This window comes from Opisthocomus hoazin, chromosome 3 (assembly GCF_030867145.1).
Source record: "Opisthocomus hoazin isolate bOpiHoa1 chromosome 3, bOpiHoa1.hap1, whole genome shotgun sequence".
In the NCBI taxonomy this organism is placed as follows: domain Eukaryota; kingdom Metazoa; phylum Chordata; class Aves; order Opisthocomiformes; family Opisthocomidae; genus Opisthocomus; species Opisthocomus hoazin.
In genome coordinates, this window is record NC_134416.1 from 69136617 (window position 1) to 69280795 (window position 144179).

A 144179-nucleotide genomic window follows, 5' to 3' on the forward strand; every position below is an offset into this window, starting at 1 on the left:
GTCGTGGTTGACACTCGGTGAGCATGTGCCACAAGCAGATCTCATGAGTAAAAAGATGCTGGTTTTAAATGGTCACTTCTTAAAGTGTTAGGCCTTGATTAAAGGCAATGAGTGTGTGCTGTAAGTCTTGGAAGCGTTAAATAAGCAGCGCGAGTTACGGAGTCACCTGACGCTTTTCCTGAATTCTTTTGCTGCTCCTCCAGCACTTGGAGTCCTGTCAGTTATGATAAGTAGACCTAAAAAACCTTTTTGTAACACGGCATTCGATTTGCTTCCCTGCATCCTCCTCCCCCCATCAACTTCAAGAATTCACTCTGGAGTATCCTGCCGTAGAGGTTTGCATAGCCCAGGTTCCTTGGTGTGGTGGAGTTGGAGGCTTTCAAAGCAGCGTGTCTGTCGATGCGCAGTACCAGTACAGACACTGTAAGCAGTGTGTCGATACTTGCAAAAACAGTGGTGAAGTAGCTGCATTTTTTTAGGAAGCAGAAAGAACTCTTGTTCTAAGGCCTGTTTGAAGAGTCACGTTGTGTAGTGCGTAAGTGAACAGAGCGTAGGAACGCCTCTGTTCTTCTCGGTTTGATGCAGTAGTAGGCTTACGCTAGCCTCGGGCCTTTCGGCTTGTGTCTGCTCGAGTATTTCTTTTAGTTTATGTCCATTCCTTCAGTAGAAGAAATGACACGCTCCTAGTACTGTTTGTCCATTATTTCACAAAAAATCCTTTACTTACAAGTCAAATAGCCATCTAAAGGGCTGTTTTTCAGCAAAAGTATTAGTGAGTAATTAAAAGAACAAATTTCAGTCAGAGTTCTAATGTCTTTCAAGAGACTTGTGTTAGAAAATAATGCTTTAAAGTAGCATACGTTTTCTTCTATAGGAAGTAAATCCAAAAAAGCCACTTCCAGCCTGTGAAAAAGATGACTGAGGGGAAAGCAGAGTGGTAAAGGCAAGGAAGAAGTTCTGGATAAGTTCTGTAGTTCTACAGTGCAGTATTTTGAATGACATATTTCTCAATTAATTTTTTTTTACCTTAAATATTCTTTCCCATTTTTGACGGGCGCTATAAAAACCAACTTGATTTTCATATACCCTGTTCAAAGAAGATACTTTGTGCTATACTTGTTTACGAAGAGCAGGGTTTTATTGCCTGTACGTAGATATTTTATGCTTTGCAGTATCCCCCTGGCCTTTAGCTGCCACTTAGAGACACTGGTGTCCCATAAATCCCATGTCATTGTCAGCCTTGTGGGCCATGCTGAGCCACCAGCAACGTCACTAGAAACCTGTGCATGGGCAGCTGGGTCCTGGGTTCCAAAGTGTCATTTTCTTGTATCTGAACATTATTCATAAATTGCAGGAAGGAAAAAAAACAAAACAAGCAAACAGAAAACAAAACACCCTAAAAAAACAAACCAAAAAAACCCAACCCAAACAAAAAATTCCAAATCACCCAGAACCTTGTATATATGATCTTCTCTGTTAGAAAAGACAAAACTGCTCCAAGTTTCTTTTCAAGTTGATTACTTTATTTCAATAATATTTTTAAAAGCTGTGTTCCTATGAGAACAACACGTATTCAAATTAAATCAACTATTACGTTGCAGAGTATACATCTGAATGAAGCTACAATAGAAAAAATACACATAGCAACCAATGTAGGTAATAGAAGATGTAATACTTGTGTGTATGCTTAATAATTTTGGTGGTTTTGTTTTCTTTAGTCTCTATGTATTTTCTATCCTCTCATCTTTCATTGCTTCATATTAATGGACACTGATTTAAACCTACAATAATAGATTTAGGTGTGAAATACAATTAACGTACATATTTATAGGTAACTTTTACCGGGCACGTATTAGGAATGCAGGTTCAACCTGGGAAGCATTAACTGTAGTCTACAATGCATAGGCTACAACTAAAAAAATAAAATAATTAATCAGATACTTAGATTGAAGAAATGGTAAGTTGAAGTAATAAAACAGTGCAATTCAGAAGAGCCTTTTATTTCCCTAAGTGTGGTTGGAAATGCCATTGCCACATATTCGTTTTAGTAATTTGTGAACAATTAATATCTAAGTCTAACTCGGCTATGATTTATTTCTATAAGGCAACTACAGTACAACAGTTAAATGCTCACAGTAGTTTACTATGAGTTTGCTTTGGTGCACTGCCCTCAGTAGGCGTCCAGATGTTACTCGGGCAAAGGATGAGCCGACCAAATGTAACACTGCTGCGATACCAGGAGAAAGACTTGAAATTCTAACACGGAATGTGCAGGACCATCTGAGATACCAGTACTGAAGGGCTCTCTTTCAGAAATTAGACTTACTTGTTTATATTATCTTTTTTATTTATTTATTTTACTGCAAAGTTAATGCCGTTGCAGCAGAGTTTCTGTGAAGCACCAGTGATGTCCAGTGGTCACTCGTGCAATCTTAGATGTTTCTTCTCTGGGAATATCCCTTGTTTCTTAACATTAGTCTAACTCAGATTTTAAATCCTCTTTCTCTCCCTCATCTGCTCTTAGTTCTGATGGTTTGGATGCAATGAGCGTGGTATGGAAAGAATTTCCTTATTGCTATTGCTCTGCATCGTAGTGATTCTACAACATCTGCCCCCTCCCACATTTCACATACCTTGAACTCCCAATGTTTGGTAAACCTTTCCATGACTGCCTAATCCTGTTATGAAAATAAATTATTCTGTGAGTGAGAGAAGGAAGATTAAAACAACAACAAAAAAAAATCAAAGTATTTGGATAAACAGTCCTTACAACTTCTGCACATGGTGGTTTGTTTTTTTTTTTAGCAGCAGTGTCTCAGAAATTCATTAACAGCAGTGCTCAGTATCCAAAATATTAGCTCTTTATTTGTAATTCTGATGTTCGCTAAAACAAAACCGAGGGACTTGAGCTCAAATTAGGTGCTTGGGAGAAATAATGAAGTCCAGCGTACAGTTAGGGCATCCTGAAGAAGAATGAGTAAAGTCAGAGATCTTGCTACTTCACATAAAATGAGGAAAACATCTGGTAAAGCTACTGCCTGTGTTCCTTTCATTCAACTGTTGGTCAGGGATTGCCAATAGAAGTTTGTATCATCTACTGCATGCAGAACCTAATTGGCATTAAGTAATGGATTGCATCTATCTAGGTAATTGTTGCAGGTGTTACTCATTTTAAGGCAGTTACGTTATGAAGCGGAGTACGTGATCCGTGGATGGCATCTTAGAGCTTCAGCGCCTCGCAACTGGTGAACCAGACCGCGATCCAGGTCGGGACCCAGAGCCTCCCTGTGGAGGGAAGACCGGAGTTAAGTTAATTAAAAGGTACTGTAGATTTGGGGCTATAAATTGAAAAACGTCAAGCTATAGTATGACAAAATTTTAAGTATTATCTAATGAAAATGGCTTGCAGTGGCCTCTAGTATATTGCTGAATATTATTGGAATTTTCATTTCAAAGAGATGATTGCTTTTCGTGTATTTTCACATAGGATTAATTTACTCTCATTAAGTCTCTCATATAGGGCTAGACAGTCTCTCAGTTATTTGTAGGTGCATGCTCTTCTTCAAGCCTTCCTAACGAAAGCAACTTATTTACCTGGACATCTTGGAAATCTTCGTTTTTATGGCTACCCCTGAACTGTGCGTATACTTTTAAAAAACAAAACTGATAATCGAAACCAAAAACTCCAAACCGTGCATACAAGTTGTAATAGTCTCACATCTGAAAGAACTGAAAGGTGATAATTGTATTCTGTAATATTTATTAGGGTAAATTGTTAATGTGATTGTGTCAGCATCAATTTTGTATGGAAAGCTCAGATGAAATACAGGAAAAAACTAAGAAAAGAGAAGGGGCTGAAACCTGGCCCACTTTTTACAAATAACAAGAAAACATCAAGACTAGGAAAAAAAAAATCCAAACTTGTGACAATTCATAAATGTGCAATTGAGAAAAGCCAATTGAGAAAGATGACCAAACTGTTTACTTCAAAAAAAATTCAGTATGTGTGTACTTCGGGATTTTGCTTTCAGTGTTTTCAGTGCTCCCTCCTTAGTTTTACTGAACTATTTCAAGGAAAATCTAGTGTAATCTGTTAGGTAACTGGCTTTTGTTCTTTCAAAGTTATCTTAAAAAGCGGATAACTTTTATTGTAAAAGACTGTAAAACTATATAAAGAATTAGTTATTAATGCCTCCTGCTATAAACAATGGGTCTAAATCAAATGAGTTCGAGTAAAACTGTGACGTGAGTTCCAGAAGTTACAGTGGCTTGGAACAGGCTGTCTAGGATGTAGAACTACTATATGTGTATCATTGGATATATATAAATCCAAGCTAAAACAGTTGTGATGCTTATGTAAAAAAGAGGATGTTAAATTTTGGGAGAGTTTATTAGCAGATTTACAAATAATGTCAGTATATAGCCATGGCCTTGTTCATCTAGCTGAACTCCACTAAAAATACGCCAGCGCACAGTGTGAAAATTGGACTTAAGAGGCAAATGTTTGACTTTTGCCTGCGCCTCTGAAGAGCTCATTCCTTCTCTTAAATTGCAACGTAAGAATCCATACTACCTTCCTGGAGTCTGCAGGCTGCCACTTGGTGATGCCTATGTTTGAAAAACAACTCTACGATGAAAGGTGTGTACCCCAAAACATGGAAGAGATAAAAATGTATTTTTTGCCACAGGTGGAGGTGCTGTTACATCTCCTCTCGGATAGTAAGAGTAAGAAGAGTTTGAGATGATCAGCTCTGCTAATGGGACCTCAGACCTGCTGTCCTGAAGTCAGGATTGCTGCTGATTGTAATTCTTCATGTGCGAGTAGTGTCATGAGTAAATGCTTGGCTGCCTCTGAGGAAAGATACAGCCTTAGTTAAAGGAGCCGCCAGTGGGTATGGCGCGCTCGTCACCTGTCTGTCTCCTGACAGGATCTGAAAAATCTCCACGACTGACATCTTTCTCCTGTTCTGTTTTCATTTATTAGCTGTGCCGGTGGGGCTGCGCTGTGACTCAAAATGGGGAACCGAACCAGATAAAAGATAATCTGACCAGATGTTTGTTTTTCACGTGACACAGTTTTCTAGTTTGCCCGACTGCGTGGTGTCGCCACTCGCTGTGCTGACGCATTGTAGGAGGTCTCCCACCTGGGGGGGGTTCGAGGAGGGACTCTTAGAGCTGTTACTGCATCTCGACCAAAGGTGTGCCCAGCACTGCCCTGTGCTACGCTGCTGCTGCTGATCAGTTCGCTTGCACTAATCTGAATAACTGAGCAGCAGCAGCAAGCTGTGTCACCTCGCTCGGCTTCTCTGTTCCAGGTCAGGTGTGAGTTCAGCAGCGGCACAGATCCTGGTGCGGGACTTTATGGACTTACCTCCTGTCCTGGTGGTACCTGACTGCATTTTTACCTTTTGTTTCCTATCATGTAAGTAGTTATTGGGCCACGAGATAACCTGCTGGTTTATCCACGCAAATCTAGTTCCTTCAGAGGCTTTAAGGAAATGTGGTTGTTTCAAACATGGCAGGTTCTGGAGAGGTTTGGCTTGTCTTTTTCCTGGACTCTATTTTTGGTACTTAGAGTAAGTTCAATTGTACTTTACCAGTTTAAAGATTTTGGAAAGAGTGCCCTGGCCCTCGTGATAGGATCCCTTATGTCCCTTGTGAGCAGATTTATGCTCATAGAATTTTCCACTTCCTCCGTATCCTGGCTTGTGTCCTTCACCACCCTGCAAAGAAAGATTTTTTTTCATATATATTGCAAATTGCCGCATTCAGATTATCATACGCACGTTGTGATCTTTGTTTGTGATCACTGAAATGTAATACTCGAATGAGACATTCAGAGGTGTTGGAATGAAACAGTATTTTACGTAACAAACGGGGATGAAGGAAAATGCTAGGAAATTGAGTATACTGAAATCTGAGGGAAGCACCAATCTGTAAAAGACGAATTACTAGTCAAAAAGTGGGTACTCAGGAGGTTAACCTGTGTGACAAAACTTAAAATGTTTCAATTTCTCGAGTTCTAAGATGTCAAAAGTGTCAACTAATTTGTGTTCTTCTGACAGTGAAAGAAATGCTTCATGGCTTGAAGGCTTTAATATTTTGCCTTAAAACACAAGTAATTTACACGTCCATCTCACACAGATTCAAACCTGTGGTAGAGAAGTGGAATTTAACTGGTTGTGAGAGAACTGTGGGAAGAACTTGTCTAACAGCTCTTTAGGCAGATGGCTGCTTGCGAGGCAGGGTGGGACAAAACACGTGAATTAGCGGCAGCGTTAGTTTTGCAGGCTGCTGTGTAAGAGCAGTTGGAGCTGTGGAGTAAGCGCCCATCTCGTCCCAGCCCTCCCTCCTGTTGTTGTCCTTCCCAGGGAAAGAAGAATGCAGCAGATGAGTCTTCCGGGAGTCTTTTAGGGAAAAGAGCTTTGCCATGCAGTGGGGTTTGCTCCCTTCGTGCTAAAGCGAAAGAAATTATCGCCGTGAGGCTGTCAGGTTGCTGGATAAGAGCAAGCAACAAAATTACCGCCTGAAAGTGCTGTGGGAGGAGGGAGGAAAGTGGAACAGGAAAAGGCAAAATAGCAAAACTGAGACAAAATAAAATGATCACGTTGCTGCAACAGCTTGAGGCAACGGAGCAAGATACGCTTTGGCCTGGTAAATCAAATAGCTGTTAATGAAAGCACATTCGTCACCTACCCAGCTAAATCTGGTGAGGGATAATCCTCTTCCCTGCACATGCAAGAAATAGAAACAATGACATGGTGGTCACTACCGCACACAGCATCTGGGTGTACCACACACAGCAGAAGGTAGAAACGCAGTACAAAGAGTGAGGCAGGAATTCAAAACCACAGTCCGTGCAGTCATTCCGTGAAACAAAGAAAGGCAAAATCCTTCATGATAATCACAAGGACTGACTTCGCTAGCCATGGTTTGTCAGTATTGGGTACTTCAGAAGCCAGCTGAGCTTAGGAGACGTAAGGATAGTTCCTGGGGAGTGTGGCTGGTTTGAAAGCATTACCTACTATTAGTTTATGGCATAAAGCAGTCAGAACATGAATTGAATATAAAAAGCCCTGCGAGTGGCTTTAATTTGTCCTGCAGCAGGTCAGGAAGTGCATGAGGAAGAGAACCATGGCTTTTCTGGCTTAGTCCCTTGCTTTAAATATTGCCAGTGCTAACTCTAGCTTTTTATTTAGTACCATTAAAGAAAACGAATTGGGCTCGCGGTGGAGCGGGTATAACTTAGCCGACAGAAGATCTTGGACATTGCTTGAGCCCCTGAAAACACTTACCTTCGCTTGCATTGGGGGAGGTGTACGGGGCGAGACCTAAAAACCAACACAAAAAAGGTGTAAAACCAAGGCAACGATAACCGTAGGGAATCATCAAGCCTTTTGCATGTCACCTGTGAGTTAGTAGCACTGAGTGCTAAGTAATTGCACCAAGAGGCTCCTCTTTTGTCTTAGGCTTTGCCTGGAACACACCGCGTTTTGTCCATTTTTAACCAGAAAACATTCCTTAATGCAGCCAGCGCTGAAAATGGTGAAGCTGCAGAACTGCCATGGTGGTGGCTGAAATTTGGCTGTGCTAATGGAGGGTTCACCCCCTTTTTGTGTAGCATTTCAGTATTGTTTGTGTTTCCAGGTAAAAATTATTTTTGCATTTGAATGGCATAAACTCACAGGCACGATACAATTCACGAGGCTCAAAATAATGGCTAATGGTGGGGGAGCGTTGGGTTACTGATGGATCCTGAGGAAAACATTTCGTGTTAGTGCAGAGCAAGAAGAGAGGAGACTTACAATGTTCTTGAAGAAGTGGACTACGGGGTTGTCGTCCCCAGGCCGGCCATGCTGAGATCTCTGGGGGATGGACCCTACGTGGTGGCTGGCCCTGGCTGCATGTATGTCCTGGAAAGCAGAACAGGCAGATCGCCAAGTCAGCCGGGAGGGAAGGGCCGTCGGCAGCCCGGCGGAGGGAAGACTCACTTCCACCAGGAATGAAGACAAAACTGACTCGGAAATCTAGAGAGGTTGCAACCTGAAGTTGGCAGCGCTGTGAAGGAACAAATTTTTAATACAATGGCCAACACAGAGTATGTGTATGGACGTATGTTATACATGCATATATGTATTTATACATATGGGTGTACATGTTTTTAACATTATAGCCAGTGTGGAATTAAACCTGTTATTGGAAAATTCTGATAACAGAAACCTTACAGTTTTCCTCTTTTCCTAAGTAGGATTGGAGAATGTAATTTTAGAAATGAAACCTGAACTGGAGAGAAACTTAAAATTATGTTGGGTCATTCTCCATGTTGAGAGCAGGAGTGGATCTTATATAACTTGCTCAGTTCTCTGAGACTATGTAACACTGATGGAACTGTGAGAGCAACTTTTTTTTGAGAATAAGGAAAGAAAATGAGACTAATACTTTCTATTTTCAGTGGTGCTGAATACAGAAAAAGTCCAGTAAACAAAGGTAAAATAAATAACAAAAGTAATGCGTTGTGAAGAGTGACTACCTTGACTGGTACTTACAGCAGGATGCAGCCATTGCAGTGAAACTAGTATCAGAATTAGAGAATTAAAAGAACAACAGTGCCATAATGGTTCTCTTAGGGTAATGAATTCCCTGTCACACAATGATATTGTAAGCATCGTGTGCATACTAAAAATTTTCCTTGGCCTCTGAAGATGAAATGGAAACCCCTAGTGAGACAGTAGCTCCCAGAAGCACTTTCCTAGCGTACAAACTGAATGAACATTTGACTGTAGAACAGCAGGAATAGTTATTTAAATGATATTTTGCTTTCATCACCTATAGAAAAGCACTGAGCAACTTGCCAGGGAAAAAACTTAGTCTTCTTTTGGGGAGCAGTACTCCTAACTCATGAGTGCTTTGGTGACTTCTGATTAAGAAGTTAATATCTGTAGCACAGACTTTGAAGGGGTTTAGGAGTCTTTTTGCACTTCAGATGTCTTGTGCCATCAGTAGCTTTCAGAAAGATCCCGACTGCCTCAAGCCATTGCTGCTGAGAACGGCTGTGCAGAGGTCTGCCTGTTCTGAGGCTCTGGTATAAGAGGTCCCGTGAAACCATCTGGTGTTACTGCTCCAGGCCACTACGTGGAAGTCTTGTTTGTCAGTGAGTGGAGTCAGATCTTGTGATCTTCTGCGAATGAAATGGATTTACATTATGTCGGATCATCCTCAGTGAGAGCCAGAAGCATCCATCTTCATGAGTGGCCTGTTCAGTTACATAATTCTGGGGAGAAATGAAATTCAGATGGATCATTTTTAAGATTGATTTCCTTAGGAAAAAAAATGAGGCAACGCAGTGAAGTCCAGCTGGCATTTATCAGAGTCGTTTTTTTTCATGCTGATGAGATGTAGAGATTTACTGTTGAAAAAGGAGAAATTTCTGAATTTTAATGGATCTGTGAGCTTTCTAGAGTGTCAGGCCACCAGTCCTGCTTATACTTCCGCAGCAGTTTCTGCTTTGTCACTGGTTCCAGTGTTGCCAGAATATCCTCTGCTGTCATGATTAGGAAGAAGGAGCCAGTAAGGTGTCAACACGTGTTTAGAGCAAGTTACTTCAGCCATGCGCTGTTTGCCTTTTTAGTCTGTGTTCGAATGGAGCGTTGCTTTGCCTCTGAATCCAGCTGACTGCCTTGCCTTTGGGCAGAAGAACGTGCTGAATCCTGTGGTGTCGCAGATCGGGACGTCCGTCGCTAGCAGCAGAAAGTGGCTGCCATCGAACCGCAAAACGATTGCGGTACGGGAGGCAGAGAACTTCAGAGTCGGATTGGATTGCACGCAGCGCGCAGCTCGGCCGTGGGCTGGGGGTTGCCACCAGGCACAGAGGAACGCTGCGATGGTAGGTGCTCACCATTTAGGTGAGGCTGAGTTTCCTGAATCAATTATTAATTGCTAATAATTTGGCTTATCAAAAAGGTTATCATGCAGTAAATACAAAGTTTCTTCTGGCCATGGTGCTGAATGTCGGCGTAGCCTTTGATTGCACTGAGTCTGGAGCCACTTTTAATGATGGCTCTGTATGAGTTTAACACCGTGTGTTTCCTGGTGCTGAGGTGCTTTCCTTTCATATTATCATCGGCAAACTTCATCTGTGGTCAGAATCTTCAATATTGTTTTTGATCTGTGGCAGGTGAATACATCTTTCCCTTCAGTTTGTGGCTGGAACTGCTCTTTCACCTGTAGTTTGTGCTCTCAGTGTTTGGACTCCTAGGGGCAGGGGGTGAAACCCAGCGTTGGGATTTTTTTTGAGGTTGCTCACATTCATGGCTTTTGAAAATCATTTCCCTCAGAAGAATGATAGCTGATATCTGTAGGTGTTAAATTTGAAAGGATTCAGGCAATGCTTTGCTGAACGAAAGAGGAAAACAAACCTGGTTTATCTGCCGGGATGGGCTGCCGAGGCGGGGTTGTGTAATTGGGCTGTTTTGAACGAGCTCATCCGGTCACTGCACGTGTCACTAATACATTTAGAAGACCACCATTTACATTTAAATATGCTTTAAGCCCTGCGCCTGAAATAATATTCCTATTAAGACCTAACAGGAGTACAGCAGAGCAACGATGTTTGAGGACCAGGCGGCATTTACTTGCTTCTCTGCACTACGGGTCTCTGTGGCCCCGGAGCTGTAGCGAGCTCTCCCCACGCCTCTCGCAGCGTTGTCAGGAATTTCAGTCTCGGGAGCGCTGCCAGGCAAAGGCAAGCTTGGCTTCCCCCTCTGTGCCTGATGAAATGTGCTCGCAAAGCAGAATCTTGAATTCACAGCCCTTGGGTACTGTTTGTCAGTTTGAAAACAGAGGTGCCTCTGCGCCCTTAAAAGAACAAAACAAATTAAAAATTACAATTTCTAGGGTAACTGAATAGTTTGTAGTCCTGAGCGGTCTTTCTTTCTAAGAGATAGGATGGAGGAGAACACTTGGATTTTCAGTGTTCCTGGTTAACTTTTTGTTTGACCTTAATAAAGGATCCCTACGAGGTCAGCTCTGCTGCACGTTCAAAAAAGCCGGAAAGATCCCTTAATCTGAATAATCTCAATTATTAGAAAATGTTTGCCAGTACTGGAAGTTTAAGCAGCGTCTGGGGGATCTGATGACACAGAGCCAGTTTGCAAATTCACTGTGAAATCAGTAGCTTTCAGGATTAATAATGTAAACAAGAGCACTCTTTAACATGGGTGGGAAATACCCGCAGTTATTCTGTCATGGGGAGGGATTCAGTATTGGAATCCTTTGCCGCTCGCTCTGGTGATGCCCAGGAAAGTCACGTCGTTTCCCTGTGCCACCTACCTGCTGTTTTCTGGCCACTAAGAAGAAAAGAGAGTGAGTTTCAATGTCGTGCAAAGAAAACATGCCGGTGTTTGAAGTCTTAACTGTAGCTATACTTTGGCATTGCGTTCGCTGTGTTAGCCATATACTTGCACGTCAGACATTAAATTTACTGGCACAGCCTGTATGAATATTCTGAAAGAGCTGCTGGAAAAAAAAAAACCCAGCCATTTCTCTGACACCGGCGCAAGAATCCATACGTAACTCAGTGAATGCTCCGTCGTGGGTCTTGTGCAAGATGATTTCCTTTCCTGTCGAGGCGAAGGCGCCCGCGTGCCTGCTTTCCAGTGCTGTGAGGGAGCAGGCTTGCCCAAGTCCCGTGGTGTTTTCTGGGGTGCTCTGTAAGGGCTGAGGGCTGTTACCGTCTGTGCTGTAACTCTGCAGGAGACGGAGCAGGGGGGCTGGTGGCTTTTGGCAAGCAGAGCGGGCACTGCTGGGTTCTGTGCATTTGGACATCACGTTTGATAACTCAGGTTTGTGATCATACACGCATTTGACTTGTAACCTCGTAGGATTTGGGGGATTAAATTCATTTTCGTATAAAAACAATTGCAGTTACGTATTCTACGTGTCCTACTTGATTTTGTTTTCAGATTTGGTGCAGAAGTGTAAAACGTGGTTAAGCAGTAGCAGACATTTTTTAGTGACAAGATCATGAGATCCCACAAAATACATACCTGAGTTTTGCTTGGTACAAATGTGATATGTCAGCTCTTACAGCTCGTACGTATTAAGAGGGACTTCTAAATGCACATTATAAGCTCTTGCTGAGAGCTCTCATCCTCCACAAGAGGATTGCTTGTAACTAAGGATCACATACACATGTAAATATAAACTTGAAGCTGTAATTCCCAATCAGCAAATGATGTGCATTAGTGACAATACAGTATTAAGGTATTTTTGGAGTACTGAATTTATAGCTTGCCCAATTCCTTTCAGTATCATTATTGCATAGTTTTGTTGCCTACTTTAGTATGTGAAATGAAAAGCTGAAGAATATCACACGGCGTTTCTGTAGTGGCAAAATCCAAATACATATGAAACCTGAAGCAATCAAATCAAGTTGGTATTTTTTTATATTGGTAAGAATGAAAAGCAATGGCTGTTTTCATGGATTCTGTGGGTTTCATGGTTTCCAAAGGGTTATATCTTCACAAAAGATACCTAATGAGTTGCTGTGCATGAATACTGTTAAAATATATCATACAAAATCTACAAACTTCAAATTCATCCAGGTATGAGAAGGGCATTTGGATTGCCTTATAAAGCCATGCTGTTCCACAGTCTACAGGGTGTAACGCTTAACCCTGCTAGGAGATTTGCAACTCTGTGCTTAAAGGCTGATTCTACTCCAGCAGCGAAGTGATGAATAATTCGTGCTGGTTTGTGTGAAGAGCGAGGCAGAAGAGCAACAGGCAATCTGTAAAGACACTCCGCTAATTTTGTGCGGTCCTTGAAATGGACGCTGAATCTAAACTCGGATCTGTAAGTATAAGGAAATTCCCACCCAGGTTTGAATTCCTGTAGCTGGTACCATTCCAGAACGGTATTCCAAACAGGAATTGAGATGCATCCTTTCAGTGAATGTATACACTATTTTTTTTTAAACAATAAGACATTTATTACATACAGTTTGATTAGAGCAATCGTGGAAAATCTGACAGGCGCTTGCACACGGAAATGGCTTCGTCTCGGGATTTGGATGCACATTGTGCGCGGGGCTTCGTGCTCCTGAGCGTAGCTGACGCCACGTCAGAGCCTCCCAGCGCTGCTACCCAGCGCCTGGCCAGGCAGTGGTCGGCTCCACGGCACACATGTGTCAGGTGAGGGGGTGCTTCTCCCTGCTGCATCTCGGAGTAACGTACCTACCATGAGCGTGCCCTGCTGAACCAGGGCTGCGTTGTGCTGGTTGTGGTGGTGCCTCCAGTTTCAGTCACGCCCAGCCCGAGTGCCGGTGTGGTCTTCGTGATGGTTTGTTCCAGGCTGTTCACAACTCACTGATCTGGCGCAAAAAGTGATGGGAATGCTGACATCTTCCACACATGCTGGTCCGATAATGATGTAATTCATTAGCTAATTCAGCAGGCTTTTCTCATCACTCTAGAGAGGATGAACCAGGCATCCTTGTAATGGTATTGCTCGTTTTTAGTGATGTGGAAATTAAGACAGAAATTAAATTACTTGCGCAAAGTTACAGAGGAGAATTGGTGGGATGAGAGATGGGGAGTCCAGGAGACTCTGCAAGAAATTCTGCCTTCCAGTGTTGTGCTGGGATCATCAATACAATCTTTGTCTAGATATAGGTGATGAACAGAAGGAGGAAGACTTCTTAGCAGAAAGATGGGAATTGCAAACACGAGAGGAAAGACTAGAGCTGGCTGAAAAGTAAGAAACCTCGGGAGGAGGAGGAGAAGAAAGCTGGCATGAAGGAAGAAACCATGGAGAACACTGACCACCAAGAGAGGTAAGTGATCATTGATGATCCAGAACCACATTTCTCCATAGCCCTTACTCCTGAGTGCCTTGATGATTGGGGTGCACAGATTTGGAGGTAAGAGGAAAGGATTGCTGGGGAAAAAAGAAGAATCGGGACAGTTGTTCACGAAAGTACTTCTGGTTTATGACGGGTCCTGAGTGAGAGGCCAGTGCCATCATCCCTTCTGGCTTTTTCTCCATGTCCAATTTATTCCGTTGTTGTGACACCTGATAAATGGTTTCAGGGACAAACCTTTTACCAATTTACCTTTACTTTTCTGAAGCATTTTTCTGCCTAGCAGTGATCATTTAATTCAAATATCATTCATGGCAGAGGTTCTCTCTCTGCTTGGCCGTAGTCTCTGGCGCATGGTCAGTAGTGTTCCCTGTGCTGTTTTATCAAGTTGGTACCAGCCAGACGATGACACAGACCAAGCTGAAGTTACCCACCACAGAAACCCAGTGCGAAGCTTTGGCTTTGGGTTTTTTTTAGACTGATCACTCCAGCAGAAAAGCGACTTTGGCTACTGGGTAGTTCCCAGGGTAGCTTCTGCTGCCAACAAACTTTGCAGCCCGAGGACTTAGCTGTACATGGCCGAGATAGGGCAGGCACCACAGATTAGTACTCACAGGGATAAATTTATATTGAGAAGACCACGTAGGTGGTGGAGATGCATCTGTTGGTGCTGCTGCAGCGAAAGAATCTAACATTATGGTTATTGGTAAGAAAGCAGAAATTTGTGAAAATTTTTAAAAGGCCTGGTATTTTCATGTAGTCAAGAAGCTCATAAAATAAACAAGATTATAATTATTTGGAAAAAACAAAACTCTAAATACAAGGTGTACAGCTTTACAGCTGCTGACCAGAAATAAAGAGGAGAAAAATGTTACTACAACCTTAATTTCTTGAAATACACACTTCAGCTCTCTGGGGGCACACACCCATCCGCACACCCACAGACTGTTTTGTCACTTCTCATCTTCTGAAGGGACCGGCCCAAGAAAATGACAAGCTGAACTGCTTGTACACGTTGTTAAAAGTATTATTGCCTACATCAGCATAACTTACGGGGAGAGTGTAATAGTAAGGAGAGTGTAATAATAGGAAATAATTAGACATGACATGGTTAATAGTGTAATTTATTGAAACAAATACTGTCAATCAGAGGTAAAATTCCAATGACATAGTCAGCATCAATAGGGGGTGGGAGGTGGGGACTGGCACCCCACCTCCCCTCCCCAGACCTGCACCTCGTGCAGTTTCCAAGGCAGGTTCGTCATGTGACACATCAGAAATGAAGAAGCAGGTGGATCATGAACGGCAGGCGGAGCAGAGCGAAGGACCACCTTGGGTCTGCAGCAGTAATTCAGTACGTTTCATGAACACTTTTACATTGCTTTCTAAGAAACTCAGTAAAAGTACCTGAAAAGGGCAGTGGGGGATTTTGTGTTGGCTGAGAAAAAAGATCGAGTAGCTCTAGAGTGACATGAGTAACTGACCATGTCTGTCTAACTGGAAACCATTTCAGGAACCATGTGAGGTATTTTGCATCAGTACACAAAATGAAAGCCAGCAATTGTTGCTAATGATGTGTGATGATTAAGGTACAAATCAAGGTCAGGAAAAACCCAATGTAGTAACTTTTGCCTCAGTTTTCTATTGGGCAGTGGTTACCGTTGTGCAGGCTCAAAAAAGCTGAAGAACAAAGTCATTAATTGTGGCATTCAAGGATGGGAAGTGCTAAGGGTAATGCAGTTCTTCATTTGTAAGGAATTAATATATGGGATAGAAAAAAAAACCCAATATATTTCAAACAGTTTCTTATTTATAAATTTGGCTCATTTGCAGAGAAGTAAATACAAGGAGAAAAATTTCATGTTGGGTAAAGAAAGTCCTGATGCCAGATTTTGAATACGTACATTTGACCATCTGTATGCGAGTTCTGGGGTTCCTGCCTCCCCCCCCCAGCTTGTTCAAGCAAACACCCAGTACAATCAGCTCCAGACCTCAGTCCCACCGGGGCAAACCAGAGGGATGGCTGCAGGACAGCCAAGGCCGGCGCCCACCCAGAGCCTCCACAGCTGCTGCGCCGTGGCTCTGCGCTGCTGCTGGGCCGAGGGCCGGGCGAAGCCTCGCAGCAAGGCGGTAATGCCACCACACGCTCCAGAGAATCCTCGGGGCTCTTCTTCCGAGCACCCTGTTTGCTCCCTCTTTAATACATTACGGTTGTTGTATCATACTGGTGGATGGAAGAATCTAGAAATGGTCTAGCAAAGACTGAACTGGAAGATACTGGTAGAAGTTTAAGGAAAAGGGGAAATCTTTTTGATGCAGACTGATGAGAAACAGTGACCTTTAGAAGGCTTCAGTTGATTAATTAGTATTTTAGCCTGAACACGTTACTAAATACGTTTCTGAATTTAAGAGGCAAAAAGCCACATAAAGGACAGCAAAAGCAGTGACGCACATCGGCTTTTCCTGTCCACTCAGTCATGATTTTCTCTCCAGCTTCCCATACAAACGTCTGCGCCCCAACTGCTTTGGCCCATTTCGGGATAAACCTTGCCCCGCACCCGCGGCGAGTCTGGGCACAGAGCATCACCAGGACCTTACCCGAAGGCAGTGCTTGCTCTTCGAGGCAGCCCTCACACGGCATTTAACCTACTCTGACTTCCAAATTCCTCTTACAGTTTGTGATAATTGCTTCAAGCAGCAGTTTCTTTGAAAATGCAAGAGATAATTAGTTGCAGTGCATTAAATAATGTGTCAATTATTAAGCATGTATAACATGTATATGGTTATATGTGTGTTAAATGAACATACCAGACCCAATCCTATGTAATGCTGGCTCCTAAGCCTTTCACTTGCCCCGTGCTGTGCGGTACTTGCTTGTTTTGTACAAGTTAGTGTTTTTTAAAACAAACCCCTCTAAAGCACGCCGAGGCCTACTGCACAAGCACAGGGAGCTTTACTCAGACTAGCAGCTCTGACACACAAATTCATTTTTAGGTCATTCGTTACTACCTGCTACAAAAAAGAGAGGCCAGATTCAGTTCCCGTTATCATAAAGCAAGAACAGCTCCAGTTATTTAAAACCTGGTCATTCTCTTACAGAAGGCAAGCTTCATTCATTGCTGTCAAATGCACTGTTATAACTGAGCCCTTCAGGAGGACGTACAGCCTCTGCTAATGATCTGAAACCCCATCCCATACTACGAAGTAGTTTGCTGCAACTTCTGTTAATGGATTAAAGTTTTAAAAAAAATGGAATCATTAGTACACCAGTTTTGTCACGTAAACATTTTAATGAATACATCAAGCACATATAAGGCAAAAGATTAAAACAAAATTGTTACAACCACCACAAACCATATAAAAATTTTTTTTACAAGCGTATTGCTTGCACAGCAGGATTTACAAAACCGCGTACCACTAGCAACACCGCTCCCTGAAAACTAAAGATGTGGAAATAAAAATCACAGTAAGTATTTACTTAAATCACATCACACACTAGAGTCAGCCTAGCACTGATTTAACTGCTGCTCAAAGTCTTCACGGTGCTGTAGTCTACCTTAAAAGCCTGCACAAGAAATGGGAATAGAGTTCAAGTGCGGGAAGAAAAAAGCTGCCGGGACATCCTGAGAATCGTATGGGTCCCCATGTAAAACCGCGGGCCCTCAGCTCTCTGCCTGCGAGACCTGGCGTACAGCCACCATGGAGGGGACTCGCAGCTGCCACCCTGGGGACGCCCAGCCCGAACGCCCGCTCCCCTCGGCGCGAGCAGCACTTCAGCCCCGCACTCCTGGCACCCTCGACCTGTCCCTGGGAAGGGGGAGCCCCGCGTCCGCCCTCCGTCTTCCTTGCACCCAAACACAGAAATACTGGGAGGGAAGCACAGGAGCCAGGCCTCATACAGGCAACAGGAGCAGGTTACAAGATTGCCTACAAAACTGAAGCAAGATGCAAGAGAAAAACTGATTTCATCTGTCACCAAGTCTGGCCTCAGCCTGTTACTTACTGTCACTCAATATTTTGGTCTGTTGCACGTGTGTCACAAATGTAGTTTAAAGCTTAGTACGTTAATGCGTAATGTTAAACCAGGACAGAAAATTTCTTGTTTCACAACCCAAACTTTAGCAGAAAAGAAAATAATCATCAACAGAAGAATTATGAAAGCATGAACAACTGCATAAAAGAAACGAGATATCACTCGTACGTACTGAAGTTGAATACAGGCTAATATCTAGGAGGCACAAGAAAGATTTGATCATTTTAACAAACTTTCTTATAAGCTTTACAAATGTTTAATTATTCTATAAAGATTAGCAAGGAAATAATTTATAGTTACGCTACAGTCTTGCATGCTTTTCAAAATGTCTGCACCACAGTTTCTTTTTGTCACCCTTTAAAAATCTTCTTTGCTGCAATTAAATTTAGGCTGTGCACAACAATAGTTTTGTTATGAATATTCAACCTTAAAAAATTTTCTTAAAAGTAGAAAATTCAAGCTGTTTTTGATTGAGTTTGTTCTCCAAAATCTCGATGGGGCAGCGGTTGGGGCAACAATGCCAAATGCATTTGCTGCCCCTTAGAGCAGAAGGAGTATTTCTGTACATTCCAGTATTTCTATTTTTATTTACTCCCATGGGACTCCCCCACACTCTTAATTTAACTTCAGCATTCCTGGGTAAGGGAGAACCTGCTCCATGGGAGAAAAGGAGGCCACGAAACAGTCCCCGCTTTGTTCCTACCCCACCTTTCTGTACACAATAGTGAATATTATTCACTAAAGTACTTTTCAGCGACGGCTGTAAGATGAAAATGCCTCCACAAAGAATTTATAATGTGTTTTCCTCGAATGTCAGCCCTAAATCTGTACAAAGAGCAAGTGTTGTCTTTGCATTCCAGTGCTGGTTGGTGTGGGTAGTCGAGATACGCGCTCCCACTGGGCCAGGGGCAGGCGGAAAAAGGAAGACGGCAGGGAAGGCAGCTGCAGAATTGCTTTGAAATGCTTCAAAAATTAATCAGAAACAAGTGCAAGCAAATAAAGCGTGCAGCTCCAGGAACTTTACAATTCCAAGCCTTTGAAATTAATCCCATAAGGTGCTTTTCATGGCATCTTAGTTACCAAAGATCTGTTTACTCAGTTGAGTCTGGAAAACTGCCAAGGGACTTTATTCATATTTCAGCTCATCCATGAACACGCTTCTTCATCTGTGGGTACTCTGACACTCTACAATAAATCCAGCAAGTGACAACTATTCAGGTTTTAAGCACAAGAAAGACTGTTGGCCATCTAGATTACCTCTGTAGACACACATACATGTGTAGACACACACAATGACACCACAAGCCTTCCTTGATGCAAGAAACCAAAAGGCATTGACTCAAAGGCCAAATAAATAATAGCTGAAACAACTGCCTGGGCCACTTGCTCGGTATTTTCCGCACTGAAAGCCTCCTACAACAGAGCTTCCCAGGACACGATTTCCTGCATCAGTATTACCACTATGTGAAACGGGGCTAGAGATGCTTTGGCACTGGAAGTCCTAATGCGACTTTTGCCAAGATAATAGAACTCTGCTTCCAGCTGAGATCTGCAAGTCAGGACACTAACATCCTACATGGCTGTTCTTAAAAAAAAAAAAAAATTACTTCTGCTAGGTAAAAAAAATGTTAGTTGTCCATAATTCTGTACTGTTTTGCAGACATTTAGGTTCTTCAAAAAAGCAGTTTGCTGAACAGCAACAGAGATGAGACAGAGGATATCCTGTCCTCTCATCCGTGATTACAGAGAGATCTGCAGGGAATCATAGTGATCGTGTTCACACCAAAGGATAAAATACAGAATCTGCACAACTTGCAGCCAATTTTCAGTCATCACTACTAAAAAGTGAGTTGGTTGGTTTGTTTTATTGCTAAGCAAGAACGTACATACCTCTGTATATTCTGTATGCAGAATCTAAGTTTTTGGTACTGTTTCCTCGGTGTACAAAGAGCATTTCATCCACTATTTTTTTATCGAGTAACACAGTATATGAATAAAACAGCAAGAGTTGAGCTAGCCAACCAGGTCCGCAGAAAACAGCAGTGCTGGGAACAGTCTCTGATATTTGCAGTAACAGTAAGAAAAACAGTAAGAAAAGTTTCCTTCACTCTCACAGCAACCCCATGTTGCATGCATGAACGTTACAGCCCAACAGAAGCGACTGCGTAATTGCTAAATCTTTGCCATAAGCGTTATAGTCCCCAGTTCGTAAGTGTAAGAAACCGAAAGACCAAAATATTACACAGCTTGCTCAGTACTGGCTACCAAGTGTGAGAAGCTTCTGGTTTTAGGTTTCTAGAGCATTTTTGATCCAGTGCTCTAAACATTACAACAGCTCTTCAGGGAAGGGCTGCGATACGTTACGCTTCCAAGCGCAGAGCTGCGATGTACGCGGACAGCCTGTAGCTGCCGTACGATCACCACCGAGCCGTAAGCCGCAGGGTGGGACGTGTCGTGTCCCAGCGCCAGGCTGTGAGACAGCCGGTTTGGGAGAGCTGCTCGTGGCAGCCCATCCCGGCACGCATCGCAGCTTGGAGCCGTTAAAGAGACACCAAACGTTGTCAGGAAAATTTGGGCCCAGCCAGCAACTATGAGTGTTGCTTTTTGCAACGCGCAACTGGAGCGATGACACCAAACAATATATTCAGCTAAAACAAGGGGTTTACAGCCCTGCAGTAGTTCCATTCAAATGCTTATGTGGGGTGTGAACACACAAACACAAGACTCCACTGATCATTCCCGTGGCAAAGGGTACAGTGAAAATACCTTAAACTTTGCCACTCCAACCAGAGCGAGCTGACCTGCCATCTGCATAACTTATCAGAGGCAGAGGGTCAGTCCTGGAGAAGGAAAGAATTCAAGTAATATCCTTTCATCTATACCGTGTTTTTCAATTCATAACAAAGAAATGGTTTGTTACATAATTTCTAATAGGAAATGCCTGGAATATAAATCTTCACTTCTCGCCAGAATACATTTAGCAGCGGGACTCTTTTGTACATCTGGGATTCGGGATAATATCTGCCATCTCCTCAGCAATGCTGCCAACTGACCGTAAAACATGCTCTTGAGCAAGAAGGCTGAAAATCTGGCTACAGTTCTTCTTCTAACATCTAATTCCAAGTCTGTCCTTTGGTTAGTGCCAAACTATCTAGAGATTGTCTTGTATTTAGCACTCATCCGTTTTGCAACAATTTAAGAACAAGACACAAAAGCAGACTGAACTTTCTCTAAATGGCATAGCACACAAATGCAGACAATGCACCACATTAAACGTTCATGAAAATCCCCCTCAGTAATGTTTCTAGAGCCACTTGGATTTCTAATACTCCTCATTAATACCCAGAATAGCTCCTCTGTTTTCCCAGATCTATGCCTTTTTTGGTTGTTGTTGTTTTCGGTTTAAAGCCAAGCATTAAATTGCACACCTGCACGTACCATCTTGCTGGCTAAGTCAACTCTTGCATTATAGCAGTTACACCTTCCTTCAGTCCCACCCTTCCTTGTTAACTGTACATTATTCTGCTGTAGCTGTGCAGTTCTCTATTCCTCAGAGCTCACCTTGCCCGAGCCCCGCCGGGGAACGTGTCTTTCGCCTCCAAAGAATCTGCCCAGCGAGTCAAGTAGACCCGAGTCTCTGTGCCTTGGAGATCCATGTCTAGCATGGTCTGTAGTGCTCGCAGATGCCATTTTTGATCCGTGCCGGAAAGAGGAGCGTTTTTGTGAAGCCATCAAATCCGAGTTCTCCGAAGCTGCTGCACTGTCCTCTTGGATGGTCTGTAGCTCGTCTGACTCCGAGGGCCGATCTTTGAAGGTGTTGTCTTCTCTCCCTGGGGCATCTCGGGAAAAGAGGCGGATCAAGTGGGGGCGACCGGCCGTGTCAGCTGGGTTGGCTTCGGGCCAGGCATTCTTCGGGTCCGCTGTGCCTTTGGGGTCTGTCACCGCTGGGCTCTTCGTGGAGGTCCCATTGTTCTGGTTCACATCTGCCTCTCCTGCAAACAACAAGGATGAGATATGAATACAGGCCTGTGAAAAACAGCCTGGGAACAATGCTGCTTTCTTTCCCTCGCCTTGAGATGCTCATTTCATACAAAACCTGTAATATGTGCAGTGGTAATGAAACTATGTTCTCTACCAGCCTGTAAGAACATCAAGCTATCCTGGAACCGAAACCGGGATCATGTTCTCACACAAAATCTGCAGCAGTTCTAGGTGGGTTTTTTAATTAAACGTAGTTGTAAATAGATCAATAGGGTGGTCGAAGCACAACAGAAACTAACTTTATTTACGTGGAAGGCTTACTGATGAGGAGGCTATCAGTGAAGAATTCCGATTCTGCTTTCCCCTGAAGACTGCAACTCTAAAATGTGCCAGTTTTCACCAAAATGGGGAAAAAAATGAAATAATTAAAGTGACATTGCAGGGCTGCACCCTCTCAAGTCCACGGTCCCTCTCTACGACGTCAGAGCTTTTGTACCTGACAAAATTTTGTGCCTCCATTTGGAATCCCTCACTGTAACTTCAACACCGATCATGCAAGTGTAGCAAGGGGAGGTTTTTTCACTATGTAAACTGTCCTCACTTCAAAACGGCAGAGAACACTAAACTGCCCAGAGCAAAACTGTCCGCTTTGCATTTAGTGCTTGCGAAAAGTGACAGAAACAATTATCAGAAACTGGCGAGTTGTTGGCTAAGAAAGGGGCAGAGACAGACCTCCGTGGTGTGAGTGAAATGTCTGCTGCCTTCTCCACAGCTGCGTTCTGATGCAAGCGTAGAATATCTGAAAAGAATCTGCTGCAGCACACTTAACCCTTCACCTGCAGTAGCTCCTTCTGTCAGCGACAAAAAGAGGTTTTTATAGTCTATACCATTATTCCTACTGTTCTAAAGGAAACTGCACCCACTGAAGAGCACGTCTTGCCTGCAGGGAACACCAGAAAAACATCAGTAGTCACTGCTTGAGAAGCACCCTTCAGAGCAGACGCCTCCCACACACTCACTCCGTGTCAGAAACGTTTTTATGGGACTTAACGGCACTCAGAATTTCAGAAGTAAGTTACAGTTGGTCATATGTTACCTTTAGGGTCTTCTAATTACCTCCTTAACTCCCCATTTGATTGGGTCCTCGTTGCCAAGAGAGAACAGGATCTGGCAAATACTGTTGCATTTTCAAAGTGCTCTGGGCTCAAGTACTTCGCTGATTCACCAGAGCAATTTTAGACTTGACACAGTCATTTCATACGATTTCGCCTACCCACAGGGCACTAAAGAAGCCTTTTCTCGGGCTGAGAATAACTCTGAAATAATTTTATAGATAATGGCACAAGATGGTAATGATGGCTTCTGCAAATATATACCGGTACTTAACTTACAGTTTGTTATAATCAGTCTGCTACGGTTATCGATATGAAAACATAATGCGCAGTTTTGCTGTGCAATTTTTTTTTTTTCTTCTGTGAAAACTACTTAGAAAATGTTGGGGTACTTCAATTAAATTTTCTTTGGTTAAAACATCTGAAAGTATTTCTTGGGCATACAATTATTTAGCCAACGCTAACTGTCACTAAAGACCTCATCACTGGGAAAAAGCAGAATATTTGCTGGCAACTTTGGGATTTGGGTTTTCCTGAAAAGATACTTTCAAACTTACAAGAAAGTCTTAAAGTCCCCAAATGATTTTCTTCATCGAACGAAAGAGAAATAAGTAACATGGATATATGACACATTCTAAAACTGCAAAACATTTTAAATAGCAACTCTAAGCCTAGATTCTATACCATAATACAAATCCATTCAAGGACAGAAAAACAAACAAAAGAGCTATTGTATTTAATTAAATGCATTAACAAAACACCAGAGCATCTGCATACTAATATTTTTTACAACAGTTGTTCTTTGTGTCGCTGAATACGGGTATTGGTAAGAAACAAAGAAGGGTATTTGTGCCACAAAAGTAGCTTCTCCCAGTGCACACGCAGTGAGCTACAAGTATAAATCTTTCTGTATGCTTTATTTCAGTAACGAGAGCATACATTTAAGTTTTCCTCTAGATTTTCTGCATGCTTATGTCTTCTCTAATATTTAAAAATATATTGTTAATATTTGAGCTAACTAATCAAAGTCTTCAAGTGCATTTGGAGAGAGATCACTTGAATTCTAGATATCCTTAAGACATTAGTGGAGCATGTAAACATATGCTTATTTGTTCATTTAAAAATAAATATTTAGACTAATATTAAAACCCATTTATTTAGACTTTTACTAAAACCCATTATAAATGCTGTGCATATGATTCTGCTACTCCTTTTTTTGTTTCTCCCTGCTAGACAAGGCTCTCCTGTTAAAACAGAACACCCTTCCTGTACCAGACCACTTTTACAAGGCAAAGCTGCCCAGAGAGGAAGAGGTCTTCAGGCATGTTTTTAAAAAAAACCTCTTGTAAAATGGATTAAAAGAGTAAGTACAGCAGAATACATTTGCCATAGGCATTACCAGAAGGCTATTAATGTGTTGTCTGTTTATACTTGAGTGAATAAAGCCATCGAAAGCTGCACAAGTGAGAGCACGAGAAGAAGCACGTCCTCACTCTAGCCCCAAAGCAGCAGGAGGGAGCCAGACGTCGCTCAGGGATTTGGCACTCCCGGCACAGGCGAGGAGCCCTCCCGAAGGCAACGCCACCTCTCCACTTCCCCTCGCTCCGTTCGGCCCCAGAGCCTGCTGCTGGCACCGTTCTCCCCGTGCACGCTGCGCAGAGCAAACAAAGCCATTTGTTCCCTGCATACACAGCAACTCCCAAAACGAGGGAATAGAGATGGACCAAAAATTCTGAACAGTCTGTTAAGGAAACAAAATAGAAATTCCAATGGTGCTTTCAGTGAAACGATATTAAATGCAACCCCTTATTGCCTTTAATAAGAGCTAGGCCACATAGAAGTATTTTCAAAACCACTGTGCCGTAACACTCAGTTTGACCTTAATTGTTTATCCCACACTTCTGCGTAAGCCTCTGATTAGCTGGGACCTCTAAGCCTGATGGTTCAAACAACAGCTACTGTCCAGACCATGGAAACCTGTTTTATGCAAGGTACAGTCTCTGATGGAGAGTCCTTGGATACAACCAACCTTCTCATGGACCGTTTGGTAGAGCTGCTCTGTGATAGCCCCTCCTTGTGCATACAGAAGTCTGTAGCCTTCTTCCATACAGAGGACAACCTGGAAAGAGGTTGTTAAGCTAAGAGTTTTCATGTGTTAAGTTTTGGCGCTGGTTTTTTTTTTTTTTAAATATTACAAGTTTTTCATCTCCCACTTCTTTCCAGTCTTGCTTTCTTGCAGATATTTGTAATTCCTCTCACATTCTTATTGCTGCTCCCTCTACAAATGCTGTGAAATAAATGAGGAAAATGAAGCTGATAACAGCTGAAGCATGTTCCCTTACTTTGGCTTCTCAAGAGAGGCTTAGTTCAACAGTCAAAGCATATTGCAAATATTGATTGTCATAATAGGACAGGAGCTTAAATATTTGTACGAAACCTTACAAATTTATTACTTACTCGTTACAAACATCAGAAAGTACATTAATCAAATTTATAACACCAAGTATTTAATATATTTTATTGTAACTACAGATTGCTGTGACTGATCACTAAGTTCCTTTTTTTGGCCTTCTTTTCTCAGGGTATGAAGATGAAAATTATCTCATTTAACTTTAGAGACCTTTTGAATCAACTTTTCATTTTAGCTTATGTCATGTATATTTATAAAGCAGTGCTCTTCAGTATATGAAATACAACGTTTGTTTCTCCTTTTCTACTTTTATGGTCCTATTTTTTCTATAAGATGACAATTGGGTAGATAAATATAACGCAGTACAGTCCTTGACTCTGAGTCAACTATATTTCAGTACATTTATTGAAATGCTGAAAATAAAATATTAAGTAAAACATCTGGAACTTTGTACTGACTTACCTGGTTTTAGTCACCTGAACAACAAAAGGTTAAACCTAACAATTACGCAGCTTTGTAACACCTAAGATTTCAAGACCTTCAGTAAGCTGTAGTAGTAAGGCATAGATGCCAAGTATTAGTAATAGTTTGCCTTGCATTATTTAGGAGGCTGAAAACCACTATGCTGGAACACGTGGCTTTTAGTAACATCTGTGGTAAAATCAGCCCATTTTAAGGAATGAAAAGGCCAGAAAAAGCACATCCATCATCACTACACATAAGGTGCAGTTGAGGATGTCTGGGTTCCAACTCTGCATTAAGATAACCATTTCCCAACATTTTGGCCTTCCTTTTTATGCAGTCAAGTTCACTAGAAAAAGGACCTTAAGGAATTGTTTTGCAGGAAGCACAGCATAAGGCACCGCTGGGAACCCTAATTCAGCTCTGTCCTTGGATGCTGTCATGAAGTCACACACTTCCATTTTCCCTGCACTATCACACACCTCGCTTCAAACTCTTTACATTCTTGAGCAGAAGGGACAATGGAGCTTTGGATGCACGTGTAAAGGAGGAGTCTGAACACGCAGCAGTAATTACACACTGTGAACTACGACAACAGCCAGGATCAAAGAAAAAACAGGACAATTTAACACTGAATTTCTTTGGAAAAATGATCCAACTGTTTGGTGCTCAGCTGTATTAAGTATTGAAGCCAAGGGCAGCAAAACCTGTTCATCCTGCAGAACGGTGCAGGTCATTTGTCAGAAACAGCAAGGCCAGTCCTGGCTTCCAGCCAGAGCTCTGCCGCTGGAGATGGCACCAAGGAGCGCTGCACGACTCGGCATGCAGCGTCAGCACCCATTGATCAGGCTGAAAGGAGAAAAGGGGACAAGAGAACGGGTGCAAACCAGTAAACTGGTATGGAGAAGGGTTCAGCAAACAAGGCTACAGATCTCACAGAATCACAGGATGGTACCGGCTGGAAGGGACCTCTGGGGATCATCTAGTCCAACCCTCCTGCCGAAGCAGGGTCACCTACAGCAGGCTGCACAGGACCTTGTCCAGGCAGGTCTTGAATATCTCCAGAGAAGGAGACTCCACAACCTCCCTGGGCAGCCTGTTCCAGTGCTCCGTCACCCTCAGAGGGAAGAAGTTCTTCCTCATGTTCAGACGGAACTTCCTATGCTTCAGTTTGTGCCCATTGCCCCTTGTCCTGTTGCTGGGCACCACTGAAGAGTTTGGCCCCATCCTCCTGACACCCACCCTTAAGATATTTATAAGCATTTATAAGGTCCCCTCTCAGCCTTCTCTTCTTCAGGCTAAACAAGCCCAGCTCCCTCCGCCTTTCCTCGTAGGAGAGATGCTCCAGTCCCCTCATCATCCTCGTAGCCCTCCGCCAGACCCTCTCCAGTAGCTCCTCGTCTTTCTCGAACTGGGGAGCCAGAACTGGACACAGTACTCCAGATACAGCCTCACTAGGGCAGAGTAGAGGGGGAGGAGAATCTCCCTCGACCTGGTCATTTGCTGAGTGTCTACAGGAGTTATCCGACCAAAATGGTTGAGGGGGTTCCACTCTCCCTCGGGCACCAGTAAGAGGTACAATCCAGCTCCTGGTTTGGACTTCTACTGCAGGGCAGCTCACAGTACAATGGAGTGTCTACAGCCATTAGGCTTCGCTACAGAAGTATCTGGGGGGAGGAGGAAAGAATTACGTCTGCATTGTTAAAATTGAACAGCAAAGCTTGATTTATCCTCATTATGCTAAGACATTGCAGACAAAAAAACGGCGCTCAGCCTAACTTCACTAATATGGTTAGAAGGCAATATGCCATCAGACATTTCACTTCACAGATCTAATTACTGGGTTTGTCTGATGCTTGTCAAACTGTTGGAAATCAATTTTGAACAAATATTTCTGTTTGGAATAGATGGCATGCAGCATAATTATGAAACAAACAGTTGGTCATAGCTCTGAACGTAACTAGAACCGATCTGCTGGTGCATTTAGCCTTTACACAAACGTTTTTCCCATTTGCTAGCAGAATGAATGCGGAGGGAAATGCCGGTGTGTCTCATAATACAGATTCATACGAGTTTAACACTCCCACTGCAGTTAACAAAGAGATCGATTCCATTACAGCTCACTCTCCTCCCTCCCTCTATGCCAACGCTTATCACCTTCAGGGAAAAAACTCCACCAAAGGCAAATTTTCTCTATGGCTTCAGCGTAACTGAAGGAAGAATATTTTTCTGCACAAGAAACTCAGCTTTTCCTAGGGATTAATAACGCTGTGGACCAACCCTCCACGAAAATGAGAAGACATCTGCTAAGCATAACATGCACTCCTCCTTTGCATTTCCTCCCTCACTGCATACATGAGACATTATAGAGCATATAAGGCTCTTACCAGACAAGAACGAAAGGCTGTGAGGGTGTTTCCACTCTGCTGATGAGTACACTTCTACACTGCTCTGATGAAGCAGTGAATAAGGGGTCTGTTGCGACACAATTTTCCTTACGATAAACCTCAGTACTAAAAATACAGTAAAAGTGGAAAACCCCACTTGGCCCAGTACAGATTCACAAATACCTGTTACTACAGAGTTGTATTTCCTTCTGTTAAACTAAGCTGAATAAAAGACCAAGTTTAGTTCTACATTACATCTTGGGTCAACAAAGATCACTGGCTAAGCCTGCCGAAAAGGACTGCACTGCTGCTGGTAAAGGCACAACACGTTTTTAGAGCTGACATTTAGACTGCATTGCTGTCGCCAGACAAATGGAACTTCCACTTAAAATTTTACAAGGAGAGCCCCACAGGTGCTGGTTTCCCTGAGTCCCTGATGCCTTGTGGAATACCAGTTCTCAGCCGCTCCTTGCAGGCAGCGCTATGCCCCCGAGAGCTACTGCCGGACAGAAAAGCGACAGGTCAGGTAGGATCTGTTCATCCCAGACCTTTGCTAACACCCAAGCCTTGGCACAGCTGCTTTCAGACTGCTGGAACATCTCACCTGGCCGAGCCCTGCCTGGGCCTCTCCCACTGAAGAGTGGCCCTCGGGGAAGCAGGGCTTGGCCTGGCAGCAGTGCTCGCATGGAAACACGAAAAGGTTTTGATGGGGAGAAGGGAAGTGCCAGTTCGCATCCTATTATGGAAATACCTGTCTTTGCGGGTTTAGCGGGAGAAAGGAGTGACACTAGGTCTATATTATTTATGTTCATATTTTGAAGGAAATAAATACCATATTCGCTCAGGTGGAACAGGAATATGTACTTTTTAGCATAAAACTATGCTGCAGGAAAAAAATGAAAATTGCATAGAATGATGGTTCTTTCAGATGCTAATTACTACAGTATGATAAAATAAGTGCAATTCCTCTCACTTCATTTCCAATACTAACCTAAAATGTATTTCAGATCTGCTGAAAAAAAACCTCAAACATTTGACATACTTTGGCATCATTTCACAAGTAGCTGTTTTACTAGGTAAAAGACCCAGTAAAATCTCTCTTGAAACGACTAGCACCCTTCTTTCCAAGGGGCCAGTCAATGAAAAACTTGCTGGCTGCCAAAGGTGTCTGCAACACTAGTGCTGTTCTTTTGACACTGGGATAATTAAACCTCTTCCAAGCTGACTTGACAGTTTCTTCTGGGTTCCCTCAGCGTACCAGACAGTAGGTCTTGTTGTCATCCTGAGATGTACCATCTTCAGGACTTCCCTCAGCTAATGAAAGATAATTCTCAGAGCTTGGGAAGCAGAGCTGGAAAAATCGACCCAGTGAAGTAGTTTATCCTAAAGGTTGCCAAGACAAGAGAGGTGTTCTGCCAGAAACGTTCTTTACTACACACAGTCACTGTTGGTCTGCATAAGGATGATCAAAATCATCAACTCCCTGCTTGGGGGTCAAGAAAGGACTTTCAGATTTTAAGTACTGGACCCAGTGTGGGCATTGTTTGTACAAGCAGTACCAGTGTGCATGGGTCACACAAAATCCAGTCAAAATAAATACGCTTATTTCAATAAAGCAACTGTTTCAAGGTCACATTTATACGGAGGCAAACTATAAAATTATATGCAACACAACTAGTAAATTCTGTCATTTAACAGCACATATCATCTGCTTTCCTAAGTTTGCCTCTTTCACTTCAGGGACCCAACGCTTAAAAGCTAGATGACGAACACAACACAGAAGTCAATACACATTTATTTCACCTATAAAAGTAGCTGAATTATGAAGTGATAAACAATATGAAGTATTAACTTTGCAAGTTCATTAGGGTAATCAACAGCTTGATTTCTTCTCTTCTTTCCCCTAAATTCTGCTAGACTTCATTGTCCCAAAGTGTTTAACACGTAACTGTGAACCACCGCTTGTTACAAGAGCACTGGTTTCATGATCAGTGCATCCCTTCAGCGCCGCTCCGCAGTAAAGCGAACAAAGGTGTACTTGTCACTCAGCAGCCTTGGGGAGGGGGATCCCTGTACCAGGTGGGACTGGTGCTGGGGGGGAATTGTTGCTGTGGTATCTCTTTTGGTAGGGTAACTATACTGACTTTTTCAACCCATCTGGTAAAACCACGACACAACCGATCAATGACCAGGTGAAAACACGCAGGAATGTGACATCTACCTGGAATGGTGACGCTCTAATGAACATGCCTACGCCTTTATCTCGTGAATTAGCAAACAGCACATAATTTTTAGTTTTGCTGACAATTTTATGATTTGAGAGGTTTGGTTCTATGAAACAAAATTTAAAAAAAAACACTAAAAAATATGCTGTGTATTCATTACAGCTTGTGTTCAGCACTATTGTTCCACCAAAGGCAACTAAGTTTTACAGTATCACTGTAAAAAGTAGTAATACCATCTGAGTCGGAGATTTTTGATACACGATCACCAGGAGTCCTTTTGCTCGAAAACTTCTGCATCGCCAGGCTTTTCACCAAGGCACACAGAACTCCCTGCACCTGCATGTCAGAGAGGTGAAAACACTTGCAGCCTGGGCAGGAATAACCCAATGCCGTAGCCCGTGCATGAAGTCTGGATATTAACAGCAAGGACGTGTGGTTACTGCGGGTTGAAATGTGTTCATGCCCCGTCACCCACGGTGAGGGGCTGCTCTCTGGGAGCCAGGTTTTAGACTTGGAGGAAAAACGACGTCATACCTTCCCAAATTTGTACACCCTGTATTATTTATGTCTTTAATTATTCTCTTTCCTCTCTGTTCCTACTGAAGAAACTTAGTCCTTCACACAGACGCTTGATTAAAGCAGCAAAATGAGCTGTGGCAACAGCTGAAATAGCCATGGTCATTCTGGCCATGTCAAAGGAAAGAGCTCAAGGCAAGCCAGTCAGCAATGTGTTCCAAATCACAGGAACTGCAGCAGTAATGGCATACCAGCTCTGTGTGTTCTCCTCCTACAGCTGATGCTGAAGGTTAAAACCAGAGGTGCAACAGAAATTTTCTTCTTAAACCTGCTCTGAAAGTCACACCAGATTCAACATACAAGAAATTAGCTGGGGGGGCTAAGTTACATGTTGTCTGTAGCTGCACTGAGCTTAATTTCCTCCTCTTCCCCTGTTCTAATGGCATTTTAGAGTATAGGCTAGATAGGTATTTCTGCAATTCAGTGATGCATCTTTGTAAGAAATTACCAGTTACTTCCAACTTTTGAGGTCTTGTAGAAAAGTCTTCTACCGAACCATCTGCTGCCTTTACCTAACTGCGTTGACCAGCTACATGTAAAGAAAGCCACCTCTTTGGGAATGCATGGTGCAAACCACAGCAAAAAGAAAACGCATCTGGACTTCATTATTTGCCCCGTGGGTGTGTGAAGGTGTTGTATGCTTGTGAGCACATTTAAGCAAAGAAATATGCAAGTAAAAAGAGGCATTCAAAAAAGTTAAAAATATCCCCTGTGGGAAAACAATTTTTGATCTCAAGGTTGCAATTAAAACCCATCCACCTGACTGCACGACCTGCCTTGCACTCTGCATGTTCACACAGAGCTGGCCACTTGGTTACCCGTGCCGCTGATTGACAATGGCGGGCTGAAACGAAGCCCACACGGTGGCCCACCATTGCAGAGGAATGCAGCAGTGTAGGCCTGGCTCGCAGCCTCTCTCTCTTGTTTTCCAGAACTTCTGGCATTGCCTCCACTTGCTGAGGGTTACAAAGGAGAGTACAGAAAACAAAAAAGCCTGTGGTTGAAACCAGTGGGACTTGCTATGGCAGAAATTTAGAATCTATGAGAAGCATGTGGCAATTCTCCACACAGCCCGCAGAGAGTTTTTAAAAAACTTAACCAAAGAATTTTATCCACCCACCAGTTTCAAAGAAAAACGTTCCTTTGTGTTACTAGAACATATAGGTTTGTTTTGATCTGGAGTATCTTGCAAAGAATCCTCCCACAGAGAAGTGAGCTGGGGCATCATTTGTAACGAACAATTTCACATACTTTAAGAGGAAAAATTAAATCACCTCTTTGATCCATCAGTGTTTGTCGTCTTCAGAAATTGTGCAACTGACTAGTATTAAACAAAGATTGCTTGATTATTCATCTTTTCTGCTACAATCACATTAAGCCTGAATAATCGTTAGGTTGCCAAACCTGTACATATCCATCCCCCTCCCAAAGTAACAGCACAACACAATGACTAGCGCTCACATCAGATTTCACAGCTTCCACTGTCTTTTATTTTCCACATCAGTTATGTTTTCCTGAAAAATAACCTACTCCTGTCAGTGCAACTGAATACGCAACGATACAGTTAGGTTTCTTTCACAGCAAGACAGAGAAACAGGGCCTTACAATCAGCAGAAAAAGAAATGCTGGTGAAATGGTGACTGAACCAGCTGGTTCAAAGGAAGTTGCTTAGAGCATGATAAGCAGCACAAAAAAAAAAAAACAGCTGTGGAATATTTTCTGTTAAAACCCATCATGTAGCCTCTCCAAAAGAGGGCTTGATAACATTGCTGTTTTTTCTTTACCAGGGGTTAAGTGTCTGAGCGGTAGATTATTGTTTAGGAAGTATAAACTGCAGAATAAAATACAGTTGTAGGAAGTTAACCAAATATGCTAACTTCAAGAAACACACTTTGATTGTGGCCACAGGGAAACTACTGACAGTGTGAGGCTACAAACCCCTATTCATACAAGCTGCGTTTTAGTCCTACAGAATAACACTGTTCCTGTGTGTTAAGTTTTCCTGAGACCAACTACCTAAACCTAACCCCTACAAAACGCTTCACATTAGTGAATATAGCCTAAAGTACTATACACAGAGTTCTTCACATATTAAAAAAAAAAAAAAGAGAACATGAATGCTTGAAACTCCCCCCAAAATAATGCACTGATTTGCTGTTTTGCGGATAGTTTGATTTCCAAGATAGCTTTGTATACAGCATGCACAGGGAAAAAGCAAATGACAGGAACACAGCAGTCCTAGAGAGAACAGCTCACAATGCAAGCTGGGTATCTTGTAGCTCTGCAGTTACCTTACCTGCAGGGTGCTGTAATCAATATGCTTGAGATTTTCATGCATCCTTCAGGTGTACATTGCCGTATCTCTGGATTTCTCTACTTTTCCTTGTTAATATATTCTGAACTGAAGCTTTAAATAGCCCACTTGATCTCAGGAAGTCACCATCGTTACAGAATTGACAGTGGCGGGGAGGGAGTCACTTTGGTAGTTTTTAGGAGAAAATTTTTTCCAGAGAATTCCCAGATACACTACAGTCCTATAAGTGACACAGTCAGAGTACAAAGTACATATTTGCTAACATTTCTAAAAATATCTGGAATACCTGGACACAAATAAGACTGTAGACCATTTCCCGTTGTGTTGCACTCTGGCACACGTAAAAAAAAAAAATCAGTCTGACATTATCTTCACTTTGGAATTCATTTTCACCTAATATCTGTGGTGAAAGGTCAGAGGAGCAAAAGAGCACAGGAGTTTCTTCCAGTTGCACAGAGATGCTCATAGAACTTGCCACATCTTAGAAACTGAGGGATTACTCTAAAAAGACATAGGCACCCTGTGGGAGGCCAAGGCCCAGGTGGTGACCCCTACCTCCCACCCTCCCTGCCCACCATGCCAGCTGTGAGAGCAGCTCCTGCCCCGTGAGGACACAGAGGACCACACTGTGACCCACACCTCCAGCTGTGTCCAGGAGGTAGAACACCTGAGTACCTCTGGGTCCTGGGGCAATGCAATGACCACATTGTGACCCACACCTCCAGCTCGAGCTAAGGCATTAGCAGTGGAAGAAACACGCTTCTGTGGGGAGAAGGGCCACAACACTAGCTGCATCCATGAGGTGGAAGACATGAGCACCTGTGTGCCCTTTGGGGAAGCAGAGGACCAGGTCGTGACCTTCACCTCCAGCTCAAGATGCTGGCGGTGAGAGAAGATCCCTGTCTCACATGGACACTGTGTGCAGCAGTCATCTGCAGCTCCAGTTCTGCCTTTGGTACCGACAGTGAGAAAGTCATTTTGCCTAAAAGATCAGCAGCTGACTGCTAATTTTAAAAACGCAGTAAATGCTTCACAGATGTGTCACTTCAGGGATGTTTAGCATTTCAGATTTTAGTGTTTGTCTGCCTGTCAATGCTTACTTGAATCACATTTTTAAATGTATTCATATCATAATATGGGATCCTAGAGGGCGGCAGGCAAAATGATCACTCTGAAGCTAAACGCAAAAGCCAGGCTACTCAGAGGATGAATTCCACACACCATATCCAAAGCCATGTACAGAAACCACGCACACCTGAGCACATTCACGACAAGGATGCTGCTGGGTCACAGACTCCTGAGGCTGCCTTTGGCCGGTCTCGTAGTTTAAAGCCTCTCCGCAGGCCCTGGCACAAGGAGCACAGCACCCAAGGACAATGCACCCCGCTGACAGCCATGAAGGGAGGGAATGGGATTTCTGCCACCATGCTCTGTGCTGCCTGTCAAAACAGCTTTGTCTGGAAGCTGCATAACGGAGTGTGTCAGCGCAGACCTGGGAGCAGAGCTGTGTAATTGCTGTGGCAGAATAAGCAGAGGGTATAAATATACTGTCATACATACAATAAACAGTGGGTAGTTTGTTAAATTATCAGCAAAAATTATTTTGAGGGCCTTTGATTAACTTTTTGTAATGTCTACAATTAAAAAGTCAAGAGTTTTAGAGGTAGTTTGGCTCATACAGCAATGGTAAACTATTCAGAGCCTTCGCAGTGAAGCAATTTCCTCAGTGAAGAAATTTGATATCCAAAGAAGTATTTTTCAGAAGGAAACTCTAATATATGCCTGAACAATTGATACGAGATTTGATTAAAATGTCTGCCTGCCTGGCAAAAAAAAAGACACATTACAAGGAAACCTTATCTCCAGAACTTATCATAGGGTTTACAGGAGGCAATGTCTTCTTCTTAACAGCCTCGAGTGCAGTCCTAAAACCAGAATAAAGAATACTTGAAACCAAGCAGGAAGTTCCAGCAAATGCAACAATGAACACAAAGGACTAAAGCAGTCTGCACTGACTGAATTGGTGCAGGGTCTTACAGCTGAGAGATTATTCCACAGAAAGAACATGAAATATTGGCAGAGTACTGAGAATAAGATGTTCGGAAGAAAGACACCAGAAAGAGAGAGATGAGTGTTCCTTTTGATGATGAAGAGGTTAACAAGAAATGTGAACTCTGATATTTAGAGCTGGATACAAATCACCTTGGCCATCTATCCAGCAAGCAATGGCTAGCACTTAGCCGGGAATAAAGAAACGTGTTATAAGAAGTCACACAGAAAGACCGTACACTTCAGAGTGAACCACAGAATCCACAGCCTTAAGTATCTGGATGCAAGCCTTCCAACCCTGAAGGAACGGACAGTATTTGCACTTCCAATTTGTCGCACTCCCCTGCTGCTCTCCCATGTCAAGCACCCTCTCCCTCTCTGCTCCCCCCTCAGCTGCCAGTCCTTCCTCCCACCTCCTCTTCACTGGGCTCCTGGCCCAAAGCTGCCGCCCGAACCACTCTGCAGTGCCGCCTACCCCACTCCCACAGGCTCCATCTGCACTGACATTGCCACTCTTCACCAGACCATACTGCTGCAGGCTTTAGCAGGCTTCTTCTGGACCAAGGTCCAGATTATCTCTGCACAGCAGTTCACCTCTGAAAGCCCTCCTGGTCGTAAAGCCTACCCGTGCAAAACCAGCCAGAGCTGTCAGAAGCTAGCACAAGGAGACAACACATACTCACTCCTAAATCAATTAGAAGAGTCACAAGATTAAAGCACTACCTCTCCTAACTTACGCTGTCAAATGCTTAAAACCTGTGTACATCTTATGATACTGAGAGTTAAGACAAAATGCCTAAATTCAAAGGGTTGCCACTTGCAAAATAAATACTGCGTGGGCTTTTGCCCTTTCTCAGATCCTGCTACTGCTCTGGATTACTGACATTTGTCTACATTAACTAAGAGCTTTCAAAGTCATTTCACAATCCATTTTGCAAACGTCTTTCCAGTGGTATCCTGTCAGCCCTCTGCAGCGCTGCTAACGGAGCACAGCGGGATCGGCATCTGCCCACCATGCTCTTACCCAGCCTTAAGCGTCACTTGGTTGGTGCCACAGATTGATCCAGTTTGGGAAGTTTGTCCTTGCTGCACTGGAAGAAGAAATACTTCATTTCTCATCCTTCCCAGAGGAATTTAAATGGCTGTGCTAATGCAAAGATCATACAGCGATGCCACCTCCACGTCCTAGTTAGAAATAGGTTTCTCCCCATTTCATTGTACAGGCTCATCTAGACAGGTAGTGCATGAAAGAAAAACAAAATGTTTCTGTATCAGCTGAACGAGGGGGTAAAATTATAAGCTTTCCAAAGTAGCCTGGGCCATTGGTACCACCTGCGCAGCACAGAATCTCACATTTCTAAAAGATGCATTTACATGGTTTTTGCTAGACTGAGAGCAACGGTGCTCTGCCCGCGCATCAGTTCAAAGTCATCTTGTTTGCCGTGCACCTGAGGCCAGCTGAAAGGTGTACAGCTTCTCCAAGGTACAAGCAGTTCAGTCAGAAGAGATCCTGACAACTACCTGAAGCCGAGCACAGTGCTAACGTGGCTTCCCTTTGGCAGCAAAATACCAACTAGCCAAGCTCTGAGTCTCACAGCATGCCTAAACTGGACAAAAGTGTGGTGCATAGACCTACTGCAGGTTCTTTCCATGGATTAATTTCCAGCACACAGCATGGGAAACCACTAGCTCCTCAATATGCTTCTGCTATAAGATCAGAGGAAAATCAGATGAGCTTAGCACAGAGGTGGTCATTTTTCACTACTTTTAATCTAAGTGCAGCTCAGCTACTGTTCTTTGCTAGAATTATTTGTAAATCCAGTGCGTGACTGAATCTTACACTGTAACATCTATCAATATGGACAGCTTACTTTTAGAACATACTATTTATATGCAAATTTCATGTACTTTTTGCATACTAATTGAAGGCAGAAAAATTAAAATTCCCTACTCCTCTCACCTTCCCATGTTCACTTCTGCTTATTTCAAGGTCTGGATGGTGGATACTTTTTAAAGAAGTCTTCTGTTCTCCACTCTGCTTGCAGAAATAGTAACCATTGTTCACCCTACCATAATACTTTAGCTTCATACCAAACTTCCTTCCATACATACGGAGACAAATGTCAGTCTCTTCTCCCTCATGCCAGTATACTCCGGACCAACATGGTTGAACACAAAAGCCACAGGCTGTCACAGACCAATCTCTCTACTACGTGTTCGGTGGTCTTCAGTATGGCAGTTGATTTAATTTATCTTACTTCTTATGCCTTATCTGATTATTGTTTTGCCTAAAACATGTGAATTCAGATCTTCAAAATAGCCTGTTTCCCTTTGCTGAATTCCCAGGTACAAGCGCACACACACGAGGAAAATTTCTTTTAACAAATTCAATTAAATTGATATGATTTCTTCACGCAAACTGACACTTGCTGTCAATCCGTAAATTTAAGATAAAAACTAGTTAGAAAACTCACACAAATGCTTTGCTCCCTCTCTGCAAAATTACACCTCTCCAACCTCCAACAAGTGCTAAAGTTTTCAATTGTCAGTTTTTCAGGTTGTTTCACCTTTGAAAGAAACATTTCTTAGAGTCTCAGTCCTATCTTCCCCCACCCCAGAATGCACGTTATCGCAATGTATGTACAGAGACCAGTTTATATATACATATTACAACAGACTGAGGCAAGCTTTGCATAGAGAAAAGCATTTACTGTGCTTGCCACCATATTTACTGTGGTAAGTGGCAATGATGGCAGTGTCAATTAGCATCCCCATCAATGCAGCCAGAAAAATCTGCCAAATGGAAACAAAACTCCTGGTGGAATCACCACAGTACATTCATAGGGAAACAGTTTGTTTAAATCAATGCTATATGAGAAAAAATACATCTCTGGAAAAATCTGAATCCTGTAGTAGACTTTGGATTCTTAGTTGCCAAAAGCACAAGGTAATGGGTCCTAGGAACATATCTAGGGAGCACAACAAAATCTGTGGCACTGCGGGAATACCAGTCCCTATAAAAAAACTACAAAAATTTACGCAATTTATCTCTTTATAATTAAAGACATATATATCTAGTATTTCAGTTGGGTTTTACCTGAGATACAGTATGCTCTTAGTCAGAAAAAAATCCAGGAAATTTTTAGGAAATCCCAAAGCTGTTAATCTAGACATACGGCAAAAGTCCATTTCTGCCTTTGAGCTAACCATCTGTCAGAACAGCCTTTTAGATTTCTGCATTAATATTTTGGTGTCTAATCTCAGCTATTCTAGGTCTTTAGAAACTCCATCCCACTCTCCATCATTACAAACCACATTACACACTTCTAAATACATCAGTAAACCTGTTCTCATCTAGCCTAGGCCACATTAGATGTATTTTCTATACACTGACAAATCACTGGTATTAGATTATAAATAATTAGGTTTACTTTCTAAGAAAAAAAAAACCCAAACCACTCCCCCCCCGCTGAACACTTGTGAGCTGTACCATAGTTCTAAATGTGACTCAATGCTATACGAAGAACAATGGTGACAAACTGTATAAAACCGCGGCAGTGATCGATGGTACTTTACACAATATCTGCTTTTCAGTAGCAGCATTCTAAGAGTGAAAAACTGCTTGCACAGTACCAAGCCTTGTACCAGTTCGTGGGAGTTACTGCTATTGAAAAACGAAGAAAGACAAAAAAAAGAATTCACAAACTTTATTTTGCTGCTTGAGTATGTATAGTGACTTTTTATGTGATGAAGAAAACACACTCATCAAAGAACTATTAGTTCTGAAGACTCCAATGATAGTATGATCGAGCTACAGATGATCTGAAATACTTTCAACAGGCAAGAAATGCTACAAACACATTTTTCCAAGTGTAATTTGAGTATGTTCCTCTCAATCCACCCAGCAAGTAAGAGAATGAGTAAAACCATCCCTTCTAGAATAATTTACGAAGAGCCTGAGAGCCATGCAATAGGTTACACCAGAAAGGAATGCAACAAGGCAGCACCTGAGTACAAAAGACACATATTGCCACACGTTCCTGCTTATCCTAGCTGGAGAGGCAACCCCAAGAAGCCAGGCGATACCGCACCTGCCTTTTGCAGGCAGAGATTGCTTCACTCACACCCCCAGGCCAGCCGAAGTCACGTCGCAGCCCTCGGCACCGTGCTCACCTCGGCCAAAGAGCCTGGCTGACGCCAGGAGCAGCACCAACCCGGGCTTCGCAGCCTCCAGCTCCTCAGGCGCAGCAGGCCTGCGCCCGCCTGCAAGAAACAGGCTGAACAAAAGGCTGAATGATCAGTAGTTCTAAACGGTGCTCCATTTGCACTCCCAAGACAAGAAACGTGCGTGCACGCGTGTCCATGCATGCAGGAGCACGATGTGCAAGCCACCATGTGTTGCTGAAATAAACAAAGACGACAACTCTGCCTCGATTTTCTCGGCAGGGAGTTTTTGTTTTTCTGCCTGCTAGGAAGCTGTGCAGACAACTCACGAAAGGTGAAAAATGCTCCGTAGATGGAGAATGGCTGGGTTAGTCTTACCTCCAGACATAAAGGGCACTTATTTCCCAGGGAAACGCTTTAAGAACATTTCTGTAGCCTCAAATTGGGACTGTTTGGCAAAATAAGAAGTCTTTCCTATTTGCAGTCTGTGCTATCCCACAAAGTTGTTCAGCATCCTTTGTAAATATGTAAATAATGCTATTTATAAAGTCCTTGCAGTTTGGTTCAGTTCTCAATTTAGGATGTAGTCTGTTGCAGTGAGTCATGGACTTTGGTTATCCTGGTTTGTCAGGATAACCAATGCAGCCTGCCAAGGGGGTGCTGCAGGCTGTAGAAGCCCAATGTGCTGGAGGAGGTAGCAGGGGAATTGCCCGTGCACCCTTCAGATTTGTGTTCATGGCTTAATGTCAGTCTCAGTTTTTTCTCCACTGAAAGCCTGAACTACTGGAATCGAGAGAGAATGGTATAATGAGGCAACTAAAAAAATAAAAAAGGAAAAAGCTAACTCCATCTTTAGTAACTGTGAAGAATAGTTTGAAAAATACATGTCTCAAGGTTACCTTGCCAGGGTCCTGAGTGCACCAGCAGGCTCTGCAGTCTCCACACCCCATGTGTTGGGGAGCTCACCTGCCCATGTTGAAGGCCAGCTCTGCCACAGGGCGGCCATAACCCAGGCTCAGAACACTGGGGAACAGCTCAGTCGTGACAGACAACTCCCATAAGCCTCCTGGGTGGTCAGCCCGGCGTCGCAGCTTGCCTCCAGCTCTCCTCTGAATTGCCCGTGCCTGGCCTCACATCCTGCCGAGGGGGGACCTGCCCTATGGCTGCCAGCTTGGTCACCAGAAGGCCCCTGACCCCCTTGTCTGGTCCTGGTGCCCCTCCGTCCCCCTTGTCTGGATACCTGCGGTGCCTGTGGTGCCTGCCCTGCCGTCAGCCTGGGTCCCAGCTCGCCCGGTGGTGGGCAGGCCACTCCTGCAGATCCCTGACAGCATCAAAGCACTGAAACGCAAGAAGCAAATCCATTTATTTTGTAGTCCTCATTTATTATCTTTGGCCTTCAAACACTTCCGAAAGAAAATGCTCAGTCTGATGCATTTAAGAGAAACAGAGGGTTCCACCTCATTTCCATCTGCAATTTCAATTTACAGAATTGCCTCCAGCATACACTGAATTATCCCAACTGCCTAAATAAAATGAGACACTTAGAGGTGGGGCTGAACCTTAAGGATATCCCTTCCAGCGACAAAAAAGCCCACTGGGGATAATATTGCCTGAGAAACAAGAGCAAAAAGAACGCAATCACATACTGATTAGCAAACCAAGATACATTTTATAAAAAAAGAAAATACGCAGCTCGTAATTAGGACAAAAACTTGCACTTGCAAAAGCCTCCAGCTCTGACTGCTTGCCTTTCAGAAAGCGTCATGAAGAGGCATTTAATAAAACAAATCCCCTCCTCCCTACCCACACCTCCTCTCGACAGTTCTTTTTGTGACATTAAACACGACAAGCCCATCAAGCAACAAAGAAACCAGAAGACACCTAATATTTGGAATGGAAGAAACATCCACCCCATTTCTGAATTCCCAGTTTTCTATTCCAACACGGCAAATATTTTCTGTATGCCTGAAACGAATAAAATTAAGGCCCATACTCTTTGCAGGTGGCTGACACAACTTGACTGAAATCAGCAATTGTCAAATCATCCTACACTTCTACTGATGGTACAAGTAGTGTGTTCTGCTCCATACAGAAAATGAGGAAAAGATACACAATTACTCAATTTGGAGCTGTCCCACACCATTATCTTTGCACTTATTCTTTTTCATACAAATCCAATTAATTATTTGCTATGGTTTGACTAGATGATTGCAAGTTGACGTCATGCTGGTTACATCTTTTTTCACTGCCATGTAACAAAAGGCTTCAAGCTTCTTGAATACAGTAAAAGTAAACTGAAAGAGCAGTTCACATTTAACTAATGCACTCTGCATGCAGTCCATGGAAGTTGTATGGGGCTAGTGAAGTGCTAACTATCCTCATCATCATCACCACCACTAACCAGCAGAAAAGTTGCATAATCTTTAACCGTTCATCTGCTTGTGCTGCAGTACAGGTGTGATAATTTTATTTAGGATTATTTTAACTGGTATTCAAGTCATTCCAAGCCATTTGCTCTCATGCTAGTGGCAGGATGTAAGACATCCAGCCCAGTTCACAGGTATTTTAACATAACTGGACAGATGTATAAATACAAAAACAAATCTCAATTCCATTGAGCCATTCTGTGAAAAAAACATTGCTATCTGTACAGCTCTAAGTCAGCATAGGCTTGCAGACAACTGAAATCTTTTTTACATAACAAAATTACCAAGTTTTGTAAGTAGAAGCCTTTTGTCAACACTACCCTCCTTACACAAATACACAAATTTGACGTAATTAGTAAATGCCAGCCACTCTGCTGTCTGAATAAACGGAGTTCCCTTAAACATAAATCCTAAACCAATGCATAATGTCAGCAAAAGGCACCGTGATGTCCCTGAGCAGTACACCAGATTACCTTCTGGCAGTGAAGCTTCTCATGGTGGGCATATGCAGCTTCTCTTAACAGCAGCTACATGAGCATGAGCATTAACAACTTGGGAGTACCAGGAGCACTAAGCCTGCAGAAGAGTTAGCTAACTAGTTCAAATATGCCTTGCCCAGAAGCCAGAAAAGGATTCAAAATGGAAAAAAAACAAACTAAAAACCACACAAAAAAGCCCCAACACAAAAACAGTAACATCAACAAAAAAACAACAAAACAACAAAAACCAAAAAAAAAACCCCAAACCCAACCAGAGTGAGTTAAATAGTCAGTGACTGGAAGAAGGAAATTTATTCATATAGACTGTCTTTTTACGTTTTATAACACCAACCGAAATAAAGCAAGACACTCTGCTTTTGAAAACATAATACTCAATGAATACCCCTGCACCTGAATGGTGACTGGAGAGATGCCAGTGATGCCAACACCACCTGAGAAACAGCCACAGCAACATCTTTTCCCCCTCTACAAAGACTGTTTGCCCTACACGACCTGTAAAAAGACTTAAAAATGACTGAGTGAAACTTTTTTACCTCTGACCGAGTGTACGTATCAGGCACTACAGGCTTCATCTCTCTTACAGGAATTACTTGGTATCATGATTCAGAATTAAGCTGATTCATGCTTGGGAAACATCCATCCTACTGTCCAAGCATTCCTTGCTCTTCCCTACATCTATTTTACACAAACTGAAAACTGATCAATGCTAGAAATCACTGCAAATCTCTAAAGAATTAGGAGTCAGCTTTAGCCACACTCCCAATGGCCTGAACGCAGCGAACAGTCTGTCCTTTCTGTGTGGTCACACTGGATGCATGCAGGTTATGTAGCTGTGCCCACGCTATGCGGCAGGAAGCGAGCTCCGACGTCCTCGGCCACCCAGCCTGCACATGAAGGCCTGACATGAGAAGATGGACAGAGGTGTGGAAAGGGGGAGCAAAGGGACTGCGTGCACACAAATACAGCGAGAAGCCAGGACCCAGCCCCAAGAGAGAGCTGGAAAGTGTTCCTGGGGTCCTGCAGTTTAGAGGGATCCTTTGTATCTTGTTATTCCTCAACTTTAAAAGAAGGGAGAAGCACCTCTTTGTTTTTAACGGTGCACATACAAAATAAATCATTCACTGAGAAAGAATTTCAAAGTACAGAAATAAATCTTCAGATTCCAGGATCAGTTATGTGCTTGATCAGCCAACTTTTCTATCCCACTTAGGATGTGAACACTCTGGCATTGTATCTGTCTAAAACAAACCAACGAGCCAAGTACTCACAGCCTTCCACCCATGATCATGAGCGTGAGACACATGCCATGAATTTCAGACCAGGATCTGAAATTCAAACATGTGTTTTGAATTTTGAATTTCCAAACACTCTGCTCCCCTACCAGCAGAAATGTACCCTCCGTACCTGTACAATTCTCCTGCTTCCCTTCCCACCTCATGCAGGCATAACACAAAATCACCTGCTACATCTCTTCTTCCAGCATACAATGGAATACATTCACCCAGAGCAATTTAAAAATGAGTGGTCTCCAAAAGTGAAATTAAGTATTTTTATTGTGTGGTTACTGCTTTAAAGTGCCTCCCTCTTTGGAGAGGGCTTTTGTATAACTCTATCAAATTGCTTTTTAAGGCAAACATTGATACTTGTTAGCAAGCCAACTTTCAGCCTTGTCACTGGTACGGCCAGACTGTTTCGGCACTAAAGTCTAATGGAAATTAAAAGCAAACAAGCAAAATGTGTAACCACTCTACCCTGAAAACAGGCTTTGTTTAAAATGGGTTGTATGAGGAGCTGGCAATAAAGCAGCGCCTGTCAAGTTCTGCTTTTGGACTATTAGTGCTAATTTAACCAACCATTTCAAACAGATTACAAGGTGCTTTAAAAAAAAAAAAAAAAAAAAAGGTAGTAGTAAAAGATCAAATCAGTGCTTAGCCAAGTGAAACTGGATGTTACAGACAGCTGCCGTTTGACAGTATGTGTCCGTTTAGCCATCTCGCTTGGCTGTCCCCCGTCTTGTTCTGACAAAGCACACGCAGCTAGAGGCACTGCTACCAGCAGAACTGGAAAAGTCTAGTGGTGTCAGTATTTCACCTGTCAGATTAGAGCTCATACGCAGCCTGGCATCAGTTATTTTGACCTTCAACTCTTCCAAAAAAACCCCTGTACAAACTCCCAAATGTCAACAGTTCTTTTACATCACCAAGTTCTTGGAACATGGTATTGACATAGTGTTCATTACTAATGCTTGCATGGTCCAGAGTTTTTTAGTCCTTCCCTTCCATTTACAATTTTCTCTGAGACCGAGCTGTGAATGTGAAAATACTTTAGGATATTCTGCAGAGCTCGCCTCTGTGTTTAGTGTTCTTTGTTATTTACAACACACACATTAGATCTTTCTCATAATTTTTCCAGAGTATTTAAAAATGCCCTTTGGCTATTTCAGAAAATACAATAACAACATGGAAACTGCCTGCTTAACCATTTTACAACTGCTTTTTATTCTGCACCATTTTCATACTCTAATAGATAGGGTAACATGCTGTCAGTTTATCATGCATTTTCATCTTTTTATTTAAATTTTAAATCTGAAGCAAGATATTAACCCTCAGGATTCAAAGTACATTAAGAACAAGGAAAAAAGGTCAGCAGCAGATTCAGACATTAAAATTATATACTTGTCTACGTACTAAAGCAATCTCGCAGCAGGACACTAAGAAAACTGGCTGTACTAAACACCCTCTGCTAGATAGAACAAAACTGGGACAACTTTCCTACCTCCCCATTCTTCCTTGGCACCCATAGTTATGCTGCATTTTGTTGCTACCTTCATTACCACTTGCTTTTGGACTCATTATCAGATGTGCTCTGCTCCACCAGGAGAACAGACTGCAACGGGAAAAATGTGTGCGGCTTTTACTCAGCAGGGATCACAAAGCACAGCTTGCGGTAGGCTCTTCAGCATGCGGTCAGTAAACCCGCTAACAGTGGCGCAAAACTTACTTTACTGTCTTAAAATTTCTCCAAGTCAAAACCAGAAAATTCAGTGTCCAAGGCACCTACGTATAGGCCTGTAAGTTGAATAAATATAAAGTTGATGGAAAGGAGAGAACATATGACAATATATAAACGATATCAAATCACATATCAAATTTATACGCCACCTTTTCCAGCCTGTGGCACTCCAACCATGCAAAATCTAACGGCGTTTCCTGATTATCAGCAGTTCAAAGCCAACCATCATAGTCTCTTCTACTGGGATGAGCTAAAAGAAGTGGAATGTTACCAGACTGTCCTACAGCATCAGTGGTATCATCTGCGTGAATGGTCCCTGTTAAAGACATCTTTGTTAGTGATCTACTTTGAAGTAAAGCAGAGTTTTAGTTCAAAACTTAAAAGCTGGGCAGAGTAATCCAGCCCAAATAGAGCACAGTAAGATCTTGAACTCTGCAAGATGGTGCCTCAACTGAGAATACAGAGTACAATGGTAAAGATTATTTGCAAAGCAGTGGAAAGGGAAAAAACAACCACAAAAATACCTTAAGCTCAAAGGCACTTCTACCTACTTGACATCAGGTGCTTCTAATATAAAAATAGGTTTAGCCTTCACCTTTACCCACAAAAAACTACTAAACATTCACTGCAAGACCCTCTGCTTTAATAAAACCATAAAACCTACACTGCAATTTTAAGGAAAATAAAATCACACGGGAAATCCACAGAAATTACTATTCTATGAAGAAATGTTTAACCTTTATGCAACTGAACAAAGTTCTCGTTAAATCAACTGGCTCATTACAGTGCAGACTACAAATCTCTCAGTCTACACAGAGCTCAATTTCAGACCAAGGAAGCTGCAAGCACCTGCCAGCCTGATTTGGCTGGACTTAACAGCAACTGAGGGATTCTGAAGCAGAGCAGGACATAATGCAGATTACGTGCAGATAACAGCTGGTATTGGATTCTTCTGAACTAGTGATTAGTGACGAACAAGATGCTTTAAAACTACTATCAGAGCAAAAAACACTCTTAAAGTAGTAGCATCAGTAGGAAGAGCTAGTGAGGACAGATTCCAGACATTATAATAGGTCATATCTGAAATCTAGGGCTAAGACTGAAATTCATTCCCTTTCCTAAAAAAGTACAGACAAACCTGAAGCACAGATAAACAGTATAAATACACAAGTAAAAATATGTTTCTTGGTCCAAAGATGGTAAGCTGGCAGCACCAATCTAATTAGCAGGGAGAGAAGTGGGGGAAGCCAGTAAAACTCGAACACATGGAGTATCAATATTAAATTGAGGCCCATTTCAGTTGCTGAGAACAAGCAATTTTGCTAGTTCTCAAATAACTAGTTTTTCTACCCTGTTTTCTGAGATTTTAATGGGGCATAGGCACTGCACCAGCAGAAAAATGTAAGCACCAGATCTTGATTTTAAACAAATGTAATTTATGATCTTCTACTTTTATTCTTTATCTAGAATTGTACATTGGCAAAATGGCCTATTACACGCTTAGGAGACTGATACCAAGTCAGTAGTGCTTTCTTAAGGCTTCAGCTTTTCAGGGATGCCATGTGTTTGCTAAAACCTTTTAGTAAAAGTTCTGTTAATAACCATAAAACCAAAATAACTTAGTTCACTTTATTAGTAGTGACTGCAGTGGCTCAATCAGAGTAAGTTAAGATCTGTGCGCTGCAATGTACAAGGTGTTTGTGGTTTATGAATGTACTTCAGGATGCAAATACTTCAGTGGCATTTTTACAGCAGAAGTATCTTTCTTCCCCACTGGCATACTTTTACTTAAAAATTGCTGCTATCTAAGCAACTACAAATAAACCCCCTCTGCCTAGTAAGCAGATTAGAGACAGTAGGTCAGATTCCAGTTTCAACCGAGATTTAGATTAGTATTATTTGTAAAAGAAATGAATCATTCAGTGATAATAGTATTTTGAGTTCTGGAAAGTGTGACCAACTTGTAACAGAATTTACCTAGAGTCATATTTATAATTTGTTTTGTATTTGGAAAGATAGTACACTTCTGTTGATTCTGACACTGTATCTTAGGCACAAAATCTGGTTAAAGACTCACTGACTACAAGGACTTTTATCAGAAGAGAGTATAATTTGTTAGAAGAAACTTTTCAGATTAACTTTCTTTTTCAAGGATGTCCTGTTGCGGAAGATGTCTCAAGTCTTGACTGGAATTTGTTATTACAGTGGAATGGACACAACAGCCCCAAGTAGTGCTATTAACCCAGGTCATCTCACAAGTATTCATCTGTGCAAGCCTGGAACATTTGCTGGCACGTGACTTCCAGCATCTCACATGCAGCTTATATCCTGTCAGCTTACTACAAACAAGGAAGGGCATTTGTCTTCTGAAGAATAAAAAAAGAAAAATCTAAGTAACATTAAAATTAACCCTTATCTTATGGACTTATTTTTCCCTTTTTCTTTCTCTGATATTCAGGGATGCAAGAAGAGAGATGGACTGGCTAATACTGTCTGGTACGGTTGTAGTAACATCCAGGTTAATAATCAAGAAGCTCACCAGGAGGAGAACTTTGGGTGTTTGTGGGTAGAGAAGCTGCTAGAAAGCAGCTGAGGTAGTTTTGACCCCTGGCAGCAAAGGAAGGCCCTGAAGAGGGGAAGAGAATAATGAACAAAAGGAAAGAACAAGCCAGATGAAAGGATGCAAACACAGCAAAAGCAAGTCTGGCAGAAAGAAATGGGTCAGTAGGAGAGAAGAAAAGATGGGGAGAAAAGCACGGGGAAAAGACTGGTGGCAAGCAAAACTGGAGAACAGCAGTAAAATAGCATAGTCACATACTGGGAACAAGTTGCAGTAAATAGGAAGAACAGTAGGTTGAAGAAATGACCCAGAGCATAAGAAAAGCATAGTTGACAGTACAGGTTCTGTTTACACCAGAAGGATTTTTTAAACTGATTAATTCAAAGCAGACAGGCCAGAAAAAGGGTTGAAACAAACCAAGCACTATACAGGTGCGTTCTTCGCAAAAATCCATGGGTTAATAGGCAAAAAAATCTCAAACGCTTATTTATGCAGCAGCCTATTCCACTAATATCAGGGATTTGGCAACAGATTAGGTTCCATTCCTTGACTGCTGAAGTGGTTTGATTTGAGAGCTTAACAAGGTAACATACAAACTCTGACTTTTCTCCTCCGAAAGAAATTGTGGCAACCAGCGATCCTATTGTGCTTTGTTGTTGCATAATTGTTAAAGAAATGCTTTCCGATGCCCTGTGAGAGGGGGTACTATCTCGAAAGCTCAAAGGGATTGTTCATTTGATCACTAAGCACAGTGTTATTCTAACCACTCATGAACACAGAGAATGCCTCTATTCTTAATGTTCCCCTGAGAGTTGAGATCATCTGAGATATGTCGCCTATCACATAGAAAGGCTGAGGTACAACTGCTGGCAGGATATTTTAAGGGAACAATTTTCACAGACCTGGAATTTCTCTTCTGCATTTCCAGGCAACAGTTGACCCTTGGACTAATTTAGAAGGTGTAAGTGTACAAGCAAACCTTTACTTAAGGTTTTCAAGCTTGAGAGTTTGTATGTTGAATGGTGAAGCAGTTTTAAGAATGACAAAATAGATACAGATGTGTTTCCAATCCCAGATCCATCTGTCTCTCCCCAAAGCCACAGGCAGAAACCTATAATTGCATTTAATCCAAGGCTTTTACTACAAGCAGATACTAACACGAGATTTTTTTTAAAAAAAACAACCAAACAAAAAACAAACCACTCCAAAACACAAGGAAAACCCCTACACTCAGACCCCACACATTAAAAAGCTGCACCCAAAGACAATGCAGTTAGCAAAGAACAAGTTTACTCCATGCTGTCCTCTCCTACCATCTCCTAAGAATGAGTTTTTATTTCTGACCTAACAGTTTGTTTTATGATATTCCATGGAAGTCACTAAGACAGTCTTGTGATGCACTTTAATGATTCTTGAATTGTTTTGTTGAAAACATTGTTTACCAGTAATCTCAAAAATGAAATGCCCAGCCTCTTACCCATACATATATTAATAAAAAAAACCAAACCCACACACCTCTGATTCATGCCACTTTAGCACAAGCAGCATATAGACAAGAACTCGAATCAGTACCATGTGCTAAAATCTACAGACGACTGATGCACTTTACAACTTACGCTTGATAGAGTCGAGGAGATTGACACATCTCCACTGTGTGCACATTACCGTTCTCTGAATTAACACACAAACCAGCCCAGACCTCACTAGAAATTAAATAGATGCATCTACAGCGCACAAAAGGACATAAATATGCCTTATCAAATTCTTCCTCCTAATCTGAGTTGTGCTTTTTTTTCTCTGCTCTGTAGAAAACACAGATTACTAGCATGATTTCTTATTCTTATGTGTAAACAATATCCTTAAAATACATGCACTATCGTGTAACCACGACATTTTAAGGATGTCTGAAGGATTCTAAAAACCTAGACTTGATGCAAATAAACTGCAATGTTCAGAAAGATGTGACCTCACTAGAAGTTCTGCAACCAAGAAATGTTAGGATATTTCACACAGATGAAAATGTCATTATTTTGTACAGGTACTTTTTCTTTTAACATTATAGGTCAAAAAAATTATACCTTTCCAGCATTCTGACTGAGAACCTCCAAATCAAAACCCTTTCTATTCTCTAATTTAAAAAGCAAATGAAACATCTAAATAAAACCATCATAAGGATCAAATATTTCTATATTTCCTCAATTAAAATAAATCTATTAAAAGGGTTATATTTTTATTTAAATCAGAATATTTGAACTATGAATCTGGCCCTTAAAATATAAGTCTTTATGTTGCAGTGCTGCATCACAACTATCACATCACATCAACATAAACAGACTAATACAGATGCTGAAGAAAATGCTCTAATTTGAAATAGCTCCCTATTTCCAACTAGCCTAAATTCAGCCTTTTCCCACACTTCATTCCTGATAAATATGTTACACAAACAAAAGTGGGTGGGAAAACCATAACTTAGAAACTAGAAAGACGTTTTTCACCCCCTGTAATTATTTAGAATTGAAAGAAAAATTACAAGTCAATATAAAAAGACTGTTGATGAGAAGGGCTGGAGAGAGGAATAACTTAATTGTTTGCCTTCAGGGAGAAGGCACCGGCAGAACTATAGGAGTATAGGTATAACATTGCAGCAGTAACTCTGTCCACAGCCGAAATAGCATGTGGAGAGGGTGCTAATAGAGCACGCATCTGACCAGAATAATTGTGCTGTTGTGATTCTGCTATGGAGTTTTCCCACGTAGCACAGGCTTTATCCTGAAACTGCAGTTCATCTGCGAAAACTAGAGCGATGTGATTCTTGTGCTACAGTTAGACAGCAACAAACCGCTTGGTGCAAAAGCGGTTTTCCTGGCAGAGGAAGTACTTACTCTGAGAAACAGGAATCAGCTGTCATGGGTGCAAAACAACTTTCTGACCATCTTCCCATTACGTTTATAGATCAACAGGCTTAGTGAGGTCCTAGTCCTCAACCAGGTGCTTCTGCAGTATGAATAATAACTGAAAGAATGCTAGAAATGAGTCTGCTTTTGGATTATGATACTTTAGTAAATGAAGAAAAAAAATCGTGTGCACCACGACAATAGTGGAAAAAGAAAAATCTCATGCATGCCTGCATTTAAAAGTCTCACCTCCTGGGCTTCTCACTTTCAGAAAAGCCTGTTAATTACATTCAGTCCCACAGATGCCTCCAATCCACCTCTGAAAACAGGCCACTAAATACAAATCACTACAATCAGGTGAGCACTGATTTTCAAACAGAAGCCAGATTTATCGTTACTGGCATATGCAAACAGGGGTAACACCTCTCTGCTGCAGCCCCAGGGGATTTGTCGCAGAGGGAAAAGGGGAAAACAGTTATTTTGCGCAATCTACCAACTGTCACTTTAAACCAAGATCCACCGAAAGATCTATGTCAAAATCTGCATAGTATTTCAAAGTGTTACAGCATATTCCTAATTCTGCTGAAATCTACAGAAGTTCCTCTGTTTAGTTTCATTTATCATTGTCCCTTTGTAGGCTGTGCAGTTCATGATGATGCTGGCCAGCCACTGATCTCTCACAGCAAGGGCAATCTGGTGGAACAAGAAGCAGCAAGTTTTCATTTTTCAGAGGTCTTGACAGGTTTTGGCTGAGGGTTTTATTTCAGCATGGATCCTGAAACAAATTTGCTTTCAGATCTTCATATCAGAATTACATGTTTTGAAAAAAAGCAGCAAAATTATTTCAAGAAACTTTGGCAAATAAATTGAAATAAAACAACTTTCAGAATTTACCTTTAGTGCTGAGTAGGGGATTCAGACTGAAATTAGGTTCGCTGTATAAATAGTATCTACACATCTTAAATTTCCCATTTCATCCTATTTTGTAATAGGTTTCCTGTGTTGACAAATCCAGAAGGAATGTGACACCATAGCAATAAAATCTGGAGGGTCTTGTGGTCATTTTAAGGATGGCCAGTTTATATACAAGATTGTACATGACACACAAAACAAAGGACAGTTGAAAGAAAGTAAAAGGTAACAGAATAACACTACTAATGTAGCAAAGTCCTGCTCCTGCCATAACCTTACCTTACAAAAACGAAATACCTGAACACTTTAGACCTGATGAATAGGTGAAGCAGGAGGAGGCAAAAAAATGTATCATGTCCAGAACTAATGCTGCCCAAAAAGGCTTTGCAAAGAGTTCAGTCCCCTCACAACAAAAAATGTCAGAGCTGCATTTAAAACTTAGCCCTTCAGTTGGAGAATAAACCCCTCTACTTCTCCCGTTTGACTTCAGGTTGCAAGAAGACAAGAAAATGGAAATGTCTTTTTCCCTGCAGCTGCTCCAGCGGCGTGCAGGACACCTGATGCGAAAGGTGGCCTCCTCAAGCCTGCTAGGAGAGCCAAGGACTTCACGCACCACAGACCTCCGATCAGCATCTTCATTGGTAGGAGCTCAGGCACAACCACAGCATAGCTCTGTTGAAATTGGTAGTTACTGTGCTGAAAAAGCAGGAGGTCCTGCACAGATAAATCAAGGCAAATAGAGTCACCACATCCTGATATGCATTTAGGGAAGCCCACTTGTTTCAAGGAAGGAATAGTTTGTCAAATGTTAAGTATCTATTTTAGAAGCATCAATATTTTCGTCTCCACTGAATTCAGTGAAATCAAGTCTATTTACAGTAAACATTGCATGCTGGCTTAGTTAGGTGTCCAAAATCTATCGCGTTTGTTTCAAGACCATATTCAATCACATTTCCACAAGCAAACGTTAAAAAGAAAGTCCTATTACAGATCTTTCAGAACAGAAATGAGAACTCTTGTGAATTTCTTTTATATGTAGCCAGTTTCGATTGAAGTCACTTGAGATAAACAGAGATTTAGAAGTATTTTTGCAACAGAGTCCATAGATGTGTTTGTTTAAACAACTGAGTTTAGTCTTTAAAATGCTGATTTCTGCTCCAGTCCTCCTTGTCAGCATTACCAGGGACATTGTTAGTTTTCCATGGTTAATAACACGCACAGCAGAAATTTTAAGATACTATTGCAAGAAGGATCTAAAAGAAAAAAAAAATCATAATGGATGACAGTTACTAGAACTCACTCAGACTAATTTAAAGTTCCTGTTTTGATGAAGATACTTTGTATCCAGTAGAAAAATGGTTCTTCTAATTAAGTGGGAATATTAAAAGGCCAAGAGAAAGCCAAGCTTTTCACTGGCAACAGGGAAGGGAAGCACAGGGAAGGCTCTAGAGTGGGAGCCTGCTCTGAACAGCACTGAAAATAAAAAGCAGCATTATCATGACTGTTCTCTGCGCCTCACAAGCCTTGTAAGCGACTGCAGTCTTGTCGCCACCAGGATGTTTCTGTACAAGTACCAGTGTGTGCACACCAGTCAATACTAGTCCTTTTCACTTCTATTTTCCTCATCAAAAATAGATACCTCAGATGTGAATTTCTGCTCTGTCCCTCCTTGTCAGCACTTAAAGGGACACTGTCATGCCCATAAAACTGAACTATTGCACAAGTGCTGCCACGCTATGTATTTGAAGCGGTTAAGCCAAACCACAGTCAGCCTTCTCGCACAAATGCGTAACAGAAAGCCATAGATTCAAGTACGGGTTGGATTTGCTGCCTGATGTGGTACTGGAGCCCTAAAATTTCACACAGCCCCAGGGTACAGAGATGGGAGTGGCAAGGGGAAGCCGACAGAAGCCAAGTCCCGCAAATTTTCATTCAGTCGTTCAAAAGTTCCGCATTCCTTCTTGCTTTCACTCTCCACCACCATTAGATTCATTTTCAGTCTTGCGGATGCAGCTGCAAATGTCACACATTAGGCTGAAGCACAATTTAGATTAATTCAGCATAGAAATAAAAATATTTTGCTAGGGTCACCACCAAAGCAGCTTGCATGGGGTGTTTACAATATGCTGTCATCCTCTACTTTCACAGTCCTTTCATGGTGGGCTCATTGCTGCTTGGGTCACCCTTCCAGAGCTACACCCCTCACGTACCAAGTCTGATATTTCTGCAGAACAACTGCTGCTGGACGAGGGGATACAGCTACAACACCTCTCTTGCTGCCATTCCATACTTATCGGGCAACAACTTGAACATAAGAAAATCCACAGCTCTTTTCATACTCCAGTCCACCCCTTTAATGCTAGAATGACAGGTTGATGGATTTTTGATTTTTAAGCTCAACTCAGTATCTTTATAGCTGTGCCAAAGTTAATAGAGCTAATTACAACATTGCCAATGAACAAGCCTTAAATGAGGGTGTGAGTGAGAAGTACCACTAAGAAGTCCAAGACAGAATTTCTTAGGCCCGTCTGATCCTGACAAGGAATTGAAATTTCACCTGATCAACAGCACACTGGATGGGAAGCACCAACTCAGTACTGACCTAATGCGTTTCTGAGGGTGAGACGTTTACCTCTTACATCCCTGTTTTTCCCTGGTTTCTGCCTTCTGCATTCAGACAAGAAAATATCTGGGTTAACATCTCTCTCTCATGACATGTGCTATTGGCAGCCTAACAGAGGCTGGTTGCACAATCAGAGGTAATTATGGGGGCTAGACCATCAGCAAAGTGCCTGTTTTTAGCCAGGATAACTGATCACTGAGAGCCTAAGGAGATCTATTGATTTTACACAATCCTTGCAATAGGACATTATTCTGGCTCAAATCAGCTATTAGGAATTTGATCCAGGAGTTACCCAATGAAATTCCATAATTCTTATTATTCAGGAAGCCAAAGTAGGTGGCTTTCATCATTTACTTTTTTTAAAACACAAAAAGATTATCAATCTCAGCTGGTATTTCTGTATTCTCCTAATACATTGTACAAAAACTCATTCTGGTTCTCTTCTAGCCATTGCATTAAAAAGCAAGTAACATTGTAATTAAACTTTAATGACAACATCTGTTTCAGCTAACACGACAGAAGAGCAGTTGGCCCACAGAGGACTATTCTGTTCTCATTTCACTCAAACCAGAACTGAGTGTTTATTCAACCTCAGCAAAACTGGAAATGGGACAACAGCAACATCCCATCCCCAAAATAAAGATCTTTCAGAAGTACTTTTAATTCATTTACAGATAAAATCCTGCCTCGACCAAACTGGATGGCGCATAAGGATCAGTGACAGAGAACACTAAGGACTCTGTTTCTTCTGAGCAAACAGAATACTCCCTTGGGCTGCAGCCTGCTAACAGGACAAATACGACAAAACACACTGGGAAAGGAGTAACTTGTTTTCATGGCTAGCTAATTAGCCAAAGGCCTCATATCATCACCCAGCAACATGTGACATTAGACCACCCTTAGCCATCCTCACTTTCACAATAAGCTACAATGCGTGCTCTGGATAACCACAGGACGGTAAATGCCTATTGTGCTTCCCCCCATCTTGGATAGAGATTCACTCTTACTGAATAAACAAGGGGGGGAGGGAAATCAGCAGATCCTATACACTGTACAGTAAGCATTAAAATAATAAGTCATTTATTATACTGTTATCGTGCTGATTAATTACAGCGAGCACAGCCCACCAGTCCTACACTGCTAAAAATGCAGCAGGCATCACCGGCTCAGGCCTGTGTCTATGCTAATGGATCTAGTAACAACTCCAGTCCCTATGAAAGAACCACCACCCAAACCTCTGTTACCCATGTAGCTTGCATGTGGTACAGATGAGAAAAAAAGAAAACTTGCAGACTTGTTAAAATGCCCGTAAGTGCTCGTGCACTGATTTTGTGGCAAACATCAGTGCCATGCTAAAAGTAATCTTAAAGCTTTAGAAGCTACTGTAGAGCAGTACATTAATTATAATGGCATATTAACTAGTTAGATGTCCAAGAGCTACTGGTACTAAAGCATCAGATGGCTGCCAGAAAAAAAAATGTTTGAATGCCATTGCTAAAAAAAAAGATAATCCATAGAAAAGAGCCATAACTAAACCAACCATGGAATTAGCAAATATCTATATTTTAGAAAACGATTCAAACCCTAAAATAACAAAAAAATACCACCAGTTAGCCAACTTCTGCCTCTGAAGTCCTGCAGGTCTCATTCCGCCATTGCAGTTCCCCAGTCTTTAGCTTCACTTGTCCACATGTAAACTACACACAGTTTGCCAAACGCATTTTATAAGTAAGATCTTGCAAGAACATAGTTTTGGCCCTTTCCCTGAATAAAAAAAAAAAAAAAAAGCACCTTTAGGTGGGCGTAAAAAACACCAAGAAGAGAAAGCTGTGAGCAGTACCTCTGAGATCCAGCAACCGCACAACAAATGCCCAGCATTTTTTTTATTAAACTATAAATCTATTCTTTCCATCTCTGGATGGAAGCAGACAGGCCAAGTCTTGCAAGAAACTGGGAAAATGAAAAAGATGGTGAAAGGAAGTGCAAATATGTGGACAGCTGGAAAAACAGAATCCTTACTTAGCTCACAATGAAAAAGTACAGGAGACTAGATTCCCCCATTTACCTCTCATGCAAGAGGGAATAACTGCACCGTTGTCATAACATCTATTTTAGAACAATTTGCTGTCTCACCAGACTGATTTTTTAATGCAAAATAATGGCAAGCTTACATGAAAGTCATAGCTCGTGTCCCACAATCGATTGTGTTTACAAAGAGAGAAGCTTCCCAGTAAGAACGGCACTGAACTACAATAACCCTCAGCTTTTAGCAAGCTCCTGAGACGACCGCATCACCTCCTGACAAAGGCATTGTGCAGCCAGGAGCTGCTGAACACCTTCCAGCTCCTCCTTTTTCATTCTGCCCCCTCCCTTTTTAAAGCAAGCATCAAAAAGCAAAAGTACATACAAGAAAAGAGTGAAATCCACACAGACATAACACACAACCATATATATCCCCACCTTTTAAGTATATTCTGTACAACCACTTGTCAATTTGTAAGAGATTGACACTGCCTATTATTTCAGGAGAATGGGCTTTATACACCATCATTAAATCGCCAACAAAAAAAATCCCCAAAACTGGTATCCGATACTCAGCATCCAAAAATTCCTAGGTGTGGACTCAGTGGGACTGAAGCAACTGCGGCCACCCTTGTTGTACCGTGTTAAGGGAGGCCAGTGTGAGCGTGACTACATCTGTCTAACCGTTACAGATGGAAGTCTCGTGGACACAGAAGCTCTTCAACCTGCGTGGGGTTATACAACCATCCACAGGACATTCTGCGTAGGACACAGCAGCAGGCATCAGCATAAGCAATGAATCAGGGTCAGTCAGGGTTGCTGTGGAGTTGTGCTGATTGTACGGTTTCTAGCTATATCCCCGAGTTCTGCAGACAAAAAGATACCCCAGGGTACACCCAGCGCTGCAATTAGAAACGGCAGAATGACGGATGGTGCTGCGTTCAGTGCCACTTTGCCACGCTCGGAACACAGCTTACCCTCTCACCCAAGTGAAAGGAAAAAAAAAAAAAGCTCTACAATTCTGATCTTTTCTTTTAGAGGGGAAAAAGAGAGTTCATTGCGCCTTTTTTGTAAAAACGAAACACACACAAAATAACACCAAACCTGAACAACAAGAACAACAACAAAACCCAACACCCCACAGTATAACTCCAGCCACACAGCAGGGACCACTGGAAAGCACTAAGCCATGTAGAATCATGGCCACATGCACAGATACAATTTTAGACCTGATCTACTAGATCAGGTCTAAAAACTTTCCTGTTTGAGAGAGATTAATACCTACTGTATCTTTAGAAGTTAGAACACTTTGACTTTTCACTGCTGTCAGAAAGGGGAATATGCTGTCAACATACCACATTTCCCCCCTGCAGAATTTTTCCTTACTTGTAATTTTATGCTAGTTCAACCCTAGGGAAAAAAAAAATAAGTATCAATAAAAATCTGCATTTGTCCTTTTCCAAGTTAATGCAATATGGGACTGCACCAAAGGGAGGTTCAAGCCTCCCAGCAGCCAGAATGGCATGCAGTTTGCCCCCCTGCTTTTGTCTCACAGTAGTAGAGTAGCAATGGATCTAACAAACTTTTGAAAACAATCTCTGCAAGTAAGGCCAGCAGTCACCTCCTGATCCGTTCTTTAAACGCACAGCACTCTACCCACGATTTTCTTCTCTCACTTGGACAGCGATGTAATTCACGATCCTTTTCTGACTGCATACTGGTTGCAAGAGAGACCATTTTGACTACGTTCAAGTTCAACAGAAGTCTGTAGCAAGCTACACATTCTAGTTCCACATCACAGATGCATATTCAGTATATATCAACAACAGAACTCTGTTGGATGTCACAAGAAAATCCTTTCAAAGGATAAACAAAACTAACTGTTGTTAATTCAGAATTTCATAGTTACAAATACCATCCCTGTACAGAGTAGATTTCTCCCCCATTATCCTTACCCTTCTGCTCCATTTCTCCACTCTATCCTCTTGTATAAAAAGTTCACCACTGCTGAGAATTAGTTCTCTGAAATACAAGACATACCTGACTTGTTTGTTTCTTTTGTAAAGCAGCTGGTATAATGCAGCTGGTATAATGCAGCTGGTATAATGCAGCTTCATTGTTTGTAAGAATATTTCACCTATACCCCAGTATAAAAATGAATATTAAAGAGAAATGCAGAAACCCCCTCCAGAATGGTGATTCCCAAACCCAACTCATACAATGAAGAAAACTAAGACATCCATGTTTGCTTACAAGTGGCCCTCCACAGCAGTGGATCAACCCTTGCTTGTAGCTACACAGAATGCTACTGGGTCTAGCAGACTTGCAAGAGAGATCCCCGCTTGGTTCCTCAGCACCACAACATTTTCAATCGATAACAACGCACCTGTCTCCAAAACGGTGCCCAAATGATAGGGACTGCAGACACCACACTCGCTCTGGAAGCAAGTATTTCCAGAAGAAATACTGCTGTATTCAAACATCACAGCTCCCTGGGGTATCTTCTGTGTAAATCTCTAGTAACTGCATCTACTCCGTGCTGTCTGCAGTACAGAAAGTTCCCTTTTCCTGAAAAATCATATTGTCAGCTGGTCCAAGACAACACTAACCTTGGAGAGGGGGGGAAGCAAGAGCAAAGCGAGAGATGTCTGCCTCCTTTGCCGAAGAGCCCCCGCCCTGGCAGTCCCAGTTCAGGCGACTTTCGGGGGGGGACCCAGCCCCTCCGAGTGCCCGCACACCCCCACACCCCGGCAGAAGAGGGGTGCTGCCTCCTTCTCCGAAGGGCTCAGGCGGGAGCGGACCTCTCCGCTGGCCACGCTCACCACTCTGCAGGGGGTGGCATTGCCCAGAGAAAGCGGGGGAGAGGGAGCTCTTCGAAAAATAAATAAATGCATAAGGCACGGAAGGCTGCACCGCACCCACTCAGAGAGACCGGAGGCTATTTAAAATTCCTCAGAAGAGGGATTCTAGTCAAAGCTGGAGCTATAAATTAACCACTCCTGGTACATACTTGATGCTCATTATAATTAGCATCACTGGGGAGAAAGAAAGAAGAAAGAAATGAGGGATAGCTTGAAATAGATCAAGCCAGAGGGAGAATAACTGAGCGGGGTCTGTAATCTAATCATTGAAGTCACAGGACAACAAATAACTCACCTAGGGAAAATTCTTTCAAGCTTATCGTTTATCCCCTGTGACAGGGATTTGAACATCTTCAGAAATGGCCCAGCACCACAGGGAAAGGCAGGTATACACAACAGTGTCATTCTCAGAGATACAAAACTTGTCATCTGCCAAAATTTTCTCCCCGATTCTCAGGGAGTCTTACACCAAAGTGGTTTCATTTTCACCTTTCAGTCCACTTTGATTTCCCCACTTGACCAGGCTGAAAAAGAAGATTACAGACTCCATTTGCACCGTATTTCCTCCTCTTTTTTTTTTGCTATTTTGATCTGATCTTAAAAACAACAGAAAAACCCCAGACTTTAAAAGTGGTAAAAGGGTTGACACAAGACATTGTAGTCTGACTGGTTCTGGACTTGGAAAGAGATTTTCCTCCTTGTGGTGCCAAGTTATCAAAGGTTGATCATTGGCTTATCTTAAATAAGCAGTTCAGGTCACAGATTTGGAACATGGAAATATTTAGCAATTTGTTAGTAAATCATTAGCTTTCAAGAGCATAGAGTACACTGCATATCAACCTCCTCAAACTAGTAAAAGAATTTGTAGTGAGGGTATGGATCACTGGATGGTGAGTTGAAGCCTATCAACAGTGAGCTTTATGATTTTTAATTCCCATTTTCAAGTTCACAGTATGGACCACAGGTTTGACTAACTACTGGTTTAGTTCACTGGTACATGGAGCTAGCGATCAGAATAGAGCGAAGGTTTGAAAGCCGGAAATTTCGCTGGCAGAAAGAGGCAGACGGAGGTCTCCCTGCTTTGCTGTCTCCACCCTTTTCACAGAAAGAAAACCAGAGATCTGAACTGAAAAAAGACACAGTCTGAGATGCACATTACACAGCACTGTGGGCTCTATAACCAGCAACACTGGATCTACTGCAAACAACTGGTGAAGCAGATGTAGAGGAAATGAGGTAACAGCCTCACCACTGAATTAGTAAAGTTGAAACCTAGTTCTTAAGTTCGCTTGTGGACTCATCAGACACTCGCATTATATGATCAGTGTTGGAAACATTCATACCAGGAATTCAGGCTCATGTGCCAATCACACTACATTATCTTATTGAGGACAGCTGATTTCAAACAATACCAGTTTAAATGGTCACAAGCATTGTTTCCACATGTAGTAAGAAAGATTTAATTATTCATGCTCCATTCTTTTTGTTCCTTGAAAGAAAAAAAATCCTTACTGTATTAAAAAATATTTGACTCATCCAAAAGCTTTCAAGCTAGTCAGTCTTAATAAAATCCACATGACTTCTGCAGATCTTGAGTTTCCATTCCAGAACATAATGGAGCTAAATACTACACCAACCGATAAACTTTCAGCCTTGCCCTCATCTCTCCTGCATTAATGTTAGACTACTGCTTTTTTATTGGAGTTCTACCAGCATAAAATCAACATGAAGCTGGAATAATAAGGTTTCCCTGGCTCTTTTCCAAATCTTAATGCAGAAGGAAAGCCCAAATATAGCTTTCAGATCAAATAATACAACTACCAGCAAAATCTATAGGGGGAAAAGGGGGGGATTCAGAGAAAACTATGAAGAGGATCTCATCTGAAACCTAGGCCTCCAAGTACCCTCAAATGTCATTTAGTCTATCCTTCTGCCACCAGATGAATGACATAACATCAGTTTAGACAGTTACTTGTCTAACCTGTTTTTAAAGGCCCGCGATCACGAATCTCCACACTTCCCGTATGACGCATCCCAATATTTTAGTACTTGTTTTGGATTTCTCTTCCCGACATTTAATGAAATCTTTCTTTCTGCAATTTAAAGAATTCACTGCTTGTCCTACCCATCATGGACAGAGAAAAGTTTATTTTCCCTCTTACTGTGTATGCATTTAATTTTGTTGAGGACTCGGATTCAAACTTTCTTTCATGTGCTAACCAACTGCAAGTCTTTCTTTCTTCAGAGATTATTTATTTTAGACCTTTGATCCCTTTTGTTTTCTTCTTGGTCCTTTCCTCCACCTTCCCAGGTCTCTGTGGAACTGTATGGCCCACACTCAAATGCTATACACCAACATTAAGTATACCACAAGGAGTTTGTGAGAATTCTCTTTTCTGAAGTAACAGATCAAATAACATTTGCCAGTTGTCCAAGTAACTCACCAAATACTTCATTATCCTCTGAAGACTGCTGTGTTAGTCTGGCTGCTTTTGGACTCTCTTTAGCTGCTTCTTCCACCTTGGTTTCAGCATTCTGTAAAACAAACATTTCTTCAGATTAGGTCTTCTTTTATAGTTATCAACCAGAAACAATCTTCAAACTTCTTAATTATGCACACATTAAATTCTTAATGTATATGCAATCGTTAACAAAAAGCGTTTTGGTATCTTTACTGTATATATGTGGTTTTGCAAAATATTGGGGGAAAATACTCTCAGAAAATACAGACTTTTATTTTTGCTTTCAGTCTGTTTTAATTTGACTAGAGGACATAAAATAGAGGACTACAGAAGACATCTAAATAGGTGAGAGATCTTAAAAACCATGACAGACTTGCAAGTTTCCACATTTCCTCCTCATACTTAACTTTCTTTCTATTGACCTCTTCCTTTGTTGACTTAGTGAATCAAGAGATCAGAAGACAGTGCACCAATATTTCTCCTTAAAGACCAAAGATAAGTGAGCTAGAGAGAGCTTAGGAGCAGCCATCTTCAAGTCTTTAACCAACTCATATACTTAACTGTTTAAAGCACAAGTACTTATCTATTTCTGAAATAAATCTGCCATGGTGTTAGACTGGGCCCAGAGATAAGTCAGCAGCTTCAGCACTTAAATTGCCAGAAGTCAAAGTATTTCATTCCCTAGTTAGAAAAGACTGAAGAAAATATTACCTGTGAAACACTGAGTTTTAAATATTTATACTACTACTGAAGAAAAAGTAACTCCTGTTTTCAAAATGTTTTACTTTGGTACTCAAGAGAAATGTATACACAAGCTTGCAGCAATGCAGCTAGTAAACTGTGTATAAACTCAGCTGTTGAGCAATGGATATGAAGTGACTGATGCAATATTAAATATTACTGGAAAGAACTGACTAGGAGTTGAGGAAGAAAAAAAATAGAAATGCCTATGCTATTTAAGGATAGATACTGCTCTACTCAGGTACATGCCTGTTCAGAAGACTGTGTGATGATTTGGAGAAATCACGTTTGTACAATTTATAAATTCTGACTTAAGTTTTGAAAATGCTGCTATACATATTATCTGTCCATGAAAATTACTGGTTCTACCCTCAGAAACATAGCATGCTTCCAAACTGTAAGCGGTCTCTTATTTCCCTTTATACCCATACAGAAGATATAAAGATAGGTAGATTAAGTCTGTCAACCTCCCTATAGAACACAGGAGTACAAACTTAGGGCATGTAAACTCAAGAAACTTTGAAGCGAAACAGCAAGCTTTGCCAGGACAAATCTAAAGAAATACCTAGGAAGCCTACTGGTGTCACATAGCAGCAGACAAGAATTAGAGAAAGCAAGAGAGAACAGGAAAGAAAGCAGAAAAACTGTGCTTCAGAGGAAGAAACACCTGGAGAAGAGAAAGGATCCCTCAAGGCACCAACCTGAGCACCCCGTGCAGAAAAGCCATCAGCTATATATCTCTCAAAGCTGAGGAGAAAAGTCAGTTTTAGCAGATGCTCACCTCAGTTTAACTAATGTCCCTCCAGAAGGTGGAGGGACCCAGTCAGAATATGGGGAGACAACTTACTTTGGTTAAACAACTTTGTGATCAGCACAAATACTTAAGCCCTGTCCCCACAGAGATCATTGAAAAGTTGTGGAGCCACCCAGTTTGCAACATGTTAGGTGCTGTCCACACACACAGGGGCCCATGCCAAGGTCCACAGCATCTGTACTAGTTTACAACACCACTTGCATGCGGAGGCCACTGATTCAGTAAGCTGCGTACTGAAGTTGGGGTCTCCATCCTATTTTAATTGCTCCATAGTGAGCAGCAACTCAGCTACATCTTCTTTGTAGAAAGAGATGGAGAACAGCTTTCCACTCTGAAAAAAACAGAAGAGGACATCTGCTACAGCAGAGTGAGCCAATCCCAAAGCAAAAAGCCACTAAAAATTGTGCCATCATGGATGAGACAAAATTCATACAAACAGATGATCATACCAAATTCAGGGCTTTCCCAGAGGAAGGGGACAGCTGAAAACCTGATCAGAGCAACTGCTCTAGGTTTTGTAAAGATAGTGCTTGTTAGCTCCATTTTCAAATGCATTCCATCGTATTTACTATATGGTAGAGCTGGCAGTGCAGAAGGAGAGGGATTGCTGTTCCTCAGGCTCATTGTTGCCACTTCTCAACAGAGCTAACTGACCTTCCACAACGTTCCAGGGAACAAAAATAAGAAAAAAATCTTTGAATCATGGATATGTGCTCCTTCAAAAATGTGACAGTAACATGACTGAGAACCATGAGTCAATAAGTCTGTCAAATGCACGAGTGTTTCTCTGAACACCAAATACTGCTGCAATCGGCAGAACAGGATGTCCACCATTCTTCACAGTGATCGTTTTCTTTGTCACTTTTGGATTCTGCATCCCCAGATTAAGTACTAACAACGTTGCTTTCATGAAAGCTGGAGAAGTTTCTTGTTATTTTCTTCACAGAGACCTCCATCAGTCTCAAAATTTTTAGCTCCTGACAACTGCGAGGAATTTTCCACATGCAGCTTAACACAATCAAACAGATGAGGTATTGTGGACAAGCCTTATTAGCAGCAAGAATTCATGGAACAGCAGTTGGCCCTCTTCAGGTGGGAAGCGCTCATGGACCTGCATTACTGAGCATGTTCAAACACCTTTCTCAACTCACCTATTAATTCTTAACTGTGGAGATTTTCCAACCCCTTCTCCATTAATACAGAAACTCATACACATACTAGCAAGCACCAGGCTTCTTGCACAGAACATGAATGGTGAATTTTAACAGTGCCGTATAGGCTCATTTATACTCCATGAGCAAACCTACACCATCATTAAGAACAGGGTTACGCCAGACTGAAGCTGGGCTCATGTTATCTCTACAGCTTCAAGCTCTTGAAAATGTTCCAGGAACTCCTACATCAGTTCCTTCTTCAGTCCTCACCAGCCAGAAAAAGGATTCAAATTTTCCCATTAATTTTCAGATAAATAAAATAACTCTTTTAAACAGCAAGCTAATCACAATCATCTCCACTTTTCTAGTATACCTCATATTCTCAGTTTAATTTCCACTTCTACAGATTCTTTACATTCAGTTTGTAAAGTGCAATACTCACAAAATCCTCTGCTCGATAACTTCTATACAGAGCAATTATTTTTATGTTCCTGTGCGTGTGTCAAAATCTCATTTGAGATGTAGGGTAAAAGAGTGAAAAAAATGACAGAGCGATGGAAAGAGACAGCTAGAGTTTTCCAAGGACAGTTTTCCGTTCCTCTCAGCTTCAAGAGTACAGTGCTACTGCTGCTAATGTCACCAGTGGAGAATTTTAAAAGAAGTTTCAACAAAAGGATCCCATCACCAACCCCCAGGGCAGACAAAGGCCCTTTGAAAAAGGTTTGAGATGCCTCAAACACACTACCCAGGTCTTTGAAGAAATGCATTCAGTCTGTTTTAAAAGCTTAAGATACTGAGGGCTTGCAGTAAAAAACAATGAATTCCAACTAAAACATTTGCTACATTCCCCATTACCAGTTCCACACTATTTTGCTATGTGCTTCCCTCTATTTATGAAAGGCATTTAAAAACTATTTCTGTTTGTGGAGAAGTTCTTATAAACTGGGTTAATACACAGGATTATCTTGCCTTTACAGCAATTGTTTCATTTTGAGAAAAGATTCCTGACCACACTGGAGTTCTCATATTTTATAGCTGAACTAAAATCTCTTCAGCTCAGAATGTAACAGATAAAGATAACTAATGCATTCACAGTACGCTACTAGTCAGCTTTTACTAGTCTGTAAGGTATTTCCCCAATGCTGAGGAGGAAGGTTCAAGTGTGCGATAGGGAGAAAACAAGTGATTACACTACTGTGTCCATACCACTGACAGAAGCTAATTGCATTTGGGAGCAAGGTGCTAAAATAACAGAGTTTGTTTGGGAAACAAAACAGAATAAAAAACAGGACAGAGAACCCTGTGCAAGAATCAAGTCTTTCCTGTGAATACCGTGAACTGAAAAAACCCCAAACTCATGCATCCTATACATAGGGGCAGAGGGAGAGGAAAAGCTATGCAAGCGACCTGTTACTCTGTAGTACTCTAAGACATTGCCAGAACCAGGAATTCTCATAAAACAGTAAGGAATTTGCAAAACAAGTAAAGACAAGATACAAAAACACGCCCGGGTCAGTATTTTCAATTTGAGGCAAGAATCTTGTCACATGTCTTTCACTCTGTGCACATTAACCCTGAAACTGTACACAGGAAGCCTGACCGTGAATCACACCAAACCCAGACGAGCGCAGACAGAGCTACAACTTGTTATTTATTTCCTCTACCAATCCCACCCCAGTCCTGCAGAGCAGGGCAACCACCACCACAGCACAGTGCCACGCACAATAGAAAACTGTGGAGATCAATATAGGGATCTAAAACAGCACCTCAGAACACCCTGAGTTTTGACAGCTTCCAGAATACTTGACCTGAAATTAATGTTATTAAAGCACATGTGCTGCCGGCTTTGAATCCAGGTGCTTTTCTGTAGTGCCACTGCAAACAGCATCTGGCAGGCACACTGATGGATGTAGCTCTCGACGAGTCAAACAGGAACCGTAACAACACTTGATGAAAAAAACCAAACCCAGGCACTTTGGACATCAAGCACAACAGCAAATCCCTTTTACAAAAAGGCGTTTAAGCAGATTTCCAGAATAGTCTGAAGAGTGACAGCTATCAATACTGATGCTTTCACAGTCCACTCATTGCCTTTATCCTATCTAGAGTGTGTGCTAATTTACTTTCCTTTGAGCACTCATTTCAGCCACATGCTGAACAAGTACAAATATTTCACTCTCTATTTTTTCAAGGAAAGGATGTGGTTTAAGTCATAAACACAACGTTGATGCTGCAGCCTCAACTCTCAGTGTGTCTCCTTAAGAGCTTCATAAATACATTGAACAAGGGCAGTGTCTAACTCCAGCAGACTAGTAATTTTCAAATGCCACCACCGGAGGTCTTTCTGCAAGGGTAATAAAAGTGTACAAAAGCAATCCTGTTGTCTTCTGCTAATGAAATCACTTCCATATTCCAGCATCCTGATAAAATCTGAAAATAATTCATACAGATATCTGATGCACCAGAAAAAGATAAAACAGGTCATCTAAGCATCTGAATACTTGATCTATGCTAAAAGCACAACAGAGATGCAAAAACTGGCAACTAGTTACAGAATGATGCACAACAGTTAAGAGGCGAAAAAACCCAAAACTATGACCATTAAAAAAAAGTGCAAAATAACAATCCACTAGCCAGGGATGGAGTATTACAAATATTTTGACCTCTTTTTCAGGCAGAAATTGCCTTTCAACCTGCTATGTTGAACATCTCATATTGCAGGTTTGAGTTTGGCAGTTTGTAATGAATAAAAAGCAAAATGCTTGCCACTGCCCGAATTTAATATTAGAGATGCGCTTACCCTGAATCCTCCTTAGGGGCCTATGCAGGCCTGCCTGGGGCAGTAAACCTGCTGATTTGCCCCTTTTAACCACAGGAAGAGAAAGGAGAGGTAAAAGAGGTGGCAGGTCTCGATGGGGAGCACAGTGCAATGGCACGGCACGGCACGGCACGCAGCAGCACCAGCCTGCCTCCAAGCAACGCCGCCGGGACTTCTGCAGAGTGCGGGGCTGCGCGTGTGTGCTTCCACAAAGCCGCGCTGAACAGCAAAGGAAGCAAAGGCACCGAGACAGCTCTTCGGACACTTCCCTGTGGGCGATCGAGAAACAGCTGGCCATAAAGGAGTGCGTTTGGGAGCCTGCACCATTCCAAACCATGATTCAGTGCAGAAGACACCTGATGTCATGATACTCGGAGGAGAGACTACAGCCCTTTCCCAGACTGCCACCAACCACTGGCTCTGTGACACTGCATTTGCCTGCTGCTGACGGAGGTTTAAGGGGGAGGGAGGGAAATCATGCCTGAAGCAATGTCCGTATCTGCTTTATCACACAAAAGGATGCCTGCAGCAGCCCAGGAGCAAGAAGATACTCAAAGTGTCTTAAATGAGTAAAAAAAAAAAATTCAAATACTCGGTTAAATACTATTTTCTTCCATTACCTAGAAGGTATATCGAGTGAAATAAATTATAAAATGGAAGTTATTACACAGCTTTTCAGAAATATTCACTGTAAAAGTGTCAGGCCTAAGAACGATACAAGACTACTAGAAATAAACCAGTCTGCCACCTTATCAGCAAAAAAACCTCCATCTTTTCTGGGCACCCAGCTGTGAAAACCTTCTGGCTTTTGCAGTACTCCAGGTGACAGTGGACTGGTATTTTTGACAAAAAATCCCATACAGTGGATGTCCTGCCTCTGCAGCCAGCATTGCCTTTGTTAAGAGAAAACAGATAAGATTTCCCTCGTCAATATAAATTGTTGACTCCACAGGCCTGCAGAAACGAAGTGGAACACACGTGACTGTGGGCTGCCAAGAGCTGAAGCAGAACTGTGCCAACCTAACGCAGAGAGAAGGAACTCGGCACCCGACACGACAGTTCAGCTCTGCCCAGTTCCCCAGCAGCAAACCAGATTGCAGGGAGGCCAGAATTTCGCTTCTGGTATTTTATTCTTAATTCCATTACATGCAAGAACCAGTCCCGCAGTGTGCAAAGTAAAAAAGCCAGCGTATACGTCTGGGTCATTTCTATATGCAGTTGAAGACTGGCTATACTGAGTAACCAAAGTATTTTTTTAGTGCTTGCTCTGCGTTAAGAGAGTACCACAAAAAGAAGGCTAAACCGGATAGACATCTTTAAAGGACTTTCTCACTGTTCTACTCACAGTGATCCATTAGACTAATCCAAATCCCCTTTGAGCTTAATGAGTAGGAAACATACTCTGAAACCATTGCCACTGCACACCAAAAATGGACTTTCAGCTTCTTGAATTTGAATTTTTAATTTTCACTTCCAAGCTTTTAGCTTATGAGGAAAGAAAGCTCACAGGCTGCTATGTAAAAGCGCTTTATATTCAAAGTTACATCCCTTCAACTCCCTAAAAACTACCAAGACATTTTCAGCATTTAAAAAGCAAAATTTACATTTATTTGCCAAGAATTAAAAGAAGAATTAAATTTAACACCGAGCTGTTAATTTTTAGAAGGGAATTTTTCCAATGTACTGATTTGGAAGGAAGGCCATTTTCACTGCTTTTGGCCACCTAGCAGCCTCTAGCCTTGTGACGTGTATCACTAGGCCAAGGCTATGAATAATTTGACACAGAAGTTGCCTCATATAAAAATATATGACATTTACCTGCGAGACCTGTAGGTTCAAAGGAAATTCTGACCACAGTACCAACCAATGCGTTTGTTTCTGCACTGTGATAAGAGAAAATTATCTAGTGTTTCTCAACTCTTGTACGAAAAGGGTTTGAGGTTTTTTGGGGGGTGGTGGGTTGTCAAGTTAAAAAGACACCTTTGTCTTTCAACAGCGGCTCCTCACAAGCGTGCACACCTCTGCGGCCCCAGCCTTGTGCCGTGCCCTAGGCCTCCTCACCATCCCCAACGCTTGTTGGGCCCTCAAGGAGCTGGACCAGGGGTGGAAGAGGGGCTAAAAATAATCCTTCTTAACGACATGAGTGGAGGGAAGGGGAGAGAACCGATCCAGACCAACTCTCAGATCCAACCGACCACCCCCCTACACCCCAGTTTCAGTGGGAGAAACAAGGTTTGCCACGTAACGTTTGGTTAAGGGGGAGGCTGCCATGAACTCACCACCAGTCACACAGTGGAAGACCTTTGAAGGCCTTTGTATGAATATTCCCATCTATCTACCCAAGACAGAAAATTCTGGACTTTGTAACTGAGTGATAGGAGCTCTTCCACTTCCTCATTTGATTTAAATAGACCAATATTAAATGCACGACCTTGAAAGAAACTGAGTGTTCTTGCTCTGCTACCAGAACGAACACAGGTCCTCTGTGCAGTGTCAATAAATGCACAAACACCACTTAAAAGAAAATATTTTCAAATGTCAAGATTTACGGAGGTAATATTTACAAAATAATCAACACATGATTACCCTTTAAAATGAAGATTTCTTCTCAGATAAGAGTTTTGAAATACACTTGGCATAGAACCGAGTTTTTTTTAGTTAAGGGAAACTGACAAAGGTACAAAATAGATTGTATAATTGTAAAACAATGGTATAGCACCTTTTAACTCTCACTTAAGTGAACAAAAACAAACAAACAAATTCTACTCACTTCAAAAGTGTATGCTTTTGTAGAAGACCTATGAAATTGCAGCTTAAGTCATTGGTACAGAATATGAATTAGGAAAGGGCAACTGCCTAGAGTAGAGATGTGATTTCCTGCAGTCAGTCTCATTTCTCTGTTGTTTTTGAAAAATACATGCATCCAGCAAACACCACAGGTGATGACAAGCTCCACGTGCAAAAGTATGGGGCACAAAAGTAAGGACGCTTCTTTGCTTTTACAAGTTCTAGCTTAGTTTACCTTCACTATCAGTATGTGAAGATAAGGAAAGACATTAATCACGTTATCAAGGATCACTTTATCAAGACACTAATGCATCAAAAACAGTTCCTCACTATAAGACTATATAAAAACAATGTGACAAACATTAGATACTAAGTTTTATCAAAACCTTGAGTCTAATGGAGAGTCATCAGGAATCTTGGACACTGAGTAAAAATGAGTATTAAGTATTTCCTTGATGGTCCATGGAACCAACTTCTGCCTTCAGCCCTGTTGTGTTGTTTCCAAGGCTCCTCTTGTCCACATCAACCTGCACCCTTTGTTTTCCAACCCAGTCCACCACTTCCTCTCTTGTCTGTGGGTTGTCATCTTCCTCCCTAGCTGTTCCTAGTTTAAAGCTCTCCTCACCAGGTTGGCCAGCCTCTTGGCAAAGATGCTTTTACCTGACTTGGTCAGGTAGATTCAGTCTCTTCTGAGCAGTCCTTGATCCTCAGAGAGGGTCTCCATGGTTCTAAAAACCAAGCGCCTGTTGTCAACATCAGCTGTGCAACCAGTTATTGACCTCCAGGATCCATCTACTTTGCAAGCCCTACATCCCCAGTGGGAAGATCAAGGAGAAAACCATGGACCTTTGTACCCTCGTTCCTCAGCCCCTGAGCCATGTAACCATGCTTGATAGCCTCCAGGTCTCCCCTACCAGAATCAAAGGTGCTCAAGTAGAAGAGCAGCAGAAGCGTGTAATAGTCCAAGGATTTAACAAGACCCAGCAGCCTCACCACAACACCATGCATCCAAATCTCTCTCCTGAGAAAGAAACCATGAGAAAGAGAGCACACAAAAAAATGTAGTTGCATCTTAAGTAATGATCTTGAATTTTAAAAGACAAGAAGGAGGGACAATTGGAAGTATATGCTGGTTTTCAAAACCATATTGTTTCTCAACATGTTTAAAAAGCAGAAGTTACCTCCCTTTCCCATACTTCACCAAAGACACTGCAAAAAGACTCTTAGAAGTATGTCGCCTTTGCAAATCTTGAACAAAACCAGATTAAAAAAAAATTAAGAAATTATTGAGATTTCCCACTTTTATATCAACAAAACATGGTGGTTTAAGAACTTGAATTTAAACCCTTTCACCATTAATTATTTCTTACAAAGAGACATGCAGGCAGATTGTATTCCAAAATACAAGCAGGCATAAACAGATTTTTAAAACAACTCTGGGGGCAAATAGTAACCTTCATAGTGTTTTTCTTTGAAAAAGAAGCAGTATCAGAAATTTTAGGTAGTAATTACATGAATACAGCACTGCAAAAAATTGGAAAGGAAACCCATAACCATAGGACCATCCTTCCCTACCCTAGTAAAGAAGAAAGCTGCAACTCAGTAAAAAGAAGTGTTTCATCAATAACAGTTTCTGCAAAACATTTTTGCACTTTTGTAGCATAAAAGGTTTCTCCCTCCTTCAAAGAAATCCAGTAAAGATGGATTCAACCATATTCCTCTGGAACTACCACTAACGTACATTTTAAAATACATCATTTTAAGAGACAGACTTTGCCCACTAACTCTCAGCAACTTCAATTCTCACGCAAGACACTTAGCAGGAAGCAACAGAAAGATAAATGATAAATTTTGGCATGAAAATCATACAGCAGGAACAACTACCTTTTCAGAAAGCAACAGTACCATCCCAGCGATTTGTTCATCTAATGTCCAGCTATGGGTCCAAATCTGGCTGACCTTCCTTAGTATAAACCAAATGCTAACTAGTGGACAGTTGTCGATACATAAATAAAATTACTAGAACATAGAGAAATATCTACAATTTTTTTCATGTTTAGAAAAAGTGTCATGCTAGAGCCAAAGAATAAACATTGAAATTTATACATTAATTTTCTGAATATTTTTAAAAAAGCAATTTCAGAACCACTATTACAATCCATTTATGATTTTGCTTGAGGCATTTGAAGAGAAGCACAAGGATCCCTTTCTCACTTTCCCTAGTTACCTTACCAACCACAAAATGCAAACTCTATAGAGAAGATTAACTGATTTCTGAAATATTCTAGCTGTCATTTTTCAAAAGAACTATCTAAATGGAACCAGACAGACTGTCATAAAACATACAATAAATAACACAAAACAATACACATAATTAACACTAAAGCAGTAAAAGACAAGTCAGGAGGATCTCAAAAAACCTAACCAAAAATCTTACACTCCAACAACATGGAAGAAGTTCCACAGCAATGCCTCCAACAAAACCAGAAACTGCTCCCATTCACTGCTTGCTTTGACTTCAGCATCCACTACCAGGAATGGAGGAGCAGACCCTTACCGAAATGACCATTTCCAGTTCACAGTGTTCATACACACTAAACAAGATCACGGTTCTGTATTATTATTTTCAGAGAGAAGGCAATTTGAGGATCATTATGATGCCAATTCTTCTTCAGACACTGCATACACTCTCTCTGAGTCTTCAGCAAGTACCCAGTCAGTACCCACACAGATCACTTGTACAAGAACAGTGAGAATTGCAACTCCAGAGACTCCAAGCTACTAGGGGCTCTGCTGAACTCACCACTAAAGCCTGCTCCATTTTTCACAAAGGTGAATGCCTTCAAAGCAAAATTTGTCAGCCGCCTCTGTGTCAGTGGCACTATGTCAATGATTTGTGTAAAAACAGATACCTCTTCCAATGATTTTGCTCCTTATTCTGCTATTTTGTTTCTAAAAGCAAAACAAGAGAACAATGCTTTCCTCCATACTTTAAACCGAGGCACTCTCACAAAAACTACTGTGCAGACTTACAATTGCACTAATATGATTAGAAGAAAAATGGACCATTGTAAATATGTATGAAGCTAGCAAGCTGAAATACTAACCTGCATGTTTTATAGCTGAACCTTCCCGTCTCAGAAGGGAATAACAAAGTCTCAGTGGCAAAACATTTTGGAAAAAAATACAAAACCAATTGTTTACCCAAACGTGTCCAGAGAGATGACATTTTAATCATTTATTCTCAGGCAACTGTTCAGTCTATGTTTAAAATGTTTAAACTGGCGTTCATATTGTACTGACCACTATGAAGGGGAAAACAAAAACAGCAAGAAAGAAATGCAAACGCTGAAGAGCTACTGATCTTAATGAATGGCAGAGACCAATGTCATTAGTTGCCCCACAACTGGTGTATGAAGGTCCTCTAAAACAAGAAGCAAGCTAAAAAAAAATAGAGGATGCATTGTTTCATTCAGCAGCAATAACAGCAGAATGTTTACGCAGTTGTGAGATAAATGCACTTTAATGAGTGTGTGTTATTTTAAACCCGATCTGAGCATCTGATCTCACTGGGGCTGCTAGACATCTTAAGGGCCATCACTCGGAGCCTGACCTCAGCCAGTTCTGGCTACCCAGCCACCGAGCAGTTTGTTACACCAATGCCACTGCCACCTTCAGATACTGGTGCCCTCCGCCGGAGCATGCTTACACGCCAACACAGCCCAGACCGCAACATGCAGATGTGAATACTTACATATGCAGTCTGATTGGTGTTTATCTGAACTTCGGTAAAGTGACGTGGCTAGTTTCTAACCTGTCTTGGTGATTTCATATGCAATGAGTACAGGTAAAATGTTACTTTTTCTCCCCTATAGATCAAGAATTTAACACATTCCTAACTTTCAGAAATAGCCACCCGAAGTTAACTATTGCTTCTTAATACCCTGAGCCAGTGGTAAGACAAACCTTGAGAGCCCGAGGAAATGACTCAGATCTCACACTTGGTGCTTCTTCAGTCCCAGGTGACACCTGACTCATTAGCAAATACACACTATTACTCACCTGAAAATAGGGGAGGCTTTCCTGCAGAGCTAATTGCTTCCATTTACGCACACCAAAAAAAAAAAAAAGACTGTGATCTGAAAGCATTTATCAGAAGTGTCTTCAGATGTCCAATACCGTAAGGTACATGCTCCACAATATAAATGTTTCATAAGGCTGTTCTCGTACCTTTTGAAAAGCATGAACAGATAGTCTAATCACTAAATAAGAAAGATGCCATCTGCACTACACATAATCCTGTTCTTCAGGAACACGTTTTTGTTGTTGATGGGTGTTTTTGTTGGTTTTTTGTTGGTTTGTTTGTTTTTTAAATGGAACAGTTTACAGGGACAGTAATTGTTGGAACAATTGTAGCTACCAAATATATACCAAATATATAAAGTCAAACAAACAAGTGAAACCTGAGAAAGACCAGGCAATAGAAATTTCCAACTGACTGTAAAAATAAATGTCTGTCTTCTGTACTACCAAAGAAACCTCAGAAGTGATGACAATGAAAGACTCCTGTGCGTGTATAGACGGGAAAAATGGTACTACCAGAAATACAACCACACCTGTGAGCAGCCAGCTTATCACTCAGTGAGCAAAAAGGCAAACAGAAACTGACATTTAAAAACATGATTCAGTTTACCAGAGTTTGATTCATTAATGTGGTGCTAGTAAAAATTATGCACACCTTCAGGAAAAGAAAAGTAGCACAGTGGGGAGAGGCAGGAACAAAGACATACCTGTATCACGTTGAAATTCAAGAGCTGTATGTTAAAAAAAAAAAAAGGCTATTTAAAGAAGTGCTACTTTTGCACCACTCATAGTCATCATCTGTGCAAGCCCCAGGCTCTGTGGGGGAGAAAGCAGCATGACCAGTGAGCACTTCTATTCACTGTGTGGGTCTGTCTCAAACCCCAGGGAGGAACACTTGTTCTCTTCTGCAACTTCCACCTTTTCCTCAGTGCCTAATTTTTAGATCTTTCCTCCTTTTTCACTATTTAATTTAAAAAAAAACAAAACCAAAACCCAAACAACTTAGCTTAGCCAGCCAGCATTGCCTTTCCTCTGTGACCACGCAACACTAATTCTGTACTGTTAAGAGTTACCAGGTACAGGCTAGCATCAATCTCTCAAGTCTTTGTGAAGCCGTGACCAGTGTCCATGTTTTTAGCAAGGTTTCAAGCAAGCAAGGATCATCATGAAACTAGAAAGTGCACTTCATGTCTCCTCTCTCTTATGTGGATTTGTCTTGAAAGAAAAGGCCTCATCTCTAGTATCTTTTTGTCAATTATCCCAAAGTTCAGTACTTTATCGAAGTATAAAAGACTGTCAAATGCAGGGTACATTCTGTGCTCAACAGGAACCTCTGTGTCTACAGTGAAGGGGCGATACTGCATCAGTAAAGTGAGAACCATACCTAATATATAGCATTTCCAATGCTTAGCTGTTTTTACCTTTTTATTAAAGGCAGATGACACAACAGTTTTAACAGTAATTGTTCTCCACGGACAGAAGGTGAGTGGGAACAGCCTGCTTGGATTTACCAAGGGCAAATGGTATGTGAACAACCTGGTATCTTACCGTGACGAAATGACTGGTTCTGTGGAGGAGGGGAAAAGCATAATGCCATATCCCCTGACTTTAGCGTGGTCTGTGACACAGCCTCCCACAGTCTGCCACTCTGCCCCTGGAGTCAGACCAATTAAGGTAAGGTTTGGGTAGGTGGTGCACAAGGGGGTGGATAACTGGCTGGACCACCAGCCTCGGAGGTTTGTGATCAGTGGCACGAACTCCAAACAGCAGTCAGGCAGCAGCCACATCCCTCAGGGATCTACATGGAGGCCAACAACATTTAATGTCTTTAATAACGGCACAGATAACCACCAGCTGGGGGACTGGTCAGTACACTGAAAGGCAGAGCTGCTACTGAGAAGGCCTGTGACAGGCCGAAGAAATCAACTGACAAGACTCTCATGAAGTTCAGTAAAGGCAAATGCAAAGCCCTGCCTCTGAAATGGGATAACCCCACTTGCCAGTACAGACTGGGGGGCCAAATGGCCAGAAAGTAGTTTTGCAGAAAAGGTTTTGTTTATTTTTTGCATCTATTTTACTTAAATGACTGTAAATGATTATGTTACAGATGTTTGGAACTGATGAACAGTTCCCGAAGCACACGGCAAAGGCAGGCACTATTAGCAAAAAGGCTTAACCCCAGTTCTCCTAAACTTGGGACTTTTGAGAGAAAACATGCACATGAGTCCCTATATAGCAACAAGAAACGGGTTCAGAAGAACAGATATGTACTTGGAGTACTGCTGACAAATTTTCTCCCCTTGTTCTGCTTTGCTTCTTTTATAAAGATAATTTGCTTGGAGCCAATACTGTCACCACAGATGACAGCCTCCCAAGGGAACAGCTGTGGCTAATCTATCAGTTTAAAACCACTTGAACATCACAGCCCGTCACAGTTACAGAAAAACAGGAGCCTAAATGAGCAATGAAGAACTTGGGACCGATTTCTCCCCAGAGAGAAAGGTTTCTGGCCTCAAATTGAAAATGGGTAGACTGTATGAGAGACTAAAAAAAAAACCTCAGATACTACAGTGTCTCAAATACAAGCAAAAAATGCAGCCAGACAGTACTTTAGAATTTTACCCCATCAAAAATGTCAAGAGACTTTACAATGTCAGGAACAAAAATCAATATACATAGCTTTTACAGTGATGTCAGTAGGTTTCGTTTTGGATTTTCTTGTAAATCATCCATAGCAAGAAAAAAAATTAAAAATCAATTGCCATGAGTGAATAAAGTGAATTTTGCAAGATTGACAAGGTATCATACTATCCACATGACAGTAGCAATGTTGGCTACTGAAGAGCCCACGTAAATAACACGATATCAACTCCCAGCTACAATGCGTTTCTCAGTGATTAAAAAATAATATCCTTGGATTCAACTAAAACAAAGCTACAAAAATCCAAGAAACTAATGACTAAATATGCCCAATAGATATTTACACCACTTTTAGAAAAGAACTGTGGCAGTAGCTACTTATTAAAATTTATTTTGCATATCTTTTATGTACACTGATATAATAATATAATTAATACAAGAGCCTCACTGAAATTAAGTTCTACATGGTCCACAATGAGCAAATCATACAGCCTAATAAGCTCATGTTACCTTCCCACTGCAATAATTATTCACATACACGCACATCCCATCCCAGCTCAGAATCATAGAATCATAGAAAGTTTTGGGTCGGAAGGGACCCCTAGAGGTCATCTAGTCCAACCCCCCCACAGCAAGCAGGGACACCGCTAATTAGATCAGGTTGCTCAGAGCCCTGTCCAACCTGGTCTTGAATGTTTCCAGGGATGGGGCCTCCACTACCTCTCTGGGCAATCTGTGCCAGTGTTTCACAACCCTCATTGTAAAGAATTTCTTCCTTATATCCAGCCTAAACCTACCCTGTTTTAGTTTAAAACCATTACCCCTCGTCCTGTCACTGCCGTCTCTACTAAAAAGATTGTCCCCATCTTTCCTATAGGCTGCCTTTAAGTACTGAAAGGCTGCAATCAGGTCTCCCCGCAGCCTTCTCTTCTCCAGGCTGAACAAGCCCAACTCTCTCAGCCTGTCCTCATAGGAGAGGTGCTCCAGCCCTCGGATCATTTTTGTAGCCCTCCTTTGGACCCGCTCCAACACTTCCATGTCCTTCTTGTGCTGAGGGCTCCAGAGCTGAACGCAGTACTCCAGGTGAGGTCTCACCAGAGCAGAGTAGAGGGGCAGAATCACCTCTCTCGACCTGCTGGCCACACTTCTCCTGATGCGGCCCAGGACACGGTTGGCCCTCTGGGCTGCCAGCGCACCTTGCCGGCTCATGTCCTGCCTTTCGTCTATCAGTACCCCCAAGTCCCTCTCAGCAGAGCTGCTCTCGATCCTTTCATCCCCCAGCGTGTATTGACACCGGGGATTACCCCGACCCAGGTGTAGGACCTTGCACTTGGCCTTGTTGAACCTCATGATGTTCACACAGGCCCACCTATCCAGCTTGTCCAGGTCTCTCTGGATGGCATCCCGTCCTTCTGATGTATCAACTGTACCATGCAGCTTGGTGTCATCTGCAAACTTGCTGAGGATACACTCGATGTCGCTGTCCATGTCATTGATAAATACATTGAACAGCACCGGTCCCAGTACGGACCCCTGAGGGACTCCACTCATCACTGGTCTCCATCTGGACATTGAACCGTTGATCACTACCCTTTGGCTGCGACAATCCAACCAATTCCTTATCCACCGAAAGGTCCACCCATCAAATCCATGGCTCTCCAATTTAGAGAGAAGGATGTTGTGGGGGACCGTGTTAAAGGCTTCACAAAAATCCAGACAGATGACATCCATTGGTTTTCCCTTGTCCACCCTTGTTGTTACACCATCATAGAAAGCCACTAGGTTGGTGAGGCAGGACTTGCCCTTGGTGAAGCCATGCTGGCTGTCTCGAATCACCTCCCTGGTCTCCATGTGCCTTAGCATACCTTCTAGGAGGATCTGTTCCGTGATCATAGAATAGTTTGGGTTGGAAGTATTTGCGGACAAAAAGTACTTTTTTAACAGAGAAATAAGTTAAAAGCTGTAGGACTTCATGACAGTTCCACAGTCCATTTTCATCAGCATATAAATGTCTCCAGCTCAAAGCCCTAGTGTAAGTTATGCTAGGTTTGATTTAAAGGAAAGGGGGATCACTTAAGCAGAATCTTTTTCAATACATAAGCTCCATCTCAAGGCCAGATACATGACCTTTCCAAAGTTACGTTCCTTGAAAATAAATCCTTAGAAAAAACAAATACTCCGATTATCTCTAATTTTGCACAGAGGTTAACACAGTCATTAGAGGAGACACAGCTCAAGGAAAACTTCTCCTTGTATTATCAACACCCAATCTATCCTGAGTCACAGCAGGCTTTTTGTTTGTTTGCCACTCAGCCTTCCTCCCCCTGAAGAAAGATACACGTGTGTTGGGTTTGCAGTGAGGTTTTGGTAGCACGGGGTGGGGGGTGGAGGGGGGCCTACAGGGATAGCTCCAAGACAGACCTGTCACTGGCCAAGGCCAAGCCCGTCAGTGATGGTGGTAGTGCCTCTGGGATAATGTATTTAAGAAGGGGGGAAAAATATGTTGTGAAAATGGCAGTGAAGACAGGAGTGAGAATATGTAAGAGAAACAACTCTGCAGTGGAGGAGGGGGAGGAGGTGCTCCAGGCTCCAGAGCAGAGATTCCCCTGCACCCTGTGGAGAAGACCATGGTGAGGCAGGCTGTCCCCTGCAGTCCATGGAGGTCCATGGAGGAGCAGATATCCACCTGCAGCCCATGGAAGGGACCCTATGCCGGAGCAGGTGGATGCCTGAAGGAGGCTGTGACCCTGTGGGGAGCACACGCTGGAGCAGGCTCCTGCCATGTCCACCTGTAGCCCTGTGGAGAGAGGAGATCACACTGGAGCAGGTTTGCTGGCAGGGCTTGTGACCCCGTGGGGGACCCACGCTGGAGCAGCCTGTTCCTGAAGGACTGCACCCTGTGGAAGAGACCCACACTGGGGCAGTTCATGAAGAGCTGCAGCCCATGGGAAAGACTCACGCTGGAGAAGTTTGTGGAGGACTGCAGCCCTGGGAGGGACCCCAGGCTGGAGCAGGGGCAGAGTGTGAGGAGCCCTCCCGCTGAGGGGGAAGGAGCAGCAGAGACAACGTGTGATGAACTGACCGCAACCCCCATTCCCCATCCCCCTGCGCCGCTCGGGGGGAGGAGGGAAAGAAACAGGAGTGAAGTTGAGCCTGGGAAGAAGGGAGGGGTGGGGGGAAGGTGTGTTTAAGATTTGATTTTATTTCTCATTATCCTACTCTGATTTTGATTGGTAACAAGTTAAATTACTTTTTCCCCAAGTCCAGTCTGTTTTGCCTGTGACAGCAATTGGTGAGTGATCTCTCCCTGTCCCTATCTCGACCCACGAGCCTTTTGTTATATTTTTCTCTCCCCTGTCCAGCTGAGGAGGGGGAGTAACAGAGCAGCTTTGGTGGGCACCTGGCATCCAGCCAGGGTCAACCCACCACGATATACAAAACACACTGATTACACTTCTATATCTACAGGTAGATATAGATATAAATATAAATACACACGAATATATCAGGGTCCATAATTACGGTGTGGTATAGAGAGGATGAGGTGGAAAGGGAAAACTGGGTTTCATCTCCTGTCTGCAAGACCAGGCTGCAGAGAGACTCAACTCTCCAAACCACACTGCTGTTGTTTTTCCCAAGGTTTTGCTCATATATAGCCCACAGCAAATCCCATTAATGTGCAAAATCTATGTTAATGCACTACTTGGCTGGCAATTTTAAGTGCACAGACGTCATGCAGTTAAAGACTGCATTTCCCTCAGCAACTGTTACTTAGTAACCCTCTGCACATAAATAGAATTTTGCATTTCTGCATGTGTTGTGAAGGCTAAAATCCATGCCTCGATTCTACAGGCAAGCAGGAAGTAAAAAGAGTCATGTGGTGAACTTATAAATCAAACTTCACCAGCTATGTTCAACTGCTTCTCTAGGCAGAGAATTTAACCGGAGAGAGAAAACCTGCACATGAACAAAGAGGTATTTCCACTGCCATTCTATTGCTGATATTTCATCATAAAAAAGGAGCAGGTACAACTTCAAAGAAGTTAGACCTTGGCCAGACTTTCTTGTATTATTCATATACTATGCAGCGCAGACTTCAGACACAAGCCTAACAGACTAGGCAAAGCTCTTCACCTTCTCCCTAGAGGCAGAATAATCCACAGGCTACATAACTTCTAGGTAGAATTCATACCCCCAGATCCACAGTCAAAACATTACTAAAAAAAGCTGTGCAAAACAGATTCGGGGCTAAAAAAAACAACGGGAGCATGATGGATGCAAAAAAAAAAAAAAACCCAAACAAAAAAAGCCCCAAAAACTACAACCAGAAAAAAAAAACCCACAAAAAAACAGATTAGAATTCATCAACTCTTGAATAGCTGTATTGTATTAACTTACATATTTGATCCTTCCCATATACAGGCTACTTGTGAATTGACCGACAGCCAGTTCAAGCTGCTTGAATAACTATCAACACGGGACTTCAGAATCTCTTTAGACAAGGGACTGCTTTTTCAGCATTGAACAAAATAGGTGTCCTACTGGAAATACCTTGGCATCTTTTTAATTCAACTCCCTACCATTGCAAAGGACATATCATCACTCTGCTTCGTCCCATCCTTTGCAACTAGCACCCCACAATATTATCTCCCAAAATGATTTCTTGTAACAGAAGGGGATTGTCTTGACACAAAAGTAACTGATTGAGTTACATAGTTTGCATTTCACAAGCAAATATATTAATATGAAAAGGTTACACCACATAAACTGTAGTTGCAGTTATTACACTGAATGACCAAGAATAAGCATATAGATAAGCAAACACATTTTATTTGCAACTCTATTAGCAAGTTTACAACCCCTTACAGCCTAGAACATCGTAAGTGCAGCATTCAAATAATCATTTACCATTTCTTCCTAGCAATTAAAAATAATTGTACTAAAAAAGGGTTCTAGAAAGTCTAGCAAACCAAAATACTTTCCCCTCAAAATTCTCCCCACAACTGTTGTCCCGTAATAGGTAACTAAGCAGATACAAGTTTTCTTTGCAAAATCCCAGAGAATCAATCCTTCAAAATACAGGCTCCTACTTTGGGTTTTTTCTCTGTCACATCCATACCTCGCCACCAACGACACCGTAACAAGTAAGATGTCCTAACTCAGACCAAGAAGCCTTTACTCCTGTTAAGCATCAGGAAATTTTTTCTTTTAACAAAAACCAGCTAGGAACCGTTTCAAGGTTTGAAACTAACCACGCTAAATCGTGACTAAGAGAAACCCAGATGCTCAGAGATGTCTCTGAAGTCCTCATTTTCTTAAAGCCACAAGACCTAACTTGGCAGCACAGCAGCAAAATTGAGAATTGAGCAGGAGACCTGGCCAACTCTTACTCAGTGACTGGGACAATTAACCGGCCATCTGGCTCTCTTCACGGAAGAAAGCAGCTCTGCACCTGCTCCACCAGCCCACGGTTCGTAGCCTAATTGGTTAAAGCAAGCGTACCAGGGCAAAACACAGAACAACTTGTCAACTGCTGAGACCAGCGCTCAGAAGCTGGGATCGAAGCCAGGCCTCCCCTGCTGCTGGTGGAGCCATCTCCCTTGTGGGCTCCACGTAAGACACGTCCAGAGGATCTCCGGCCCCTTATATCCAGCAGCAGGAGACTGAACTGGAAGTGATCAAAGACATGCAAGTTGATACGAAGTCTATGTGCAAAGCCCCCTAAGCTTCCAAAATGCCACAAATCTGTTATTCTCCCATAATCAGGTGACTCAACAGCTGCAAGACAGTGTCATTACAGCAGTAACTGCATTATGCTGTTGCATTATAAACTCTCTCTGCAAAATCCCAGAGCAGAATCTGATGCCTGAAAGATCTGAGCATCCCTTTCCAAAGGCAGACGTCCTTGGCTGTTCGTGTACTTGGAGTTAAATATTACAGGCCAGGACACCTGGACAAACTGGTGGGACGGTATTAGCACCCAAAGCTCCCCATCCCACCTGAATGCATCCACTGACAGGGACCTTTTGGCCCCCTTTCCCCAAGCTCCATAAAACTTTCATTTTCAGATGGTTTTATTGATCCTTATACAGCCTATATAGCATAGCATAATAGAATAATCAGAAAATAATAAACAACAGACAAGATGCCGGAGGAAAAGAAAATGGTGCAACAGGCAGAAGATGTACATTGAAGAAACTGCAGAATGGACTTACGTTTCCTCTCCTCCCGAGAGGACTGCAGGAAAGTAAAAAAAACAGGAAAAAGACAAGAGCAAAAAGTGTCAAAGCTTGATTATTTCATCTTTTTTTTTGTACTTACCAATACCCTGACTTATAAGGCAAGATATTAGCTGAAGGAAAACTAAAGGAAACCCTTTTATTAAGAAATAGATCTCCTTGACATACTGAGTTGTAGAAAAAAAATATCAACATTAAAAGTAATTTGCCAAGTAAATGAATCTGCAAGAATCCTAAGGCTAAGTGTTCAGGTTCACATCATCTACAAGTAAACATGCTTCATTTAAGCAATCAGAATGTAATAGATTACAGTGGTTCAGATACATCTAAAATAAAGTATCTAACATCAGTTTCTTTCAGAAGCAAATCTGTGTTCAGAGAAAACTTAAGATTTGCACCACACCATAGGATGGGATCTCTTTCTATCAGAAAGTATCTTGCAGCATAAGGCAAGTGATTTCTCTCAGTGGAAAAACCCGAAGTTTTAGTCTTCAATTATGTACAGCTTTTGGCCTAGAATCTCAACTCATGTGACCGAGCTTCAGAAGCAACATCAATCATCCCAAACATACTGAGTTTTCTGTGCAGCAGTGTACCAAAGAAAAAAAAAAACAGTTGTTACTTTATGCAATGGGTCTCACCAACTGTGAGCTCTGAAGCCTTTCCTAGAACACTAAGATAAATTTATCTCTACTAGTACTACATATTTGTTAAATATATTAAAGATATTTTTAATCAATACATAGCAGCAGTAAGTATTGAAATATCTTTAATATATTTTTTGAGAGATAAACATTCCCCAACTATTACAGGCACTGATTTGAGATTCTGTCTCACATTCACCAACGTTTCATCTGCCAGATCTCAAAAAAAACCATGACTGTCTAGAATTTCAGACATTGGGTTTGAAAAAAAAAAAAAAAAAAAGAAAAAAAAAAGACACAGAGATTACTGAGGCTTTATCACTGTGCACCATAAGGCAAGTTTCATCTGCAGTAGAAAGCCGTGTCTCAATGTTAAGAAAACACCTAGCCTGTAGTTCACAGGTAAGATCAGAACAGATAGCCAGACTTCCCAGGCGGGAAGGCTACTGGTCTTGCCTTTTGAAACTCATACAGCAAGCACAGTTGCAGCCATTCAGCAATATAGGCAGAATATCTATACTCAAATATACACTTGCATTTATGTACATTTTTTATATACAGTTGTGTGCATACATATATATATATATATATGCACACAAGGAATTAGAGGGGGATTTAAAGTTTTTGGGGCGGGTCCAGAGGAGGGCCACAAACAGGCTGAGAGAGTTGGGGCTGTTCAGCCTGGAGAAGAGAAGGCTGCGGGGAGACCTGATTGCAGCCTTTCTGTACCTGAAGGGGGCCTATAGGAAGGATGGGGAAAATATCTTCAGCAGGGCTCGTGGAGATAGGACAAGGAGTAATGGCTTTAAACTGAAAGAGGGTAGATTTAGACTAGAAACAAGGAAGAAATTTTTTAGCATGAGGGTGGTGAAACCCTGGAACAGATTGCCCAGAGAGGTGGTAGATGCCCCATCCCTGGAAACATTCAAGGCCAGGTTGGACGGGGTTCTGAGCAACCTGGTCTGGTTGAAGATGTCGCTGCTCACTGCAGGGAGGGTGGGCTAGATGACGGCTAAAGGTCCCTTCTGACCCAAAGCATTCTATGATTCACACTGACCAATTTTAGCCATGTTTCCCCAAAAGAACTCAACAGCAATTCTTCTGTTTCCTGCATAAAACAAATTCTTTAACAGGTACAAGGTCCAAATGTAAAAAAGTAACACAACTTTATGACAAAACAGTATATAAATGACTACGATAGCTGGTCATAAAAATAATGGGAGTCAATTTTGATTTTCAACTTTCAAATACTGGCAGTGGCACTCTGGATTGCTCTGTAAAGCAACATACTGTGGTAGGCTGGGATAGTTGCTGCAGGTCATGTGTTAACATGGAGAGAGACAGCTGGCTGGAAGAGAAAAGCATTTTTCAAGAGAATATGTGTTGTCAGAAAAGTGCAAATTTTCTCTTTTCTTCTGTGGTGTTCCCACCTTCCTGATCAGACTGCCTGTTAGCTGGCCATCTCTTCACTGTTTCTGAGTATACAACTGCACTGTTAGCAATTAAATATTATTTCTAATGCTTGGGGGGGAGGATAAATCAAAACACAGCACTGAATTCAGACTGCATCAGCAATAGAGATTTTGGTAGAAAGTAGCATGCAGAAACAAACTGGGTGTTAGGAGTAGAAGGGAGATAAAGGGAGGAAGGAAGAGGGGGTGTCTGAAAGTCTGGGAAAATGTGCTAGACGTGCAAGTCAGTTATGACCACAAAATCAAAAAAAAACCCCAAAAAATCCAACCACCACCACAAAAATCACTCAGACTTCAACGTAACAGTCTCAGTACCTTTTAACCAACACATTTCCAGTATATTGGGATTTCCACAACTCATCTGAAAACTTCGGCTCTTCCAGACAGTGAATCCAACCCTGAAGCTCTTATACAGAATGGGAATACTTGATAACCCAAAAGCGGTGACTATTGTTTTGATAATAAGTAACTTGTTTAAGGACAGATCTCACCAGTGACTGACTTGCTAAGATTTCTGGCTTTTAGGCCTTTTCTGTGGCTTTTGAGCTGCATGGAGCTCACGAGCAAGCCGAGTGCCCTCATGCCTCCCGAAATTCATCTTTCAGTTCTAGCTCAGTCCAGCTACACCAACCTGAATGTCACTCTGTGGCACTGTGACAAAAATGCAAGATTTCCATTATTGCCTCTTCTTGATCATAACTGATGCTCAGAAGTCCCCCTAATTATCCAGGGTAAATGGTATGTATCTTGCGGCTTTCAGCTTTATGCAGATTTTAATATTTTTATGGCCATGTCCACGGAAGATCAGATTGTTTTTTAAGAGTGAACATTATCTCAGAAATCAAGAATAAAGTCATATTATTCTGCTTAAAAGTTTTTCAACTTCCTTTGGCAAAAAACTTTGCTACTAGAGCAAGTGCTACCTAAGTATTTCCATCAACTTAAAGCACAGGGCATGAGAAAGCTAAGTAAAAAGGAAAAACATCCCGTGACATTTTAGCTCAAAGTGGAAAAATCAGTTTTTAACTGTAGCCACAGACAAGTTAAATTTACACAGTGTACAAATAGCTGCAATTACGTATGAAATTAATCTTCAGCTTCTGAAGTGCAAAAAGAAGCTACTGTTAAAGTGATACTTTGTAGGGGAAAGCCCTGTTTCCTTTTCCTTCTGATGTCCATTTCATACTTGTGGAATTTACAAATTAGAGCAAGAGTCCACTTGTCTTAACATTGCAGAACTCCTCTTTCTTCATGGCAGAACATTCAGCATCAGACCTGAGCAGAGCAGAGTTCTGGCTTTCTGCCTAGGCACGGTGTAAAACCATATCCCACAACTAGTTACCCTGACCTAGCTGCAGCCACTTACGCTATCGGAAATGCAAGTGTGTGAAAATGAGAATTAAAACAAAACATGGCTCCAGCAGTCTTCCCAGCTGCTACCCAGGAGCATCAAATACAACAGAACACTAGGGGAAAAAGATGAAGACAAACTTAAAAATGCACTTTTACTGGGCTTTAACACTTTGAGAAATGCTACAGGACAGATTTATCAGTCACTGTCTTAGGTACTGGAGATTCTGCGGTGGTTTGGTCCCATGTACCCACAGATAAAGCTCAGCAAGCTCTCCAACAGGGAGCACGCACTTCACTATAACTGGTTTTACAGATATAACTACATTATAAAGTAATACATTACTGCAAAAGATTTTTTTAGGCTCTTCTCAAATATCACTAACAGAAATTCCAGTTTGTTATTTTGACCTGTCTCACCCATTTTCAGAGCAGGCGATACAACATATCACTGCATGCTGATCTACGAACGACCACAATAAAAGCACAAAAAGGTTATGTGAGGAAGGAAGAAGACACTGCTCCCTTGAAGAATCTCCATGTCACTCACTGCTTCCTCAAGATTAAAAATATAAACAACTTCGCCTTCATTTTTCCGGCGTGAAGATGTTAAAACACTGAACAATATGTTCTCAGGCTGAAGTATGGGCTGACTCGTAATAGAAGAGCCATCTCAGCAACCAGAACAGCTGACAGGGAGTTCACAAAGCATAGGCAGTGCATTACACCCCTGTTCTTCCAACTCCTTTCTAATTTAAGTGGTACTGTCATTAAACCCATCTGAGAGGACATTTATCTAGTTCTATATCAAAGCTGACAAGAAGGGAACTATACCACAATAACATGGCATCTGAAGCACAAGACCTTAAAAGTTCAGAGCGTACTTCCCTCTTCTTCTAGTCAGTTCTGCAGGCTGAGGGGGGGAGAACAAAGCTGAAAGACCCTGCCTCCTCCCCAGCCAAAACCACAGCGACTGCACCTCTTCCTTTTACACCCATGCAAGCTCGACCAGCTCGAGACCCAAATCAAACAACACTAGTGCTTAGCCAAAAAACACGCTCTCAACTTATTTCACATAATGGTTACCTAGGCATTTACTCGCCTTTTCACTGAAACGCAGATCTAGTGGCACACTGCCAGGGTTACACAACTCCGGCGACTCCTGAAACACAAGCAGCAGGCGCTGTGGCACTTACCACAACCTGCTCCTCGCTCGCATCTGCCTTGCCTCCCACCTTCAACTCTTCCACCAGTTGCTCTGCGCAGCAGAGCTCTGTACCTTCAGCGGCCTTCACGTCCACGCAACAAAGGGAAACACAGAAGTGTAAAAGCACCAGCTCTGAGCCAGGGACAGTCTATCTTCCACAAATACTTACGATGAACTCACCGTATTTTAGACACTAGGAAGTTCAAATATTAAAACTGCAACTGACCCTATTGAATTCAGTGCCTGAGGAGTTTAATGAACAGTCAAGTATTCAAACATGACTTGGATTTAGACACTTAAATTGTTCCCTTTAACTTTGTTTTAAAGCTGCTTGCCTGCTTAAACATTAGACATAGACTTCCAACACCATACTGAATGATTGTCTTCAGGTTAATTTTTGAGGACAGATGTCATAGCTACCACACACTTGCCATTCTGGGAGGCTTCAAACAGTACAGTCATTTCTGTGTTGCTATGATATCATCTCAGAAGCTGAAGCACATGAGTGCGTGAAGACTCCACGCAAGGTCTCCAGGCACTACCAGTAACACAAAATGACACTGCCTCTGTCCTAACAAACAACCCAGTTAGACAGTACGAACGTTAAGAAACGAAACAGCAGGACAGAGCGAGCACAACAGGATTTGCTCAAGGCCAAATCTAGGTCGATGGTAGAATCTGAAGAAAACAGACATCTATCAAATTGAACTGGTCTTGCTTAACCTGACTGCCCAGAACTCCCCTTCACACCCTGGAAGAGGATTTGCCTCTTTCAAAAGCAGTGCTTCCTTGTACCAGGCGCTGGCTTAACCAGACACTGGCTGGTCACGAGAATTTCGATGGTGTGTACATAACCTGTAAAACAGGCTGGTGAAAGCGCTCATCAAATCTCTCACAGAAAACACTGGTGCTCTCAACATTTTTAAGTTTTTCTATCTTTTTCCCTTGCCTTCAGAAAGATAATGGCTTGAGGGGGAGTGTTTTAATCAGTATATCAAATTACAAAGAATATACCACTTCAGCCCCTGTGCTCTTTATTGCTTTACAGCAAAAGATAAAACTCTGAGAAAACACACAATTGTACTAGAAAATAGTGCTATACTACTTTGCTAGGGGGAAAAAGTGAAAAGGCTGCACCATGGTTAATTTATGTATGGAAATAAGTCTATTTATTTTAAACATAAAAAAAAAATCAAAGGTGGCATTTGATTTTTATTATTTTTTTACAGAACAGCATATCCCATAATTCAAAACACACATAATCTGTACGTCATGTATCTCTCAAACTGCAAGTATTAAAAAATAAACCTCTCTCTTACAAAAATAACACTCCACAGCAATTAATAAAACAAACAAAATTACTTCATCTGTTGATTTTTTCCTTTCCTGATACTTTATGATGCATACCAAGAGGAAGCACCTGGTAAAAACCGCACATATTGCTCAGGTCTGTCAGCAGTCTCAACCACGAGAGACAGGGCATCAGATGAACTCAGTGTAAAAACCCCTTTGCTTGCAGATCGCCAAGAGTCTATGAGGTGAGCAATACAACCACTGTTCTGAGTCTTCAGACTTTCACATCCCTTTCATCAGGGAGAGCCAGAAAACTTTCTGCCAATGTTATCAGGAGTAAGGCTACACAGGTTGCAAAGTTCTGAACATTAGCAAGACAATTGGGGATAAAAGAGGAAAGAAAAACTCCTTAGAAGCAGCATAGAAGCCATCTGATTTATTGATACATGCTCACTGCAGCAATTTAGCTTGAACCAATTTTGCTGAGTTCTCCTTAAACACAGAGAACCAGTTAGTTTATTAACATTATCAAATCAACCACTGCAAAACACATTATAGAATCTAGGTACATACATAGGGCAACTAAAGACAAGATTTTTCAGAAGTTTACTACATAGCAAGACTTGGTCATTGTTAGCAGATAGCTTCTAGTTCCAACAAAACATTAAACTGTAGACCAAGTGCCTTATCACCACTGCATCTGTTTTCAATTTTGGCCTGTGAGAAAGCAATATACTGTGGCAATTTACACTTCCTAAAGTGCTTTCAGAAGTAGCAATTGGTTTTGATTCCTTAGCATTTATTTACAGCACACCCCAAGTACGCCAAGGACACAAAATAGGTAGATGATCCACTATTTCCAATATCTAACATGTTCCAGGCCTGTCTAAGCTTCTTAAGAAACCCCTTGACATGGCAAGGCAGTGAATTTTAATCTTTTATAATTGATCACAAGCTTGGTTTCCAGCTCCCCACAATACTATGTGACCTGAGACACGTGGAAATCAGGCTCTGTGGACTTGGTGCATTTGGTAGTTGCTGTGGAATAGATGGGACAATGCCGGAAATCTTCTTTTCAACCCCATTTTCCCAAGCAATCAATGAAGTAAAGGACCAGTTGTGACAGCTACCAAGAAGGTTCAAAGATTTTGGGATGGCAATATATGTGCTGTGCAGAATTCTCTGAGGGCAATTATTGAAACGGAGGGTAGCAGAGAACTGCGCTACTGTCACACTCACAGGCAGCTTTAGTCATTACAGAAGAGCATCCTGCACTTTGTAGCTTAATGGTGCCACATCAACACAAATCAACTACAACTCCAAACAGACCAATAAACTTTCAGTTGCCTACCCTGTTTACTCTTCCACATTTAGGTCTCCAAGAACTTAAAGGAACTTTGGGCATGATGCACAGCTGTTCTCAGATATATTTATGTAAGTTTAAACCCAAGTATTAACACTAAGAACAAAGTTAAACAAAATAAGTGCTTACATGTTTACTAATGCATTAAGCAGACTGCAAAGTCTCATATCCTAAGTAAAAAGAAAGAAGATAAATTGCTGGGTTCATGGAATAGTTTTTATGTATCTTACAAAACTATAAAAAAATGCAGATTCATTAAATACAAGACAAAGAAAGCTGACAGAAATGAGATGGAGTATGTAACTGCTTTGAGCAAAACATGCAGGTTTTGCAAATATTTCCAGCATTACTTAGGTCAAATAGACCAACTATTTTTCAAAGCATCCAAGTAATTTCACTGTATCTCCTATTATTTATTAAATAATCACTGTAGCTTGGCATATTTACAAATCACGAGAAGAACAGTATTTTCAAAGAAGTATCACAGCATGGGAAGCCATCTTGTTGTCTTTTGTAAATTTTCCAATTTGAAGGCTTCTTGGTGTCATGTTAGACATTTGACGAAATAATTGCTTTCCAGATCCCTATTTCTAATTTCATCATTCAAATATCCAAATTTACTGAAAGTAAAGCAAAGCTAGATGCCAGCTCAACAGCCCCCCCCACCCCTAGTAATTGCTGTATTAAAGGACATATATTGGACAACCAAGAAATACAATTGCTACAGTCTGGCAACAGTCTCTCTAATGTCACTATACATAAAATCACTGTCTGGAGAACTGTCTATGAGTTCAGGAGCCAGTATAGCATTTGTCCAACAAATTTGACATCACAGGTTCAAAGCAGCTGCCTAAAATGATGTTGTTCTTTGGTACTATATTTTTGGGAAAGGAAATATAGTAAACAGCCTGAAGTTACAAGTTATGAATTTTAGACCCTTAATGAGATGTTAGCCTCTTTCATTGCAGTTCTATTGCTAAGACCAAGGAGAGGCAGTTCACCATTTCCACTGCAGTCTCTGCAAGCCTTCAGTAATCATCTCCCAGACCACACTAGAAAACTGGTAGGAAAACAGTTCTAATTTACAGCTGTATTGAACAGCAGCAAAAAAAAAGGTTACTTCGGCAAAAAAAAAAAAAAAAAAGAAAGAAAAACAAACAAAAAAGTATGACATATGGTTATTACTGCTGGTAAGTACTTTAATGCTGCCTGCAAGAACTGAATCAAGATTGACTAGTTATGTGGAATACATAGTAGCACCTTAACCATATATTTCCTGATTTTAAATCTGTGGCCTTATCATTTCTAGCAACACGATTAATGCCTTACATGCATAACAGGAGATTTTGATCAAGCATTGCCTATTTTAAACTTTTGGAGTTTTGTTTTTTTTGTCACTCTAGAAGGATGTGTGAGGGACAGAAGATACTACTACAGAAATAAGTTCCCCCTTCAAAAATATTTTAGGTAGATGAATATTATTTTGATCGCGGAATCAAGCATTCTCCATGAACTAGTTAGGCAAAAGAAGGAATTAAAAATTGCATTCATTCATTTCCTTATAGACCTGTCCTACACACTAAGTGCAAGATTCACAGCCACCTGACTCTTGCTCACCACTGCAAACTTGCACCTATAGCACAGGCTGTGACAGCTTGAAGAATATTTTTCTTTTTGAGGCCCCATGTGCCCGACACCTACTCACCTGCCACGCAGATGCATCAGACACACACAAGTGGGAGAAAAGTTCTGATGTGTTTTTATAACCAAATTTTGTCCTCAAACACCAAAGCAGAGGATAGGTGCTGCACAAGAGCCCATCGAGCTCTGTATACCTGCCACATCACACCTGCGGAATCTCACACCCTTGGTCAGAAAGGATCAAAATATTTGACTAAATACATAAGTCTGGTGCATTTGACTTTGCTGCATCTGCACAATGAAGTTTTCTAGAGGGTAAGTCTACAAGACTGGTCACTACAAGACCACAACTCGGGACTCATACCATTTTACTGAAACTGAAATTTTGGGCCACAAAACCATTTTACAAAACACTACACAAACACAAACAAAAGCATATGTAGCTGGCTTGTCCACTCTTCCTGCTATTTTCTCTCTATTTCTTCCAGTGTGCCTATGTATTTTGCTAAAGGAAATGGCAAAGAACTAATAACTGTATCAATTCTAGTTTGTATGCCTTTTAGGGATAGCTGCCTATCTGCCACAGCAATGCAAAATATCCACATTCCTCCAGATAAAGCACAGAACTATCTGTTTACATTATCTGTCCAATGCAAAGGGCAATAACTTTATACAGTGTGGGCTCAGACTGTAAACTGTTATTTTTGGGTGGGGATGGGTGGAGAGAAGTTCACAATAGCTAGCAGCAAGAAGTATCTTTTTTTTTTTTTTTACGTATAGAAAGATGTCTTTTTTTAAGATATGTGTGAGTTCTCTTCCAGTACAATGTAGAAAAACAAATAAACAAGATATTATCACAAGGCAAGCAGAATACCACATTATGTGTAAAATACACAACAGTGTCAGCAGAGGCTTAGAAAGCAAATACTAACTTTGAACGAACATTTTGACAGGTCTCATCTTTTTTTTCTGTGAAGGAAATTTTTAAAGCTGTATCTCCTCAGACTGACAATCTTTTCCTTTAGAATTCTCTTATTTTACTTGTTCTTATATAGTTTCTTTCTTATAGATAAAGCCAATGACCAAAAGCCCAGATGGAAAGGTGTCAACAGGCAGAACATAATTCAGCTCATTGGCTCCTTACAAATTCCTGCAATATCATGCTTCTAAGGCTCATTTCATTCATTTCTACCATGATTAAGAAGCTTTTTATCAGCTATGGATCTGACACAGGAAAACATCACATCTCTCATCAAATCCAGCACAGTAAAATCCTGGTTTGGCCACATCTCACAGGACCCTCCTTAAAAAAAGGTGTTCAATTTGCAGTGACAACTACCAAATAGTAATGGTGGAAGTGATTTCATAACATACATATTTCTGAAATGCCCTAGCTTCTTCAATTTTCAGCGCTTACCTTTGTTGACTTGTCAGCACTATGTTCTCTTTTTCCTACATGGTTCCCCATGATGGATCACCAGAACTTCAAATTCTGAAAAGATAAAACCAAAACAGCATTTTTGAAACCAATACACTCATACTGAAATACAAAATAATTTTTCATCTGACACAGAACAAAGAGGTAGTTCTCATACAATAAGCATTTTTACTGTCCAAGGTAAGATCTGTGAAAGATCCTAAGAAAAAAAAAATAAAAGCAGCTTATCTGGTCTATTTTGCAAATCTAAGCAATACCAGAAAGCTTTCCTTCTTCTAACAAAAGACATAAACAGAGTAGGAAAATTAAAGTGTTTATTGTGGAACTTGCATATAAAACAAGACTAGATAAGAAATTAGAGGCCCTGTCTTTTGATATTACATTTATAATACCAAAACAGTGTAATCTGTAATTGTATCAAATGATCTGAAACTACAAACTTCCATAAAAGATCAATTAAGTTCTTTTGAATTCACATTTGCCATTATATAAACAGCAATTACTGAAAAAGCAGCACCACACTAAGCTGCTAACAATTTGCTGTGGAGGTGAGAATGGATATGTTCTTTACAGCCCACACTTCCATGACAAGCACACAAGAAAGGAATGCCAACTCTGTATTTTCTGGCTCATCTTGCTGTATCTCAGCTTTAACAGAGCCTATGTAGGTTAAACCATAACACTCGAATTTCAGCTTCTAGAGTACACTTGTGGTTATACTACATATTTCTTATGGAAGCGTGTTTGTATAGGATCTTGTACACAGCTGCTGCCTTCAGCCGATTTAAATGCAATGCAAGGTAGCATTTAAAGTCCTGAAACTCAAAACTACATGCAAAAAGTTTCAAGTGGACTTTTTGCTCTCAGTATTATGAGCTGAACTTTCAGTAATAAAGTTCAGTTTCTGGTGCTAACAATATTTCATTACTCTGCAACAAACAGAGGTATATACCACAAAACCTTAGCATCAGAAATCCTGGCACAACGCTCTTGCTGTCAGAGGGCTGTGTTATTTCATTAAGCATCATCTTATGAAAAGGCTTGGGAGAAAAGGGCAACCAGACCTTTGCTGTGATAGAAAATGCATGAAGTAAAACAATAGGCTATTAACCAGTTACACTTGGTAGAACATACCAATATAGTTATAAACCCAGCTACAAGCACTGATTTGTGTACCAAAGGGCTCTAAAGATAGAGACTTTGATTACTTCTGACTTTCCATCTCAGAAATGTGTACTTTATCAATCTTGCCCTGTATCTCTACTGAAACTTTTGGAGATACTGATAGATTCATCCTCGCAACCTGACCGCCCCCCCCCCCCCCGATACCAAATTTTCAAATTAGTGAGGGTCTGCAGCAGTCATATGACTATTCACTGAATTCCATTCACTCTAAAAATCAAAGTGCCCCACATCACATCAAATAATTCCTCAAAAATATTCACCTTTAAGGTCTTGCAAAGGAAAAATTTTAAAAAATATCCAAGCTCTGTAAGCGTACTCAAGGTAGAGTTTATTGGCAAAATGGAAACAGAATTATTTTTTTTAACAGCACTATCTATTGCATAAAAGATTAAAAGAAAAAACCTATCCTTTCAAATTGTGAAATCAGCACAACCAATTCACATTTTTGTGAGATTATGAAAATTTTCAAGAAAAAATACAAATAAATTCATATACACTGGGTTTCAGAGCTGAACTACCTCAAACTGGCCTTTGCTCTACAAATTATGAGCAGTAGCTCACCTCTCACATCATCACTCACTGGAATACAAAACTATAGGAAATGTCTACAGTGGAATATAAAGCCATAATGTTGAGTGTTACTCTTCCAGTCACTTATTGAAAGATTAACTGTCAAACTTGATCTGCAATACACATACATTTAAGTAAACAGATTAGGGAGCCAACACAACCAGAACTTGCAAACCAGAACTCTGATCCGTGTCCTCCTGCCTCCTCTTTCTCTCTCTGGTGTCTTTGGAGTAACACTGCAGGTACAACCACCCTGTACCCATGAAACACTGAGCGCAGAAGAGTCCCAGTCCTGCAATGACAAACTATGCTGTGAAACTAAGCCAGATAAATGTTTAAAAATCATTTGCTGGGCACTGAAAAGCAAAGCAATAAAACCTTCCGTGCAGCCACACTGCAGATACCTGAAAACGATAAGGCCAGTTATCTGTTCAAATGTCTGCACAAAGCAAGCAAACAAAATGAAAACCAAACAGACAGAGAAGTGTATGAAAAGGTTGATCGATGCACTCCTGACTCCTGTGTGCATAATTCCTTCAGCAAGATGCTAAAAATTGCACATGGAAGGGAATAAAAAGAAAAAACAGCTTGGAGAAATGGAAATGCACAACGTTATCCAAAGTTCAGGAGTGTGGTTTGAGAGTACACCTACATCTGGGCTGAGCTTTATATTTCTCTGCAGGAACAGACTTGAAAGCTGAGAACTAATGGCATTGATTAAATCTGTAAATCTGCACTTGTTTCCTTTATTGTTCTGAATGTGTCAGAGGAACAGCATGTGGTCAAAATTCACATGATTGACCCCTTCTTAGTCTCACCTCATATCCAGAAACTAACAGTAATACAACTAGATTTTACTTCATCTTTTTCATGCATAAATGAACGCAGATGTTTAAACTCAAGGTAAGTTAGCTATAAGTACCTGCTATAAATTCCTTACTTAAGAGATAAAGCTACTTTTTAGCCAAAGGCCCAAAAGCAACCAGCCGGCTAGCAAGAATATCCTAAATGTTACAGAATGCTTCATGCTACCTATTAAATGGAGAAAACTGTAAGTAATCCTTTGGGGAAAAAAAGGCTTCCAAAAAACCTGGCATGAATTAGGAAAGGAAATGTATATTGTCAACTGTTCTGTAGATATCTGATTAGGAAGTGAAAACATACACACACATAAGCTTGTAAACATTAAAATCATTTACAGCAACAAAAAGACCTAATTTTTCACTTTAGCCTCAAACAGAAGTCTGCCTTACTTGACTGAAAACTGAGCACATGGGTCATTTTCACTTTAGGATGCAAGTACATCCTGAAGTGTTTAGACTGAAACTCTGATTTTGGTTCTTACTGTTGTGAGGAGACCACACTGCACAGGCTCTACCTGCGTCAATCTCTTGCAATGAGTTGAGTCATCGATCTCCACAAGATTACTCATTGTACGATCTTTGCAGGAACTTGCAGTCAACTATTCAAAAAATCTGAGGTGGCAAAGATTTGTATTTTCTCTGTAGTCACTTTCATAACATACAGGTCGCCAGACTAAGCAGCTCTGTACGTAGCTAAGCAGTAGCCTCTCGCACATCTTAACAAGTATCAGTCAACTGACCAACATCCTTGTTTGCAGAGGAATCCATATACATGCTTTAGAACTGATAAACAGCCACAAGAACAGTCACGAAGCTCCAAAACAAGGCAAGACCAGAAGTACCGTAGAAATGCGGTAACCTTTGAATCCAATGTGAATCACATTCTACAATAAGCTGCTAAAATAGGCCTGAGCATGACATAGAGCTTATGACAGCATTTGCCAGAAACCTTCCTGGTAAAACCCTGCAAGTTTTGTAAATCCTGTGAGATGAGAGATTTTGCACACGAGCATGAGTCACAAAATGAGCAGGGACACTGGAGGTCTGCAGCCATCAGAGCAGAGCACCAGCTCCCCTATATGACTCCCCACCAAGACCGTGGGTTTCAGTGTATTGAAACCATCCGAGAGGCTCAGGAAACAACAGGCCATGCGAGCAAACTGATTTAATGGGACTAAAAGCTGAAAACATTTCTGCTACCTGACGACCCTCTCACGCGAAGCGAGTGAATTATGGGGGGGAAGCTGTGACCCGCTGCTGCAGACGCTGCCAGCAGTCCCCCGGCCACCTCAGCACCGCACCACGTACCCAGCTGCATTAGCTCCGCTGCCAAGACCCAGGCGCTTCCCAGTCGACGACTGATACAGAAGTAACTCCAGCTATCCAGGCTGCCTCAAGTAATTCCAAAAACAGCCCAGGGATTTTTCCTGAGGAAGTAAAATAAAGTGTCTCCTCCCATCAGTTTACCTACTTACGGAGTCAGTCTAACAGGCAACCCAATGGAAGCCTAGACCAAGCTGCTTTCCCGCTTTCTTCACGCTAGGAAGCCACATTCCAACTACAGAAACACCACTGCCTTACCCAAGGAGAGAAACTTCTCCTTGCTGTCTGCCAAACACAAAATGAAAATAAGAACCAAACAAATACAGACAGGGATGGAAAAACTCAGTCCTACACATCACATTCATAAACAATACCTATAAAAATTCAAGTCTGTTGGGATCACGTAACTTAGTTCTCTTCATCTGAACAGCTGATTAAAAATAGTGTTTTAGAAACACATATCATTCATCATATCATTTTTTTAGCCTATTCTAGTCTGCCTGTTGAAATTCAACGGATATCTGTAGTTAAAAAAAGAGGTTCTAATCATCCCCCCATACACATGCACTGTCCTATAAAGAGGTTTAAACTATGATTTAGAATTTTCACCAAGAGTCAGAAAAATGCTTCTCTAAACTTTCTGAATATACCAAGAAATGTAATGGCATCACTTTCCACAGTGCAACACTGTTTTAACTGCAAAATAGCATTTTCTTACTCACTCGTGGGAGCCTGAGAAAGTTCACCCCTTGTAATCATCAGACTCCAAAGAGTGTCCTTCCCCTGTAATATCTCACAGAACATTGTAATTTTTTCATATTCTAAATACAAACAATAACCTTGAGCCCAGGAGCTGGTTTACAGTGACAGCTCATCAATTGTAATTCAGGAGTTACAAGGGGCTATAAGCCAACACACCTGGAGTACCTTTACTGAACATGGCTGGTTACTTTGTATTAAAATACATAAACTACCAAATGTAAATCACAGGATGCTGCAAATGGGTTGTTAAATATGATCCTTGAAAACTAATTTAGTTATGTAAAGTAAGGGTTCATTCTTACTCCTTCCCACCCATTTAATTATGACTCAACAGGACTACACATAATGATAAAGGTATGCAAGTACTTGCATATTTTGCATATTTACAAGCATCAGAACATAATTATTACCTTGTCTAGGAATATATATTCACCACAGACTGATGTTGGTGGATAATGGTGTGGAGCTACAATAATCTAAGTGCTAGATATGCTTACCAACTGCTCACGGCCTTACTCACATATGGGAAGGGTAACCACAGAATATAAAAATATTTTAGAAATTTACTTAAAACTTCCTACTAAATTAATGACTATTCCTATCCAAATAAATATTACATTTTACTACTATATCCAGTTTTTATTAAAAAAAATTAAAAAATGTAATTACTTTTAAGAAATGTGCAAGTTCAGTCTAATTTTGGTAGCCCTCTAAAGCAGGCTCTTAATTACAAACTTATCCAGCAAAGTGACATGCAAAAGACTTTTTTTTTTTTCTTCCTAGTGTCAGATCCAGGTTACATAGCTTCCTGGGAAGCAAGCTGACACGTTGCCCAGCACTGGCTGCCAGCTACTTGTAAATGTCTGAGTGGGTTTTTTTAGGCTCTCAGTGCGATACACATCTTTGGAAAGAAGCCCTTCACTTCAGCTTTCTCTCGGAACAGATCAAGACACTGGGCACGCCTCATCTGTTTCTTCAGAATTCCCTCATCGTGGTAACCTGGTACTTCAATGCACCAAGAAAGAAAACCTCCAGTGGGTACAGGTGAGCGACCTGCAGCTAATTCCATCAGCAGGCACAGTCAGATGCTTCAGAGACAGATGCAAGCAACCACATGACAAAAGTAACGTGTGTCATGGGCAAACTCCTTCCCAGGAATCCTGCCCTCTTAATTCAAGCATTAAATTATTTCATAAAATATAGTGCTTTATATCCCTTACAAGTTTCATAATTATTTAATGTAGATTTAATTTTTCATTACCCATGAAATTGTGTAATCCTTGCTAGATCAAACCTTATTTCACTTTTGACCTCCACAATGATATTTCTCTGAGGAACCCTACCTGAAAGAAAAATACGTTATTCCAGACACATTTCCATCATGAATGATCAAAACCAAGATGTCAGTGGCAACGGTAATATTCAAATCAGAGAAGTCACCAGGAGTTTAGTAGCGATAGGTGTATTTGATCATGCTTGTACAGTGCATATCAGAGTCCTGCCCTTCCTGGCCTATCTAAGACATCACAACAATTTCCATGTTTACAGACAACTGTCCGTGCCTAAGCAAAGATCTGAGACCTCGATAATCACCCCTCTGAGAGGTGGGCCAAGTTCTGAAACACTGTTTATCTGAGAAAGTACTCCTCAGTGCTAGCACAGTTGTTCAACAAATTACATACACCTCACATATCATTGCAAAGGACACCAAAATTATTTCATTTTCAGTACAATTTTATGCAAACAGTACAACATAGGAGAAAGGCACACCACTGAGACAGAATACATTCTGGGAAAGAACTCTGTTGAAAGCCAATTCCTAAAATTGCCATGGGGTAAGCACGGCAGACAGGTTTTTTTAAGATCTTTTCTGACTGCTTTGATTACAGTTTTCCTCTATCTATTGCCAACAAGAAGGATGTTGCATATTATTTTTTGTAAAAGCATATGACTTTCAAGAATCACACCTCAGCACAGCTAAGGACAGTACAAACTCGATTAGAGGTAACAGTCTGTAAAAACAATTACAATGAAATTGCTAAACCATATATTATAATGCTTGCCTAACGTCACTTAGCACACACTGATATTGATACACATTTCTATAAACACAAATCGCCGATGATTATCATCAAATGGCATTAGCCACATGCTTACTGTTTCTCTTCAAAACACTAAGCTTAGTGGGGCACTGTGAACTCTACGTCAGTCCATCTGCAGGGTCATAAGGAAATTTCCTTAACCGCCTCCGCTTTAACGGAGAGGCCTGTGCATTCGATGGGGGAGCTGGGTACCACTCACCCCAAAGACCTGGGGCAAGGTATAGATGCCCCCAGCATGTCCAAGCACCCGACCACACCATACCTTCTGCCTGCTGCACTTCTGCCACAGCACCTACACCTCAGGGGCTTGACAAAGCGTGGATGTCCTCCTGTGTCCCCCGTGCCTTTGCTGAGATAATTGTGCCTCACAGCTATTCCCAGTCTAGGGAACAGAGAGGACCACCTAGATGTCTAACACACACATCCCTCGAACGCATAACAAAAAAGAAATGTTGCCCTCCTATGAAATTCAGGCTGATTTGTCTATTTTTATCTCAGTCACTAGTTTCAGCAGGTTCATTTAATTCGCTACATACTGTCTTTTACGTGCACCACCATAACAAAACAGGCTGATTTTATATCAAAGGACTGTTCAGGTCTGCGTGGCATACAAAACCTAGGAGCAAGGACCAACTTCTCCCAGCCCTCTGGGAAGCACCATACACGTAATGATTAGCGATTTTTTCCAGCATCCGTGTGCTCCAGAGACAAAATACTTTGACATTGCAGTAAAATATATTCTCTAATGAAAAAAATACACCCCCCCCAAAAAAAGACAAAGATATAGAAAGAACGGCTAAGAACAGAGACACATCGGAACCTCATTCTATATATCATAAAGATATGCAGCAGACTGCGAAGACCATTGCTTTCCACTATCATTCCTTTAGGAGTACACCTCCGCAGCTGTGGACTTCACCTCTTGGCCTCAGTGAGTCAACAACTAAAAGGCACACACTTGTCCTAAATGCTAAAATATTTTTTAAAAAGACAAACCAGCACAGAAGAACATATAACAGAAATGCAGTATTAACCAGGAAAAAGAAAAAAAGAATGAAATTCCAATCATAGAGAATTTCAGGCCAAAGTAACAATCTTACCAGTACCAAAGGAGAAAAAGCATGGAGCAATCAAGAAACCAGAGGTAAGTATCCTTATTTGTTACTCAGAGACTTGGAGTTTTTGAGATTAAGGTACTCTGAAATCAGACAAGCCCTGACATCTGTTTTCACATAAAAATGAAAAGATACCATGAGAATAAAAAGAAGGTATTTTTGAAGACTCACTTTTTTTTCCGTTCTCTGCTTAGGAAACCAAGAAGTCCTCTCAAAACAGCGAACGGTACATTCTCCCTTTTCAAGTGAGGTAGGTCACCTAAGCTTCCCAGTGAGCACAGCCACTTTGACGATCAGCATTTCATTTACACGCTGTAGAGACTGATGACAAAACGCACACCTGCAGTTCTAAATGCACATGAATCAAAGGCACTGCATGCTGGCTCTTATCTTCTCAGACTGACAGATGGGACAAGCAGATGATTCACCCTCTCCAGACACCGTTAACTTTGCTGTGAGAAAACACTCAGCAACTATATCCTTCTCAATTAAATAACTCAATTTAAAAAAAAAAAAAAAAAAAGGAAAAACACTCTCTTTCTGCCCGAACTTTCTCTCCTTCTGTTCTGACTTCATATATAATCTATCTATACTGTAAACATATCAAGCAAGAGATGGGTCTCCTGTAAATGCTCCTCTGTTAAATTTGGCACAAATATTGATATTACGAAAGGGTCTGACTTTCACTATACTCATACTCCAAGTTGACTCCCTCTTGGCTCAATCTACTGCTCTAAAGTCATGTCCCTCCCTTCCCATAAACACACTGCCAGAGAGGCACAAAACCCTTTGTTTTCTGACATGAAAAAAATGCATCCTTAAATATATGCTCATATTTCTCACTTTTTGTGCATTATATTTCTTACTTCTGTTTGCTTCCTCTTTTACTAGCTTGATTTCCTGAGGGTTCATGCATGAAATTATGCTCTGAAAGTAATTTTTAAGTAATCTGATGGAGACTTAGTCCCCAATATTTTCATTTGTGAGTGTGCTTAAGACAGGTAACAAGGTTCAAGTTTCATCTAACAACCTCCTAACAGGTTACTATTATCCGCAGTCCACTAGCACAAACATAAACATCACTGTTCTCCACTGTTCTCTCTTTGCAAGCTGCAAGTGACACCACATGAAGCTTAAGTAAGGATTTGTGAATTCCTCTGTTCCTTAATCCATAAAAAAATTTTAATAACGAAGTGACTTACAAAGTTGTAGACAAGCAATTTTTCTGTGCTCATGAACGCCTATCTGGAAACACAGATACTATGACACCAGTTTGGGATTTTCTGTGGCAATGATACAATGATTTTCTTTCCCTTCTGAAAAAAACAAAGCAAATGTGTTTTTTATTAGGGATAATCATATATCTGAGATATAAATAAATCTATCTCCATTTCAAATGGAATTTTAGTCCAGGTATTTTGGGCTTTAGTTGTTTAGGTCAGAGGCTCAGTAGGTTACAGTCATGAAGCTGTGAGTTGTTGCACTTGGAATTTTAAATAATAACAGCAGCAACCCTGCCACTCAAATCTGCATGAGAAACTACTTAAGTCTTTACATCACCCTGATACAATTATTGTACTTGTGTGCTTCTTCAAACATGCTTTCAAGTACTGGTGCCTCGCACTCAAACATTGCTTCATTTTACCTACATCTTACATTTCGTGTACTAATGTTGCTTTCCCAACCTTTATCCAGGCTATCTGCAAAGACAGTACTGAAATAGTCATTACTGAATTACTACTGAAGATAACAATGACAAACCCAGCGAAAAAATTCTATTTGACCATGAGAATGTACATAATGTCCACAAGACAATTCTTTCCCCTGCTTTCATTCAAAAGAAAATCAGACTGTTTATTTCATGTTGAAAGGAAGACAAAAGAACGAGGCAAGCCAAACACTAGTTTCTTCAGCATAGTTTTCCAATGCAGTTCACCATTTATGTCAAATTCAGTGTACAAAAAAAGAAGACAACAAAATCTGGTAACCTGTCAAAATAACGGAGTAAGAAAACCTGTGTTTCAATAAGGACACTAGCAGTGTATTTACTTTCAAAGATGATTACCAAAATATAACTCAAATATGCTGTATGATTGAAAGTTAAGTGAGCATATATATAATATTCACAGCACCCATCACAATAATATCTTGTTCTTGAACAAGTTGCACTTGTATGGTATGGGAATGAATGATTTTACCGTTAACTGAATTTTTTTAAAATAAGAAGAAAATGTTTCAAATACCACCATTAAAATTGTGATAGGGTCCACAGCCTTCAACCAAGAGGGGATCCCACTCCAGACAGTATGCAAAGAGAGCGCAAAAGCTCCTTCCCTTAAGGTCTTGCAATTAATGTATACAAAACACATGAGTAGGAGGTAAACCTTTCTCCCATATTACAGGTATAGAACAAAGGCAGAGGTAAGTTAAGGGCAGTATGTGAAAAATTACTTACGGCCCACTTGAGAAGCTTAGGCAGACATTAGAAACTTAAATCCAGAGTTGCGATTCCGAAAACCTGTTCTCAGCTACCACATAATGCTGGGGTTTGTAATCACAACAGACATCTTCTTTCTTATTTTACAAGTGCTTCATGGACTTCAACTTCTGCCGTCAGTCACACAAAATATCACTCCAGCCACGATGACGCGGCCAAGCAGCTTCACATGATTTTACACCAGAACCCCATCAACATACAACGAGGTTATTTCTCTGCCATCCCAGGTCTTAATTCAGCAGACTTTCTCAGACGCAGAAAATGTTAACCATCAGGCTCAGGCTTATCACAAGACAGAGCAGAAACCACTGCAATACCCCCCTCCCTGCCTTTTTTTAAAACAGCTATAGCAGGAGGTCACCCATAGCATTAGGGCACAAGCTTGTGATTAGCATACTCACACAGGATGTGGGAAACCAGGGATCGTTTTAGAAGATACTGAGGGGAAAGATCAGTCTGACTTGATCACAGGATAACTGTGAGTCATCAGTGTGATCTGGCAGGGGAAAATTCAAAAAAAGACAGACAGACCTACGCTGTATCATGAGGGTATATTTCCAGTCAAGATAGGGAAGAACCAATGTCATCATAAAAGCCGCTAGCATAACCTCAGCTGAATACAAGGTACAAGTCTGGTCAGCCATATTTAACAACATGAATTTTTTACTAGAACAGCTGCGAGTATGATGAGAGCAATACAAGCCCATTATACAAGGAGAAGACTAAAAGCCTATGACATGTCAAGCCTAAGTAAAGCAAAGCTAAATGACAGTGTTAGGAGAAAATACATGCTGCCCACACACAAATCTAAGCTGAAAGTCAGAGCGTTTCTAAACATCAGAGGAGCAGGGCTCTGGGAGAACCAGAGGAAAGCAGAAAAGCTAGCTGTGTTCGAGACAGAAAGCAAGAGTCTGACCACTGTATTTTGGAGACTGCATGAATGGCGTGATTCTTGCCACAGCAAAACAGCCCCAAACGACACAGGAGACTCCTTTCGCCCGAGGATATTCCAATACACGTTTCTGGACAGTGTACCTGGAACATCGCAGGGTAGCAGGGGAGCAGAGAGGGCCAACCTTCTGCTGAACCTGTTCATATACTGACAACTGATTTTAAGATAACATTATCAAAACTCCAAAATAAAATTGAACAGAGCAATACCTTGGAAAGGGAGAGCAAAAATGAAATGTGCTAGCTTTTAGCCAGCTGGGTTTCACTGGAGTGTGGGCTACTAGACAAATAGACTTTATTCCCCGCTCTGAGTTCATGGATGAATTCCCGTTCATCCATTTTATCCCGTAAGTGATCGGCACAAAATACGGGAAAACTGTAACTCTCTCTGCACAAAGACACACATCTACTGAAGAAAGGGACCATCACTCCTGCCCAACAGCCTTGGCCTTTGCAGCCTGGAGGGGGACATGCAGGTCTGAATCCCGCGGGGAAGAGGCGGAGCTGATCTCCATCCCAAGCACGGCACGGCAGGGTCTTGGCTAGCCAGCTCTTGTGCAAGTTTGTGGGCATCTGTCCTCAGGGAAGCGTTAGGATAACAAATCCTCCAGCAACAGCCATTTTAAACTCGTGTGCATCATACCACTAACTCAGTCGATAAAGGTGCCTCTCATCCCACTCCTTAGCAGAGTTAAAACCTTTCACAACATAGATACTGAGCTGCTGGCTTGGCTGAATTCCTCACTTTTCCACCTCAAACAATACCTCTACCCAACCTGTTACTATCAACTCTTAATTTGCTTATGGTGCTCTCAAGCACTAATAGTGCAGTCATTAATACAAGTTACTTTCTGAAGTACAAATTACATGATACTCGAATGAAAAACTGCCATTTAACACTTACCTGAGTTATCTAAGAGTGAAAACAACGGGTCTTTTATTTAGTGTAGCATCTTGCTTAAACCAGCTTTTATCAATCAGTCTGCAAGCCATTAAGTTATATGGACAGCTTTTTAACTGTTTTGCAACTCCTCTTTTTAAGTGGAAATCCAGGTATTCTAAGTTAGGGGTTATGATTAGTTTGAGATGTTGCAGCTGGAGCCTTTCACTCCCAAACACCTCGGTGATGACCCGTGCACAGCATCACTCCCTTCTTCATGCCAGCACTGCCCAGCTGTGGTCCCTAATATTTAGTCTGTGGCATTTTAAAACCTTACTATAATTCTGAATGACCAAACTTGCCCATACTAAGCTAGCACTACAGTTTTAATCACTGTCTTCCTTGGTGCATGCAATAAGTCTAATGCATTACCATTTATAAGTAACTATCTGTTAGTCAATCCATTCGCGGTTTGGTATTTGAGCATCTGCCAAAATTCATGCCAATGTCCAAACCAAAACAGACCAATGCTGGGGAGGGGAGGAGGGGGAGGGACAATTTGTTTTCCCCATTTATTATCTTGAAGCACATAGTATGCATCAGGAAAAAAAAAAAAAAAACAAAACAGCCTGATCAAAATAACAGCTCCACCCCCAAACCACAGGCTTCATAGTATCTGGCAAGGATGTTTGAAAACACAGGCTAAAACCACTGCAGACTTTGTGTGTTTAAAGTTAAGCAAAGTGGAAAGCAATTACCACCACAACTGTTTTGTTGTGTTTTGGTTTTTTTTTAACATAGCTGCATGTAACATTTGATTAGTTTGGATACAGAGTTAATTCATATTCACTCTTAAGTTCAATTAGTAATGCATACAAATTTCCCTTATTTTGCCAACTGTACACTACAAATAGTCAGTCCTAAAGCTCTTAGAATTACACTATACATTGATTGTCTGCTAATATGGAGAAGGTTTGCAGATCATACGACAAACGCTCTCTCAAATGCCACATGAGGAAAAGGTGTAAGCAAACAACAACAGAATCAAATGCACAGCAATGCCAGGCCCACAGCAGAAACAAGGGCACCTAATAATTTTGGTACCAGCTACTATCTCGCTCATTTCAAGTCACAACGCTCCTGCAATACCAGTATCTTGCTCATCGTTTGCTTACCCTTTGCACACTGCAGCCTGGCTGTACCCAAACACAAACCAGAATATGTAAGTTTTCACAAAGGAGTTATTTTTTTCATGCTCCCCTCCTCCGACCAGCCTGACCTTCTATTATAAATACGGTATTGCAAGGAGAAGGAAATCTCTCTTGGCCAGAAATGTGCTATATATGTCCCATAGCAACGCTACTCAACATGCTCTTCAGTCTGAACTCTAATTGTCTGCCTCAGTTTCCCCTGAACGTAATTTTTATTTTCTGTTTCACGTGAGGTGGTACTAGTTTCGTGACTTGCCTACTTCAAGCTCCTCATTACGAATTTCTGCTAGGACAGCAACCACAAGAATCTCCCTAATGAGCAGCCAGTCTTGTTCTTTGTGACAAGGGCTAAAGTGAAATAATTTAAGTGTATCTGTCAGTTTCATCTAATGATAGCTTAATTTTCAGGAATCTGAGTGATACCAGACCTCTTAAAAACGTATTCTATGTGATGTCCGGCCATTAGATCATAAACCATTAGAAAAATAGTCTCTTAAGAGTGGCAATTTTAATTACACCACAGATTAAAATCTGTTTAATCACTTCAAAGCACAGGGTTCCCAACCAAATACAAGTAAGAATAATTTCAAACATTCCTGAATTGCACCAACCTTTAAATAGAGAATACTTAAAATGCTTAAAAGAGTAAATGACAGGCAACTTATTCAACTGACACTACAGGAGGAATTTTTATACAAACAGAATGTAATTATAAGCTAGAATTGAGTCAACATACTCTTAAGTCAGCTCCTCTCTCAATCAATTAAAAAAAAATCATCACAAGATGATTCAATACCACAAAAAGACATATGCAGAATAACCTTTTTATCTATTTAAAATTAGTGTGACAACAAACATCAACGTCTTAAAATCTTCTTGCATTCATCTGATCTTCCTTATTTGGGTGGTCTTTTCTTCTACAAGCAAGCCCACAGAAGACAACTGTATTGTTTTGCATCAGGCAGACACTTCAAAACCAGCTGTCATGCTTGTGTGTGCCAGTATTATTGATGTAATGCATGAGTGATTATGAAATTATTTAATTGCTCTCTTCCCAAAGCCCTGGTTGTTTCTCTCCAGTTAAAGTACAGAGCTGGCTGACTTTGAAAGACCTTTAATCACTTGGCCATCTTCAAATGTAATATGCTACCAATGTCATTATTTTCTTGTTAATCTTTTATTTCCAGTGATTAATTTACTAAACTGGACAAAAGGAAAAAGTGATTTTACAGTTCACAAATAATTAAAGCACAAAAACAGATTCCTAAAATATAAGGGACACAGACATTAGAGATAAAAAGTAAGAACTTCTGTATCTAAAACTTACTATGGAGGTATTATTTATCTTTTAGCGTCTACATTTTCCCCCACATGCATTTTTCAGTCTCAGTTTAGAATTCATCGATATGATTTTGGGGTACATGTAAGATTGAGTTAAAATACCAACAATGATTGGCAATCTGTTATGATTTTGTCCTAAAGCATTAGAGTCTTACTGCAATTAGACACTATTTGAAGCACTAAAATCATGAGTTAATTACACATGCCATTCAAAACATATTATGGAAGCTGCATTTCTGATTAATTCACTGCTGACAGAATTGTTTCTAGAACATTTCTAAACTGTAAAATGCAATTCTTACATTCAGTTCAGCTACTGGTCCTGGAGAAGTGTTTCATTAAACGTATTTATAACCTTACTCCTGAGAGGTTTTTCAGATCCTAAATAATAATGCAATGAATACTTAAAACATAATCAATAGTTCTGTACAGCATGAAGCTAAGGACAACTATCATCACACGACAAAATTAGTTTTGATACATGATGAACTACACAGAGTAATCATTGATCATCAATTACAGAAAAAGTTGGAGAATCAAACATCTGAACCAGTAAGGCATGTGGTGCCAATGGCAAGATCTGAGAAATACTAACCTCCTCAGTAAGTCACTGCAAACGTAGTAAGAAGCAAACACATTTAACATGATTGCGTGGTGCTGAGCACTATATGCAAATTAAGCAAGTCTCAGTTCTACTGTGAGTCTTACTGCATTTGAAGGTCGCTGGCGTTTCCCAAAGACCACCTAAAAAATTATGAATAATAAGGGAATATCAAAATGGTGATTAGAAGGACAACAACTACCATATGACTGGTGAAGTTTTAAATGCATAGTAGCAACAACAAAAAAAAAGAAGCTTTAAATGCATGTTAGAATACAAATAAAGATTTTTCACATGCTCTCTCTCTGACACCTGCATATGCATTTCTTTTATTATCAAGCTAATGGCAAGATTATGGACCTAAATTAATACAAAAGAGAATCCAAGACAAAGCCCACTGGCTACAAGCAGATCACCAATACAATGATCAAACCAATATAATTATTAAACTTAATATCACTTTTGCTGCCACCTTCCTTTCTCGCATATTCCTCAAACACACTAAGGGAGCAAGAATCACACTAGCAGCGACATCCTGCTCCTAAAAAGCTTGTTCCCCCAGGTCACATGAAGTCCCAACTCATTCATCACCACGTTCCCACGATGCAGGTGCTCCATCCTGTGACCAGCATGCACTCAGTCACCTATAGATGGGCAACAACTGGGCATCCAGAAAAGAAGAGCGGGAAATGAACTATGCACAGGTTACCATGCCTGAGAGATCGCTGGGAAAGAAAGCACCACAGTCCAGCCTGCTTCCATTGTTTGTTAGTCTACTCCCACAGCACGCTCAGACACAGGCCCACGTGGATGTCATCTCTGGGCATATGAAGGAGAAGGTGGTCACTGGGAATCACTAGCATGGATTTACCAAGGTTAAATCATGCCTGACCAATGTGATTGCCCTCAGTCATAAAATGACAGGATTTGTGGATGAGAGGACATCACTGCTATCCCCTACCTTGATTTTGGCAAGACTCAACAATGTCACCCACAGCATCTTTGGACCTAGCCTGATCTAAGTTACAGTCTAGATAGGTATACTACGAAATGATAAAAAACTCTATCGTTAGGCTCGAACAGTAGCTGTTAATGATTCACAATCTGCCATAACCTGGTTACAAGCAGATAGGTTAGGGGCCCTATCCTGTTTAATATCTTTAACAGCGACCTGGCAGAGTGTACAGAACACTCAGTAAGTCTGAAAACACCACCAGACTTCGGGGGTGCAGCTGATACGCTGCAGGGTAGGGTTGCCATCCTACTGACTTAGAGAGGGCTGACAGAACTGTCACGAGAGCACAGCCTGGGGCTCCTGGACAACAGTAAGCGAGACATGAGCCAGCAGCCCACCCAGCAGCAGTGAGAGCTAACAGCATCCTGGGCTTTGGAAACAGACGCACAGCCAGGGGACTGAAGGAAGCAATTGCTCTGCTTCATGCATGACCCATCACTCTGGTATCTGGACTGCTGGCTCTGTTTTTAGATCCCCACCATGAAGCATCAGTCAACTGCAGCAAGTTCAGCAAAAGGCCACAACGACGTTTGGTGGCTGGAGCTCATGCCCTGTGAGGAGAGGCTGACGACACTGGGATTGTTCAGCCTGAAGAGACTTCAGAGCATCTAATAGTGGCGTTTCAATATCTAAGAGTAGATTACTGAAAAGGTGGAGCCAGGCTTTTTACCGAGGTGCATGGGGAAGGAGAACGACATCAACTGAAACCAGGGAATTTATAGACATTTATTAGATATAAGGGGAAAAGATACACTCTGAGGATAATCAAGCATTGGAACAGATGCCCCAAAATATAGTAGAATATCTGTCAGAGTGTTTCAAGATCCGACCAAAGCCCTAAGTAATCTGGTCTGATCTTGAGCATGACACCATTTTGGGCAGAAGGATGGACTGCAGATCTCTCAATATCTCTTCTAACCTGAATGAGTCTACTAATCTATGCTGGAATATGTACGTGTGTTAAGCAGAGCACGCACATTTAGGCACAATGCATCCAGGAAGACAAGAGAAACTTCAAGCATACTCAAAATACGCTGTACAAATGATGTACGTGCGTGCAGTAAATTGAATGCCTTCACTATTCTCGGAATTGTATGTACTTATGCAGATCAAAAGAACTGCATATGCATACATTTATTTGGCCATGTGACTGACAAGAGCCCCACTGAACATGTCCTTCAAAAGCCTCTACAAAGCCACTTGACTCACTGATCCAGGAAGACTGAACAACCTAACCACAATGAATCCAAAGTTCACTGAGCAGCACTGCAGGTATGGGGTGGGGAAGGGGAGAAAGCTGCCAATACCAAAGCTAATTATAAAAGAAGAAGAGAGTACAAGTAGAGCATACACTTCATGGCCACTACAACAGTCCCTAATGGCAGAATGTAAACCGCAGTTAAGAATTCTGAATATGATGCTACTCGGATTGTACCAAATAATTGCATTAAGTCAAAAAGCATACTTTTGTTGTTGCCAGATGTTGTTTGTGGTAGGTATATTTTAGCCTTCTCACTAAGGCCTAATAGTTGGACAAAATATTACTCAGAGATTAAACGTACAAACCATTTACAATAAAAGGCCAATTGGAAGTAATGAAAAGTATTTTGCAACCTTTCCAGGGGCATATAGAATTATTACTTGTGGCTACAATTCCAGCCTTTAGTTGCAACCAAATTTCTTCATGCAGTGCATTCAATAACAAGAAGGTGGTGGCATTCAGGAGTTAGAATTAAAAAAATTAAAATTAAAAAAAGAAAAACCCCAAACCCAATAACCACACTACATACAAAGCTTTTTACCACAGGAGAAGGAGAAGAGTAAAATATTTCACAACCCACTCTGCAAGTCAGCCAAAATTTAACACAAACTTTTCAAAATCAACAGTCTTGCATTCAGCTGAAGAGCACCTACTAAAATTCCCATGAAAACAACAACAACTTTTCCTTGTAAGCCTGTTATGGGTTCTTTCCCATCTGACAAGAGTATCTTTCTGAAAAATAAGAACAAAGCCAAATTATTGCCTACCCTCCAGGTGAACAGTGCTGAGTCAGGCTACGCTGATGAAAGCTATGTAGAAGCTTATATTTATCTCTCTTCCACAAACAAGTCAGGGCAAAGTAATAGTACAGACAAAAGATCACGAAAACAACAAGCTACTTGTAGAAACTACACAGTTTGGCTAGTAAGAAGTCCCTTGATACAGTAACTTCCACTATTTGGGGAAAGAGTCTAAAGGTAAAAGGCCCAACAACAGCCAAAGTAAAAGATAATTGTAAATTGTTTTCCTCCAATTACTTGAGCGTGTATATTGAGCTTAAAAAAAAAAAACAAAAAAACAAAAACTCACACATCATGAATAAAACATCACTGTTTTGTTTTCTTCCTATATTCACAAAAATAAAAGGAGAGATAACACCAAGGCTGACCTAAGAAATGGGAAAAGGTTCTGCCCATCTTCACTACCACCAATTTTGCTGATACATGAAGCACTCCAGGCAATCATTTCCACAAGAGCACATCATTGTCTTTTGGTCAGCCTTTTAGGCATTGTGGCTTTTTTCCTTTGAATTCAGCAATGTAGAGGTGAAAATGCTTGCAATTAGATTGCTGAGTATTTTTCAGTGACCATTTCACTAGAGCCACACTAAAATGCCACACAATAAGGGTCAGAAAGTTTCCTAGTATAATGATGCTATCATTTTTTTATGGATAAAGCTTCAAGGGACACATCAATCTCCAAATTTAGTGCTTTGTATTGTTCCGTAAGTATTTTATCCCATACCACAGATCTATTGAGAACATCGACCAGTTATTTTCCTTGTTTTGGCTTCAGCCTTTGCTTCCATAGTTTTCACTGTAACAGGTCCTTTCAGAACACAAAGTTGTACAGTTGTTCTCCACACAAAAAAACAGTGGATGTGCACATCCATCGTCATTTCTTCTGTACCTTCTTAACACTCAAAGGTACAAGTATATGTTTTTATTTTAATCACTACAAACTCTACTAGCTTTTCAGATGATATTCCAACACTACTTTTCATCCAGAGAATTAATGAGATTTGACAAGAGAGTTTAACTAAGGACTGATTTTTTTTTTAATCAGAAGAGAGATGCTAAGATCTGGGAAATAACAGAGATGGAGAAAGATAAGTGAAAGGCATTACAGTACATAATATAATACCATAAATCAATGTTTTGCTATTAACCATGAGATGTTGCAGACTGAACTGTGATCCCAGAAGCTGACGAGTTTCTTCCGAGATGAGCTCAGGGTCCAGTTTACTCAAGGAATTTGTCATGAACTCCAGGAACACTTCCTTGGAATGGATACTGTGGGAAGGTAGTAGAAGTTCTGAAGATAGATATTATTAGTCAGAATAAATCGGCTGTGAGCTAGGGGTATGCTGATGACACTCAGGTTCATGCACAGATTTCAAGGCAGTAGCAGCTGTCACTAGGATCTGTAGAACTGCTGCATTATAAAGAAAAAAAAAAGTCTAGGCTTGTCTTCAAAACACTAAACCAGCCCATACAAAGGCTGAGAAATTAGTGAGATTTGGTCAGTTGTAATGAACAAGGTGAAAGGGATACTGTTAGGTCGGCGAAGTAGGAAATTTGAGGAGACAGCAAAGACCATTTCTACCACTGAATGCACTCAACCAGCATCTCCAACCTGAAGCCACTCTACCTTACTTCAGTACATCCATCTGAACTCTGTGAAGGAAAACTATGAATGTGAACACTAAGTAGAAGGTGCAGGACAACTGTCCTTAGGGCTCTGAGGCTATCGTTATATTGGAAACTATGATTTTACTACGACAGTTTTATCAGTCAAACACCTTATATCCCAAGACGAACCTGCCTCAGAGCTGGCTTCTTACTACCAGACCCACACTTGGGCAATACCGTGCCCAGAAAGGGCTGACAGTAGATCCCTAGGCACGACAGAAGCAGCAGCTACACTCCATGCCCTGAGACACCCTTGGATACCCAGAATATGCTATTGCCTTCTAATCTGGAAACTATCATGGCCTAATTCATAACTGAAAAAATTTGTCAGGGCACTGACAACTACAGAACAGCTACATTTCAGGGCTTTTTGAATCTTTGGAGGACAGATATGCTACCACTGAGATGACAGGCTGCTGTTGCACTATACAAGTCCTCAATCAAACCTAATCCATTGCAAATAACCATTGTTTTTCATTATCTTGCATATATATTCACAAGACCACAATCAAGAGAAGTGACTCAAAAATGCAGCCAGGTGCAATAACTGTGTTGGTATCTTTCATAACAATGTTCCCTCTCGTGTTCTCGAAAAACCTCTTTCACAAAGCCAAGGCGTAAACACAAACATAATGACGGGGTACCAGGGTTTTAAACAGTATGTAAACTTTCTCCAGAACAGCTTTATGTGAGTCTGTTAGTACCGATCTCTCACATCGCCAAGGCTCTTTGTTCAAGTGTCTGAATTCTGAAGACAGCTATAACTTGTCTAACGTCGTTGTTCTACCTGAAATTTGTTACTTTTAATCAAGTAGTAGGCTAAGAACAAACATATTTTCACTTGTGATCCAACGATTTCAACTCTTTAGCAGAAGCCAAGGATAATGCACCAGGTAAACATATAAAAATGTACTACATGCCTGAATTAATTTTGGGAATGTATGTTGGTATGTATTTCCTTTGATTTTTCTTTCCCTCCCACTTTCAAATCATCAATGTCAGACATCATATTCCCTTGGTTCTTAATTTCACCAATCATGAAAGGCTTGAATTTAAACATTCCCAAATGTTTAAGCTTTCCTAAAAGTTTAAACAAACAATGTGCAAAACAATCCTAGTACAGCTGATACATTGATCAAAAACTGTTGAAGTTTAAAAAAAAAATATATATAAAAATCACTATTGTACCTTTAGTCACTGTTTATTAAAAAAAAAAAAAAAAGAGAAACTGATTTGATCAATCTTTTCAGATTTATTACTTTGCTTGTTTCTCCCCTTTGGAAGGCCTTACTAAAGCCTCAGAGGGGTTAAAAAAAAATCAGTGGTGAAGTAATGATTTAGAAAAGTAACTTCCCTACTGAGTTATTTCAAAATCACTTCAGGACAGAAGAAAAAAAACTGGCTGGAAATTTCCATGTTATTTCTTGTTTTTCTCTCACTTGCCCTTTGCGTGGGCTTTCCTGGGACATGTCCAAGATTTACAGCTATTCCAGGCAACAGAGCTGGGATTTCACAGTTACTGCAACTGATGCAAGAAGCCTCACAGGAATGATCCCACTTCTTATTAACCAAAGAGTTCTCCAATTATTTTTAACTGAGCATTTTAAGAAGCATAAAGCTTTTTTCCGAATATGAGAAATCCAGAACAATAAAATCTGAATACAGTTGTCAGGAACTGTTTAAGCATCTGCTATTTAGAAACTCTTTAGCCACGAAAATTGTTCATAACAGATTCTGAGTGCTTTAAAGAAAACAGTATCAAGTTGTATGTCAATCTATTCAGAAAAGTTAAACTCGGGATGATCGACCTTTTACAGAAGGGTCAGTCTCTGTAAACCCCTGAACTAAGAAGATGAGGTATAGGAAATTGAGATGAGAGTGACTGATATCCCCTGGACATCGAGAAAATGCCTTTTAAAAAATAAGACAAACTCTGAAAACAGCTAGAAGAGCAAGAAAACAGGAGTACAATTCGTTCTTCAGAAAAGTTAGCAAAATTGCTAATCATCTACATAACTAACATCAAAATTTTTTACTACTATACCCAAAACCCCATGTCACACAGGGAGTCAACCAGGGTTACATTTGATATTTGAATGGTGATCAGATGGTAGGAGAGACATGAAAATAACCTGAGAAACAAACAGAGAAAATCCACGGTGATTTGAATGAGATGATTAAGTAAAGAAAATCCAAAACTGTGAGTGCGACATACCCTTTATTTAATGTCACTGAATATGCAAGATTAGACACTATCATTGTCTCGCTGGTGGAGAGCCTCCAATGAAGTTTCACGCAACTCTTTCCAACCACAGCTAATTCTACAGTGCTTAGCATAGCTAGGAACATTTTGTCTAAACTCGCAGGTGGGAGAAACCCCAAGAGAACTAGATATCGATTGTGTCATTTTAATTTATGACCTAGTCGGTATCACCATATTGCGCTCCCCTAGCTCGAACGCAGCATTCACACATTGTCTCATCGAGGCGAGAACAATCTGCCTGCAGAATTAGCACAACGAGACCCAGAACTACGAGTGAAGCCTACAGGAATATAGCTCTAATGTAATCTCCACTGAGGTCAGAGACTGCCTTTGGCAACTGGATCGGTCTCTCAGAGACCAGCTTCTTCATTTTATACCAATTATCTAGTTAGGTCCAAATTAAGCAGTTTGTGCAGAAGGCTGGGTGCCCCAGAAAATAGATTTTAAAGCAAGCAATATGCAAATAGACTACTGGAGCCTAGTGTTATTTGTCTGAAACTCCAGTCGTACAAGTTATTTGAGCAGCCGAGCTCTAAAGCGTACATCCTTCTTCTGATGCTTCTTCCATTGGTCGCTAGCTTTTTTTTTTTTTAATACATATAAATTCAGGCTTCTTCAGAAATGACAGCAACTTGCTGATTTTTTCTTGGAAGCACCTAACACTTCCGGATAACTGCAATGTTTTTTTCCCTTTCCATCTTCAACAGAGCATTTTAAAGAAACCAGACAAATGCCTGTTTTATAAAAGACTATCAACTGGCTGTATCCATAACCGCATCTGAAAGTTCCTGACCTTCTGCTGTTCATCACTGATGTCCTTTTAGTTAAGCAAGAGCCTCACCGCAGAGATCACAGCTTCAACGTGACATCTTGCCCGAGAGAGAAATTACTCGGGTAGCTGAACACCACAGGACTGGGCACCTCACCAATGACCCACGAGGCTGTGCTATCCTGCAACCCACAACTGAGTTTACACGTTAAACCTGCACGCAAGACCAGAGTCTTAGACTGCAAACTTTCCCGTCTTCTCCCCCATTAAACACTGGTTACGCTTCCAGTGCTTTTGCCAAAGATTACTAGATTTCATCCAAGTTAGTCCATATATTATGTTGACTGTCAAGAATTGTTATGTTCTCATGTAAATTAAATCGATGTAGTTCTGGTAAGCAAAAAACTGAACCAAACTGCCCAGGTTCTAATATATGAGCACTCATCTATTTTTACAGCGCTTCCTTTTGGCAGGTAAGAAGTTAATAGAAAACGGGTAGCATATTATTTTGAACACTTAATAACTTTTGCTACTTATGCTGCAAGGAAGTACGAGACATGGATTTCAGTTTAATCTGCCTTCTCTCCACAGTTTATAATGAAAATGTTTCTTTAGTCATAACAATCATGTAGCAGAGTAATTAGAGCCTAAACTATAATGATATGTTCTATTTGATGGAATAAATTACTGAAGTGGCTATTTCAACCATATGGGCAATTTGTATCGAGTACTGAATAAAAACATCACAAGAAAGAATAAATGGGAAATTTGTGCATACACAGCACTACTAAGACTCAAGCATCTATCTTCCAAATTCTGTATTTCTCCAGGCAACACAGAAAGAGAGATGGGCATTCCCCCGGACGCGTTGCCCTGTCGCCCAATCCTACCATTACCATTCCACGTGCCTTCATGTGTGGTCCAACACACCACCAACACTCATCTTCTCAAATGCTCACAACTGGAAAGAAATGGAAGCATGGCCCAATTAAGTAGCGGTTGTTGCCATGCCTTGAAAACAGATCCTGCATGTGCAGAGAAGAATTATATATTTTGAGTCCCTGATTTTTACCATTCCAACAAGCTTGTGTTTAAAAAGCACGTAAGGCCTTAGCTGACTAGAAGTTTAAGTATTATATGGGAGCTGACTTCACGAGGAATAAAGCCCAATGCAAGAACAATTTTGTCACGTGAATTTCATGAACGCACGCATTTAGGCAACTAAAAGTATGAAACTATTTTCATGTAATGTACATAATTTCTATCATAAAGGGTCTGTGGTGGGGCAAAGTTTATCACTACAATAGTGAGCTATGTTATTCATAGTAATTATCGCTATAGAACAGGGGCTTTGCAAGTTTGTGTACATTATTTAGTTGTACAACATGGCATAAAGTCTCAATTTCTATTCTTAATTCTGTACTTATTATAAATCCAGTGAAGCTGACAAAACATTGCATTTTATTCATGGCTTTCTCCCAGCTCAGTGAAAATGAATTTGAATCCATTTCATTCATACATTAGAAGAGCACAACACTCTCCGATTTTTTTGTTGTAAATATCAAGCTTTATTTTAGATCGATTATCTCAGAGCCTAATGCATGAACATTGTTTGGAAAATTAACTAGTATAACTTCTATGCATGGGCCTTTGCAAACTAGAAATTGCCCTTGACAGTCTTTTTAGTGATCAATAACTCCTGTAAAATGCTCTAACTGGTTACCTACTTCCTCAGATACCTTTCTATTACCTTAGTAAAAGTCTGCAGGGTTTCAAAAACTCCTGCATAAGCTGAAAGAAAAAAAAAAACAAAACCAAAACAAACTTTGTGTCCGTCAAGCACAAAAGCAACACTTTCACCCAAGGGAATCCTGGAGCCACCGCTGCCTGGAGAGAGCGTTCTGGGGAAGCATCACCGCAAGCCTTCCCCACCACGGTCCTCTCTGACCACCTAGCTCTTGGCCACTGCCAGCAGAAACTTCGGTATATCCCGGTGCGGCATTTTTAATGTTCTCATAGGTGCTCTTTAGAATAATTCAGAATGCATACAGGCAGAGGTGGTGTAAAACACGGAAAGTATATAGTCCATGATGCTCGAGAGCTTTGACAGATTCCTACCACTTACCGCTAAGACCATTAAGGACTTTTGAGAACTGTTTCCTACTCAACTGCCAATGGTAATCAAATCATTAACATAAAATAAGACTGTTCTCTCACTCTGTTATTATTTACCTTGACTGACAGGGAGCACTTGATCATCCTTCCAGCCAGGGATTCCAAGCCTTCACACACAATCGCCCCGCAATCAACAGGTGAACTTGATCGCATCTGTGAGCTTGCAGTGCTCCACAGACACCAAGTTACCCTTCTTAATCTCAGCATTTGACAAATATTTACCACATATAACAGAAATAACACAGTGCAATATACATGTTTGTCAGTCCTGAGCACCTGAGATGCAATTCTGGTCGCTGAAAAGGGGGAAAACTTCGGTTTCTCCACAAGCAACCCTTTACTTTCACAGTTTCTTCCTGTTTCTTTGTGTTTTTTAAATGAACACGACTCCAAATGCAGCACCGGAGGTATCTAAGGGCAAACCTGACGCTGACAGGAAGCTCTGTAACGAGCGACCTACTTAAAGCCAGACGTCTACAGGCTCCCCCAGACAAACCGGGCAGCGACTTTCGAGAATTCCCCCACGGGCACACGCGGAAACTAAACCGGCGGCCTTGGCTGCCGCCGCAGCCCTCCACGCAGCCCCCCGCGGAACCGGGGCCGCGCACCAGAGCCAAGCCGGCCCGGTGAGCGCAGGGGGGCCCGGGGGCGCCGAGGGGAGCCGGGGCGGGAAGCGCCGCCGCGGGACCTCGCACCCGCGGTCCGCAGGGCGGGCCCCGCCTCCGGGCGCGCCTCCCGCTGTCCTCACGGAACGCTGAGGGGAACAACCCCCGGCAAGGGGCGGTGGGTGCCCGGCGGGGGCAGCACCTGCCCCGCTCCTCGGCTCCCCGCCGGCGCCCGTCGCTCCGCTTTGCCCCGTGAGGTAAAAAAAAAAGAAGGAGGAAGGAAAAACAAAAGACGAGAAAGAAAAACAAAAAAAAAAAAAAGGAGAAGTTGGGTGTTTTTGTTTAAAACTCCGGGCACGGCCACGATGTGAAACCGGAAGCCCGCGGCACCGACTTCGGGCCTCCCGCTGCCGGCCGGGACGCGACGCGCTGTGCCCCCCGCCCGCTGGCGTTAAGGCACCGGCACAGGCCCCGCTGGCGGCCGAGCTCCGCGCCCCTCACGGGCCCTCCCGCGGCGGCGAGGAGGAGGAGGCGGCACCTCGGCGGGGCCGGGCCGGGCCGCGCCGGGCGGCTGCCCCCGCGGCTGGCGGCGCTGCCCTGCCCTGCCCTCCCCTCCCCGCCGGCCGTGGCGGGCCGCCCCAAGTGCCGCTCGCCCCGTCCGCAAGCACCCGTCCCGGAGGCGGAATGGAGGGGAGGACGGAGCCCGGGGGCCACCTCCCGCTGCCCGCCCGCGCCGGCCCCACCTGCCCCAGGTGTCCCGCACCGCTGCCCGCCCTCCGCCGAGCCCCGCAAGAGGAACAGTCCCCCGGCAACACGCGGCCAAGAGGAGGAGAAGCGAGTCGAAACCCTACCCCCCCCCCCCCCCCCGAACTGCTCGCCCTGCGCGTCCTTCCCCGAGCACAACAACAACAAACGCGGCGGAGCCCGGCGTGCGGGGCGGGCACGGCCGCCGAGACCTCCCGGCTCCCCTCCGCGAAGCCGCCCGGAGAGAAGGGGAAAAAAGAAAAACACAACACCCCACCACAAAATAATAATGATAATAATAATAGAAGGAATAAATCACAACGCACCCGGTGTGTCCTCCTGGGCTACGGGGCTGCGCGCAGCGGGGGCAGCCGAGGTGCCAGAGGGCAGCACCCCCCCCCCTCCCGGGAGAGGCGGCGGCGAGGTGCGGGGAGAGGCAGGGATGGAGCCGGGGAGGGGGGGGAGAAACCCGCGCTCAGGAGCACGCGTGGGTCCCTCCCGCCGCCGCACGGCCGCGCTTCCTCCGCCCGAGCGACGAGCTTCCCCCGCTCGGTGCCGGCGCCGTGGCCCCTCGCTTCGCCCTGCCCCCGGCTTTGCCCCCGGGGAGAGCGGCCGCTCCCGCCCGGCCGGCGGCCCCCGCTACCTGCGCGGGGAGGTGCGTCCCGGCCGCCGGTGCCCGCCCGCCCGCGCGCCGGCAACCAGGAAGCGGCAGCGGGCCGGGGCTCCCGCCGGCGGGGGCGGCCGGGCGGGACGGGGACCCCCGCCCCGGGCGCCGGAGGAGGGGGGGGAGCCCGTTACCGTACGCCGGGTGGGTGCCGCGCTCCTGCCGGGCGAGGCGGGCGAGGGGGCTCGGCCCGCTGGGAGCCGGATTCGGCCAGGGCTGCGGCCGGTGGCAATCCGCCCGGCCCGGCCCCTCGCTGCCCCCTCGGGCCTGGCGGGCCGGTGGCTCGCCCCCACCGCCCGGTAACTCCGTGCTTGGCCCGGTGCGAGCCGGAGCCCCGGAGCGCAGCTCACCGCGTCGACAGGAGCCGCACGCGGCCGGACGGGCTCCCCGCAGCCCCGTCCCTCGGGGGCCGCGGGCAAGCGGGGGCCGCCTTCGTGGGCAGCGGTTCCGCGGCCTGATCCACCCCCCCCCCCGGGTGTGGGGCGCGGAGGGGAGAGGAAAATCGCTCTCGGGGTTTCATCGGGCTTGGGGGGGGCTGCTGGGAGCACTCCGGGGAAAGAGCGTTTGCTTCCATCCCGTGCTAAAATGCAGAAGTAGGAAGTAAGTTGATAATTGCTTTTCTTAGGAAGTCACTTGATTTGGGAGGTTCATCGGTGATTGCTGGTTTTATCCGTTGCACCTGTCGAGTACATCGTGTTTAAACCTCCACAGATGGAGAGCTATTAAGTCAGCTACCCACTAATTTCTCAACAGGTAAATCTTTTTTGGCTTGCTATTCGTCCTCGAAAATGGAGGAGGTTTTAGAAAAATATTTTGGGCTAGATTCTAAACTGTGTGTTCCTATGGATAAACAGTTGCTTGGATAAACGTTTCCATTGTACGAAAGGAGCGCCCTAGCAGTAATTCCTTCCAGTGCAAAGCGAGAGGTTTGCAGTGTGACTCTCCGACTACCACACAGCGTGCTAAAACCTGAAGATAAAACGCTGGAGTGCAAGTTAAAAACAGGTCACTGAAGGAAGGAAGGGTTGCAGAGGAAAAGAATCAATGGAATGTCACCAGTATGAGCAATTCCAAGTCTGGGAATTTTATATTAAGAATATGGACAACGCTGTTTTGAATCACCGTGTTTCCTCACGCTCCTTTCTTGGCAAAAAAAATACCACTTTCTTTTCTTGGGAATTTGAGGAGCACTTTAAGTGAGTTCGATAGTTACACTTCATGCATGTTTTTACTTTTAAATGGTAAATTTGTTATAAAGCATGACAAAAAGAAACCAGTATTTATCAACTTTAAAGCACCACACTCTAATTTCAGTCTTCATGTGGTCATCTCTGCCTTTTTTGCATAAAATCTGAGGGTGGAATTAGATCCAAAATCGCATCTGAACACACTCTCAGAAGGCAGATGAATAAATCATGGTAAGAAGACTAGAACCCTAATCTTGGATACTTTCATGCAGGCAATAGGTCATGTATCTACACATGTGGATGTATCTTTACATACAGATATGCATATACAAATTATACATATACGAAAAAATAAAAAATACCTCTGTGTGTGTCTACCTACAATTACGCACAGTTACTCTATTGAGGCCTAAAGGTGTAGAAGGGTGTGAGGAGAGCCACAGCTGCAGAACGTGTACTGTCATACAGTATGTGAAAAAAAAATTGGAAAAATTATCACCCTTGTACAGCTGCGTTATATGGCACAGCTCCATCAGCTCTGTCTTAATGTGTTGAACATCTCCTTGCTTTTCAGTTTGTAGCTTCCATTACTGTTCCAGGATTTTTGTATGTAGCCAGATGCCAGTAGGCTCATTCCTGTGTACTCACAAAAATTAAACTTCTGTAAAAACACTAGAATCACTGGACAGCATCGGTAGCCAGAATTTAGACATTCTGATTTGTCTCTTGTAATTCTGCCACTAATGAACGCCAGCTCCTGGAAACTCTTCTTGAAGAAAGCAAACGTGTATGTTCAGCAGCAATGCTTGTGTGTCGCAGTCCGCAATGCCCGTATCGTTTCTACTTCTGTTCATTTCTGTTGCATGGAGAAAAGAAAAATGTCATCTTCTTTTTTAAATATTCCTCACACACTATTTCACCCCTGCTCTTTGGGCCACTGTAAAGAGCTCCACCTGAATAAATGGCAGCATGAAAACAAGTGACACAGGGAAATAAATCTTGATTTTTTTTTAACTGTCCAGTAAAAATTGCTTGAATCAAGTATAAAATGTTCCTTTATGCAAATCAGAGAAAGGGAATGGAAGTAAAGCAGAATTTGCACAATATTTCGTATGTACTTCTGTACTAGAATTGGCCATTTGTTATTCCTAATGAGAAACAATTGACCTGGCTGGCCAATAGGTTATACTTATTAGGGAAACTATAGTTTGTGTGTGAAAGCCTCATAATGAGTAACCAGACCAATGTCATATAAACTCAAAGACTGATTTAATTAAAATTCACAGGATGCTATTAAATTCAGATGAAAGAACAGCTATGCACTTTCAAGAACTGAAAACAGCAAATGCAAAATGCCGTAATGAGAAACCATCGTGGGGACAGTGGTGATTGCCACTGCAAGATTAACGATATCAAGCCCTACATGCAGAGGAAACATAATCTAGACCTAATTATTAACTCATTTAAAATTTTGCATGAATGGACCTTCAGTGAACTCCAGAAGATAATGCTTTCATTTAAGTCTTAAAGTCTCAATTATAAAGACTTATGAGGTTGCTGTATTTCACAAAACCTCTTATGATGTGTATTCCATAAAACCTTTTATTATGAAGATAGCAACACAATGCTTACCATACTTTTATAAGCAGAATAGGAACAGTTCTTGATACTTTCTTCCCAAGAAGACTCCAATACAAGAGCATCATCTCAGCAAGTGCTTGTCTGAGTAATCTCAGACTGTGTGCACAGGCAAACAGAACACCATTGTCTGCAGATGCTGAGATCTGTCTCAAACCGGGAGCTATGTGTTAGTAACTGATAAATCCCAAATTTCGACTTGATTGCTGAGAATTTTCTACATGGTCGTGATGGCGAAACTTTAGATCTCTGCCAAATATTTAGAAAAAGGTTCAAAATATGTCCTTCTTCAGCAAATACCTGTGAAAGGGGCAGTGAAAAAGCCACAGTTCCTGAAGCCCTTGAGTCTTTATAAAATTGCATTTTGAATTTCTAAATGAGAATCGAGGAAGTGTTCTGCAGTTACAAGGGGACAGACCCTCTTCAGAAATCTTGTCAGAACTCACAGTTCCTTACTACCCGTGGGTATTGAGGCACATGACCTCATTGTAAATACGCATTAGAAAGAAAATATTTCTCCTGGTAAATTATGGTTCCCTACTGTATGAAGACAGCAGTGGATGAATGACAACGTGATAGATATTGACAGCCCTTGCAAATAATATGTTATACCCTTGCCTGAACGAGAAAGAAAAGTAATTGTTTACAGAAATATTGGCATTTAAAGATCTGAGTGATGCTGCATTTTAGGGCAGAAATAACCTAGTAATTATCAAACAGTAATTTTTGTTCAGAATTTTTTGCCTAAATATTTATTCTTCGAATTCTAAAGCATTTTTCAAGAGATCAGCCTTATTTTTATGACTCCGTCAATATCCTGTTTTCAAAAAAAGGTCAAAAAGCTCAGTAACAGGTGGTTGTAGTAGCACAGGACTGTGAAGATGAACATAGCAGACTTTCAAACTCGTTTTCTCCATTTTGTAGTTTTTTGTCTCTGTCTAATCGTTGCCTCTGACAACCCAGTTTTCTGTAAAACTGATCATCTCACAGGATATTTCAAATGGATCTCATGCACTGCTGCAATATTGATCGAAGAACTCCTATAATGAAAGGAGTATTTACTCTTCTGTTTCTTCTAGCACAAACATTCCAGCTAAGAGAAAAGCGAGTCAAAAATATTTGATGTGTTTAAGTGCTATTAAGCACATTGCCATGTTTCTGTTTTTCACTAGCACTTAATCAGTAGAGAAAACATGCCTGATGTGCATGGATAATTTACAAATTAGTGAATGGAAAACAAGCCTGTGTATAAATACCCCTTCACTTATACACATTAAAGTGTCTGTATTCTCACTCTTTACGTACATATAGTGCACACACTCATATACATACATAGGATACATGTATATTCCTTTTTTCTTAGGCAATGATGAAGTGTGGTAAAGGCTTCTGTGGGCAGACAGAAAGCTAACCTGAGGAAGACCAGAAATGTATATATCCAGGACTCTACCTACTTTAAACCTCTGTTCTTGTGTTTTTCCCGTTCCACTTACTACAGCTTGACTCTTACATTGCACACTCTTCAGAACTGGGACTTCTCTTTGGGATGACCAGCACACCGCTTCCTCTATTTCACTACAAATGGTTTTAAAAATAGTAGTCCTCGCTCAGCTCAGTGTTGGAGGAAGTTCTGCCTGTCTGTATGTCCATTTGCAATATCCATTTTCTCAATCCAACACCTGCACTGCGTTGAAGTGCTGGTTTGTTTCCAATGCCGGTTTATGGGAGCCATTCAGAGAAACCAGCCTTACTCCAGACATGTGAAAGCTCCACGTGCCTATCGCACTGAACTTGGAAACAAATGCTACATGCAGGGCTGTCCCATTGGAAGTCCTTTTACCATTCTTCATGAAAATAAGAGGAAGCATGCTTTTGCTCACTTTTAAAAAAGAAGATTTACAACTCCCCAGGTGAAAGTTTCCTAAAAGGGTAGTTGGAAAAAAACAGGTTTAGAACATAAAAACGGATTTAGCGTACTTACCAATATGAATGATTGCCTAGCACCCACAATGAAATAACTTGTTTATTATTCTTTACATAATCATAAGATTCTGACATTTGAAATTACAAATTCATTTTCCTAAGGGAAATAAAAGCTGTATTAAAATATGTGATATGAGATAGTGACAATATAATTTTGTTTGTTACCGTGTAATTCTTGAAATGAAAATCTGCAAAGGCTTAAGATCTGTATTATGTGCAATGTGTGATCACCTAGCTCTTGAATTCACTGCATTTTGAAACTAAATCACAGAATGCAGATGAAATATGGTATGTCTTTACAGGTGAGTCTAATGTGTGCTCAAATCAGTTTTACACTAAGTAAAACATATTCTTTAAATCTGAAACGTGATAGCCATCATTATATTTTCTTCTATTGCTAAAGAGAGAAGCTATAGTCACTGTGTGGGCAGACATCTACAAAGCTCTGCTCTACTGCTATTCAACGCTTTTCCAACGAGAGGAAGTCAACCAGTCTCACACAGAAAACATACCCCAGAACGCCTGAAAACAGCTGTGGCAGTATCAGCGTAGAAAAACCAGCACACGTTTCTAATAACTGAACTGGGGCCTTCCCCTCCTCACCGTCTCCTCTCCTGCTACAAAAACAATCACATTTTGCAGCTGGGCTTCAGCTTCACAGGACAGGAAATCATGCCAGTTTTCTGCTTTGCTGTTGCATAGTCCAGAGGGATTTGACAACAACTAGCAGTTTTCAGTATGAATCTATGCAAAGTGCACGATTACAGGGCATGTACTTGCTTGCACTGCCTTCTCTTTTTCCCCACTGGGAAATACTTTCCCCTTTCATACATGGCAGTGTGCTAACCACTCTTTTATCTTTTCTTTCAGTGAGAGCAGATTAAATAGTGAGCGCAATGTAAATAAGAAGGAATTCTAGCAACCGTGCTTAGAATGCTTGTTAATGAAGTGCACATAACTTTGTTGTGTTACTGACTTTACCTGGAGCTGTCAACATGTAACATTCCCTCCCCCAAAGCCTACATTTGCAAAGTGTTTAAGTGAGCAAATTGAAGGTGAACAACAAAAGGAATTTATTTGCACCTGTGAAGTTTGTTTTTAAAAAGGCAGATACAGTACCCTTGCAGGGTATTGCATCACTACAGTGAAACAGGTCCAAAACCCTTGGATATCAGTAGCATTTTTAGAGATGAGCGTGATCGTACCCTGATTTGTGCCACAGAGTGTCTATTCTTGGTGATCACATCTGACCAACAAGGATGTACTGACTTCTGCTATGGGGCAGGCAAATATCGAAGTAGAAGGAGAGAGGCTTTCAGTAGCAGTTCATTCCTTTACAGTGTGCACCGTACTGCATTGCTTAATACCAGAGGTTACCCCAAATTCAGAGATGGTGGATAGGAGGATGACTCAGACCTCAATCAGAAAGTGCTTCAGGTTTATACACCTAATAAATTTAGTTATAATAGAAGACTGCTATTTGGACTGACTATGAAAAGAACTGTGAAAATAAGAACAATGGAGAATTCTGACTCTATTATCTGTAAATGCAGTTCTGATCTTGCCTTCATGAACAATGATAGATTGAATAGCTTTGTCTTTGATTCCCTTCTTATTATTTCTATGATTTTTCTCCGTACATCAGTCTTCAGGAGTCTTTCCAGTTGCAATGGAACAAGACTCAACTTTGAAAAGCCACAGCCTCCAAACATTCAGACGACACAGGACTGTCCTGGAAGTTTCAACGGGGCTCAAGAAGGTTCATTGCTGTCTTGTCTCCACAGCCGATACTGAAAACTTCACCTCAGATCAGCTCTGGATTTGACTATGCCAAGCTTTCCATTTCTTGGCCAAAATGAATATAAGGTATGATAGGACAATGCTACTGGATAATCGTTTCAATCTGGGTGGTAGACCTAAATGCTAAATACTAACAACCCATGTGGATTTTTATATATACATTGCAAAACCTAAGTTGGCTTGGGTTTCTTTACGTGGAAAAATCAACTTTTTGCACAATCCTAGTATAAGAAATAGCTCAATGTTTTGGAGGTTACAGGGAAGGGCACAGCCCAGATGTATTGTGTTCCCAAACAACTGAAATTTGGCAAAATTGTAAGTCGCCAAAGCTGAGTCTTCCGGTGGGTGGTATTGACCACCTAGTAATACTTCCAGGTGTGTCTATGATCTTTTCTGTTGCTAATTATTAGGTATTTCACAATGTATGGATACAAATGTTTTGTAAAAAATTATATGCTGTTTAGAAACAGGAGTAAATGCATCCAGCTGTTTCCCAAAATAAACTACTATATAGATTTTAAGAGATTCTCTGATCTTGGTTATAATGCAAACCATACAGCTTTTTTGTATTTAGTTGTTTTAAATATTAAAGCTGCCTCTTGAAGGAAAAAGAATAGCAGAGATAGCAATAGTCTGCCACATTCCTAGTAAGATTTTCCATTCCTGACAAGCTCTAGTTACTAGTATGACACTTCATTTTCATTAGCAGAATTACACTGAAAAAGAATCAATAAACAGGAAATTAATTGTATGCTTCTACATACAAGCTACTACCATTCGTACATGTCCATTACTTCATGTAATGGTCATCAACACAAGTATATAAATAGGGATTTTTGAGAGTAGGAGCCTAAAATTAGCTCTTCAGTCCATATTAAACCACCCGATTTGCAGTAGCAGTGCACTTCAGCAACAGTCAGTGAGATATCAGTCGGGACTATTGAATGTTTAGAGACTAAAGGAGGATTTGGGACTCAGATGCATTTCCACAGGGAGACACACTACAGCTGTCTGTTCGGATTCCTTCCTGTTTAATACGAGCTCGATAAAAAAGATGCCCATAAAATGGGTGAAAGATGCCGACTGAAAAACGATGCAAGTCATTTCATAGGACAAAATGAAAATGAAAATCTTGAAGAAATTAAAATCTAGACCTTTCCTAGGTAATGCCTTTAGGAAAGGGAAAACAAAGGTTTTAATACAGATATGGAATAGGCAGCAGTACTGCAGGAAACAACTGGGGTTTGCAAGTATACCATTAACTTCATTAGACAAGCCTGGGGGGGGTGAACCTGTAAATGTTCCAGTGTATAAAAGATAGTTGTAAGCAGGACAAATAAGGGCAGAACGAATGTAGTTTCATTTGTAACAAAGGAGTTTAGAGGTGGGGAGAAGTAACTAAAGTCTGGGGTGAAGTACCAGAATGAGCTCCCATGCCTTGGATGTGTTCTGTTTGCAACAGTGCACAGGTACAATCGATGATCTCTCTTGGGGTTTCTTCTTGATGCCCTTGTAGTGCTCAGACTCTGACATCTGCACTGTTGATGGCATGCATGCCATAAAAGTCACACTCGTGATCTTTTTGATAGTCCAAAATATCCTGATGAGGACTAATCAAGAGGTATGATGATGCTCACTGGGTTAAGGAATACCACCACAGTGCCAGACCGCAACTGGTGTTACTTACAGCTGTGGCACTTTTATGGAGTCAACATCAAGTGGCACAAACAGCTGGCAAAGTTTTTCATAAGATCAAACATTGGGAAGAAATCTTTATGTTAAATTTCTCATGCAAGTCCACGGTACGGGTTTAGTGACGCTAACAAAGACAGCTCTTTGTCAGACTAAATATCTTCTTTCTGCCATTTTTTCCTGAGTACAACTGATTTTTGAAGATTTTTTTTCCTAAAACTGTTAGTCAAAATGAGGCTAAGTATTGGAAGAAAAATACTGTGTACAGTTATACTCCCTCTACTCCAGTACTACTTAACAGCTGACACAAGGATGTTTCTTTGTGCATGTAAATGACTGCCACTAAGCAAAGGGGTGACAGCAGTTGAAGGGTCAAAACTAGCTACTTAAATATTGTATAAATGACTGACTATGTGCTATCTTTAGTTAGTGGGATGAAACATCCAGTGTTCAATGTTTTAGAAGAATGCCTTTTTTCTAAAATGAAGAAAATGTGAAGTATACTCCATTGTTGTACAGCTCACACAGCTGTGGAAAGACTGAAATCTGATGCATCACCAAGAGAGATGATGTAAACTGGAAACAACATTTCCAGGAAAAAAAACCCAACTTAAAATAGAAAACAGAAAAAAAAAATCTATCTACTTGTCTGCACAAAGCTGAATTTCCAAGAAGAAAAAACAAAGCAAATGAAAACCAAACAGATCAAGATGTTTTTGTGAATACTTTTTAAACTTACTATCAGCACTTCCATCGGGGAACAGCCAAATTCAATGGGTCAATGAGTTTAGAATTAAAGTGAGTATATTCATAAATTGTAGTATATTTTAATAATTTCATGAAAATAGTCAGGTCTTAACGTTTTAGCCCAGAGCATTCAGTTCTGTGTACATGTTCAGAAAAGTCTTTATAAATTAATAAACCTGTGAAAGCCAACATTTATAGGTTGTAATTATACAGTGATAGATGTAAATTGTTGGCAAAATGAATCACAGGTGAACAGCTGCCAGTGGCCAAAACGATCCCAGTGAAAATGCCAGTGTGAGAAGTTTTTTGTAGACCAGGCTAATCTGTGGTTCAGCCTTAGCCCAAGGAAGTCTTTGGCTGAAAATAGCTCTGTTTCAGTCATCCTTATTAGGCTAACACTGCATATGTTTTCTTCAGGCTACCTGTGTAATGTTTCCTTCACATGTCATAAACCATTACATGTCTTTCACTAATTTTCAAGTTTGGTACACGAGTGAATGTAGGCCATGGCTAGGTTTCTCTCTGCACTTTTCCATCAAGCTCATTGAACACCTGAAAAAATTTGAAAAATCCTTAGGAGTTAACAAAATAAAAAGCATTTTTCTAGATACCTTTTAAACAACACTCAAATTAATAAATGCAATAAGAAACTGCTAAAATAATTTTAAAATAGCCATTTTAAGATGATAAGCAAGAAAGAAAAATAATTCACTACACTTTGAAATCCATAGGATTTACTGTTCTGTTCTGAACTTTGTTCAAATATAAGTTTCGTGAAAGTATCACTGTAAATTAGCATGTACTGCAGACAGCAGCCTGCCCAGAATGGCAGAAGATAGTTGTATATTTTATTAGTAATATAGCTGGTGCATAATTTTTACATCATGTGTCAGCATCTCACAGCATGAGAAAATGATGTATTCAGAAAGGACATATTACAGAGTGAAGAATATTAAAGTGTGCTACTGTAGAAAGACTATTAAGGGAAAATGTGATTTTGATGACAGTAATGACCCATCAATCCAAGTTAAATCAGGTACATATTTAATACACCAAGCCTCTTAGACTGAACGCTTACAGTAGAACACTTACTTTTACAGGTAACATGCACCTCACCCTCATTACCAAAATCTTGTGCAATTAAAATTCTTGGAGAGTTGAATTTCACAAAAATGAAGGTAAGTGTGCAGTATGAAGTGGGAGGGTCTGAAGCCAGCTATTTGCTTATTGAGTGTATAACCCACTAAAACTGGTACAAATCCTTGGAGAGGAAGGTAGAGATGACATTGTGAGATTATCTGCGCCCTCAATTCTCCCCGTAAACATCTGTGGAGCTATCTCATTATCATCCTTCCAGTTGCTTTAATTCCGTCAATTGCAGTAATGCACATGTTAAAACAAAAAGGACGCCATGCAAAAACCACTCACCCCCACCCCAAATAAAGACACCCACCCGCAATACGGCTGTCGTTAAGCTTCTGGTGTACCAAGACAACCACGAGGCAAGCTGACCCCTAGTGTTTGCCTCTTTCTACACCCTCCCATCTGCCTGTGTCCGTCTGTCGTCTTGTCTATAATTTAAAGTCTTTGTAGTAGCCACCATCTTTTACTTTCATGTTGGAAACAGCATTTAGCAGAAAAAGGCCTTGGGTTCATCACGACTTTAATAAACATTATTACAGCTAATACACTTTCATTATAGCGGGTTTTTTTCTTTTGACTACATCAGATTCTCATGCTGTGGGATTGTAGGTCATGAAGATCTTTGAAGAATTCTGTACCACCTACATTTTTAATGAAAATGCCTACCTCCTGCTGGTTTGGCACAAACTAAGGGCTCCAATACAATCTAGTTTGCAGCCAGATGAGGAAAAAAATTCTGTTTTAACAATAGGCAAACATATTTAGTTCATAGCTATTAGTTAGCTCCTGGTTTTCCCATCAAATGAGACAGAAATTACCTAAATAGCTGTTTTCAAATCTTGTGCATGTCTTTAAAACTGTCCATAAATAAAAGAAGGAATATATTTCTAGAATAAGTTTCCACTTGCTTTGTTGTAACTAAATTGCAAAAACTAAAGGATCCCTTTCAGGATCAGTCCTCTCTTGCTGATCCTGAAGGCTGAACAAGCCACACAGAGTGCCTCCAGCCTCACTGGAAATCTTGTGTTTTGCTCTGCTTGTGCTGAGTGCTGTGAGTGGCACCAAAAATCAACCCACTTCTTCAGTGGAAAACATCTCTGAGTGGGGGAAAAAAGTGCTTTCGATGGGTGTTCCACTTGCAAAGAACAGCTTGCTGAATGTCATCTTGCACTTAGATTCACTGGAGCTGCCTATTCAAAGCAGTATGCGACTGTGATCCTTAACTCTAAATCTGGACCGATGTAATCAGTCTCTTTCTCTTAAGTTAATGAGCAGATCTACATTGATTTTAATGTCAGCTTAATCAGACTGTAAGCTCTTCAGAGAAAGGAATTTAATTTTCTATGGTGTGTGGTATCCAGCCTGCTGTCAGAGATTTAATTCACGATGGTAACCATTTTATTGAGTAGAGAAAAGACTATTTTAATGATAACCTCTGTCATAAGGATGCTGTTCAAGTGCAATCCTAGGTTAAAATAAGACATACCAAACATCAGTTAATAACTATGGATACTTTACATGTCTCTCTTTCAACACTGTCTATTAGTGAAGTCTTCTGTTTCTTCAATAACAGAATAATACTTACCAATTTCTCATTCTTCATTTCCCTTGCAAAGCACTGAATTTGGAAGAAAATTGTTTTTCTGTTGTCAATTTCTCTCTCTCTCTGTATGCATGTCTGAAATATTTGATCACAAAGCAAATAAATAATTCTACTTTATCCAGTAATATTGAGAATTAGTGTGACAGTGCATCCTTATGACATGCTTGCATTTGGAAAAAACTCACTTTAGGATTAGATCCTGCAACTTCTTAATGCAGTATATTGGACTTTTTTTACAAACACGCCTATTAAAAAACAATGACATGAGTTGTAAAATTATTTACTCTATGAGGTGTTAGGATAGAAGAGTTTGCCTTTGGTACAGTGATCTGTTTTATCAATGTACATGTGGATGTACTGCTCAAGAGAGGTGCTAAGAGGTCTATAAAACTGATGTTGTCTGTCTGCGTGATTAGAAAACTGTATAATATAGACATACTGCCACCTGTCTTCCTCCACAGAAATTGTCACAGTCATTTCATTTCAGGGCTATCTGTGAGTTAAGTCCTCTTCTTGTATGGCCCAAAACAATGTCTAGCTTCTGCTGAGCCTGATAACTAACTTCTCAGTTATAACAGGCTTCAAATTGAACTACTCTGCAAAGAGATAAGAATAGTGGATGGTATACTTTTCTGGGGCAAGAGATAGAAGATTTTCTTTTCATTTTATATATTCTGTGGTTTATTTTTTTTTAATTTGAGAAAATACGCAATTTACCTTTTGCTCTTGAAAAATTAGTCCCACTGAGGAAAAACTTCAGGCATTTTCCTTCATTTTCCTTAACATTAAATGAAGAGCATAAGATTGTCATTGGGAAATAAATGCAGATGATTTGATAAAGGATAATGTGATAATCATGATGGCTCACTAAGTTCATGCACAACTATTGGCACTTCATGTGCCCATTAGCTGTATTGATGCAGAAGATCAGTTTTATCTATTATGAAAATGTTTTCCCTCCTCCAGGTCCATGAAATTGTTAACTTTGATCTCTGTACAGAATAAGATGTAAAGATAGCGTTAGAATTGTGTAAATATTGCCAATGCTTTCTGAGTACATTAATCAAGTTAAAAAAACCCAACACATTAATTTTTCCATATTTCTCTCCATGTTTATATTGCATTCTGATGAAGAAAAGGATGTCATTAGTTGAGGCTCCCTGTCATAAGTGTTTGGGACAAGTCTCTCAAGGAGTCAAGAAGGCTGAAGTGAAATGCTTGTACACTGACTCATTTTTGAGGTAACATTAGTATTAGATGAGAGACCTTTCAGGGTAGTGAAATAGTGAAGAGGGCTCTTTCAGCCTTGTCGAAGTCCTGGCACACAGGCATTTAACAAACCCAGCCATTGATGAAACTTCTTTCTTCATTACTGGGAAGGCTCATGCATGTACAGTGGATTGCCCAGCAGTAACAGGAGAAAATTAAAATTTGCATTCAGCCACTTACACTGTCAGAAGCTTAATTCTTCTAGGAGTTATGCTTCAGGTAGAGGACTTACATCCCCAAAAAAGCAAAGACTGTCTAGCAGACAGCATCTTCTGGAACTCCCTAAACTTTTCAGGGCTGAAACAGCCATAGGGTTTTAATTTTTGGAAGATTGAAAGAAGGCGCAAGATCTGAAAAGCAGATCTGCAAGATTTCTGTCCAACCTTACTCACAAAGGACATTTAAACACATGCTTACAGCAACTCCAGTGGGATGCTGTCACATGATCTAAGCTGGACATCAACGGTCTTTTGAAAATTCAAGGTCAATAAGCATAAATACTCAATTAGAGATTGCACAGTGACTAATTCTTCTGGCTCATCAGAAAGCTTGAATTTTGAGATGCTACTGTCTAGGTAGAAGAATGCATTTGCAATCAGGCCAGATTTGCTTAGCAAATTTACACAAATACTGAAAATAGTGTGGAAACTACTTGACTTCAAGTTTAATTTCACTTTCTGTTCATTGAAGTCCCTGATATAGATTATTCTTTCAGCTCTGCTTCACAAGCATCGTTTTCCTATCTTAAGCTGTTTTTCAGCAATACCCATATCACTTCAGAGAAAATTTGCCATTTCCATATCGGAAATAGAAGATTGAATTACATCCACTCAGTGTGGTTTTGATGGTAGTCAGTCTGTCTACTCATCAAAATGCAACTTTTTACAAAGTTGTGGAGTTTTCAATTATTTTTCAACTTGATCAGAAGTCACTATATTATTGTAACTTTTAAAAGCACAAGTTAGTCTTACATGTCTCCTAATGTAGTCATGTTCTTAAGCTTTTTTAAAAAATATCATTTATAGCTTTGTTATCCTAAGACTGTTAGTATGTACAGTTGAATGCTTTGGAGTAGGAGGTTGAAGCTCAGTCACCAGAATTCATTGTCAGTCCAGGCAGTAGTCAGCCAATAATGAGATGCAGGCAAGCACCTAAGTATCTCAATTATGGTTTTAATGTACAGATTGATATATAATATAAAGTGCAGTGAAAGCTACATCCCACACTGAAACATGGCATGCAGCCATTAAAGAGAGGAGGAAAGAATATTACTTACTGAAGGAAAATATTGTCTACTAGCTAGTTATATATAGGCAGCAACCCTTTGGCTAACAAACCAGTATATACATATTGAAGGAGGAGAAACAATTCTGGTTTTCATTAAGAAGAATGACTTGATTATCTCCTGCATAAGCATGGCTGAACATGAGTTTTGGAGTGAAAAAATAGGTCCGCATGGATATCCTTAAAGGACTGCAGGGGAGGAGAGCTAACACTCCACCAAAAGGGTAGGAAGGGGAGCAAGCAGAGATGTAAGCACACCTGAAAATGCACTGGGAAGGCATTTCCCTGTTGGAAGATAAAAGAAGCTGTAACGGGCAAGATTTCAGGTGGAGGCTACTGAACAAAGGCAATCTGAGACAGGAAGGAAAGACCTGAGCCTCAAATGGTAACTTCTCAAAATGGACGTAGTATGACATGAATACGGTAGAAGGACTTTTTATAAATAACCTTGCTTTAAGTACACTAGGCAAGGTTTTCTTTCACTTCTGCATGTGTATTTTTTTTGCGATGATTTGTAAGAGTGCCAGTTTGGGATGTTGTGAATAAATGCTTGTATTTGCATTCCACCCAGCTTGAGTGGAATTTAATGTAACTGGAAGGGCATGACATTTCTTGCCTAAAAAAAATCTATATGCTCGGTTATCTCAATAAACCCTGCCCCCTATACTCCATACTCCGATCCTCAAGGGATAACAAACAGAATAGGCTATGTTTCAGTCACCAAGTCAGATGGAGAGCTTGCACCACAGACATCAGGAGATAATTGTGCTGAAATGTGAGGCTTGCAGGGAAAATGTCACAGTATCATTACCAGTTTTCACCGCATTGAAGGCTGAAAGAATCTTTTAAAAAATAGAACAAAGCCACATGCTCCACAAGCTGCTCAGTAACTGGAGTGAAAACTATATAGGACATAAGGCATAAACGTGTAATGAACCAGTAAGCCTACAATATCATCTTCCAGTGCAGCAGGCTCTTCCCAGAATCTCTTACAATGCATTGTTCTTGCTTCCCCCAGGGGTTTTATCCTTTTTGAACAGGGAAATGATATAAATTCCAAAGGCAGGAGATTTTGTAAAGGGCAGAGAGAAGAAGATGTTTTATTCAAAATCAAAATGGGAAAATCATCATATTTAGTTGACATTTAGACTTCATATTTATGTGTATTATGAACGGCCATAATCTGGAACTGCTATTCCATCCTCTTACTCTGCATTTATCTCTGTACCTCTCTGAAAGTGTACGTTTTAGGGTAGGTCTCTGATGCTCAGAAACAAAAAGAAAAGGCTTTTTCTTTAACACTTCTATGTTCTGCAACCATTTATAAAAACAAAGTAACCATTATTTAAATTAATGTTTTGTCTCCAAGTGTATATTTGTTATCATATTTTTATTATTGTTACAACATCGCTTGTAAGTTCCTGCCAAGATTATATTTGCCTGTCATAACAGCAGAGTCAAAAAACACCATAAGGGCCATTGTGCTGAAGAAAAACTAACCCAGGTGGACACGCAAAATGAAGAGACAAATGGATGCAAAGACAGGTGAAATTGCTTGGTTGAATCTGCAAAGCTTATCTTTGACAGCAGCTGCAGAAAACCTGGATCTTTTTGAAAGAAAACTGTGAGATCTAACAGTTTATCAAGCTTTGAAAACCATGAAACAACCCATGTTGATCTGTTTCATTTGTTTTATTAAACTGCTTCTTCATTCCTCACTCATTCCCTTCAGCCTAGTGATATCTGTCCCCAGATCTTGAAAAACTGTAATATTCTGTACAGATACGAGCTTACAGACAGAATTGTTTGTGAAACAGATGACTCCATAAGCAAATTGTGCCTGAGGGACATGGTCGGTGGTGAGGGGACAGCATCAGGTGCTACATAATCCCTAGGTGTTGGCTGATGCCTCAAATTGGGAGGAAGGCACTGTGACACGCTCTGGCTAAAGGGTAACAAGAATCTTGAGCGAATTTCTGTGGATAGGGAACATGAGTCACTCTCCATAAATACAGACAAATTAGCCAAGACAATTGCTAGATTTCCCATATGTAATCTGAAGCTACATTGTTTGAAGCATCCAATTCTGAGGTAGAAGTCCCTACACAGCGTTTAGCATACAGCATGTATGGCTGAGTACTTTGTGTGAACAAAGCAGATAATGAAAGCAAAAAAGGTTTCAAAAAATTGTTTCCCCACTTAAATTTGAATGATGTGCAATGGGGTTAGAGCAAAGATGCATTTCACCAAAAAGCGGTCAAAACTTAGCATCTTTGTTTTAGTATGTGGCTTGCACATCTGTGAAGACGGAGGAGTACAAGGCATGGAGCTGCCATTAATAACAGATTAACTCACTCCATTCTTTACACTTTATGGACTGGAAAACATCCAATGTACTGCATTCCTGCCTGCGTATTATGTGAAGAACTCTGGTCTCATAGTGGAAAGCAGTTATTGAGAAATGTGATGGAATGTCTTTTTAGAAGACTGGGGGGGGGGGGAGGTAAAGAAACAAATGACAGACAATCTTTATTACAGCTTTCATTTTTTAAAAGGAAATTCACTCCACATAAATGGTATGCTTTATATTGCCTGGCACACAACACCTGGTTTTAGCCTTCAAAGCAGATCAACAGAGAGAAACATGTTGTCGGCAAATAATAATTAGGTGGATACGCATAATCCTACTCTATTTATTTCTTTCTGTAGTCAACAAACTACTATTACTGCGTCTGGTGGCATTCAAACGTGGCAGGTTACCAATGCTCTAGCCAAACCTTCTGGACAAGATTTGGGAACAAATCGGCACTCTGACCCTTTCACTTTAGGAAGCTTTTCCAATACATTGTTTTGAAGCATGTGGTGACTACACTGAGTCTCATGATCTGCTCTGGTGAATTAAGAATTCCTCTCAGATGTGTGAAAACAAGTTCAGCCTTCTCCGCTCTCGGGCAACTAGCTAACAATGAAATATTGGAAATCCAGAAAGTCACCTCATTAATCAAAATAAAATCAATGTAACACATGCATATAATGGAGCATGGAAGAGGTGAAGGTCAAGAATGCTCATCCTGTCTCAATCATTTACACTTTTATGCTGCCGCCTGTAACACAGTGCGACTGGTATGCAAGCAAGCACAGACAACCTTAAAGAATACCACCTGTGCCAGCAGAAATGTCACATACTGGCCAAATCTTTTCTTCCTCTGAAAACTCACCCATGATGTTATACATCACTTTCACCCCAATAGGTTCTTCTGCAACATTTGATGGTTGGGCTTGATGACCTTAGACGTCTTTTCCAACCTTAATGATTGTATGATTCTATGATTAAAAGAGATATTATTCCACCACATGCCACAGGTCCCACCTTTCTGTCAGTGCTCTGCAACTCTTGCTTGCCAGCATGTGTGTCCATCTCTTCCCAGAGATTATCTGCAGGAGATCTTCACCTGCAGCAATGCAAATAGTTTCCCGGTCTTGTTTACACCCATAGTGTTTTCCTCTTGGTGGGGAAGAAGCTGAAACAATACATTTGTTTGTAACAGCAATGTCATGACCCAGTGCCATAAGGCACCACTAGCCTGGCTGTCCCTGCATGGCCCCAGAAAAATAGCATGAGATCTCAAGCTGCTCTTGCTGAACAGAAGGATGGGTATGTATTTTCTGAGGCTCTTGGTCCAGCTTAGACACACAAAATGTGTCACTATGGAACTCAGTTCTTCCCATTCGAAACGTATCCACAACAATTTAGACTTCTAGTTTATTCCTGTCCATTTTCTACACCAAGGACCTTGCTTGCTTGTGATGCTCTGAAATGTTGAAGTGGAAGGATGGAGAGAAAACACTGACTGTAATGGATAGCAGGTAAAGAAAGGACCCTGAGCGATACGCCACAGCACAAAATGTTCTGCCCTTCCTGTCTCAAACAAGAAAAGCAAAATCTCTTCCAATTGCGAGGAATTAACTGATGCTGAGATGAACACTATCCAGGCCCATCAGCTGTCCTTTCCTTGGATAAGAGGGTATCACTCAGCAAAGGACATTTAATTCTTCCTTTAATGTTTTTTGATTAACCAAGCATACTCCTGGTTCTCATTAATTATATGCATCCCAAAATGCTTGCTGGTAGTCGCAGTCACTCAGAGATGAGCAATGTGAGAACAGAATATTAATAACTGTATTATAAGCAGCTCTTGCCAAAGTACATCTAAATTAATGGATCTAAGAAATGATTTCTTTTCTAATGAGAATCATTAAACAAGAGACTGAATTTTAGCAACATCTGAAAAGGCGTAACAGACTGTCAGCGGTTTCAAAGCCCAGGCAGAGGTTTGAGCAGTTAGTCTCTAAGGTGAAGAAAAAATGTATGGGGAAAAAGTCTTAAAAACTGTTGAAGTGACTATTTTATAAACAAGTCAAAACTACAGGTAAAACTGACAAAAAATTCTTGCCTTGAGGTTACCAGTTAAAACACATTTAAAGTGAACCTAGAGAAAATGAAAAAAGTGAATGTATGGAAAAATATAATGCCTTTGACTGGAAGAACTTATGATCTAAATAGATAAATAGAAAGACAAGAAATGGATGATACAAGCAAGGAAACAAAGTCAAGGGAAGGGCAACTGTATTTACCATACTCTGTGGACTCCAATCATTCATTAACCAGCCAAAAAGTTAAATGCTGTGCATTGAACTGGTGTTGAAGAACAGTGGATACATGGAAACAGAAAGCTTGGGGGAGAGGGAGCCAAATCAATGGCACTCAACAAAAGCTGAATGAAAGAATTGCTAAATACAGCAAAGTTTCTATCTAGCTTTTAATACCTTGTTGTTCCTTTCAGCTGGCAGCTGATATCTGACCTCCCAAAATGACAGAATGTACAATAAATACCAGAAAATAAACTTAGCACTTAGGAATATGCTGGATCAGCTACCATGACCTCTGTTTTACCCTATTTTCTGTCACCCACCTCCATATATTTCAGTGCAAGACACAACCATTTTTACAATACAATAACTTTTTGTGTCCTTGCTGCCTGTATAAACACTCCTTTTCTGAATCCAAAGTCCAAACCCAGTCTTCACTACACACAATATTTATAATCTGTGAGGAAGTTTCACAGTTCAAAAAACAGCATGTTAGTGCACATAAGATTTTAAGGTTTTGAAAACTAGTAATAAAAAAAATACCAGCTTTTGTCCAGCTACAGACCCAAGAGTTACAAACTTACCTATGCTATTTACTTGTCAATATTTAGAGGGCTGCAAAAAATAACAACGAGCCTTTCTGGAACAAAGACGGTCACTATAAATTGAATACTTCAAATTTTCAGTATTTTTGGCTAAACTACTATAAGAATATGGGGAATAATTCTGTATGGGTTTCACCTTCAGTTTTGCACTGAGGTAACTAGAGCCATACCAATGATACACAGTGATGAACAGATACAAGCTATTTTCCTCAGATGGAATATAAGCTGTTAATGTTGATACTTAACAATGGAAAATCCTATGCAAATTTGTGAGTATGAACAGTCTTCTAATGGAACAAATTCTGACTAAATCTAGAAGAACTGTCATATGAGATATTGCAGCTAGAACACAGTCTGAAATCAGATCCAGACATCCTGGTTGTCATTTTCTAGTACATATTAATTAATACATTGATCTTTCCATCTGAACCCCTGATGAGGCCCAGCTTCCTGCGCCCACATGGAGGGAGAATCTTTGATATGATTTAATCACTAACAGAAGTGTGAGTCAGTGCAGTCATTACCCTTAATGTCAGTCATTTCCACAGAGCAGGAAACTCGGAGAACCACAGCAAAAGGGAGGACCCTCTGGACAGAAGAGCCTGGAGACATAGCAGTCCTTTCCCCAACAGCTGATTTAGGCATGAATTATGAAGACAATAGCATTTTGCTGCAATAATCTTTCGCAATTGTTTTGTGTCAGAGCTACACATTAGGGAGACGGTAGGTTTTCTCCTAGGCATCTGTGTTCCATTAGCAAATGTAACTCCAAAGGGTTCGGGTAATTCCTACACAAGGTTGAGAAAACCCAGTTTGAGCAGAAAGGAAGCGAAACACAAGTGGAAACCTCACAAGTCCTTGTGGTCTGTCTGTCAAGGAAGTACATTTGTTTCATGAATCTTCTGTTTCAAGATTAAAAGTGATGGGCAATATTCTTCTACTACATAAGTACTGCAATTTTAAAAGCCTGCAATGGTGAATGACATAAAAAGGATCAGCTTGCAATGCTGCTAAGCACTGCTGTCGTACTAGGTCTCTGACTTCTCCCACCACTCTCTGCACTGCCCTAAATAACCATCTCTGCCACCATGCCTTACCTGGACCTGGTCTTCCATCCAACACCCACTGAACCCTGTCGCCAAAGGTTTAACCAGTTCTATGGTATTTGGTGGCGTAAGAAGACAAATGAAGCATCTGTTCTGCGAAACATTAAAATGCTATTACACGCTTACTATCCTGAAAGGTGCACCTGAGCTTAACACTGCTGATGGTACTGTCCTTCCTGGGTAAAAGGAAGCAAGCCAGCAGCCTACACAGATATTATTAAACTCTCTTCCTCCTAAATTTTCCATCTTGCACCGATGAACTACCTTTTCGCACTACCCTTGGCACGTCATTGCAAGGTCGGGGAACTGGCAGCGCTGTGGCAACTTGTCAGTATCACGCAGAGGGCATGGATGCGAATATCAACTATGTGAAACATGGAAACCCGCTGCACTTTGCTAATACATTAGACTTACAGGACAGTTTAATTGCATGTTAGATGGTGACCTTTGGCAGGCATGGCACAAATTTGTCCAAAGATAAGTAATTATTTATTAGTTTTAAACAAATTCAAGTAATTGAGTATTTATGCAACTCCACACCTAGATCCTTTGTCTTTGTATTGAATGTGTCTACTTAATTTATTGCAACTGTGACCACATAGAAATAAGAGGAACTGATGACACACATTCATGATGTAGTCAGGTTGTCTGTCACAAGCTTTTTAGTTTTGATCTATGCGATGCTTACAACAATTATTGCTGTCACATCTGAATGGTAAAGTATAATATTAAAATCTACACTAGGAAATGGCTTGAAAACTTAACAAGAATGGATAAAGAAGACATTACTGAATTTTTAGGATCTGAGCAATTTTACAAAATTCTTTTACAATTTCTTAGAATTCAGCTAACAATTCAATCCTGAGAGCAATACTCACAGTTGTTTCTGAATTTGAACAGAAAAAATTCAGGATCTTGTCATCACAGATAAAAGTTTATTTTATATACATTTTTGCATGTCTATTACTAACTTTATCTTAGCAATTCATACTGCATTTGATTTACAGTTTCTTCCATTTTATTGCAGATATGCAATTAAATGGACAGGAATTAATGCAATGTTTTAGTACAAAATTTGACAAAAAAATTTAGCAATTTAAGAATGAAAAGCATCCCTCTAAATGCTAGTACAGTATAAATTTTTTGACAGTTCTTTTGCTTTCATTATTTTCTTTTTGATCTTATTTGTGAAGTTTTGGCACCTTTGAGTACATTTTATGTAGTGAAAAGCAGAGTTGTTGCAGATCACTCACTGCAGGTTCATTATATTTTTATTGAAATACCTAAATATAAAAGAGATTTGGAAATAGTTATCTCTCATCCATATTTGCAGCAGTAACTGTGGTGAAATGCAGGTGACAGCACAGGATAGAGAAGCAAAGACCAAGTCTGAAGAAATGTTAGCGGGAAGAAGGGAAAGGGGGAAAAAAGTGGAAAAATTATATAATGCTACAAAGTTATTAAACTTTCCTGTAACATTTATGAACCTTCCTCTACCTTGCATGTCTTCCTTTAGGAGCGTTATTAGGTGACTTGAAAGAAGTCATTATTTTATGACTGCTGAGTAAGGAAATGTGAACTCTGTCTTCTTTGTTGTTCACCACGTTGCAAGAACTTCAGTATTCCTTGAATATATAATATTACAAAACCAACTAACCAAAGACAGAAAGGGTGTTAAAACCAGATTTCTGAAGTTAAGAAATATAAGTGTAAGGGCCACCACTCTTTAACTGCATAACTGTATGATATCCTTCAGTGGGACCCCTGCCTCATTCAGCACACAGCTGGGTGGTGTTCTGTAGATAGACAGCTACTCAGTATTTTGCCTATTTTTTCCTCACAATGTGCAGGTAATGCATTATTGTGCCTTATTTATCATATTTACTCTTAACTGCAGAATGCTGTTCCAAAGACAGAATTGTTTATCTTCTCACGATTTTTTACGCTGCTTGTAAATGTAGCACTGGTGTTGGGGGTGATGTAGCTTGAGAACATGACTAGGCCGCTTAAGCAAAACAGTTAGCATAACTGAACAGGCCGCTGGAAGGGGCAGATAAGAACAGCAATTGAGAAAGTTCTGATAGTGCACATGATGTGGGTTAGCAAAAACAAGATGTGTTCAAGGACGTGGAGGCGGTCTGTTGCTATTGGCCTTAGTGCATAGTTACCAATCATACGGGAATATGGGGCATGTGAACAGCACGTGATTTATGTCTGTAGCCTATCTGAATAAGCATGATTGCGTGTACAGATATGAAAAATGTATATAACCATGCAAGTGGAGCAATAAAGTGAACTGACTGTGCATTGCATCAATGTGTGAGAGTCGTTCCTGTCCCTGCACAGATGCTGAAACTCGGCACACTGGGGTGTTTCATAGTTCTCACTCGACACGTGAAGAGAAGCATACAGCCAGAAATTAAAGACAGAAGTTTATACTCGTTTAGATACTAAATCTGAAATGTCTACAGCTTCGTTTCAAAGTACCTGATAAATAGATTTTGAATGTAGAAAGTACAGGTCTCCTCGGCTTAGCTTGCAGAGCAGAGGCATAAGAAAATTCAGTTTAGCCCATAG

General features: G+C 41.2%; 1 protein-coding gene across 1 annotated transcript; it reads right to left on the reverse strand.

Annotated features, from left to right (window-relative positions):
* Positions 1 to 1501: 1501 nt before the first annotated feature.
* On the reverse strand, positions 1502 to 120850 carry MBP (myelin basic protein). Its single transcript, XM_075416594.1, has 9 exons — positions 120558 to 120850; positions 93507 to 93581; positions 61826 to 61916; positions 21453 to 21883; positions 7806 to 7913; positions 7296 to 7331; positions 6697 to 6729; positions 5598 to 5723; positions 1502 to 3285 (listed from the first exon to the last, which is right to left on the reverse strand). The coding sequence occupies exons 2-9, from the start codon at positions 93555 to 93557 to the stop codon at positions 3229 to 3231; spliced, it is 933 nt and encodes a 310-aa protein (XP_075272709.1). The 5' UTR covers positions 93558 to 93581; positions 120558 to 120850; the 3' UTR covers positions 1502 to 3228.
* Between the last annotated feature and the right edge of the window lie 23329 nt (positions 120851 to 144179).

What these genes read in the sequence shown, in the direction of transcription:
- MBP (XM_075416594.1), bottom strand. Translation starts at nt 93,557, where the DNA reads ATGGGGAACCATGTAGGAAAAAGAGAACATAGTGCTGACAAGTCAACA. An exon ending in AGAGGATAATGAAGTATTTG is followed by an intron (nt 21,884 to 61,825) that starts GTGAGTTACTTG and finishes TGTTGTTTGCAG; the next exon opens with GAGAGGCAGATGTGAACCAG. An exon ending in CCCGGCGGGGCTCGGGCAAG is followed by an intron (nt 7,914 to 21,452) that starts GTGAGCTCTGAG and finishes TCTGCTTTCCAG; the next exon opens with GACATACATGCAGCCAGGGC.